At 45.2% G+C, this 144,179-nt stretch overlaps 1 protein-coding gene across 4 annotated transcripts; it reads right to left on the bottom strand.

Moving 5' to 3' along the window:
• Positions 1 to 34,056: 34,056 nt before the first annotated feature.
• RASAL2 (RAS protein activator like 2) lies at positions 34,057 to 140,725 on the bottom strand. Of its 4 annotated transcripts, XM_029962252.1 has the most exons (18): positions 139,974 to 140,725; positions 116,402 to 116,529; positions 109,202 to 109,325; positions 82,596 to 82,702; positions 71,462 to 71,571; positions 62,855 to 63,008; positions 61,192 to 61,290; positions 59,821 to 60,375; positions 58,005 to 58,149; positions 55,292 to 55,436; positions 54,182 to 54,418; positions 53,237 to 53,438; positions 50,718 to 50,917; positions 48,584 to 49,445; positions 45,131 to 45,265; positions 43,578 to 43,780; positions 43,037 to 43,124; positions 34,057 to 39,089 (listed from the first exon to the last, which is right to left on the bottom strand). In XM_029962252.1, exons 1-18 carry the CDS (start codon positions 140,566 to 140,568, stop codon positions 38,937 to 38,939), a joined length of 4,242 nt encoding a protein of 1,413 aa, XP_029818112.1. In that variant the 5' UTR covers positions 140,569 to 140,725; the 3' UTR covers positions 34,057 to 38,936. The 4 variants fall into 4 exon arrangements, with proteins under 4 accessions (XP_029818112.1, XP_029818111.1, XP_017934607.2 ...); XM_029962251.1 differs by lacking the exons at positions 116,402 to 116,529; positions 139,974 to 140,725 and adding an exon at positions 40,985 to 41,015 and having other exon boundaries at positions 50,718 to 50,896; positions 109,202 to 109,316; XM_018079118.2 differs by lacking the exons at positions 109,202 to 109,325; positions 116,402 to 116,529; positions 139,974 to 140,725 and adding exons at positions 40,985 to 41,015; positions 83,898 to 83,939.
• Positions 140,726 to 144,179: the final 3,454 nt, after the last annotated feature.

The raw sequence follows: 144,179 nt of genomic DNA, 5'->3' as shown, positions 1-144,179 counted from the left end.
AGAATAAGACCTGTGTAAAGGCACCTTTTGTCAGTATAAGAATCCCTCAAATAGTGTCAGTATAGGGGACTCTCAAGTAGATAAACTCACCCCTGGAACTTCACCAGGCCTGTACTAAACACAGAGAGACTCCAAAGTTACTCCAAACTATTACCTGTCACCACCACTCATCGTGGTTTCAAACACATCTACAGAATTGCTTTTCCAGCATCTGCTGCCAGGACAGGAATAATGCCAAACACTCCTGGTGTCAAACAAACACCATTTATTTGTCCACCCTCTGTCTAACGCAAGGCAACTCGGGGCTCTGAAATTACCCTGGTTTATATAAAAGCAATGCTATGTAGTGTTGATACCTTGCCTACCCACCCTGCCCGGGCCCTGTCCCCCTTGTCCCCATCCCTGTGTGCTGCTCTGTCCCTCGTGTCCCCATCCCTGTGTGCTGCCCTGAACCTCATGTCCCCATCCCTGTGTGCTGCCCCGTCCCTCGTGTCCCCATCCCTGTGTGCTGCTCTGAACCTCATGTCCCCATCTCTGTGTGCTGCCCTGAACCTCATGTCCCCATCCCTGTGTGCTGCCCCTTTCCTCATGTCCCCATCCCTGTGTGCTGCCCCATCCCTCGTGTCCCCATCCCTGTGTGCTGCCCCGTCCCCCTTGTCCCATCCCTGTTTGTGCTGCCGTCCTCGTGTCCCATCCTGGTGCTGCCCGTCCCTCGTGTCCATCCCTGGGTGCTGCCCCGTCCTCGTGTCCCCATCCCTGGGTGCTGCCGTCCCTCGTCGTCCCAATCCTGGGTGTGCCCGTCCCTCGTGTCCCCATGCCTGGTGCTGCCCGTGCGCTCGGTCCCATCCTGGGTGCTGCGCGTCCTCGTGTCCACCCCTCACTGGGTGCTGCCCCGTCCCTCGTGTCCCCATCCCTGTATGCTGCCCCGTCCCTCGTGTCCCCATCCCTGTATGCTGCCCCTTTCCTCATGTCCTCATCCCTGTGTGCTGCCCTGTCCCCCGTGTCCCCATCCCTGTGCACTGCACTGCCCTGTCCCCCGTGTCATCGTCCCTTTGCCCTGCCCTGCCCCTCGTGTCGCGGTCCCCGGGGCCCATCCCCGGGGCAGGACCGATGGATAGCGGTATCTCACGGCCACAGCCACCTGCTCCGCTGCTCCGCCCTCCGGCCGAGCAACCCCATAACGTCCTCGGGGCTCCTCGCGACAGCGCAGGCGGGTGTCCGGCAAAAAGCCACTCCGGCCGCGGTCGCCGCAAGGTGGCCGGGGGTGAACATCTGGCCCGCATCTCTGCGTCCCACACCCAGTGCGGGGGTCCCGGCACACGTGAGCTACAGCCCCTCACACCCCGGCGGGGTCCGGCTCCTTCCCCGCCGCCCCGAAGCGCGGCGCAAGGCAGTGGGGCGAGCCCGGGGGGCCGGGAACCCTCACCCGGATCTGGGAGGGGAGGAGTCGCCGCTCCAAATCCCCTTGCACGGCAACAGCCCTGCAGGGCCGGCGTGGCGCGCCGGGGTGAAGCCTCCTTTTCCTTCCTCTCCTCTCCTCTCCTCCTCCTCCTCCTCCGAGCAGCCGGACAATGAGGCCCCGCGGAGGCGGGCGCCGCTCCTCCCTCCTCCTCCTCTCCTCCCTCTCTTCTTCCTCTCTGCCTCCTCTTCCCCACCGCGGCAGCGCAGCCTCACCTGCGATCGTGGGGATGGAATGGGGCGGGGCGGGCTCTCCGGCGGTGCTGGCCGGGGCGGCTCGGCGGGCTTCCGTGCCGGGCTCTTGCCGGCGCCGTCTGACGCGGGTGCGGGGCGGCCGCGGCACCCCGCATCTCCCCCTCTCTGTCTCTCAACTCACACACACACACGGGGTGGGGGGCGCCCGCGCCACGCGCGCATGCGCGCGCAGAGCCCTCCCCGCATCCCGCCGCTCCGGGCCGCCCCGCTCCGGTGCCGCGTGCGGGCTTGCGCACGCGCGCCTCAGCACGCCCCCCCCCCCACCACCTACTTCCCTCAGGGACAGTGTTCCCCGATCCCTCCCTCACGGAGGAAACGCGGGATGGGGCGCGTTAGAAAAGACGTGCGGGGTCGCCGAGTGCGACCTGTGACCCAACACCGCTTTGTCAAGGATACCCGTGGCACCGAGTGCCACGCCCAGTCTGTCCTTAAACACCTCCCAGGGACGGTGACTCCGCCGCCCTCCCTGGGCAGCCCGTTCCAATGTCTAGGGCATATATCGAATCCCAGAATTGTTAGGGTGGAAGGGGGGCTCTGGGAGATCACTCCCAGTCCGGAACCCCCCTGCCAAGCAGAGTCACCTAGAACAGGTGACACAGGAACGCGTCCAGGTGGGTTTGGAATGTCTCCAGAGAGGGACACTCCACACCCTCCCTGGGCAGCTGTCCCAGGGCTCTGCCACCCTCAGTGTAAAGAAGTTCATTTACACTTACATTTTCACTCTTTCTGTGAAGAAATTGCTCCTGATGTCCAACCTAAGCCTCCCCTGGTGGAGCTTAAGGCTCTGTCCTCTTGTCCCGTCGCTTGTTCCCTGGGAGCAGAGCCCCCCCGGCTCCCGCTCCTGTGAGGGAGCTGCAGGGAGTGAGAAGGTCCCCCCGAGCCTCCTTTGCTCCAGGCTGAGCCCCCCCAGCTCCCTCAGCCGCTCCTCGTCAGACCTGTGCTCCAGCCCCTTCCCCAGCTCCGCTGCGGGGGGAATCGAGGCGTGGAAAGGCAAACAGCTCTCCGTGAAGCACCGCTCCCTTTAGGAGAGACAACGGGGACAAGGAAAGGGACTGGCCCCAAAATCAAGACTATTACATTACTAAGAGCTCCGTCCTGAAGGGACGCGGCGCAATGAATCTCAAGACTTTTCTCTGCTCCCATGGTCGTTAGGGAAATGATCAGCCTACAAGGGGAAAACAAGGCCATCAAGGTGTTTGCATCATTTCTGGAGGGAAAGCCCTCAGAAAACCACAAGGTTTTGCAAGAATTGCCCTAAAGTCGCCAGAGTTGGCAGTGCTGCTGCCATGGAGATGGGACTTGGCATCGCCACCTTCCCATCCACACCCTCCCGTCAGGCAGGCTCCATCTCCAGCGAGTTATTGCAATAATTAATAGCTACCATTTACAGATATTCAGAATGCTTTGAAAGCAATACCTAATGTCATTAAGCTGTGAACTGACTTATTTTCATCCTATCACGGAGTTACGATAGTCATTCCTTCCTTCACAGCTGTGGGAGATGGACTTAGTAATTTGTATACCCGGTAACCCATTGCTGCCATCCAATCTAAGGCCACCTGCTCTGTGGTTTTGATGAAATATAGAGCCACCTGCTATGCATAGTGCCTGGTTTTTAATAGATTTGCAGACTGGTGAGACTATAGGTACCAGGAGCCAGATTAAACAAGTCCAGCAGGCTGGAAAGATGGTACCAGCTTTTAAATCCATGACAGGAAAATAAGGCAGGAAGGATTTGAGAAACTACAGGCACGAGTGTGACAATAAAGCAGAAAAGCATTACTTTTAGGTACAGTGGCATTTCCTCAATTTTAATAAAGCTTGTGCCTAGAAAGAGAACATTGTTTCCACTTGGTTTTTTACCATGGTAATCTAGTGTCAAACTCATTCTGAACCAGGATAAGCAAAAGGAAAATAAAATGCCAAATGCCATCCTGCTATAAGGTTTTCAACAGGTGAGTCAGTGGATGGAAAGGATGTTTCACCACATTTGGAAACACAACAATTTGTAACAAAAAAATAAGAAAATTAATTATAGAATCATAGAATTGCTAAGGTTGGGAAAGAGCTCTAAGATCATTGAGGAATAAGAGAAAAAAAAAGTAGTAAAAACAGCTCAGAAGGGGGAAGCAATGGGAATTATTTTTGTAAGCTATTTTTCTTCACTACAGCAGGAGACAACCCATCTCATAAAACAAGCTTCTCAGCGTTACTTAAGGGTTGTATATATGGCTTAGGTGACAAATTTTCCAGACATTTTACAATTCTCTCACTAAGTGCTTCCAGAAAAACTGCATAGTGGCTTGTGAGGAAAAAGCAATGTCATGGACCAAAAAGTAACAGAGATTGAACAGGAGAATGTGTAGTCATTCATAATCATGGTGAAAACCCAAAAGAGTAGGGTGTTTTTAGTTTTGCTGTAAATACCCTTAAAATAATCTAGAAAAAAGGTTGTACAGAAGGAGACAACATTTGTAGGGGACACAAAATTACTCACAATTGTGATGTGAATTGGGAAGATACTTGGAGTGACCCAACTGAGTAGGAAGAAAATATAGTGACATTCAATACTGACAAATAGTCATCAGTACAATACACAGGACAGTGGAGGAAAGAATTCCTGGTAGACACTGCAGAGGGGTCTAAAGCAAAGGCAATAGTTTAGGAAACACACAGACATCCTAGGCAGTGCTTCACTAGAAATCTCTCCTCAGTGTATGAACACAGCCACGCATGCAACATGTCAAGAGATGAAATGGAGAAAACTAAGAAACATTGGCTGTCTTGGCATCATTTCATAGGAGAAGGTTTTAAAGAATGAGAGGGGAGGAGAACATACATTAGACTGTGAAACCGAAATGCCCAATCCCACTCCAGTTTTACACTAGAGCCCCATGTTTAGTTGCTTTTCACCTATGATTCCAAAATCTTTTCCCAGAAACCACCTTCCAATACTCAGTTGCCAACTCTACACACATAGCTGATGTTCCTTATTATTTTATAGGCACGGATTTCCCCAATTCTACTAAATATTCCACTTAAAACACATTATTAGTTGTATGTTGCAGCTGTGCTGTTAAATATTCAAATCACAGGAAGCACCAACAAGAGAGGAAATGACTAGATGAAAATATGTGGCAAAACAGTTGGCTATCATGAAGAAAGCTGCTGTCAAAAGTAACAGGAAACTGCTGTCCCTTGTGACTGGCAGCCTGGGAGGGTGCAGAGGGCCAACCCTGAGCCAACACAGTCACGGGAACGGCTCCAAATGAAGGTGGCTGAAAAATCTTCCAGCCCACAGCACATCACATTTGCCATCACCACTTACACCTGAGAGAACAAATTTAGAAATGGTATTAGTCTGGCCAGCCTGCAGGATTCTTCCGAATAATTATTTACTCTGGTATTTTTTGGACATACTTATGCCACATTTTGTCAGCAGTGATTATTTCTAAAATTCACTGCCCAACGAGCTGCATCTCTCTGCAAGAGTGTAACTCGTTCACCACACATAACCCCCTCAAACTACAGAGGATGTGACATTTCCCTTGGAAAGCAACAGCTTGCAGCTTCAACATTCTCTACCAACGGAGAGGAGGGAATTGATCCATATATTTTTAATTTCACAGATGAAAACCATTTTTCCATTAGGCAACACCAAACATGGATGCTGCCATAACAACCTGTGATATGTTTGCAGGGGCAGCTGTAATGAAATGTTGAGATTGCAAGCCAGGGCACTTGCTGTTGTGAATTTGAAGACTATAAAAATGCCAGCAGACTGCACTTTATTGTACTCTTTCATTGACAGAAGGTAGCATAAGCATTTTGGCATGAAACATTTCTCATGTAAGTTACTTTAATGTAATCAACTTTGCCTGCGTGGATTATAATCCAAATTATTCTACCCATTTTAAGAAAAAAAGAGAAATAGTGCTTTGTTATGACTGGACATATCATGCTGCATACAAGTCTCTGAGATTAAAACTATATATTAATATAAAATCAAATTAATTTCTTTGCCTTTCAGCTAAGCTTCCTGAGTATAGTGCTAAAGATAATTTTTAATCTTGTTTTGGTAACAAATGATTTGAAAGACTAGAGCTTACATTTTGGCACCTAGTTAGCACTTCCTTAATTACTAATTGCTTGGCACTAAGTAAAGTTCTTTCACTGTATGAATCTAGAAACAGTTATTATCATAAAAAGTCATTAGTTAAAATCAGTTTGATATGAGATGTCCCAACTGGAAATCTGCTAAAGCATATAGTTCCCTAAAGAATGAGGATATCGTAGAAAATATTTTATTTATATAACCTGTAAGTGCTATTTTCTATTCTTGCTCTTTGACTAAGTTATTCCGTGAGCCTGACTGCACTTAATTCGCACAGTACATCGGGGTGAGAAATGCTAAAGAAATGTAAAATGTTGCTAAATTTACTTGTCAATTTATGAGAAGAAAATTGTATGGTTTTCTGTCGAAACTGTGCATCATTTCTCAAGATTGCAGCACAGCTGTGGTACCTGCCACCCTAATTCTGTTATTTCCTGATTTTGGAGTGCTTACCTACACAGGTCTGACTTTATAAATGCAGTGCAATTAAAATTAATGGTGCAATTAATATCCACGTTCTAGTAAGGTGCGTAGTCTGTGACATTTACACTTATGTATTCCTACTTTTTTGATTCTCTGTAGTGTCCCTGCCTTCGTTACGGGGGAAAATAGGAGTCAGAACTGGAAAAATATAACATTGCTGTAACTATCATCCTAATGATAGTTATGCTTAATACATAATGAACATATATTAGCTTCTTCCCCTTAATCAAGAGGATGAGCTTCCTCCTCCAATCAAAATGGAACTTTCAGTTGGTTCAGTTAAACTTGAAACTAAGCATAACAAGTATTTTAGTGGTTAAAAATGTCTGCACCAGAGAAATCTGGTTCAAACAGGCACTGACACCCTACTTGTTTAGAGTTTACAGGTGGAGGAGGAGAAGGTTACCAAGAGTGCTGTGCTGAAGAGTGGATGGATGTTTCACAGCCCCTCTCACTCACTCTGTTCAACTGATGTGCTAACATTTGCTCCCCGAGGTGTTCTGATTAACACTAGAACACTTCCCAAGGTTTACACCTCTGCTTGTTCCTCAGTTCCAGCAAGAACGAAGGGATGAGTTGGAATTATAACATTACAGCAGTCCCAACTGGCTCGGGGAATTTCTTAATATTCTTAAGATCATGACTTTAAAAAGAGTGTATCCAAGCAGGAGCTTCTGAATTCACCCAAGTATACGTGTAAATATATGTTTTTACATGTAAAATGAGTGCACACACACACACACACACACACACACATATGCTTTAAGAGGACTTCCTCTTTACAGCTGCAAAACAGCGTTTCCCCAAGGTCAACAAAGGCTCTCCCACACGCCTCAGCCCCGAGGAAGCCGCACACAGATAACACGGTATTTCCTCACTGTCTCTCACGCAACCTACGGATTTTTCCACAGGAAGAGAAGGCTGTTCTTTACTGTGCTGCCTTCCCACGCCCCAGATGCAGGGAAGTCAGGAACGTGCTTTATGTTAGAGCCGTTTGCGACAGGGACGCTGCGAGAGCGCCGGGGAGGGAGCCAGAGGCAAAGCAGGGATTGGCAGCACAGGGGCTGAATGCAGATGTCCTTCTCTGCTTCCCCGCTGCATCGCAGGAGACAGCACATCACTAGAGACGTTACTTGTAAACTGCTCAAAAAGAACCAAACACCATTTTTTATGTTGTATAAATATCCATCTACACGTTTTCCATAAAGAGCGGAGATGCTGGGATGCCTACATGATTTATGCACAGTATGGAAGCAGCACAAACACGATGATTTACAACAGGTTTTAATGACCATCTGAAGGGGAAAAATCCCAAATATGGACAACAGCAACTGTTAATTGAAACTAGCAATATTTCATCTATGTAAACAAAGTAATGATCACGTCTGCCACAAGATTTCAAGAGATTTATCTTCCAGGCTCCCTAATATGGTTACATCTGTCCCCTGCTTAAATCCTATGTTCTTGCCATCTGCTCAAAAATACTCTTTTCAACCTCAAGCAGTGATTAAACAGCTATATGGAGAAGAAAAAAAAGTATTTTTCAATTTTTGAGCAAAATGTTTAACAACTGGAAAAAAGCTGAAAAACCAAGTCCCCAACCCCCTTGGCTCTCCATTGTGGTTAGAAATGTTATTGGTGAGATGCTCAACTGGAGGCTCCAGGAATCATTACATCTGACTGTACATCAGGGAACACTGAACCCATAGATTCGTTGTAGTTTTGTTATGGAGTGTAATAAATTGGGAGCAGATTAAACTAGTACCATTCAGTTAATCAGCCAAATTATCACGGAGAGGTAATGTTATATGGGGAAATCAGGAAGCATTTTTGCTATAAAAAGAAAGACACTTCCTAGAATTCTTTATTTGCACTGTGGGAAGCCTTGCCAGTTGTATTCCTTTGAGATGTGCTTTGTACTTACCTCTCCTCGCCCAAACAGGGAGGAGGGGGAAGGACAGAGCCATGGCTCGCTTTCCTTTCTGGGTGAGGAGAAGCAAAGAGGAGCAGATTCACAGATCCGCTGCTCCTGCCTTCTGGCCAAGGCTGCAGCCTGCCCGTTCCTCACGTGGGTCACAGCAATTAGGGAAGCACCTTACTCTGCATCCATCACCTTTTGTAGGCACAGGATGGCCAGTCATGATCCCTGTCACTGTTTATTGGGAGCCTTGAAATCCTTGGAAGGTATTAGAGATGCACTGAGCATCTTGACACTTTGTTACAGGAGAGTTCTGATGCAATGGTAATACTAAAAAATTACCTCATCCCTTCTCTAGGAGTTGTGTCAAACTTTATTTTATTTTTATACGTCTCTTTCTCCTGTATAGAAGAAATCATTGATTTTATCATTCCCCCAAGCTTCGTAGGAGGTAACTGGACTCGGTACCTGTGCTCTTCCATCTTTACTCATCTGTCTGGTTTATTATGCTGCTTCCATCCTCTGCCATTGTAATTGTTACTGCTTGCAAAGATGGGAAGCCAGAACTTTCTGCACTGTTTGTAAAGCATGGTGAAGTGTTTTCAGAAATAGTGAAGAACAAAGCCAACTGGCAGTGGCTTTTTTCATCCACAGCTAATAATCCTTGGTTGAAAATCTAAGAGTATAATGCCTACTGGTATAAAGAGGTGCAACTCCACTGAAGGTCTTGCCATGCTTTGCTGGAGAGCTTTGTTACGAAGGATGTGGAGAGTCAGGCAGTTCAGCTTTAGATTTAATAAATACCATCACTTAAATTACTAAAATAGACAAACTACATTGTTTTATAGGCAGCATTTTCAGAATAATTTATATAATTGTCTTGGGAATACTTTTGGGATAAGCGAATCAGCAAGCCATTACCTGTTGCAGTGTATGCTTTGCTCGGGAAGTCTTTGCTGCTGGTCATCCCTTTGGGAGCTGGACTTAGGTGGGATAACTACTATGCTCTGTACCTCCTTCCATGAAAATTAAGAAGCCAAGTTATAATACAGTTACTCATTTTCAGGTGAACAAAACCAGCAATGCCTCAGGTACTCTGTATATTGCATTTTTTCCTGCGTATCTCAGGCATTATCAGGATGGTCGAGTTCAGTTACAGAGTCAGGAAATGTAGAAGATACTGAATGTTAGGACTTAGCAAGCACTGTTCAAGATCACTTACATTAAAAGAAAAAGACAACACTTAAAAAACCTCCTACATAAGGTTTCAATATTCTCTACTGGAACTGAGAAACCCATGGATAAAAGTAATCCAGGTTCCTAGATCCAAATTCTGGCTTAAGCTGTGAAACAGTTTTCATACCAATATGAATATTAGGGGGGATGTAGAGACTTTTCAAAATTTCATTTTAAACAGTAAAGATAATCATGACATTTTCATATCCTTATAATGCCCATGCTGAAAAATCATTTTAGCTTTCATCAGAATAAGCTTATGATAAATGGAAAAAAAACCCCAACAAACAAAAAATAAATATATTTTTAAAGTAAATAAGAAATCAGTGTGTATGGAAGCAAGGCCTGTTTCTTGAGAAAAATCATCTGACATGGAGCATCTGAAAGGTCCAGTGTTTATAAAAGTGACTTAGCTGGAGACAGTTGCTGAACTTCTGAAATTCTGAAGAGATTTTTCCTGTGTACTCTGGAAAGGCTTCAAAGTTCACTCAGGAAGCACATTCCAAAAATACAATGGGTGTATTTTAGCTTGTGTTCACCTGCAGTTTTACTGCAGTCTGACTGATTCTGCAGCCAAAACTGATGACTTCTATAAGGTAATTTTCATTTGCATATCATCCTTTCCCATTGAGATCCCAGGGCAGAATGAAAGAGTTATTTAAATATTGAAATCTGAGTCTTACAAACCTAAACCAGATGCATGCTGAATATGTGAGAGGATGAAATCTCTGTTTCCAGAGTTTTCTTTTACTTTCCAATAGAGGACCCATCCATCATGAGGACAAGGAACTCGATCTGTGATACTAATTGATAAGAGTTTCTGACTCTTAGTTTGTGGTTACTCCTTTCTGTAAATATGTGGTAAATTCTAAAAAGGTAGAAACATTAAAAGTAAACATACAACACTGCTAAAATCTAAGCTGGTCCCTTACAATTTCCTCTCCAGCTACTGCTGTATGTCACATAACATCAGAAAAAACACCCAAGGCTCAGGAGAGTATTACTGCACCTTGAAAAACTAGACAGCCATTATAAATTATCCTTTGAGAGTTGCAAGAGAAAATACTATACTGGTTATTCCAACATAATGTACTATTGGAGTATTTTATTCTATACCACAGTTTGTGACATCGCTTTTGCCAACACACCATCTGAACACTTTTCAGCACTTTATGAATAGCAGCTAAAATTGGACCAATTTATTGTCTTCTTCTCTCCCTGCAGAAGTGTAAATAAGCTACGTTGTTTTGCTATGCTTTGTGTTTTAGTTGTATCTAGAGATATTCTTAGTTTTCCCCAGAGAAGATAATACTGAAGAGGCACATGTTGCACTTGAGTCAGAAATCAGAGAATTTCCCCAGGGTCCTTCACAAGGACCATTATGACTTCTGCACACTATCCAAACAAACTGAACTTAGGAACCCCTGTCTAAATCAACAGCAGCTCAGGTGGGGTTTGTGAGATAAGAAAAATATGATGAAATGTACGTTTGGTGGTGGGGGCAGATTTTTGGAGATGGACTTAAAATCAAGCAGTTTGCTCAATTACAGGCATATACCAATAAAAACTGAATAGGGTGCCAGCACAATATAACCAAACTGAACATATGGAAAACACGGAAAATATGACAATATTTTCAGCAATAGATCCTTAGCTTAAATACTATTTTGTGTTTGGGCTTCTGGCTTAAAATACATACATAAATATATATACATAAATATAGATATACACATATGTAAATGAAATAGGATTAGGAAGACTCTAAAAGAGCACAAGAGAAGACTGTAAAACAAGAGAAACTGTGTTTAAGTGCTGTGTTCTACAGGTGAGAATGAGAGACAAATTTCTTATCTGTGTCATCATCATCATCATCCAGTGAAACCAGGAGGCCAACACACATCCATTTGTAGACAGTGATAGTTTCTACTCTCTTTACATGCATATTAATGCAATGTACTTTGGCTCTGGGATTTTGTGCTAGAGAACAAATAGTTCAGCAAAGGAAACAAAGAGCTTAGAAGATTTTTTTTAATGATTAGACATGTACATGTATAATAGCAACATGCTGACAGGGAGAACAACTGCCAGCATTAGTGTCAGTGGTGCTTCACAGCATAAACTGATTAGTCACCGGAGAAATTTCTCTCCTTTATCTATTTTGCATAAAGTTCAGGTTCATTATGCCTTGGTTCTCGTATTTGGGTGTTTTTATAATATATTTTTAAAAAGTCAGACTGTACCAATTTTATTTTGAGGCAGATGGAATAAGCATGTGCATATGTGAAATTTATGTCACTGTGCATTTGGAAAAAAGAGCATTAAGAAAGGATCTTAAGAGAAAGTCTTCTGTTTCTCCCTTGTATCCTCTAATCCCATCTGAGCTAAGTGCTTACAGGTTGGATTTGTACAGGTAGGAAACATCTTCCAAGACTTTTCCATTTCAATATAATCCATTTCTTCTGTTGGTTTCTTTCTATTAAGTAACAGGAGATAGGTTTTTAGAGCAATTGCTGCACAATGAGCCACGAGAAAAGGCAGCAGGTCGGATGGATGCTTACAGAAGTGCACTGAGAAGATATTACCCAGTTTCCAGCTCTTATCTTTCTAAAACAGCAGAACAGAATGAGGGCAATTTGACTTACTAGCTGGTCTACTGACCTGCGAGAATAAAGGGAATAAAAATGCCACTGTGAGATAAAACAGGCGACACTTTCAAAACAATGAAAGAATATGCATAATAGCTCAAGAAACATCCACAGGAAAAAAAAATTAATTACCTTTATACTTCTGGTTTTACCAGGAAAAATATAAAGGGAGAGAACTGCCAGCAGCGTGGAACAAAGCAAGCTTTTCAGGAAAATACACAGGGCCAGATCTTCCCTCCTACTTCTTCACATGTTTTCTGCTCTTCAGGCCCATGGAGACGTGCCAGGAAAAATTAATTGGCAGAGGACCATATTATCTCTTCTGCATAGTTCCCATGTAGTGTCTCAGGGAAAGACCATGCAGCCAGGGAGCTGGCTGGAAAAGCTGCCTGCCTGGGGAAAACTGTCCTTGACTCCCACAGCTCCCAGAGGATACGCCAGATTGCAGCAGGACCTCTCTTTCTTGTTGATCTGAGGCAATCTGAAGAATTCTGCCGCTGAGATTTCCTTCTACAGATGAAAAGCTGGGGCTGCTTTGGGTGTCAGGGTGTTTTCCATGTGGAACTGTGGAAGTTCTGGGCAGGAGGATGAATGCTGATTTAAGGACAGCTCTCTTAAAGCGAGCAGTACTGATGGGTCACCGATTGAATGCGAGGTCAGTAAGTCCGCAGCTGCCTCACAAATGTTGTAGAAGAGGATTTGATCTTGGAGAAAGGAAACAGGGAGTGTATAAAGTCCTGGCTTGCTCCCACACAATACACCCCCTCCCCTACTGCTTACCCCTCCCCTGCCTTTCATTTTAGGAGTTTCCAGGCTCTTGGTGCCTAGGGAGGAGAACTCATGTAGTTAAAAGCAGCTGATTCCTCGCTTCAATATACTATGAACATAAAGCTATGATCCAGCCTGCTGATTTACAGAAGAAATATCAACAACCAACCTTCATCTCAGTTTCCTATTAAGTAATGCACATCCTTCTTGGCCAGTGGAAAATCCCATGAAGTAGGAAAAAAACCACTCTGGAGTTCACATTGATAAATTACTTAAAATGCCTCTCCAGTTGGGGTCTGCGAGGCATGTGGAGGGGTCACAGCCTCCATGTCCTCATCTCCTCAGGGGATCTCGGCATCACTTCCATGAAGTGTCACTGGAGTCCCGTCCCCTCCTCCCTCATTTCCTGCTCCCTGTGCTGTCTCCAGCACTCCTGCAGCAGGGCTCAGTAAGAAACTGTTGTGCCAGAGCTCCCTCCCATATGGCCATGCACTAATCCCTGCTCCCACACACAGCCATGCAAAGAGAGGAGAAACCACGGATGTGGAAGCGATGCTTCCCTGAGCAGCAGTGTCTGCTACCCACATTATGTTAGGCAATTAAAAGGTGCAAAAGAATCCTGCTGAACAGTTGCTGTTTTCTTCACCTTTCTTTGCAACATCTGCAGAGCTCTCAAGTATCCTGAATTTGCAAAGAAAGATTTTTTTTTTTTTTAGAGGGAGTATTAGAATTGGGAGCCAGCTTGCAAATGTCTTTCCTCTCCACTTGCAACATCGAGGTACTTTCCAAGGTACTTTTAAAATTATTATTTTTGCTCCCTTGTCTCTTCCGTTTGATCCAAAGAAAAATCAACCCTGGAACTCACTGAAGAGTAAGAGAAGATAGAACTGACATTGAGATTCGGGAGACTTCTTGAAAAAGCTCTGCTCCTGTCTATTTACATTGAAGCTTTTTTTTTTTTGGATCCTGAGAAAGGACGTCAGGAAACATCCCATTTGTCAGGTCGGGCTGTCAGCTCAGTGCCCAGCAACTCCCTCTCCCTGCGCAGGGACATCCTGGCATTACAGGCACTGTCACGTCTCATTGCCTAATGCTCTCCCTGACGCCCTCTCTTGCTAACAGCGTGTTCCATCAGGCTCCTCACCTGGGAAACACGGACTGCCTTTCGGTGCCACCCGCCCCGCTGAGCTCACCTGATGACACCGATTGGATCAGCAGCATCTGTTTTCTCGAGGTTGGCAGATTTACTACCCTACAGACGTCACAGTGTTTTTACACAGAATCTTACGTTGAGCAGAAACTCAGCATTGGTGCAGCATGAACATCACGCTCCTTGAAATGTCAACAAGCATTTTAAAACTTATTTCTCAACACTATTGATTCCTATAAATCCATTCTTTATAAAACACAAGCATATAAATAAACCCCTTTTGCTTCACCCACACCAGCAGCTTGGTAGTGTGGTGTGGTGACTGAATGAAGTAAGTTTGACTCGAGAGCTCCTGGGTAGGAAAATCTGAGGTTCCAGTCTCATCAGTGACAGCAAGTCACACAGGGGATCTGGGGCCTCAACTGACTGTCAGATGCTATTGATTGTCACTGTGCAGGTCGTGGCTTCCCCTCCCAGGGATTCTGTTCTCCAGACCCCCTGCTGTAATACAGTGCAACAGGAGGAACAAAAATGAGGATCAGAACCCTCTATTATTAAAAACCTTTAAGAACACATGAGAAACCTGGAGCTGAACTCTGTAAATAACAGCCAGATCTCAGAGGTCACAAAAATGCCGATTTTGCAGGTGAAGCTCTTGGAAAAACCCACTGTGCTGTTTCCAACACAGCTGTGTTCAGGCCTTTTTAATTGCCAGAACTGAAGCATCTCAATGAGATTGGCAACTGTTACAAACAGCTAATGCTTTTTTACTGAAGTCAAGAGTTTTGAAATACAGCCTTTAATATAATATTGAAGAGATGACTTCAGTAAAAACTGTACTAGGTGAAATAGAGGTCTTTTCTGACTGCCTCTTTCACCAAACACACAATCAAGAAATATACTCTGAGCTTGTGGATTTTATGTACATACACAACTCAGTGCACATTTTTAACTGACTACGCATTTCTGTACAACTGTATGGGAAAGAAAAATACAGAACCTTTCAAACATGCATTGGGAACAGTATCAGGAGTGTTCAGGAAAAGAAGCATCCCTGACCAAGAGACAAAACCTGCATATTAGAGCAGAAGACTGTCTGAAATGAGTTCCTCCTGTTGGGACAGGGAAAGCTAATTTTTAGGAAGCCAGAATCCTAATCAGAAGGAATCTTCCTCCCCATTAATTCTTTCGGAAATTACCCAAATATGTGCATAGACTCGTAATTATTTTCTCAATAAGCTGTGTTTAATACAATTACTCTGAAGACTACCATGTGCACAAATGGATTTCCCATGGGAAAACTGTTATTGATAATTATAAATTTCGTATTGATCATGTTATTTTTTATCACTTTGATTTTTAACTAGGGATTCAGTGGTACAAATAAGGGAGGCAGACACACTTGAAATACTCAACATTTGCCAGAAAATAAATGCAGGCGGTACTTGGACTCCAAACAACAAAACTGTCTCACAGATCATTCATCACTGTGCTAACCCAATTCATTTTCCAATTCCATAAATGCTGATGGTTTTTGAGCTTGTTAAAGAGACCATCAAATTTAGAGTGTCTTGAGTCTGGTGCAACTGTGTTTCAGTGGGCAACCCATCATGCTGTCCCTTCAGTCTCCCTCTCCTGTCCACTCAGAGGAGCAGGCTGGGCATTGAGGAAGAATTTTCCACCTCAGAACCCTTTGGCATCGCAGAGCCTTTGCTGCTGAGCAGAATCAGAGCACACAGAGTCCAGGGGCAGCTCAGAGTGCTTGTCTAGACACCCATCACCCAGCCCTGCCGTGCTGGCCGGTCTATCTCCACACAACAGACAGGCCCCTCCGTGATAACTTGATTCTTCATGTCCCAGACAGCAGATGGGACCCAAGGAGCAAATTAAAGCTGTTTTAGCTGCAGCAGCCCCAAGGGATCTGCAGAACACAGCAGTGCTTCAGCCATGCCCTTTTCCCTCCCTGCCCTTTCCTGTGCTGGAGGAGAAATGAGGGTAATTCCCAGCTGTCCACACAGCTGTGCCCTTTCCAGGGTTCCCCTGACACCTGGGAAATCCTCCTGCAGCCAAACAGCTTTGCAACTGCTCAGCTTTATCCTGTATTACTTGAGAGTCTTGGGGCAGGGTTATTCCTGCTGAACTCTGCTTCCCACACGGCACCTTTGCATGTGGCTGCAGTGGAAGTGGGGAACCCTCCGCGGGCTGACAAGGAATCCAGGCTGGGCCGTGGCAGTGGGGTGACTCTGCTCAGGGCTGGCAGAGGGACAGAGGCCAGGCCTGTGCTAAAGCGCTGTGCTGGTGTGTGAGGGCTCTGCCAAGGCTTTTCTCCCAAGCCTGGGCTGAACACGGAGCTCCGGAGGCGCGGCCGGGCCTCCCCGCAGGCCCAGGCCTGTCCCTGGCACAGTGCGCACCCCGCTGTGCCACCGATGTGCCCATAAACACTGCACAGACACGCCAAAATACCTGCCAACCCTGGCTTCTTGTTCTGCTGTTGCCAGAAATAAAGGGGTGGTACATGTCTTTGATGGCTTCGGCAGCTTTTGTTTGAAATTTTCCAGCGTTTTCACAAAATGATGTCAGGAAAGAGGAATATGAATATTCTCAAGTCATGCAACAGTAAGGACCCATACCCCCTGCAGCTTTACCAAATAAGCTCACAACTGAAGTCTTACTCCCTTGCCTACTCCAATTGCTAACACAGCCAACAGTTCCAATCTGGAAGGAATTTCCTTCTCTTTTACCTTCCAGACTCTGAGCCCTCATATAGGTTACTACGCTTTATCTAGCTCAGGTTTCAGAGATAACTGACTCCTAAAGATTTCCCAGGATCCATTCAGTTCTTGAAGAACCCACACAACTGGGACTACACCATGTTTAACTCAGAAGGAAGGGTAAAGTGTAGATTTTATATTATGTGGGTCACTCCTGTGAGTTTCCCAGTTTGGGTTAACCCAGATTTCAAGGATTGCTTGCTTATTTTAGAGAAAATTGCAATCATCAATAATAGTAATGGGAAGTTCCTTTATCTCATTTCTCCTGTATTTTTCAATTCAAATAAAAGCTTCACAAAGTTCTGATTCACAGAGCTGGAATCCATAAAAACAGAAAACCATCAAAAGCACCTCTAAACCTGATCCAGAAGTGGTCTTCCCTGCAGTTTTGTCCATGACAGCTTGGCCCAAAACCATGATGGATGGTGGTGGGTCTTGTGGCTTCTGACAGTGGGTAATCTCTCTTGGAAGCACAAAGATGTCTTAATTGCATAAATAGATTTTTTTTTTTAAATAAACTATAAATGTTTTAAACAGAAGTTATATGAAACAGAACAATGAAGAAGGCAACACAGAATCACAACACAGCAGGATTAGGCCTTCAGATGATCTTAAGGCTGCACGGTAATACAATGGTTTTAACCCAGCAGTATGGTATTAGCCCCTTCTTATCTCTGCTATGCAACTGCAATTACAAATAGCTTTAGAGGATGTGCTCATGCTCAAGGAACAAACTGGATTTTTGAGTCGCAGAAGAAGGATATTTGCTCGGCTAGTTCTGTATTTGCCGTGCACTCCAATATGCACCCGTTGCTTACAGGAGATAAGAATAATTACTGATAAAAGCTGCATAACCCCAAAAGAGTCAGTGTTTGTACAGAGGAATTATCAGGTCAGTAAGGTGAAGTGAAATTAACAATTTGCCTTAATTATTTGCTGCACTTTTTACACTTTAAAACATGTGAACAGAAGTAGGTTTGCTTATACAACCTGAGGTGTTGCCAGAAGTCACCTCCTCAACACAAGATGTCTGAGCTGCTGGCTGCGTGCCCTTTATGTGACAGAGAGAAGTCTGACACTCCGAAAATATCACAGGACACAGAATTTGATAAAATGGGTTATCCAGGAGTAATGAGACTTTAAAATGGGCAATTTTCTCATCCGATTTTCTCATTTATAGAAGTTATTGTGCAATTTTAAAACCATACATTCATGCTCCTTACACATTCTTATCTTACAACTATTCACTTTTTCACCTATCTTAATAAAACAGGTTAAATTTGCCAGAGATGTTTAAAGTGCCACATAAATAGCCACATTTCCTGTTGGCTCTGATCCTGCCACACACAGAGATCAGGAGAAATTGTTACTGCGACTGCAAGCTGGACAATGAGGAATATCTAACAAGAGCTAAGGGAAAGACAGTGGTTCTGGCTAAAAACACATACCAGTGTATGAAAGCAGAATGTAAGAATGTAGCTAAGCAAAGGGGAAAAGTTTTATTTGCAATGGAAGCAAGAAAAAATTGTAACACGTGGAAAAGGAGCGGCACAAGGGGTTCAGTGTCACGCCTGCCAACAGCCAGCAATGTGCAGTAATGCACTGCATTCACTACAAATTGGAAAGGCATTTAAGACCAAAACAAATTCAGCCAGAAGATGCTCTATTTATGGTAGAAAGCATTTTTTTCTTGGGTATCCTAAAGAGTTTAAAAAAAAAAGCTTTATAACCACATAAATAAAAAAACAGGAATGGACAGAAATACAGCTACTGCAGTGGCAGGGAGAGCAATTATATCAGGAGTATAATAACATTACTGGGGGTCTACTTTAAAACAAAAGAAGCCCTAATGCCCTTTCATATGTGAGCACATGGCAATCCCTGCTCCCAAGAGCAGATGTACCTCCACAGGATTTGTGAGAGCAGAACAAACAGTCCCATATGTGCTCAGGTTAAAAGCACTCCCCAGATAAAGATGATCAAATGGGTACACAAACCTGCCTGCAGAAGGGGATGCAGAAGATAATCCTAAGGAATTTGATTAAGTGCTTAAGAGCCTATAATGCATTCAGGAAGTAATACACCACATTATTGCAGGTACCAGTGTATTTATGTATTATGTAAACACTGCTGGCACTCAAAGTTAACCTAAGGAGTGAGGTTGACCTAACTCTAAAATAAGACTTTATTGACATAATGTTAATATTGACTGGAAGAATTAATGGCTTGGTTCCTGTAATAAAACATACAAATAATGTTAATAGTTCCACTACAATAAACCCAAGCAATACTGGGTGTCCCTTCACGGGGCCAATTAAAAATACTGATATTTTTGGATAAAGAGTTATTCTGGTACATCCTCTGAACAGAGAAGCTGTAAACGTTGCACTCACAACTCACTTCCTAGAAACTTAAAAAAAGGCATCTCAGAATCTTCAATTCTGTACAATAGCACTGAAACAACAGCATGGTTTAAAAAAAAGAAAAGCAAGCCTAAGATCTCTATCATTGTAAACACACGTGTTGGAAACCATCCAGCAGGAATCCTGCCCACCAGCTTCTATGTAAAACTGAGGTTTCAATAACATACAACACTTCCTGCTGCTCAGAGCTGAGGCTGGAAAAGCACATATCAGCTGTGGAAATACAGCAGCTTCTAATAGCTTATCATTCCCCACTGTAAAACCCCAAAGCTGCAGGACAAAAATGGGGTCTTTTAGAAATATGACTCAATACTGTTATATCTTTCTGAAACACAAAGTGATGTGATAAACTCAAATATGAAATACAAAGTGACTCAAGCCTACCAGTGCCTGGGATTGCACTAGTTATGGATTGCACTAGTTTAGGCACTGGAGTAGAGGGAAAACCCCTCTGTGATGTGCTCTTTTACCCCAGGAAAAACATCCCCTGGCCTATAAAGGAAAGATGATAGGACCTGGCCTACCTTCTGAACTTGCTCTGTCTCCACACTCCATTTGCATTTGAGCTCTCTAGTTACAGTTATTTTGCCACCCTCTTTTTATGCAAAGAATAAAAAACTTCCTACATTAGTACCACTCCCAACACCAGCCGTGTTTGGAGCAATATTCACCCTGCATGCACCTAAATACATACAAACTTCATGTTGCTGAGATGTTTTGGGATTGAAGAAAAAAAAAACAATCAACATCAACACCTGACATCCATAAAAACAGGTAAGGTGCTCCCACAACTACTTTTCCAGAGATGGATGTGCTGCTTTTATGGAGGTGAATGCTGAGTGAGAAAGGCACGTGGCTTCTATTTTGGTAATAAGTGGTTTGGTAATACACAGTTTGACCACAACAGCCTCACTGGCCACAAAGCACTAAAGGAACAGTTGCAAAGGTCCTTGAGCTATCCAGGAGAATAAAAATTGCACACAAGGCAGAGCAATTAATTGGCTGCTATATCCATGCTGTACTGCTGTATACTGAAAAGTGATTGAGCAGTGTGATTTAAGCATGTTTAATTTTAAAAGCGGTTTCTCCTTAGCTGGAATTGTGATGACATGTTTTTACAAATTGAAGTTTTGCTTTTGAACTGATCACTGTTGGGAGATGCCAAACATACACACCCTGTGTCACAACTCTTCAACTCGGCTTCACATTTCAAAGAGTATTCATACATATAAACAATATAAATGCTCTGCTGAAAGAAATTTTAAATACCCGTGATCCACACTGTCAGCCTGAAGGGAGATGGGGGAATTAAAAAACTGAAAGGGAGAAGTATTTCTGTAATAAAAGCTACAGCAGAATGGACAGCACAGAGTGCAGCATTTTTAGAGCTGTGTCTGTCACAGCCTATACAACTGTGTATCAGCACAAACTTCCCACATTGGAGAGAATTACAATCCCTCTGAGCCAAAAGGAGAAAATGCAGATGACACTCAAAATCCCCACAGACAGACTGGCAGCACAGGGACACACTGACCAACTCCTGAGAGTGCCTGGGAGAGCATCAGCGACCTGTCAGGCCCAGACCATCATCAGTGAGAAGCTTCATCTCTCACAGGCACCTACTTGTGCTGCAGAGCCAGGCAGAGAAAGCATTTTCTTCTTGCTAAAAATACTTCGTTCCCCTCTCCAAAATGACAAAAGTATAACTGTGCCTGACCTATTTTTCGTCCTTATTCATTCTGTGGAAATCCTACAGAATTGACACCTAATTTCCAGGTGCTGTTGCTTAGTTTCCTAAATTATTAACAAGTGTAATAATTATCCCTTTTCACCATCACCTGGGCCAGGGAATAGATGTAAAGATTACAATCACTTCGCCACCCTCACATCTGAGCATGTTTACAACATCAGAAGATCCCTCTACCCGTTTCAATCAATAAGCTGAATTACACTTGCATTTGATGTCATGGTCTAATGACACGTTTTGTTGGTCTACTCTAATTATATCAGCAGTGACCCAGGGTTGAGCACAAAAAGTACGGGGAAACAGGGACTAAAATGAGACTTGTCTGACTTGTTTACTGTGGAGCCAGGTGGAGCCAGGGGTGGGGGAGCACCCTGTGTGTGCTGATTCTGGCATGGGTTTACAAAGGAGAGAAGAATGAGGAGCAGAGGGGAGGGGGAACTGGTAATGGGGTCTTGTCAGGGAGCTACTGACTAAGAGGAAAACATAAGACATCTTGAAAATATTCAAGACTTCAAAAGTGAAAACAAGGGATATTTCCATGCCACAGTTGTACCTGTACCAGCAGAGCTGTGTCAGCAGGGCTTCCTCTTAGAATGTGGCCAACAGGAAGAGCTTTCCTGCCAGATTAGCTGTCCAGCCTCCGGAGGCCAGTGACTGACATCCTCATCCAGCAGTTCTGGCTGAGCTGAATGAAGATGTTCTGCTTCACAGGTGTCCATCAGCACCTGCCAGCTGGGAGTTACCACCCCCCAACTGGGCCCACAAAAGAAATCCTGTGAGCACTCTCTCACATTTTGGACAAAGCCGGATGAGGAAGCACTAACCACTTTCATCAGTACCTGAAATCACTCCATGGATCTCACCTGGAGCAGGCCAGAGCACAATCTCTGCTGCCTGCACATACAGGGGGCTGGAGCCTCCAAGAGAACAGCAGTAACAAGCCACGAGAGGAGAATAAGGTCTTCATTGGTCACAGCTGTTGGCAATGGGAATATCTTCTATGGTCACAGCTGTGGGCAATGTGAGTGTCCTTTCATGGCCTGAACAAAATCGAGGTAACAAAAGCACAGGTTGTACAGTGGTCCATTTACATCTATAACTTTCCCTGGTATCAGCAAACCCTCGCAGGACTAGAGCTTGGAGCCACAGTCCCTGCTGGATTCAGCTCTACCTGCTGAAGATGGTTTTGCTCTCAGAGCTGGGGGCACTGAGACATTCAGCCACCACAGCTAAATTCAACAGGCACCATTAAATGGAGCTCCTGACCAGCAGGACTCACACCTCGGGAGGTTCAGCTCACTGGTGTTATGAGCTGCTTGTCAAGGTGCTGCACAAAACAGAGACACAGCCCATGGTGCCACCTTGGCTGGGCATCCGACACCCTCCTGGAGAGGGGCAGCAAGGACAGGCAGGGCAGAAAGCTCTTAAATAGCCACCCAGCAGTCAGGAGACTGGGCTCTGGTACGAGCCAGCTGTGGGAAAAGAGGGCAGTTGGCAAAACACTGAGAGGAGGAATCTGTGAGATAAGGGGAGTCTGGTTGCAGGTGGAAAACAGGGAACTGGAGCCCAACTAAGCAGGACGGGACAAAGAGCAAGTAATGAGCACCAAGTGATCTGAACAACTGCCTTTGCCCTCCTGCTGCCCTGTCCATCTGCTTGGAATTTGCTTTCAAAACAAGTCCTATTTTCCTTCTCTCTGTCCTGATCCAAGCTCCCATCTTGTCCTTTACGGATCCGGTGCTGTCACTCAAAATCATTTCGAGCAGAAGAGCCGCATCGAGAAACAAAGAGAACTTATTGTTTAACGTACACATTCCTCACCCCGATAAGTTTCTTTCAGCTGTGTTTTCCCTTCGCCTATTCAGGTCAGAGCCTTTATTACGGGCACTTAAAGACAATGATGATTTCACATGACCAACTGCGCTACAAATTCATCACAAGTCCTGGCGGTGCCCGACGCGTCGGTCCGAACAACTGCGCACTGTTGGAGCACCTCCACCCCCCCAAAATACATCCACTGACCTCCCCTTCCAGAAGAATGAGGTCACCGGGATAACAAGCGCTCCGAATCGATCTGTAAACAGCCCGATTCACAGTTTTTCCTCAACGAAAGCCAAGTTACGAAAGGAGCGGTACGAACAAAAAGGGCTTCAGCTCCACCCTGTGGTCATGAGGAGGTTCCCACACCATTCCTCTGCCCCTGCCCTGGGCACCTGGGACCGGGTAAACCCCAGTGGTTTGTTAAGCTCTGGGTGGACACTGCTGTCTTACAGCTGGAGCTATTCCAGGGCAGAATGGCGTTTCTTTAGTGGCCCGTGCCTTCAAAAGCTGGGGATTAATCTTTACTCCGAGGTTACACACACCAGCCATCACCATCCTCTTTGGGATTTGCAAATTCTGGACATTTCACACTCCATCTTCCAAATAACCAGCTGGCTGGGCTTAGCACCACGACCTCTTCTCTCTCTGCAGTGATTCTGGGAGCCATTAAGATGTAAAACTTCTCTTTTCTAACCCCTGTGCCCTTTAACCAGTTTTTATATTTCTTTGATGAGGCACCCCTTGCTGACGTAAGTTTTGAAAATAACTTTAGGAATTGGGGATGTTTTAAGGCCAAGTTTTGAAGAAGGGAGTGGCTTTGTAAATGAAATTTGCAATTTGAATGACGGGGACCTCGAGGAATTCAAGGCCAGCTCCAGCTCTGTTGGCTGGCCAATAATTAAATAGTTCACGTCTGACCTAATTAATGCTCAAATACACATGAGCAACTCTCAGGCTCTGAGGCACAAATTTGTGACATAGTGAGGAGGGTCAGGCAGACACCATCTCCTCACTCACCCCAAACCCCCCTCAGTGTCCCCATCAGCTACACATGGTACGCTGTGGGGTGGCACTGAAACTCCACTTTTTGTGACTCTCTGGAGAGCAGGTTCTGGATTACACAGACTCAAATCCTGTGTAAAACGTTAAAGCCCTTCATTCCGTTTCTCATCACTGTTCTGGTCCTGCCTACCTGCCCCAGGTGCTCTTTCTTAACTTTTCAGAAGGCATGCCACATTTTTACCTCTTTATTACCCCCATATCAGTATCATTACTCTGGTTCTATTTGCATTTCAAAGTGTGGAGCCTGTAGCATTTGTCTGTGAATTTTGAGATTATAACTAGATGCAGAGCCTCATTTTCAGCTAAATAGTCATAAACATATGCAAAGGCTGAAATATATTTTAAACCAATGTGTGCTGCATGTAAGCAAAACTGTGGGGTTTTTCCAGTCTGAAAAGCTTCCAAACCTATTCACTTCCAGCATTCCCTTGTGTGTTCTCTCTCACCTACATAGAGAGGCCCATATTTATCTTCATTTTAATAACATTTTCACCACAAAACTGGTTTGATATGTTTAGCTATCAAATGATACCACATTCATCAATTAAGGCTTGAAAATGATACACAAACAACACACACACACAAAAAAATTCAGCCATCTTTGCTTCTCCCACACAAAATCTAACTTGTAAAACCAGAATTTCACAACGTTTTATAGCAGCTATTTAATTTTTCAGCTCATCCCAGATAGAGCTAGTTTTATACTCAGCAACAATTTGTAAAAAATGCATTGAATAAAGCCCTCATATGGTTTTACTTACAGGAGAAAGGGAAGTGTCCAATTCAGGGGGGCTCTGGCACACACCTACCACTGCCAGTCCGTGAAGTGGGAGGAACGTGGAGAAAAGGTGAGTTGTGCAGGAGAGATGAAATGAGGCTTCCTGAGGGGACCTAAAAGAGAAAGTCATGCCCTGGCTGCAGCTGTGCCCCCACACACCCAGGTTGCTTCTGCTACCAGAAGCCAAACTGCCTCCATTTGAATTCATCATTTTATCATCAAAAACCCCTCAAAATCTGACCCCTTGGTAGCACAGACCTGCAATGTCAGGGGAGTTTGTGAACCCTGTGCTTCGAAATAACACTCCCTCAATCTGTGTCCATCTCCCCACCTTTTAGCAGTGCTATTGGTGGTTTAGGAGAATCCTGTCAATTGAAAGTATTTTTATAATGCGGGAATTTTATTTTTATGGAAGGCGTTTTCTTTTTCCCCCAGGTTGTACAGGGAAAACAAAACCTGTAAGAGATATGGCAGACAAATTTCCAAGGAAAAGGATTCTTTTCGCAGCCAGAACAGTTATTATTTCAGTCTTCCCTTTGCTATGTCATTTAGCAAAGCCAGAGGATAAATATTTTGGGTTTTGCCATTTAGTCACTAGCACAAGCGCCTTGCTTCTGGCCTTTAATTGAATCTTTGGCTAAACACAACCTGATGACACAGCTCCAAATATTGCTTGGAGAGTTTTCAAGGAGAAAAAGACATTTCAGAGCCCCTCACCTTTCAGTAAATTACCACACCTGCAGTTCATATTTCATTTAAGTTCTATCAGGTAGGTTAAACTCCGGATAGAAACAAACACCCAGCTGCCAAGCAGGCAACTGTTAGACCACAACAAATGAGGGGGGAAAAAAAAAAATCTCCAAAGTGAGCTGAGGGGCAGAAATGCTTTGATATTTTCATGAAACATTAACCTTCAAACATAATTACCACAGGCACAGAGACTGCACCTGAAGGCTGCACTGCTGGGGAGAACTGCTGTAAAAGTGGCCTGCAGGGCAGGAACGTGGCAGGTAAACACACGGAATGTCTGAGCGGAGATAATGGGATACAGGGCAGCAGGAAGAGCGTGGCTTTAGGGGATGGAAGTGCTGCCACTGACACTTTCCACATGCCAGCAGAGGTGATGGTGACTTGTTTGACATTGCATGAACAGTAATCTTTGAAAACAGACACTGAAGCATAAACTGAACAGGGGAGCAGGAAACCAAGAAAATATTGTAATGGCGAAACCACTTTAGTAGCTGGAAAAAAAACTAAGCTAAATTTCCTCTGAACAGTTCTACATCTCTGCCTTGAGATCAGGGGTAAAAGGAGAAGATATTTCAGTCTTTGCAAGATTTCCAGCCCTATTTTGCAGATCCATGAGTTGAGGAACAGAAGTAAGCATCCAAAATCTTGTGTGGTTGTACGATCCCTATCTTCTGCCTGCATTACCAGGTATCTGTAAAATACAGTGGCTGAGACTGTGCTGTTTCTTCCGAAATTACAACATGGGGAAGAGAAGACAGGACTGAAAAGCAGCTGAAAATCAGCTTTTTTCTTTTTTTTTTTTTATTTCTGGACCACTGCAGTATTCACTGTGATGCCCTTCACGATGCTGGTGCACTTAGATGAGGTGAGTTTAAACTCCTTGCACTTCACCACTCAGCCTGACCTTTAAAATGACTCCATCAGCTCAAAAGCATCCAGAAGGTGCATGCAAATATAAAAAGAGGTAATTGTTGAAGCTTGCATTTCAGGGAATGCAAATAAGAGTGGCATGGAAGGGGGCCAGGTCTGTTCAGGGTGTGATCTGCAGAAGCAACTGGAGTGGAAGATCCCAGTGTTAGCAGGCACGGGAGAAATGGGACACAGCGAATTCGGAACTGCAGCAATTTCCACCAGAGTTCTTCTTGGCCTTCCAACCTTTTGCTGCCTGGGGTAAGTTTTGGGGGGTGTGCCAGGGAATAAGGGCCACACAATGGGCTGCCTAAAGCTCCATCTGGGGAACACAGTGCTCTGGAAACGGAAAACTACATGAGCACACAGACCTGCTTTTAGTGTTTTAGAGAAAACATCACCACAACAGCTTTCTCCAGTGCTCCACTGAACCAAACACAAAGGATCTGTGCCCCTGACAGCCCGAGCTGTGTGTCCCAGGCTGCAGGGACACTGTGGTACCACTTTGGATTTGCTTACGTCACCTCACAAATCTGCACGCTCCGATGGCTCCGATAAATTTGTGCTTTAAAACCACTAATGCTCCAGTCAGGGCTGAGCCCGGGGGATTTTACAGCACTATTCCTGTCTGCCTCCAGCTCCGCAGGGGGCTCGTCTGGCTCCACACCCGAGCGGGAGGAGAGAGGCACCAGCAGCAAACACTGTCACTGGGGAGGGGACACGTCTTGCCTGATTTCTTGCCTCCACAATTTGCAGCATCCCATCCTGAGGTTTGCTTCTGTGTTGATGTTCTGTTCCTGGCAAACCGGGAGTGAATACACAAATTCGGTAATGGATGTCCTTGTGCCGTAGCTCAGCATGAAGCAAAGGTAAGCCCCACAAAGCCTCTGCTGGGAACATGCTATGAAAATCCTCAGTTTTTTTCCCTTCATTCAGGGTTTGATCTGTCCTGCTTGCCTATCACACATTTTGGACTGAGCCTCCAAGGCCAATCATCACAGGATCCTGCCCTCTTGGAATAACACACTGAAATGTGCCATTAACAGCCTCCAAAATGTTGCCTGAGGTGGCACAAAAGCCAAGTCTCTTTTTTAGCCCTGTTTCCAGTGAGCAAATCATCCAGCCCACGTGACTGTGTAGTTTATTCTACTCAGGATTTCTGTTGATGGAGCACATGGGAGAACTTAGAATCCCTGATATGGGTAACAAATTCCTGTCCCTGCAAAGGAGATACAAATTGGGTATTGCTCCCATGGCCCATGGTTTGCATGGCTGCATGAGGAGCAGCCTTCCTGTGCCTACTGTGTGTCTGTCTGATGGGCCAAGTGGGATTCCATCCCACATGTCTACGCAGTGAATCATTAATTATAACATCCAAACCCAATCACAGCATTCTTACTATCTGTACTTGTAGTCTAACTACCTGAATTTTCAGGAGTTCCCTTCCTTTTCCTCCATCTGACCCGTTCTTTCTATCCCAGCCCATTCAGTTAATTTTGCAAGATACTTTGATCCTCCTGTGTTTGAACATGGCTCCCAAACTTGAATCCTTCACAGTCTTGCTGTCAATCCTGAGGCCAACATAAATAAATGCTAATCCAGGTTTTTGGAACTGCAGTTCATGACAGTTTACTGCCCTCCTTTCCAGATGGATTCTTACCTCCCAGACTGGTAGTGATCTTGTGACCTCCATTTTAAGCAATGGCTTTCCATGTGTTATCCAGCATCTGTCCCAAGTTCTGGTAGCAAGATGTACTGCATATCCTTCATGGGGAAAGCCCCCAACTTCCAAACAAGAGATATTTCCACCCCTTTTTCACAGAAACATGAGGTTCTTTACTCACAGTCTCAACACTTGATCTTGTTTGTTGGGTTGGAAATCTGTCACAGGAGAGCAGGTTACATGGTGAGGCACCTTCCAAAATGTGTGCAGGCCACAGACACAAATACTGTCCCCTCTTTAGAATTACTGTCCCCCTTCTTTAAGAATTAAGATCTCTCCCGAGTTTCAGAGTGATGGCCTAGCAGGCCCAGTCAGTGGGAGGTTGGTTTGAATACTGGATACCTACTAATTCCTGGAGAGCCTGAGTTCAGAGTGACTGGAAACCACAGCATTCCACAGTGGCTGTTTGACAGCCTGAGAGAAATCCTTCACCACAGCTCCTACCAGACAACTTCCCCACACAAATCCCTGCTGCTGCAATGGGCTGTTGTGAGCAGAAGGACTGAAATGCCCTTTAATTCTCGACATGGTTTTCCAGCTCTTTCCTCCTGACACGAGCCAAGCCTGTGATTATTGCTGTGTGTCCACTCCTCACATCGAGCTCTTTGTTTACATCAGTGCATTACTGCACGTCTATTAATAATTAGCTCATTTCTCCCAATAAATATCACTTCTGTAAGAGAAACATTTCAGCCCAGTCTGTGGGTGGGAGGGAACAGATCAGCTGTTTAGCTGGTCAGCATCTGCTCTGTCCTGCTTTTTATGTTTCTTGTACTTCACTGGGACATAAATTAGAGGGCAGCCTGTGTGGGAAGTCTCTGTGGACTTTGTCACAGTGACAGATCTTGATGTGGTCTCAGAGAGGACTGGAGTTAGCAGGGATGGCCTAAGGCTTTCAGGACAGATGAGCATTTTACTGAAAGCCATTCCAAGCGGATTGAATTGCAAATGTCACCCCTGAACCAGTTTGCTGATAAGGCCTGCAGCTCTCCCAGCACCTGCACAAGTGTATTTGTCCAAGATACTCCACATACTTGTTTTTCAGGCTGATAAGGGAGCAGTGGTTAAAGAAACACTTGTAGCAATGAGTGTGTTGGTGTCATGCATGCGCAGGATCCATTTATCAAACTCATTCCAGACTCACTCTAGTAGAGGCCTCTCCAATAGCTGTGACCCTTAGAAGCCAAAAAATGCAGTGGGAATGTGAGAAATGAGGAAAAACTGGGCACCAGCGTGGCGTGTACTCACCCACCACTCACACAGGTACTGAAGAGACTAAAATGAAATTAAAAACTTGCAAGTTCCCTGCGGGGCCCTGACAATGAAAACACCAATCCCCACATGGAGGAACTACAGGTAGGTTGAAATAATAATGTCAAAACTCCTGACTCATCACATTTTCTCCTTTCCCCAGGGGAAGGCAGACAGGTTGTCACAAACTGGGCTGGGGCCAGTTGTAAGTTAAGCAGATTCCAAGTTGCTGGGCTCCTCCTCGTTCTCTATCAGCTGATACAAGATCTTTGTGACAAGCTCACCAGGATGGACTCTTTATAATGACACACCTTTCATCAGAGTCAACTGCAAATGCTCTACTGGAAGATATAAAAACTTCACTGTCAATATAAAATTTTCAAACTGTTTAATTGCGTCCTGCTTTGTGTCTGTGGGGTCAGCAGCCAAAGCACTGACCTGCTGGTGCCCTGAAGACTGAGGGACCATAAAACCCCTTTTACCTTATGAATGTATCTGGAGCAAAAGCTGCTTTTACTGTTTAGGGTCAGGAAGAGGCCAGGATAGTGTTTATTGACCCAGTCTGGAAGGGTGTGTATTGTTGGGGAGCACGGGCATGGCATATGCACCAGGTCTGTCCCAGTGAGAGAGAATAAATCTGCACCAGCACAGTCCTGCACATGGGCAAAGTGCAGAGAAAGGTGTGAATCCAGGAAAGCTGCACAGAGCCAAATCACCAGGGAAATACCTGCCCCAGTCTTAGTCTCCAGAACCAGCCAAATGCTTGGATCCTAAAGGCACTTAAATCCATCTGAAATCAGATGTCTGGGTATTCTTGACCCAAGGCCAAGCTCCTTCCCAAGGGGAAAAATCTGCCAAAGTAGCTCATTCCTGACCCACAGCATTGCAGCCATTCCTGCCCTGGGCTGAGGGCAGAGCAGCAGCTGTGCTCCCCACCAGAGTGGGTGACACAACACAAACCCCTGTGTCACACAGGTCTGGGGATGCTGCCACCCAACTTCCCTGAGGAATGGCTGCAGCCTGCACCCAGGGGCCAGCAGTGGCTCATGAGAATGAGGTGGGTTTAGTGGTTTTGAATGGCACTTGCAAAGCCACCATCAGCACTATTAACAGTAAATGGTGCTTTTTACCAACGATTTCTGTCTCGGGGATAACTGAGCCTCTGTCCCTGACCAGGAGAGTCCCCTCTGCATCCAGGTGGGAGCAGTAACCAGGAATATGATGCTAACTCTCCAGAGGGCAGTCATCACAGCAAAAAACCCCATCTGGCCCCTCAGGAAAACTCCCCAGGCACTGTGAGCCCACCAGCACAGAGGGAGATGAACAGAGCAGCCCTGAGTGGGGAGCTGTGAGCAGGACCGAGGACACGGCCTTCTTAGGCCTCCCCATCCTTCCCTTTGGGCACAAGCTCCTTCCAGGAGCACAGTTGTCAAGTCAGCAGTTGGGGCAGATGGACTTTCCATTTTAAGCTCCCTGTTTTTTTCCAAAGCCACAATCTGGAATCTGCCCACAGGCAGCGTATTTCTTCTGTGAAAAAAAAACCCCAACAAACCAACAAAAACCAAAATCCATGACAAAAAATATGTGACCGAGGGAGCAGCAATCTCTCTGCCCTTCAGTCAACCCCACAGGAGATGCTAAGTATTTTATCTGCTTTTTTAGCCTTAATGGTTGCTGTAGCAATGACTTGCTAAATGCTCCTCAGCAGAGCAGAGGTCCTGGCACGGCAGGGAGCTCCAGTTTCCCAGTGATAGAGAAAAATCTGAAAGGGGGTGCTCCACTTAATCCCAATTATGAATCTTGAACACAGATCCAAGTTCTTGAGCCATTCCTGATCCTAAAAACCATCCAACAATATAAAACGAAATTCTGTAGTGCCTTCTGGTACTGAGGAAAAGGGAAGTCAGCCCTCCCCTTTCACTGCCTTCCCACTGGGGAAGTCCTGAGTCCTGGAAAGAGTCCTTTGAAAGTGCTGAGGGAACTAATGCACACAGAGATGTTACTGGAGAGAGAGGCTTTGAACAGCGAAACACAGGCTATGGATCCACATCTGAGGTCCAGGGGAAGGGGGACACACAGTCTAGTTATCCAGAGGCCAAAACAAATTCTCTGACTGGTAAGGATTGAAATCCCCCCAGCAGCTTCTCAAGGCCCTCAGAAAGCCATTTTTCACTGGACATTCCTAGTCAGTGTCCCTGGTAAGGACAACTCCTCCCTGCGGAGGTGCTGCTGGCTCTGCAGGAGGATGTTCTGCACAGCTGTGGAACGTGCAGGGTGTCACAGCCCAGGGCCAGGCCAGGGCAGGTCCGCTAAGGAGAGAAGGGGAAAACAGCAGAACAGCCCCTCTGACAGGAATAATCCATAAACTGAGTTTCAGGCGGGGTCACGTTGTCTGACTCACGTGAGGGGAGCGAAGGGAGTGAGGCAGGAGGGAAAGGGGTGAATGACTGCATCCTGCAGCTCAGCTGTAACTCCTTCTCCCTCAATGCACACAGGACTTGCTCCTTGCCAAGCAGAGCAGGAACTGCTCCCACTGTCTGCACCCTGCTGCCAACAGAAGCCTGGACAGCAGAGAAAAGGGGGGCAGAAATGTCACTCATCCCTGTGCAGATCACCTTTCACTCTGTGTTAGATGCTGTCATCACTGTATCACCCTTCACTCCTGGGGTCAGCACTGGGTATTTGTCCCTCATGATCCCTCTCTCCCCAGTTGTAACACAACAGCCCTTTGGGTCACACTGTAGCATGAAAGCTGGAAAAACCTGGAGGGTGCTGGGAACATCCATCCCGAGTGCCCTGCCCCTGGCAGCCACCACGGACGGGGGTTGCAATATTTGGAATAATGTCCTCTCTTTCAGCCAAGGCTGCTCTGCTACTGAAAAGTGGGTTCAGGTCCCCAGAACTCGCCTTTCCAGTCGCATCAGCAGGATGGAGCCGAGTCAGGACAAGGTATTCCTACTGGCTGCAGGAAGGGCCGACAGGTAGCCAGGTTTCATGCCTACACCCAGGATATTTGATCTACCTCTCACAGCAAACAGCAGGAATTTAATACATCTTCTGGAGACATGAGGATATCTAATCCGTGGGACCAGGGAGAGGTGAAGGGCAGCAATGTGAGATGGGTTCTAGCAAGACCAAGGGCTCTCTTCTCATGACGCTCATATCTCAGTGCAAGCAAATTGCTATTCCATCTGCTAATGAATTTAAGCAGCAGCTGTTGCTTAAGTTGAAGCAGTAGCACAAATTCTTGCACCCCGGAAATCATTCAAGGTTTTACACTTGCATCCCTCGGGCAGGAGGACTCTTGGAGGGGAACTTCCCCCAAGGAATTTCCCAAGCAAACTGCAAGAGTGACAAGGACAGGCTCCGGAGCCCTGTGCACACTGTCCAGAATGGCTGGAAATGGGAGAAGAGTTTGCATATTCACACTTTTACACAGTGGAGTAAAGTGGAATTCAACACCCTCTGCAGGACAGAACACCCAAGTTTGGGACAGAAAAGCCCAGACTTCCCCCAGTTTTAACTGTATTATCCCAGTGCCATCCTCACTGGCATTTGTGCAGTGCTCCTGCTCTACCCTCACCTTCCCCCCTCTGCTTCACTCAGCACACCCTTCACCTGTTTTCCCCCTTCCCATCCCTCTCCTGTTGATTCTGTCCCGCTCCCTTTCCCAAATCCAGACTGAGGTTGCTTTCCCTGTTAGGTCTGCATCCCATCCCGTCCCTCTTCTCACCTGCCTCGCTTTGCCTGCTCTCCCAGGCTGGTGGCTCTGCCGGGAAGGGGCAGGATGTGGGAATTTACAGCTCTCCCTCCTGCACAGCCACTGTCTGTGCCACCCTCCTGCCCAGGGCATTGGGCACAGATCTGCACCGCCCTGCAGGGACACAGCTCTGGGCACGGAGAACTTGCAGCCTGAGCAGGAGCAAGGTGGGACACAGCAGGGCTGGAGCAGAGCACACGGTGCAGGGCCAGGGTGGAGGCACCACACGTTTGCCGTGTGCATCCCGCAGGCTCCAAAGCTACGGAAAGAAGAACAATCGCGTGAGATGAAAATAAAGAGACTTTTCACAAAACACGCCCTTGAGTACAGATTTTACACTCAGTTAAGTTCACTGTGAAAGGGTTTCCCACTCATTATATACCGGATTTCATACACGTATCAAGAATAAATGTAAATTGCTTAGAATCCAGTGTTTTATGTGAACCTGTAAATAACATCCCTCTGCATGTCCGTGCCTCTAACTCTGCAGCTTTGGGCTGCTGGGTGAGAACCTGTAATCTGGGAATGGACTGAACAGGAAAACTGGGCTGATCACATTCACTGGGCTGGCATGAGAGGAATAAACATGTCAATTAATACAAGGGAACTCTCTTTTCACCACTTACACAAAAAAAACCCCACGGCTAAAAGAAGCAAAGAGCAATTCTCCGTGTCTCCACAGCTTGTCGCTCTCTCACTCCACAATGCCAGATACTTCCCAGCTTCAGGAAGCACTGAGGTCACAGGCACAGGGAGGCAGAACTCAGGATGCTGCCCTAGGACCTGTGCTGGACAGCCCAGCACATCACACAACCCGCAGCAACAGGAGGCAGGAATTAATCCCGCTGCCCCACTTGGTCCCAGACCCCTTGGATTGCTCAGGCAGCTCCAAGTGGGAGTTGCTCCATCCCAGATGTTACATTACACTGTCAGAGCTCCTTCCCCTCCACCCTCTGCACTTAAACACAAGCACAAACTGAGTGCAGGAAGAGCAGAATTTTCAATCAGCGTAAGTTTACCGAGTCCAAACTGTTTAAAGTTAAAGTTTATTTGTATTCTTTGTAGGAATATCAATAAAAGTCCTCAAATGTATCTATATCTGTACATATTACAAGAACCTTCAAAAATTATTCACAGAACAAAAATAAATCTTCTTTAGAACAAACCCAGGCAATGAAATGCAGAAATGGATCTCAGAGACCAAACAGTCCAGTGCTATGAGCATAAAAATATGCCTTGAAAAACAAGTTTATTCCTTTTTAAGGTGTACTTTGTTGAAATAAAAAATAAATTATTTAGAGCTATCACTGTAAAACAGTTCTGTGTAGTAACACTCTTATTAAGGCCCTTGAGACAGAAAGTCTATTTTTACAGGTAGGATTCCTGGCAGGCATGGTCTGTAAGGACATGCTCACTCTCCTGGGAGTTAACTTACTGTGGAGAAGCAAACACCTAAAAACATTGGCCTAAATTTAACCCTTTTTCCTCTGGCAGACTCAGCTGGATACCTGTGTCTGACCAAGCCAATCACTGATGGAAATACATTTTGTGGTCCAACCCGGACAGGAATTGTTTTCCAGGAAACAACACAGACATTTGTGCAGAACACAAGCAGAATTCACACATACAGGGAAGTATTGCTGACACATCCCACGGGCATGGCTGGACAACTGATGGACTTCAAGTCAAAAGTTGGTGGGCTTAAGCAAGCATTAAAACATGAGATTAATATATCATGAGAAATAAAAACAAGCTAAGCCAACCCAAAGCAAATGCATGTACATAAAATAAACCCCATTTCTCGGAGGATTTATTAGATGGATAAAGAATTTGTTAGTGAATACACCTCATACTCTCTAACTAGAAAGTACACACATCCCTTTCCAGGCTCCTGTAGATCCCCTGCCTGAGTTATGCCACTGGAGAGGAACGTGGCAAAATGTGTAGCTGCATGAATCTGTGCTTTTATGCATAGCTGCCCATTTCTGACACAGCAGGGAAAAAACAGCTTGTAATTCCTGGATGTGAAATCTATTTCCCTTAAAAAAAAAAAGGTCTGAATTCCTAGAGTTGCAAAGCACAGGGATTTACAGGATGCTGCCCCTAGGCTGTGCTCCCTCTGTCCTCTTAGTGCCTATCCCATGTCACTCTGGCCATCTCTCACACACTCTTGCAGACACCACACAGTGTGCCAAGAGGCCACACACAAGAGGCTGCTCGGCTTCCCTGAGCACTCAGAAGCCTGGGTGGCTTTGAGGTTGGGGAAGAATCCTCCTGGAAAGGTACTAACATGGCCAGCACTGACCGAGACGCCAGGATGGGGCAACTTTCCTGTTCAGTCTGAGGAATACACGAGTATTCCTTCCTCCTACAGGCTATTCCATTTTTCCTACCCTCCTTCATCTGTTTCCTTGCACAGGATTAGACACAGCCCAGTGCCTTTGCTCAGAGTACAAACCCAAACCCAGCGTCTGTCACGCTCCCCATCGCACACATCACACTATTCCCTCCCTCGCTGCTGCAGAACCCACTGGCTACGAGACTAAACCCAAACGTGCTCAGGCCCAGGCAGGGCTCCTGCTCCCGAGCAGACACGTGGTTTAGTGCCACTTGAATTTTTATCAGTCTGGACGAAATAGGAACTGGCATTTTCACATATTGTCAGCTTGAGGCGGCTGAAAATTCCTCTGGAAAGCTGCTCGGTAACAAACCAGGAGAGACAGCTGCCAGGAGCAGAGAGTTTTGTGCTGCAGCTGATCAATTCTAGTCTTGCAACACTGAGTCTGCAACCCTCACCCCCTCTGGGGTCAGCAGGCAGCATCTCCTTGATGGCTGGACTTGGAGGAGAACACTTTGCACCTCGGGGGAGAAACTGGAATAGGAGAGAAACAACCAGCCCAGCAACGAGCTGTGAGGACCACACTGATGGGTCAGACTCTTTTAGAGTCGCTACTTTTTCCTACAAGCTTGAGAAACACACAGAAGGTACATTGTTAGAGTGATGCACGACTGAAACAGGTGATCAGACCTCACCAAAACAAATGGATCTTGGGGCAGGGATCATTTCCCCTCTAAAAATCCAGGCTGAAATGCTGCCCCTATTGCATTTCGCTGCAGAAACCAAAGTGGACACCTCAGACAGAGCCTTCAGCATCAAACCACACAACTCAGCCAGCCCCTCTGCCAGTACCAGGGCGCTGGGGAGCACAAGTGAAAGGCATTTCCCCATTTAATGCCAGACTCACACTCCCAGAACAACACATCTGCTTCTGCCTCATTCTATCAGTGCAGATCAGCTGTTTTCACGCCTCGGTCACAGCACACCCCACTATCTGCACTCTGCAACAAGTCAGCAACGCACATGCCCATCCCAAAAGGCTACTTCTGGGAACATGTTTCCCGTGCTGCAGCTGTGCAATTCCAGCACACAGCTGTGGGGAGATGCAGCTCCCACAGAAACACTCCACAAACAGGGGGTTGCAAAGGTTTTGTGTCAAAGAGCCACTCACACGACAGGTTAATACAGACTCGAGAGGCTTCTACGGCCGTGAGACATGAAGGAAGGAAGGAGGAACTTAAAGGCACAGTTTGAGGAAGAAAATATCACAGGTCAGCAAGGACCTAGAGCTGGAAGACAGTTTGGAAAGTATGGAAAAGTAAACACTGCTGAGCAAATGCAGAGCACAACCCCCGGTGTGTCTGTGCTGACCCCAAGCAAGCCAGGGCCGCTCCTCGGCCTTCAGCACCAAGTCACAGCCCAGCAGCCAGAACAGCTTTGATCTCAAAGAACCCAGCACTGAACACCAACCCCAACTGGCTGCAGACTAGTGAGCTCTAGAAGGCCTTGCCAGGATTGATCCACACCCATCCTACAGAGCAGGACACAGGGTCTCTGCATGGATGCACAGTCACGGAACACGCTGGGGTGACAATGGTAACTCAAGTACACAAGCATCAGGCACAGAAGTTACACACTGCACCACCAGCTGCATTAACCACAGAGATTCATTCATTTCCAAAAAAAAAACCCCAGCAAACCTGACAACCAAATCTGGGTCTTAGTATTGTGCCAATAATTCATGTGCAAGAAACTGGCTTAGGAACTCCTGCATTTTTCATGACACATCCCACACCCAGGCACCTCTCGAGCTTTTGTCTCCAACTCGAGTAAACTTTTCCAATTTCCACAACATGTGTGAGTGGTTAATCACACTCCTTATCAGTACATTTCTGTAATTCAAAATTTCAATTGCTGCTCCAATAAGTTTATTTACTGTGAGTTTGGGGGCCAGAAATGCACAGCAAAAACTGGAAGTGAAGATTCACGTGCTATTACGTGACTCCAGAAACTGGGGCTTTAAAAAAAAAAAACCCCTCTCAGATTAACTATTGTGGCATTTGATGAAATCATGAGAATTGACAATACAAAGTCATTTCCTGCTCACCTGCTGCAGGTTGTGAATGTCACTGTTTCCCAGGAGAAGGTCACTTTGGAATGATATCCCATTCACACACAGCCTGTAAGCATGCTTCTATGAAATGCAACTGGAAGGAATTGGAGACAAAAGCTTAGTCAAAACTCCTCAAGGAAAACTGGTGTCTACAGAACTCAAAAAAAAAAAAAAAATCATTCCTTTAAAGTATCCAGAGAAGGAAAATTTCAGTGGAAACAGAAGATCACACCTTTAATTGGAACTAGACTGGCTAAGCAAGTGGCTGAAACACTGAAAATGAGCGAGAGTTAAAATACAGAAATCCTCTAGAAAAAGGGAATTTTGCATATGGAATCTCCTGTGCTGGGCACGGGCACCCTTGGATTAGCCCTTTCCGAGAGCATTAACCTGGTTGTTCCGGATGGAGTGCAGAGAGGGAATTCAGGGTGCTGCTGCACAGTGTGTACAGTGGGGACTGGCTAGAAATTGTTAAAAAAGTATTTACAGGTCTGTAAATTCTCCAAACAGAAAATATAAAACTGCATTAGTAAAAAAAGAAAAAGAAATAATCCTACCAGGAAATCCTGCAGATTCCCTCTGTCTGACGGGAAGCCTGACTGTGCAAATGCAAGGAAACCAGGTTGCTGCTCCCACTTTGTACCTTGTCAAAATCATCAGAAAGACTGTTTTTTTTCTGGAGTCCTATTGAAAGCAGGTACAGGACACAGCAAGAGTCAGTTTTCTTGCTAAAATGTTTGCTATCAAGTTTGCGTTCAGTTAAAGAGCAGCTGGGGAAGAGGGGAATGAACCCAGCCGATGAGTTTTCCTATGGAATCCATTCCATTCCACTCCTGTCCTCCTATCAGCCAGCTGCTGTCTCAGGTACTCCACTGCTCACCTCTCTCACCCACAACACACACACACACACACACACTCCCCTCTTCCTCCTCCCAGGACTGCAGTGCTTTCAACAAGAGAAAAACATAATAATAATAATAATAATAATAAAAAAAATAGCAATAATTAAAAAAATCTACAGTATTCACCTCCTTTTGGTATTTTACATTGGCATTTTCTGTACACGACCCAAGAGCTCCCTCTATTTACACAGTGATCCGGAAGGACTTGTTCTCGGGAGCCTGGTTCTCCTGGCCCTGAGTGGGGAATCAAAGCCCACCCTTCAGACTCGGTTTTCCAATTTTATTAAACTGAAAAAAAAATGTACAATACTTTATTAAATGTACAATACTATCTTAAAACGATTTTAAATACAATTTCTTTAAATACAATCTTAAAACGACTTTAGAATAATTTTAGAACAATTTTTTTTTTCTTTTCTTCCCCAAACAGTACAGTTTTTAAACAATACAATTTCCAATGTACAGAACTATGTACAACAACGACAGCGGGGAGTGGGGGTGGTGGTGTCTTGAGTCTGCTCGGTCTCGGAGCGGGTGGGCAGCACCGGGGGGGGGGGCAGGTCAGAAGCTGCTGTTCTTGAATTCACCATTCTCCGTGATGGAAAGCTTGGGGGGGTTCCCATTCCGGACGTGCATGGTGTAGCGCTCCTTCACCTGCGTCAGGGCGCTCATCAGCCGCGTGTTGGCCGAGTCCAGGAACACGATCCGCTTCTCCTGCAACAGACACCCCACAGCGTCAGAGCTCCCCCACGCACCCGGCGGCCTCGGCGGGGAGCGGCCCCCGGGGGGTTCATGCGAGGGAGGGCAGCTGGGCACCATTCCCCGGTGAAATGGGCTGCCTGCCTCTTTCTGTTTTCCGGGGGTGCCACGGGCTCCGCTCCGGCCCTCCTGGACTTCTGGCGCGACAGCGAGTCCCGGTTACATCGGTGAATTGATCCAGCCACGGGGGCTCCACCCAGCCAGCGGGATTTTGCCACAGGGGAGCCGGAGTGGGTGTGTGTGTGTGTTGGTGTTAATAAAAACGACAGCCAATTTAAATATTGTTTTTAAAACTGGGTCAGAAAAACAGAAACAGGCAGCAGAAAACAAAAAGTGGTGGGGGGTTTCGTCTGGCAGAGAAAACAAGTGGTATCTACCGGCCGTAGCCTCTGTATTTTGGATGGAGTGTGCTCAAGAGTAAACTCATGGGATGCTTGAAACAAATAAATAACAATAAAAAAAAAAAGCGGATAACGGCAGGCCTGCGGTGACGGTGCAACAGCAACACAGAGAAGCAGCAGCCAAAAGCTAACGCTCAGGGGTTATTGGAGGTGAGGGGGACAGGGCAGAGTGGGTGGGGGGAGATGCCATCGACAGAACACAAAGAACAAACACGGAACACGCTGCTCCTAGACCCATTCCAGCTCAGGGGGCTCCCAGGCTCCACGAATCCGTGTGCCCGGTTAGATTCTCCTTGCACAGAAGGTGCCAGCCTCCACCTTCAGCAGACAGCTCCAGGATGGGGGCTAAATTTATATAACCCATCACCAGCCCCAGCCTGTTGACAGTGGGGTATCTGCAGTGGGATACAGCACCGGAGGGACAAGCCAGACAGTCGGTGGCACAATCAGAAATGACAATTTTCATCTTTCCTAAAAAAGTAATAACAGTGCAGCCACAGAAAGCAGCACTAGAGTCAGCAGAGAGGTAACTGTGCTCTCCATGCTACCAACTGATTGGCTTTTGTACTTTGAGAAGGGAGAATGCCTAATTTACTCGACTGAAATAAGCTGTGTGCAGGAACTCTTCCCAGTCCAGCCCATTGAGAAACAAAATGGAGGGGGAAAAAACGATGCAGGGAAGGTACAAACATTAAGGAAGTTCAGACACAGTGCTCAGGAGACCCACGAGCTACCACAGGCCCTTGGGATTCAGATCTCAGCCCATCAGGGTGTGGTACAGCAATGCTTTTCTCAGCGGGCTCCCCCACAAGGTTAAGTGCTCAGGGGCAAAAACAAGGCAGAATTTAAGTCCTGCTTCTGTTAGGGCCCTGAAGAGACCAAGCTTTGTGTAAATAAACAGAAGAGGAAGCACAGGCACAGAGGCCTGCCCTGGCCCTCATCCTGATCCAGCTGATGGGAGCAGGGAGAACACAGAGCAGGGGAGTTACAGGCCTTTCCTCTCCTGTGCTGAAATGAACCCTGCAGAACACAACTGCCTCAGCAGGAACGTGGTCCTCAGCAAGGCAAAGCTCCTGCTCCTAAATTTCACCTGGAATGCATAATTTAGAATGAAAATATCTCTGTCTGAAAATTTTTCCGAAACATTTCTGCAGAATTTTCCCCAAGGGTTCAGAATAAAAGGCTGGTTTGTTTTCTGGCACCGCTGAGCTCTCACTGAGCTGGTCTGCAAAACAGCTGGAAATCTGCACTTGGGAAATCCATCTGAAGAGGATGAGCTTGGTGAGTAGAGGCATCTTCTCACTGAAAGGAAAATTAGATCTACCAGGCACATCTCTAACGTGCTCGGATCGGGCACAGGGAGCGGGAGGAGCTGGAATGGGTAGGAGGTCAGTGTGCTGGGCCAGGACTGGGTACTGCTCAGCTAGAGAACTGAGTGGGTTTACTTGCCTGTTGGAATTATCTCATCCCCATTTATGACCTGTAATTTAACACAGCGGAGATGTCACTCGCAATAGCAGCTGGGCCAGTACTCTTTTGCAGCTCCGCTGCTCCCAGGAGAGAGTTTAGCCAGACCTATCCCCTACTTGGTCAGAGACCCAGAGCCTGGAACCACCCGAGGTGCTGCTCAGGGTCAGGAGAACAGCTCATGTCCTGTGCCAGTGCCACCAAGCACAAAATCCCGGGTCAGTGCTGCCCGTGGCAGCCTTTAACTCTTCAGCCAGGTGTGATGGGCTGGGTTACAACTCCACGAATGTCATGTAAAAATAACCCTTTCCTTTTCTAGCCACTGAAGGAACCACAGACTAAGTAAAATCTTCCAAGCACAACTTCAAGGGATTGCTACAGAACCCAGCAAACGCCTGGGCTCCTCTGGCGAGTTTGTTCCGAATCTTTCACCACTTTCCTCCTCTGCTCAGGTACCCAAGAAAGGGCAATGACAACTACACTTCCCCCGTGGCCTGGCATGCCCATGACAGTGAAGCAGTTAAGGTTTGCTGGTGACCTTGCTTGTCCAAGAAAAAAAGAGTCAAATTAAAAGAGGAATCATTAATGCTGCTGGTTTGCTCCTGGTTTTTTTTTCCACAGTTTCCACCTCAGGTGATAAATGCCGCATCATTTTATGAAGTGCGATGGAGGATCACCCCCAGCCCTGAGGGTCTGAAGGTCTCACAAGTCAGCAGTGGCCCCTCTGACAGCTGGTGACACTGGGATCAGAGTGGTCCACGCTCCACCTTGCTAGTCCATAACCAACACTGAGGCTGGGAGCCTCCTGGCACGGACAGGTAACAACAGGAAGGGCAGGTTTCTTGCTCAGTCACAATCTCTCAAGTCTTCCCCTCCAAAACTCACTTTTTATGTTTGCTCAGTGCCCCTTCTACCTTCTGGAGGCAGTTGAAAAATGTGTCACCCCCTTGGGAATCCAGGCTGCTGTCTGGATCAGTTGCCACTCCATGTGTGGAACAGTGAGATGCCCTGACTGTTCCTACCTCCAAAAAAAACTGCCCAGCACATTCACATCTTTCAAAAAAAAATCTGCTATAAATATGTGTTACCAGGCTTTTAAAAACACAGCTTTTTGCTGCTTTATATTTTCCTCCAGTTCCACTCCATCTGAGTTCAAACATTTCTAATACCCCAGTGCCACCTTTAAACATGTTCAACAGCCTCAATAGAGGCTCCCCCTCCACCACTCTTTGTGTAGAGAAGCAACTTTCTGAAATAACTTGGGTTATTCCTGAAAAAATTATTAAGGAAAGTTTCCAGCTGGAACTCCTGAAAAGCCCAGAAGCAGGAAAGAGACCCTCCAAATGCAAATACCACAAATGTAACACGGCAGGCAGATACAAACCAGTCCCAGGTCCTGTTGTGGGATCAGCACAGACACAGAGGAAAAGCTGGAATGACCCCATAGGATACACCCACATGCACTGCCTGCTGGATCCCCTCCCCACAGCTGCCCTGGGGTGAGCAGGGCAGGCACTGCAGGTCTGTGGAAAATGGGCATTTCCCCAGGACTACCAGGGATGGCCAACTGGGGTGAAATGCCACACATGACATTCCCAGAGCAATGCTCTGTTGCAGCATTCTCTTTCCTTGACCCCACTGTCCAAAGCCATGCTTGGAGCTGGCACAGCTGAGATGCATGCACATGGCAGCTGAACTATGCTGGGGTGAGGCACAGCTTTCCCAGAGGTCCCAGGCCCACACTTGGAACAACATCTCCACAATGCACTGCTGTTCCTTTACTCCCCTGGAATCTCACAAAGCAGCAAAGGTTTTGGAGAAGTGATCAGTCCTGGGATTTGTTGCCAGGCTGCCTCAAAGCCCAGGTCAGGCAGGTCTGTATGAATTAAACACCCCAATTCTCTCCCAGAAGGCAGTAAGTGACACCAGGGGCTGACCCGGCTTGGGAGATAGGGAACAATGCTGGGGCAGGAGAGAGGGAGAATAAAGGGGTTCTACACACGAGTTCTTGGAGATCCCAAGCTCCTTACCTACCTGTGCATCAATGATTTTCTGCTTTGCATCAATGACAGCTTGCATCTCTGCGTGATCCTTTTTCAGCTCCTCTTCAACGGCCATGAGCCTGATGAGCAGAGAGGGACAAATTAGGACAGTTTAATACTATTCCCGAGTGTTTCAGGTACTCTGGCCTGTTGGTTTGACTTCTGTGCTTGTCCTGGCTCTGGCAAGGGAAGCAGGGAAGAATTCTGCTGCTCTCAGGAAAGATTATCTCTCCATCTGACACTCCCAATTGCTTAACCTTGTTATTCTCAGAATGGACACTGCCAAAACTGCAACTGCTCTGACAAACTGATCTCACATACAGATTCCAAACAAAGGAACAAAGATCTGCAATAAGTACAACAGAGACCAGGGTTACACAATTCCTAAACGTTTTCCTTTGCTCTCCTGACAATCTCAGGCAAGCTTCCCCACCTGCATCCCCCTTTCTTCACCTCTAAGACGGGATGGAGAGAACACGTGGCACAGGGGAGCCACTTGTCCTGCCCCACTCCCGAACTTCCCAAAGCCTCACCTGCTGATGATGCTTTTCATCTGGCTGTCCTTCTCCTCCTGCTGCCTGCGCAGTCTCTCCTCGCTGTCCTCCAGCCTAGACTTGTACTCCAGCAGCAGCTTCTGCATCTGCTGCTCCTGCACCAGGAGCCGCCGCTCGTACTCCTCCAGCCGGCGGCTGGACACCCGCAGGCGCTCCTTCAGCTTCGCTATCTCCTGCTCGTACTGCAGGGGGCAAGGAGGGTTACACTGTATTACTTTATAAATCAGATGCAAAGGAAAAGAAGAGATCAGGTCGTTGTAATGCTCTGCTGCTCTTAAGAGGATGCTGGGTTTTTTTGGAATGAGAAATAAGTTGATTGAAGTCAAGGAAGTGACAAGCAAACCTGGGGGCAACACAGAGAGGAACAGGGAGGCTCCCACTGGGCATCAAGCTGCTCCCACGCTGTGGGGTGTCACTCTGCAGCACAATTCGAGCAGTCGGGGGGCTCTGACATGGCTCTGACTCGTAACATCTCCTGTTACTCCAGATCTGAGCAGTTCCCAGACAGATGCTGCTAATGGCCTGTCAACTGGCCTGGGGTGCCCAAACCTACAAACCAGACTCACGCAGGACACAAATAATTCACTCTTCAGGACCTAACCAGGGCATGAAACCTCAGGTGAAGTCAGAGCAAACCAGAGCCTGTCAGGTTACCTGGCTGAGGTTTTGGTCTTCCATTTCTTGTCTCTGTGGACAATCACTTCTGCAATAGTGCCATGAATCTCAACATATTCCTTTGTTTTGGGTTCATTCACCTTTCTTAACAATCTTATGTTCCGGCTTCTTTGTCCACTGAATGTTCTTCTCCTCACTCCCTGTCTTCTCAAAATACCAAAACTCTTATACAACTTCATGCCCACAGCAGCATGTGGATGTAACTGTACTTGGAAAAAAATGGAATCTACTTCTGAAAAAACATATGCTTTAAAAAAACCAGATCATAAAGATTTCCATGCAGCCCAGAAACGTTGCACTACCTGGGTGACAGGCATTTGCCTCAGGGGAAGCCCAAGACAATATTTGACTGCAACTGCTGATGAAGGCTGAGCTGCATTTACCGAGCCCTGTGCAGTCGCTGAGCACATCCTAAGCTCTCCTCTGTCAGGTTAACAACCCTGATTTTTTTTTTTTTTACAGAGTTAATGATCACTAAAATGTTTTGCAAGCAGAGAAGAATGGCAGAATGTTGTAGCTGTAGCGCATAAATAAAAAATAATAAAAACTAATGACTTGAGCAGGATGTAATACACTCGGGCAGCGTGACTCACGATGCACTAGGTGCCAGATGTGATGTACAAGCTCAGCTCTGTCAGTTTGCTCCCATTTGACATGCTGCAGCCTGTAATCTGTGCTATGGGATGCTGTACTGCAGGAATGTGTGGCAGCATGTACAGCAGGAGCTCTGCCAATACAACCCGAGTGCAAACCCGTGACGCTGCGACAGCAGGGCCTGAAAGCCCGTCCGAGCTCGGCTGTGGGTGCACAGGACTCGCTGGTACCCCTGAGCTGGCTGCACACAGAATAAAATCTACCTTCTCAGCGTGCTTGACATCATCCAGGCTCTGTGCTGTGTCCTTCTTGGCCTCCTCATACTGCCCGTTGTTGAACACCCAGGCAGCCGTCCTTTCCACCGGTGACAACGTGGCAGAGTCCACAGGCGACTGCACCTGGGGCAGAGACAGCTGTAAGCATCCCTCGGAGAAACCACACACAAACCAGCTCCAAAATTCCCTTGATTTGGAGGAGAAAGATGCCCATGACTGTCAGTCTCAAAGGATCCCCAGAACCTCTCCTGCAGGGATACACCATCCTCCCTTGACTCTGGACGTGCAGCAACTACCTGAATCCCTCTAAAACCAATGCACTTGAGAAATTTTTCTTTCTCTCTAAGTTCTTGTTTCCCAATCTTGTTCTCGCCTTTGCCACACTGTCAGTAAGGTTTTCTCACCCTGCCATGTCTCCCACAGAGAAAGCAGAGTGACAAAGCTTTGCTCACAGGTAGGAGAGGTTGGTTTCCCTGGAGTGCTGAGGAGCTGAACTTGGGAGCAGCTTCCTCAGCCAGGCTGGGACGGACTAGAGAGGAGCATGGGACTGCACAGCTTGGATCTGGGACAGCACAGCAGGACTTTAACGTGGCAGGGGGGTGCGACAATGTCATAGCGGTGCTGACTGGGACAACTGTCCAACCTCTTTGGAGGCTCTCTCTCTCCTCTTTAAGGGAATCCAAAAAGGGAGCCAAGAAAAAAAACAACAAGAAACTCTCCGCCTGGCTGGGGAAAACACGTCTTGCTACAAATTCCAAGCAATTTTCATGGACAAAGACGAGTTTATAAGCACAGGCATTAGCATAATTACCCCTGAAAGAGCAATACTGTCTCAAGTTCTTGAGAAATGCAAAAGATCAACTCCCCCCCCCCAACTGCAGCTTCTTTTTGTGCCCAGGCAGCTCTTCAGCTCCCTGCCTGGCCCCATGTTGAACCAAAGTGCAACATCTTCCCTGGCTGGGGCTTCTGAAGTCCCAGTTTCAGCCAGGAGCTCTCCATGGGGGAAGGACAGCTTCTTTAGGAGTCAGGGATCACGTCACCCTCCCGTTGTGTTTCTCCTCCCAGGAGGACAGGGCTGGCAGGTGCTGCATCTGCTGCCACAGCCCAGCTGTCCTGAGCATCCATGGAAGAAGCCTCAGTAAAGACGGGTGTAAAGGCAAAGGAGAGATGGAGGATTAGCAAAAATCCCTGTATTTAGCAGAGGCCTTTTACCCTAGAAGGAAGTCTTCACAGCAGAAAGGCTAATAGCCCCTTAGGTATAGTGTGGCAGCCTGGTAAAGCTCCTTAATTCAGATTTATTTTTATGGCATTTGCTGTCAGGCAGCCACAGCAAGGGAGACCATGAACTGTGTGTGTGGCTCTGCCACCAACAGGTTCTTCCCAGAGGTAAATACTTTGGCTCTGTGAGTATTTGGAGAAATCAGGAGCAGCAATGGATAAGCATTCACTGGAGCTATGGAGGACTGAGAAAGCAGAAATGTGACTACAAAGTAGTCCATGCCCAGCCATGTTCCAGACTGCTGAGCAACAGCAAACCTGGCCAAACAACCTTGCAAGTTTAGGACAGATTACTTCCAGCAGCCAAACTCTGAAAGCCAACAAAGAGTAAGTGGATGGCAAGCGCTTCACATGCTAATGGGTTATGAGTTATACTCTACTAAAGGGGAAAAAAGAACCAGCCTGCTAGGATCATGTATTAATTCCCTTCTTTGCCTCTCTTCCAAAGGAACACACTGACATTTCTGTTCCCACCTACCTCCTAAATGGAAATGGAAGGCAAAAAGTGACCTCTCCCAGAAAACAAAGGGCCCAGCTCTATATTCAGAAACAAATGGGACTTGTAGAGAACAGAGTCCAACAATTATAACGCCCACAAAACATGCCTAGAAAGAACATGCCCAGAAAGAACATGCCCAACTTCTCTCTTCTCTTTCTCTTTTTTAAGTAAGAACGGAATTCCACAACAAAATTTGCAATTAAAAGCACGCAATGGAATTTGCCTCAAAAAAAAAATGTTGGCCACTTGATTTGGCAACACTTTGAGATGTTGTTCATGGGTGGGGGGAAGGAAAGAACAAATTGATTTCTCTGAACAAAGCAGGAGCAAGTACTCTAATGAATCCAGTGGAAACAATTAGTATAGAAAACAGAGTGGGAAAATAAGTGGGTGCACATCCCTTTCAAATTTATCCTTGTTACTGGCCTAAAAATGCCCTACCACCACCACCACACAAGGCCTGATTGTATTCCATGAACACCTATCCATGCCTCTATGCCCAAATGTAAAACACAGGAGGGCACAAACATACCCACTTCAAATAATACACAATTGCTTTTTTGGGTGTTACTAACTTGGCCTATTAAAGCTTTGCTTTGTGATTCAGTGTTTCTGGTCTCGTACTTCAGTGAGCTTCAGGTATCAAAGTAGTTTTGAAGCCCTGATTGCTCCTGGGTTCCCAGGCATCATTCAGATTTTCTGCCTTTAATTGCAGCATTCAGGAGTTTGCCAAGAACGCTCCACTGACAGGGACAGCAGGAAAACCTTGGGCAGAGGTTGCTCTGCCAGCTTCACCTCACAGCCCAAAAGCCTTCCTCCTGCAAAACCTCTGACCTGCACATCGAGTTTTTTACCTTCGCTGCAGTGCCGAGCGTTTAAACTTCTCTTTAAATTAACTCAGGAAAAGATTTTCCTACACAGCAAATCACAACAGGATTACCATTATTTCTTTCAAAAATGGTAAAGGAATGTTGGCTTTTTGACAGGAAACCTTTGATTTAGAGTTGCCTATGAACAACTGATAAAGCGCATTAGGAGCTGGTAGATATAAGCACTCATTTCCAGAAAATATCTGCATTATTCATAGTTTGGGATGATTACTGAAAAAACAGCACTTATTTGAGGACCAGCAAGAGATTGTTTCATCATGGTGAAATATGGATTTCTCCACACTTTAGACAGCCGTGCTTATTTGTTACTTTGGCAGCAGTTTATTCCGCGACGTTTTATCTTTGTTCATTTCCCTGTTTTGAGGCAGCTCTGCTTTTAAATTAGCACCACAGGGCAAACTCAGTCTCACGTGGCAATCTGAACTTCCATTCGGAACAAAGCTGCTCCTGTTTTGGTTTTTTTGTTTTGTTTTTTTTTTTCTTCATTTAATTCAGGGAATGTTTCCAGTTCTGTTTCTTTCAGCAGGCTTGCTGCTACCTTAGTAAATGGAAAGCAGTTCTTTTTGAATGTAGTACAAAAGCATCCCAGAGTAAGAGATAAGCTGGCTTGCCAAGCTTATGATGGTGACAAGCATGACTAGTCCTTACACTTACCACTGGCTTAAGTGCTGCTGCTCTCGATTCAGCTCACCTCCAAGGTCAGGAGGCTTTGCAGCTCAAGGAGCAGTGGGTTGAACCCCCAAGCAGAGAGGCCTGGAGACAGGCTTTCCTTACCTGCTGCGTCTGCTGCCGCTGGATCGCCCGCACCTTCGGGACGGGGCTTTCCCTGGAGGAGGAGGACTGGTGCCGGGAGCGGTTCCCGTTCTGGATGGGCTCGGTGCCCATGGCCCCTGACGCCCCGGACATGCTGCCCGTGCTGCGCAGGGAAGGGCTGTGTGTCAGGGTGTGCAGCGTTTTGGCCCTGGTGCCCAGCACGGTCTGGTCCATTTTGCGGATCTGGGCCTGGCTGCTGCTGTTCTGCCGGGGCAGCACCACCGGGACGTGCTTGTCCGTGCCCGTGGGGCGCCGGGCCGAGTCCTCGCTCTGCGAGCTGCGCTTGGCAGAGTCCTCCAGGCTGCTGTTGCTGCGCCCGCTGGGCTTGAAGTCCTCACTGTTGCTGCGGCTCCGGGAGCTGGCAGTGCTCAGGTTCTCCGGGCTGGAGTCCACAGAGGCCTTGGCCATCGGCGGGCTCGGGTTGTTGAGCTGGTAAACCGGGTTCTGGAATGAGAGAGGCCGGAGGCTGCCCTGTTGGTTCCAAGCCGGGTGCAGAGGCCTCCGAACCTGGGGAGCGCTCTGGGGGGTGCTCTGAGTGTCCCACAGCTGTTTGATGTTGGCCACCTGGGTGACGGAGAGCTGGCTGCCGGCCAGGCGCAAAGGCACGTCGTGCATCATGGAACCAGAGTCACCGTGGGTCGTGTGAGGGTCCTGCAGGTCCATGAGGGAGATGCTACGTCCGTTGGGCAAGACACTTACCTTCTCATCCTTATCCGAGCATGTCATGCTCTGGGTGGATGCCTGCTGAACCAGCAGTAAGGTCTTGCCCCTAAAATGTCCATCTACATTTTCCTGTGTTGGAGACTTCAGTCTGTTTATGTCCCTGTGGAGTGGAAAGGAATTTGGTTAATTTTTGAGCAGCCAAGACCCCAAGAGATGTGTCCCAGAGAAGTCCTTCTACCTCATTTAACCTCCCCCCACTGAAAGCTTCAAGGAACTAGACTTCCTTTTATGAGCATTTTGTGTGCAAGTCAGAACACACTCTTCTTTAATTACAGCTTATCTTGGAGAATTGTGTTTGATTCAAGAAGTGCTTCATCTTTATTTTTTTTTCAGAGGTGAAATCCAAACCATTCCCACCAAGTCCTCCCCCCTTAGCCCCTTCTGCCTCCAGCAGACATCAGATCCCATTTAACCCTTTGCCAACATTATGTAACAAGTGGAAATGGCTTCAAGTTGTGCCAGGGAAGGTTTAAATTGGGTATTAGGTAAAATTTCTTCACCCAAAGGGTTGTCAAGCCCTGGCACAGGCTGCCCAGGGCGGTGGTGGAGTCACCACCCCCAGAGGGATTTAAAAGGCGTGTAGATGTGGCACTTGGAGACATTGTTTAGTGGTGGCCTTGGCTGTTCTGGGTTAGCAGTTGAACTTGATAATCTTAGAGGGCTTTTCCAACCCTAATGATTCTATGACTCCATGTATTATGGAGGTCTGAAAATTCAGCAGGAGCTGTGTCAAGGCTCCTGTATATCTGGATGTAAGCTCAGAGGGCAGAGAATTCCACATGACAAAACTGGCCCCTGTACCTGACAGCACAAAAATTACTCTGAGACCGCAGCAGCCGAGCTCTTTGGCAGTTCTGCCGTGTCACAGCTCCAGATTAACAGCTGTTACAGCAGAAGAAATGCTGCACTAAACACAGCAGGGACTAGTTTTGCTGTTCCACAAGAAATAAGTTCCACCTACAGCTCAGTTTTTCCATCAGCAGTAAATAAGCAGCCCGATGGCCAGAAGGAAACACAATGGCTGACTGTGCATCTGGACACCCAGGCTGGCAGTAAATCCTAAAATTGGTTTTAGCAGCTTAAGTCACTGACTCCCAGAGATGTGGTTGAGTCCTGGCTAAGTCCAAAGCTTCAGGTCCCCAGTGCCACCTTGTGCACATCTTACTGGGAGCGTGTATTCCCCCGAGAGAGGCCCAAGCTCCCTGTTCCACAGCGGGGCTGGGCAGCCAGTTCAGGTGATGAAGTGCTCGACTCTTAGAATCATAGAGCCACAGAATGGTTGAAAGGGGACCTTGAAGATCATCTTGTTCCAGCTCTTCACAGGTTTAACAGTGCCCCCCACACCTGCCCTCGAGCCCTGGCTGGGACATACCCATCGGCGGGGTCCTCGGTTATCTTCTGAAGTCCCGAGGAGAGACTTCCCGTGACGTTTGGACTGGAGCTGTGCTCAGTGAAGCGCTTCAGCTGCTGCTGCGTGGGTGTGGGGTTGGTCATTGATTTTGTGATATCCGCAAGAATACGAGGAAGGGGTCCCAGTTTTGCCACGGTTGCCTGTAGGAAGGAATTTTCACCCTAATTGGATACAAGCACCGCGACATCCGCCGGGTTTGTGATTTTTGGTACCGGTGCACAGAGGCGGAGGGATGGAGGTGGAAGGAAGGAGGGTGGGTGGTTGTGTGCGGGTGTGCCAGGATCGGAATGCAGTGTGTTATGGAGCAGCGCAACGACGGCGACCAGATGGATGGAGGAGACGAAACGGGGTGCAGCAGACATTGAGGAAAGAAAAGGAAATAGAAAAGAAATTAGGATTGACCCCCCAAAAATAAAAATCATGCTCAATAAAACAAAACTATTGCCATTCCAGTGCAAAACTATCATGCAAAGCACGCTAAGTCCAGGGTGGGTGAGGTCAAAGTGAAAACTATGGCATCTGCTCATTGAAGGGCATTCAAAGGCTACAGATCCAGCCAGTGTGGGGAACTTTCCAGGCAGAGGGTGTCGTGTGGTAAAGGAAATGCATGCCAACAGACAAGGGGATGCAGCATTCCAGGGGATCATGAGAGGATCACAGGGGTTGAGGGTGATGGGGAAAGGGGAGGTTTTCATCTCATAAGCCTTTCACTTTTGGCATCCTGCACCGACGCCTTCTCCTGGCGCACCGTTATCAACAACGAAGCCATTCTTCCCTACCTACACGTGAAAAATAACTGCATGAGAGCACCAAAGATCCTCATCCCAATATCATCCCACCAGCATGGGATTAAATGTGTGGCTGCAGTTACAGTTTAGCTCAGTGCTGGTCAGGCCTGGGGTGAGAGCAGCTGGCCTTCAGCAAGGAAGGCTGCTCCTCCACGCTCTGGCTTTCTCACCCCTTTGGGCCACTGCTGGGATATCAGCTACAGGGCATCTCCAGGCTCTTGGGACTGCAGGAAGAAGGTGAAGGTGCTGCAGGTTTATACAAGAAGTAAAACTCTGCTACAAAACCAATGTCCTTCTCAAAGATACCCTTATTTTCCTGTAAGCAGGTATTCAGTTGGGCTCCACAGAGAGGTCTCTTTACAGACACTTCTGTGGCTATTAATATTGCTGAGGTGACTTCTCTCATTGTTTCCCAGTCACTCCCTACAGTAAAGCTGTATTGCATGTAACTTTACCCCTCAGTTCTCTTTTTTGCAAACCCCTATACCAGCTCCCAAGGGCCTGCTAGGATAGATCCATATGTCTAACCTATGGAAAGGGCTATGCAGATCCATACATTTGGAATGTACACTCTGTGCATGTACGAGGGAAATGGAAAAACAAGATCACAACTTGTTATCAAACAAGAGATTAATACATAGTCTTTTTGAGTCAAGGACATTTCAATTTACTCTGATACAACAAGCTCAGTTTTTCGTTTTCTCTTTTAAATAATGTACTGTGAGAAAATAGATACCCAACAAATAACTATTTTGGCAACCCTTAATGCAGTAAAAATATTGAGTGCATTGCCATTCACCTCACCTCTCCAGTTTCAAAAGAAAGAATAAGATAAATGGAATACGGACAAAATAATGCATCTCTAAAAGTTGAAATATGTAACAGTTCCAAGCACTTGGAAAAAAAAAAGGACTCACAGCTCAGCTTTTCTGGGCCTTATCAACTAACTTTGCTATCAAGGTTTTAATGATTTTGGATCCTGCAAAGCCACATAGCTAAGGAAAAGCAAAGTCCTGCCTTTCCTCCTTCTGCAGCTAAATGGAAGCAGTGTTTATTGTTGGTGGTGAATGTTGGGATCAGAACAGAACCTGGACACTGCACCTGGACCTCAGCACAACCCACAGCAGAAAGCATCTTGTTTTGTTACAGGATGACACCCAGGAGTGCATCCAGGTTTTCACATGGCATCCTCTTGTATGCCAAAATCAAAGACTACGGAAATGAGACCATCTCAGCAGGCTTTGGATCAGGTCCTTGATGAGAACAGTTCTGCAGGGCCAACACATTCCTCCATCAGAGCTGGGGGAGGGCCTAGAGCCCAGCAGAGCACCTCCCTCGGCACCAAAAGGGCACTGCAGCGTTGCCATTGTCTCTGTCCAAACACCTCCCTTTCTCTTCCAGCTCGCTTATGAGAAAGGACTGGCTGCTCAGGGAATTCCAGGTGTACTTTTAAGCGCTGCCTTCACCACCTGACCTTCCTAAAGGCTCCACAAAGTGTTTGCAGTGCTGCCGAAGCCCAACCACTTCACACGCCCCGCTCCAGGCCATGATCCCAAACCGCGGAAGGAACGGTTGTGAAACACCCCCACCAAACACTCCCCTGCAAAGCTGCTCCCTTGATATTTCCTGGTGTTTACTGTTGCTACGATACCATCCCTAGATCTACCCTCCCAGGCCTCCAAAGGGCTTTACCTTATCAAGCTGGGACACAACCTCCCAGAGGAGGGAATGCAGCACCGAGAGCTCTCTGCCCAGGTCGATGTAGCCGTCGTATCCAGGCATGTTGGAGATGGTATCCGGGTTAGAGAGCTCCCTCAGGAAACGCTGCATTCCTCCCCACTCGTGCTCCAAAAATTCATTCATGAAGGCCATGTACTCTTCTTTGATGCCAAACCTGCAGGGAAGGGAGGCCAGGGAGGAAACCCAGTCAATAACCTCCACACAAAATACGGAGTGCAAGTGCTTGCAGACAGTTTACTTAAACACTTCACTTTAGACCTGCCTTTCTGAAGATTTGGAGTCTTTAAAAAAAAAAAATAAAATAAAAAGAGATTTTAAAATCTGGAGATTTTGACTTCAAAATCTGGAGATGTTGAAAATCTGAAAATTTCAAAACCTTGGAGGAAAAAACCCACATGGACAACTTCTGTTTTCTTGGACTTATTTAAATACTACTGATGCACTGTTCATATTACAATCAAGGGCTCAACACATCTCTTCCCTTTCTCCCACAAGACAGTCTTTCTCTCCTTCCCTTTTCTGCACCTGCTCCCCTGTAAGAGATGTGCCATGTCCTTTGTATCGTTCAGCTGGGAACTGTGGAGGAAAATCATGATCCTGGGTGGGAACAGGCTTTTTTCCTTTTGAAACAGCATAAACACTGACATGCTAATGCATGACTCTTGTTGGTTTTATATCGTGTCCCCTCCATAGAACTCAACACAGCTCCAATCTGCATGTGAAAAGGAGAATTTATCTGAGGTGGCTCAAGGGGAACAGTGTTCACACCTAAGTGAGGAGTTTCCTTCTTTTCTAAAATGGCTTTGGTTTACCAGACAATCAGCTGGCTGTGAGCACGACTAGGAACGAGGGCTCTGCTTGCACCCCACGGATTTCAGGTTCATTGCCAGCACCTACTTGGCAAAATTGGCGAGGTTCTGGATGACTTTAGCGATGAGGGTGAGCGTGCGGGAGGTCTGGTCGTCAGGGTACTCCTGCATGAGGTTGAAGAGGCTGGGGGACATGATGGCAGGGCACAGGAAGCGGAGGAAGAGAGAGGCACTGATCAGGCGTTCACTGATGTCCTGCTTGCCCCTGTTCAGGCACTGCTGCTTCCAGGATGCAAAGACCTCCTTCAGCTCACGAGGGAACACGCTGGAAGACAAGAAACCAGGAAATAAAATCAGGCTGGCAATGAGATGCAAGAAGTTGAACTGGTGATCAGTCACCTGCAATAATTATCTGTGAGAAAACATCATCAGCTCTTTTTTCCACCTCCCCTTTTTCTCTCTCTAGGCTAGGTAATGTCATTAGGCATCTATTCATAGATCCCCATTTAATCTGGTGATACTTAAGTAGTCTTTAAAGCATCCCTTGTTCATATGAGTTAAGTGAAGCCAGACATGCTGATTTGCAAGCTAAGAACTACTCAGCCATTGCTACCCTGGAGCAGACAGAGTGGTGGAGTATTGAAAACAAACTGAACTCATCTCCATAACTGACAGTTTTACCTCGCTTGTTAAGCTCTCAATACTGTGCATGTGCTTCATTCTGAAGCAGAAAGGCCCCTCTTCTTTCACTGCTCCTCAGAAACAGAGACTAAAAGAAATCTCTCTGCTGACGCTTCCTCCCCGTGAGTTCCTGTTCAATTCCACACACCTGAAGCGTCTAAAAGCTTTCTGTACACATCAAAACTTGCAGCTTTTTATGCCAAGTTCAAGCTGGGCTGCTTTCTTCTCATTTTATTCCCTCCTTATCCAGTTACACTCAGTACGTGTTCCCTTGGCAGCGGATTTGGGCAGAAGCTCCTGTGGGTATGGTGTGTGGGCTGGGACCATTCAACCTCGGCACAAATTCCACCTGCAGTGTGGTGGCACACGTAGGAAGGTGGAGGGGAGGAAAAGAAGGGAGGCTGGGAAGATGGATGGGTCTGTGCTCTTTCCCTGAACCACTGCTGTTCTCTCACTGTCAGGGGAGGAACAGGCACCCTCTGAGCAAACAGGGAGAAGGGGAGGGAAGATGCCTTACCAGTAGGAATTGATAATCTTGCAGAAGACCAGCTCACAGCACATCTTCAGGTTGCACTGATGATCTGCTAATTCACTCTGAGAACACCTGCTGGGATCCGCTTCACAGTTTTCATCTGACTCATACACAGCCTTGATAAACTCCCCTGGAAAAAGGGAAGAGGATGAGAAACAGGGGTAGATACAGGAAAAGCCTACTTGACACACCTTTAAATCCTGATTATGTCTTCCCCTGGCAACTGCCTGTCCTGCTGCCAGTGTCTGCAGTACAGCCTCCAGACACCAGATGTTGGGGACATGACTCCTCCCAGCCTTGTCCAAGCAGGGCACAGCCAGTGCTCTGATGCTTCAGCCTCCTGTGCCCTCACTGTCCCCAAGCACAGGTGCAAAAACAGGATGGCTTTGCTTAGCAACCCTGCAGACACTTCACTTATGGCCTAAAGAGGAGGATCTGACTTTGTATTCAAACCGTGTTATCAACCATAAAATCATCCACAGCCTCAGAAATGAAGCTCTGTGTTATTTGTCTTCATAATTTCCCCAGGAAACGCACTTGGCAACGATATTTATTTATATTATTTTTAAATATGCAATTTTTTCTAATTTTAAAAAGTGTCACCTTGCTCTTGAATAAGAGTAATACCTGAGTTCTAGCTAGATGCTGCTAATTTTCACAGCCTCTTATATCAGCACCTTACAGCACTTTTATAGCCTGCATCTTTCAAGCTCCCTGGCATTTGTCACCCTCCCCTTACAGCATCACAGCAGAAGCTGCACACATACAAACCAGATGAAGTTGCCTTTGTCTGACACAGTGGAATGAACTGCTCACTAGTTTCCCTGTTCTATATGCAGGCACACCAAGTGGTTTTCAAACTGTTGGTGTTCACTAGGAAAACTCTTTATTCGTTGATTCAATGATTCAACGTCTTTCATCTCCTCTGATGATCTCGCTGGCTCCAAGCAAACACCAAGGCTTGTTTGTGCAAAAGGGGTTTGCTTTTAGCCTTTGTTTTCCTTAAACACCTCCCACCCCTCCCCAAATCTCAACTCAGCAGTCTTGTTGCAAGCAAAGCAGGCAGCACATTTTCTTTTTTTTTTTTTTTTTTTTTTTTTTTTGTGATGGGATCCAAAAAATTTCAGGCTAAAGGCACCTAGATCACCTCTTTGCAAAACTCCTGGCATCACTTTTGTTGAGCCAATTCTGTTTTAACTGTTGTTTACTGGATAGTATTTTTCTTCCTTAAACACACTTGATACTTACTCATAGTGGCCCACAGGACCCTGCCTTAATCATATATAATATGTCCTTACAGATGTGTTACAACTCTAACACCAAGTGTGGTGCCATTAATCCTTTCACAGAACATGGCAGCTGAGCAAAATGACATTTAGAACTTGGTAAAGAATTAGATGGGGATACTGTCATGAGCAATGTTGCCCCGAGATACAGACAGGCTGGACAACCTTAGGGGGATGTTTCCATCTCCCCTGTCTATGATTTACCATCTTATCACTCAGTGCTAAATGATGTATTAGAAGTCATTAATGTCAAAATATTTTTATGCAATTACTGCACATTAAGGAGCTTGCAGTCAGATATAATGGAGTGGTCCCACAGCTGATGGCTCAGCCTGCTGGGAAGCACAGCACAAAGCACCACGCTGCTCGTTTCCCCGTACCAGGCAAGAGCCTACGACTGCCACTTATGCTCAGTGGTTCCACCCAGGAGAGAGTAAGAGCACCAGAACAGGCTCATTATGCTTCAGAAATGGCCAAACTGGATATAATCACAGACCTGACTATGCTGACCCTTGGAGCACTAATTTAGCCAGCTATCTCCTTGATGCCTTGCCAGCGTCTGGGATTGCTGAGGACAAGCGAGACTGCTGGGAAAGCAAGCTGCTTGGCTTTTTTTCTTTTTTTTTTATCTTGTTTTTTTTTTTGAAAGGATGTGGTGTGGGACTTGGCTTTGGCCTGATCTTGTTTCCCTTGTATCAATTTCCAAAGCTTTCCTCATCCCAGAAACAGCAGGGGGATGGGTGGCTCCTTGTGCAATTGGGGATAATGAAGACTGTGCGGAGTTGGTAAAAGCTGACTGCAGGGTTTGTCTGGGAAAGAGTGTGCTACTGCTATATTTGTGTGGACAGGAATTCCCAAGGCAGTGCCTTATGATTAGAGCAGAACCTTTTGATGGAAGTGGGACAATAATACAATTATCAGAATCCACCCCAGCACATAACTGTGGACATTAGGACTCTGTGGGGGAAACAGAGTAAGAGATTCCAGGTTGGCCAGGCAGTTTTAATGAGGCAGTGAGTAAGGAGCACTTGGGATAAACACAGGCAGGAGGCTCCCCTGACAGGATACATCTTGATCTCCTGCCCTGGGATGCTCAGCAGCCCTGCAGCCTCACTCCCTGACCTTGTTTCTGTGAGGACTGTCTTTCAAAATCCCTTTTTTAAGCCTGTTTGTTTATCAGATGGAACAATCACCATTGCCCACAAAGAAACTGCAGTGTTATACCTTTTCATCACACTAGAGGAAAGCTACCCAGAAAGATATAAAGTGGTAACACAAGCTTTAAGAGGGACTCAGCTACATCAAATCAAGCCTGCCTTGCCTTGGGTGCTACTCCTGCAGGAACCAAAGAGGAAGAGCATTGAGAGCAAGACAAGAGTGTATTTTGCTGTCTGGATACCAGACTTTCTTACCCAGTGCATCCTGAAGGTACTTCTGTCCTACCAACTTGAGGTACTCCTCAATAGCTTTGGTAGCAAGTGTGTTCTCCCTGAAGATCAAGACATCGTGTTCCCCACAACGATCCACCTCAGCCATCACCAAATCCGTCAAGAAGTCCTGAACAAAAAGGTCAGATGGCAAAGGTTACTTTAACCAGACTCAGTCGTGCCAGGCTGACTGCAGAAGCCCAGAAGGAAGGATAAACAGAGGAGCCAGAGGATTACTGAAAATAATTGCTCAGCTTGGGACAAAGGGTGCAGCTGACACATAAAAGAGGGCCAAGGAAATAGTACAGCTCCTCCTGGGTTTATTATACTGTGGTTTTGTCTGCTGAAAGAAACTGTGCTATTATATTTATATTTTTTATACAGATTATTCCATACAAAGTTGGACTTAAAAGTCCAGGTTGAAAGTGAGGCACAAGTTCTTACAGCTTGGTGAAATTTAAATAAGGAGAATGGCGTAATAAATTAAATTCACAAAACCACAAAAGTGGTTCAGGATCTGGGGAAAAAGAAATTATCATACTTGCTGTGGATCTATATGACTTAACTTGAACTGTATTCAATTGCCCAGGCAGGATCTATCAGCAAGCCTTGATACAGACAATAACCTCTTGATATAAGGTCTAATTCTACAGTAATACTTATTTCCTGAAGTGATAACTTTGTGTGAGTCAAGGACATTTAGTACTCTTGGTTTTCAATCCATTATTGCTGTTTCTTTTCAACAAAATCCAAGAGAATTCTTTTCACCTGGTGCCAATTGGGAACATCCAGCTGCATCCCCATCAGCAACTGGAAATGTACCTTCTTGGGAGCTTTAGATTATGGCAGCCTGAGCCACTCAGTGCTTCCCATAAACAGAGGTTCAAATCTTCACACACCAAGAATGCTAAATTGTAACAGTTGGCACTGCAGGAATCCAGAGCCTGTTTCCCAGCAGGATTTCAATACAATCCCAGCTACCAGCTTCTCTCAGACAACTTGTTAAGGAACGAGCTCCCATCACACGCTGTCACAGAGCACCAGCCTTCCTGAGACGTACCTCAAGGGGCAGGTGATTATGCAAACAGAAAAGGACCTTTTTGGAACAGTTAAATGAGGCTGTCCCTTGGATGTTGCTTATGGCCATCCTTCCACATCTCTGTCCCTCTGACTTGTGCTTGGTTGGGCTTAACTTGCTCTAACTGGCTTCACTGCAAGGAGCTGACTTTAGCATGGTACTGCTCACACACCCAGCCGGAGGCGGCACCCAGATAAATCAATGTCCCTTAATGCTGCTCGGAATTCCCCAGGACCTGCAGGATAACTCTCCCACAGTTCATTTGAAGGAATCAGTGTGCACCCCGAAGTCCTAGCAACATCCTTGGGGCAGGTGGGATCACCACTAACTCAGTATAGATTCTCCAAGTGGCTGTTCAAACGCCGGCCAAATCGATGTCGGCATCGATTCGCTGACTCAGCGCTGACTCAGCGCTGGCACCCGCTGCTCGCTGTATCACACACTTATTGTATCACAGATTCTATTTGGAGAATTCTCCAGTTTACCAATCCCTTGCTTATTTATCTCTTAACCTATATCCTGACTTTAGAAATGCAGGAAAGGTTCCTGAACATTCAGCTGCAGGCCCTAATTTTTAGAATAACGTGAAGTTCTGAACTCCTCACGCTTACCTTTTGTACAGAGCATCTTCTGCTGTTGCCTGTGGCCATGGGCTTCCCAGTTTCCACCTGAGATCACCCATCAGTAGCCAGAGTCGCTCCAACAGGAGTCACCTGTACTTACCTTTGCTCTCCCAGTGCTCTGAAGAATGTGCACCAAGGCACAAGCCATCTCCTCCTTGTTCTTGACGCTGATCACAGGCTCCAGCACGGAGCACAGCAGGGAGTAGTTGCTGGTAACATACTCCCCAAACTCTTTGTATTGCTCCATGGGCAAGATGGTGATGGTCTGGTAACGGGACTTGATCCGAATGGAAGGCCCCCCTGACTTCCCCTTGTTGGCTGTAGGTGTGCTCACGGGGTACCATTTCTCCACAAACTGCCGACCGGTCACGCTGGCCGTGGGAATGTTGACCAGCCCTATGTAATTGTTCTTGTCCTTTTTCTTTTTCTTCTCCACGTCCTTGTAGATGTGAACTGTGATGCTCTGAACGTGTGGGAGGGTGTAGAACTCAAAGTGCTCCCCCCAGAAGATGTTGTCTGCTTTTGCTTTGCTGGTGGTGCGGGCAAAGAGAGTGTCATCAAGGCACAGCTCACAGAAGTATTTCTTCTTGGGGGTCAGGTCCTTGGCCTCAATGATCCAGAGGCGCAGCACGTTCTCAGCTCGACGGCAATTGTCCTGTGCAGAAGAAAGAGCTCAGTTCTGATCCCAAATCCCCAAAAGTTTTGTCTTCTAAAGCAGCAGCAAAGGACTGCCTTTCGTGTCCAAGGTAAGGACAGTGTCAGAATTCAGAATCAGACTGTCTGATCCAGAGAGAATAAGAATCTCTAGAAAAACTGGACACTTTCCAAAACAGAGGCAAAGGGATGTCTTTTGTATGTCAAGGGCGGGGACTAGAACATTTTTCTTCTTAAAAAGCTATATTTGAAATACCTTAGAAAACAAACATGCAGCACAAGAGCCCCTCATAAGCTGCTGGACTGCTGTGGCACACTGCCTTGTTTACTCTTGTGAGTAACTCCCAGAGCACTGTTTGCCTGTCCCTGGAAGGCGGGATGCCAGCTATGCAGTGACTTATCCGATTCCCCTTCTCACTTCAGCTCCAATTACTTTTATTTTTGTGGGGTTTTTTTTTTTTTTTTTTTTGCTTGTTTTTTTGTTTTGTTTTTCCTCCCCAAACTGGGCCCCTGCAGTAAAACACGACCCTTAGGAAGCTATTGCCCCACGCTCGGGGGCACAGGCACCAGAAATCCAGCGCGCAGGATCCCAGGCGGGCCCTGGGGCAGGGATGGGGCGTGTGTTTACTCGTTAAAGGTCTGACCTACTGCACTCCCTGGAACGGCACACGGCGGCTTCGGGCACACGGATGAGCGGACGGCTCCCCAGACTAAATTAATTGAGGATGCATCTGTGGGAAGCCCTGGTACACCGGACTAAAATCCAATCATACCACCTCCATTCCCCCACTAATCTTATTTCCGCAGTTTCTGTTACCTTCATCGGCTGCGATATTCGGCGTATGTTTTCCATCCACCAGTCCCTCTCTGCTGCAGAGCAACAACTGAAGCATTTACTGCCCTTGGAGTAGGTTACCTGCAACGAGTAAATGACAGGCTGAGTCCGGGCAAGCCTGGGAGACATGCGAGAGGCTGCAAAAAGCAAGGGAGGAGATAAGCAGTGCTCGAGTAACAAAGTAAATAAGAAAAAGGCAGGGAAACAGCACAGCAGCCTGAAAGGGAGAGAGGTTAAAAGGCCCACAAAATGCAGAGAGCAAAGAAACCCTCTGAATTTATATAAAACTAAACAAACATATGAGTAGCAGCAGAGGCTCCTCTTAAAGACTTTTAAACAAAGCTTTAATCAACCAGTTAATTTATGTTTTTTTAAACACTTGTTAATTGATCCATAGCTATTAAAGCTTGCTGTTTTTTCTGTTAAGGCCCAAAGGCAGATGACTCGGTTACCAAGAGGGTAAAGACAGGCAGAATGAACAATGCATTAATATAAGGCAAAACACACTGGCAACGATGATTTCAGTAAATAAAAAAAATATTTCCAAGGGCCCACACAGGCAGCAAAAGTCTAAAACAAACTGAGGGAGTTGTGCTCTGCTGCAGCAGTGACACTCACTGCCGTACACAGCTCTGCTTTCCCACAGGAGGGAACCACCTCAGTTTCTTGCACTGTTACGTGGCCTGACAAGCCTCATTTACTCTTTCCATTCATTTGTGCACACAATTACAAAGCAGTTTGAGGCTGCAGCGTCAGAGCTAAGCTGTTGCCAGTATTTTCCACCCAGCTCCCCAAACCTAAGCAAGCTGCAAAGTGCTTCCAACCAGAAGAATGAGGCCGAAGCAAACAGGAACAGTTCCTGGATACATCCCGAGGGAGCAGAGCTTGATATGCTGGTTTACTGCCAGAATTTTCCAGGCTGTAAACAGATCTTTGTTCCAGAAGTTTAGACCCATCTGACTAATCCTGCAGAAGACAGAGAGCCACCCGGCCCTGCCACCGCAGGTGACGATGGCTCAGCTGCATCCAAACACACACATGACTCGGTGTGACAATCCCTGCTGGAGCTGTGAGGGGAGGACTGTGCTCACACACACGGCCTGTTCCCGAAGCAGAGCTCGGAGCCACGGCCTGCAGCCTGTGCTGAAACAGCAAAAGGATCTTTGGATCCTGCTCCACAGTGCAAGGGACACGTCCGTGCTTACTGAGGCTTCTCCTCTGGCAGCTGGAGAACGGGCTGAGCTAATGGAAGGGGGCTCTGACTGGAAAGTCCATTTCTCAGTTACAGTAAATTTTCTGAATTTAATTTTAGGTGAATTTGGACGTGAACACACAGTTTATGCCCATACTATTGCAGGTTCATTGCATTGCATGTATCAACTGGACATCTGCATGCAAACCACACACGCTCAGGTATTTATCGAATTAAAGAGATTTTTCAATTAGGAGACCTGGTAATTGAAAAAGATTCCTCTCTGTTGAGTGATTGATGCCATTAGCCTCAAGGACTTTAAAATCACGTGCTGGTTCAACAGCCCCCACCCAAAACTCAGCACGGCAGCCAATCTATTTTCCAGTTCCCAAGGCCCAGAGCAGTGATCTCTGAGGGCTCAGGGAGACCGAGAGCTGCGTGTTTGGAGCTCACCTCAAAGCAGAAGTCTCGTCCAAGGATGCTGCTGTGGAGTGGTTTGACATAAACTGCTTCTTCTGCTGCAAAATCCAGAGTCTCTATGGTGTTGGCGTGGTTCAGTAAAGACTCATGGGAACGGGACTCCTTCAGCTTGGGCAGCTCACGTGGTCTGCAGGACAAGAAGGAAAGGAAACATCACTTTTCTCACAATTACCAAAAGAGCTGGCAAGATCCCAGACAAAGCTGCAGCTTGTTGGTGCTTATTCAGAACAACTTCTGCAATTAGTCTGCAAACCTTATGAAAATAACATTAGGCCAGTAACCCCAGACTCCCAAAGGAATATCCAGCTACGCATGCCTTGGAAGTCCATTCCCACTGACCTAGAAATTGTAGCTGCCGAGCTGTCAGTGAAAGAAAAACAGCAAAACAAAAAGTTCAGAATTTAACTGCTGAAATTTAAAGAAAACCCATAGACAGCTTTGGACATATTACTGAAAATATTTGTTACTAGCTAGTGTAGTGGAAAAATATTGTGTATTAGCAGCAGAAAGCACATGGACCTCTAAATCTGTAACCAGTGCAGAATGAGAGCAGATGACCCCCCACAATACACTTGATTTTTAACAAACAAAGCCTTTACACTAAAGTAAAAAAATGCAAATTCCTTCCCACTTCATAATTTTAAAGTCAGTCACCTACATTCCTCAGGCTTCTTCCAGTTTGAACAATTTCCCATTTTCTGGATACATCCATTCTCTTTTAACTTTTCCTCACTAATGCACTTGGCTTCTCCTTTTCAGTCCACTGTCCTGTAAACCCCTGAGCTCCACCAGAGCTGGCATCTCCCAAATTCACAGCACCTTTTTATCAAGGCAGCCTTCTCTTTGTCCCCACCAGTTCTTGAATATTTCTCAAAGACATATCCCTCCTTCCACCATGCCACAGCTTTTGGCAATCAACAGCAGCATTAGAAAACGTGTTCTAACACTTTCTGTTCTCTTCCAGTTTGATTTAATGCAACATTTGTGCATAGTAGGGAGTTCTGCTGTCACACAGTACTACAACACATGCCCATTTATAGGTGACATGGTTCCATCTCTGCTCCTTCTGACTCCAAACTGACACCTGGACTAGAAGCTCCTGCAAGTAAAGTTATATAATGCTTGAGGCACAACTTGCATCTCAAGGTAAATGCCATGTATGGACACATTTTTCCTGAGAAAAATTCCTGGCTGGAATCCAGTCAAAGCCTTCACAGTTGACCAACAAGCAGGAAGAGCACAGAGTCCCAGGTTAGCAGAAAAGGAGCTGTTTGCCTGGCAGGTCTAGATTTTGTAAAGGTATTGAAGTCCCTATGTTCAGTGATCCCTGAGAGTGTGTCCATAACATAGCTGCCCATCCAGCAAGTGTGACTGAGCACAAGGAACAGATGTGAAAGGAAAGAGGCATCAGCTCTCTACACATCATGCAGAGAAAGGTGGTGCTCCTGTGTCCATCCTCAGAGTATTTCCTCTTTTTTTTCCCTAATTTTGAAAAGTATTTTTTGTATCCTGCCTTTAAAAATCTTATACAAAAAAACCCAAACTCATATTCTGCTTCCTTCGCAAAATCCAAATTCTCCTACCTGTGAGCAACTCTATAGGGAAACAAAGAGGAAAAAAATTCCAAGCACTTGAAAAAGGCTTCTTAACAAAACCTTGGGTACCACAAAGGGTACATGCAGTGCAGCAAGCAGAGCTCACCTGACTGCTCTTTTGTCCAGAGTGAAACGCTGAAGGTATTCGAGCAGATTCACACGCGATAAGATTTATTACACAGTAAGGGAGAACTCTGTTCCCTTTTAATATATTGAATGACCGAAGTGCAGCCAGCAAAACCCTTTGATGGGAGGAATATTCCAAAGACACTGATTTCAGATGCAAAGCAGCAGCCCTGCTACGAGGCTGTGCTTTGTTCTAACAGGTTCCAGCAGCAGCTGAACCAACGCAAACCGAAAACCTCAGCCATGTATAATTGAGCACTCGCTGCAGCTAAGGTAGGGCAAGTCTAAAATAAACACACCACAATACACCACTTTAATGCCATCTCTGCAAAATCCTCTCTAATTTCTCCTCTCAGGAAAGCACTGCTGAGGTCACTTGGCTTCTGTCCCTGCCCCAAACTCTCAGCGATTCCAGTCCTTACGAAGCGCTTGGGTGCTGAGAGCCTGCAGCCAGCTCCTGGTTGAGGAAGGAAAGCAAGGAGTGGTTGCACAGAGGGGGAAGAGGAGGGAGAGATAAACAATTACCAAAGAAAGGAGAAAGAAAAAGAGATTTTGCAAATCTCAGTTCAGTGGAGGCTGCACTTGGAGCAAAGCAAGGCAAGCAGACCTACACGAAACAATTGCACAGCCACTTAGCAGTGCATCCCCAAACCATTGCAGTGCCACATGCCACGGCCCTTCCCTGCAAACTTCCTTCTCTGGGCTACATCTCAGACAAGAAATCCTGCCGGGGGGAGGAAGAAAGGCACAAGACAAATCCAAGAGGAGCTCTTTCCTCAAGCCTCAGGTTACAGATTTCAGAGGAACATCCTGCCAGGCAGATAGGCTGGGGCCGGGAGAGCAGCCAGTGAAGAAAGCTCTCTCCTCCGCGGCTGCGCTCCCACCGGCCCTGCACGGAGAGGCTCCCAGGAGAGGCTCCCAGGTCCATGTTGCCATGACACAGCCTCCCTTAAGGAGATTAGGGGGGGCTGGCAGCCTGGAGAGGCAGCAGGCGAGGGGAGGCCGCTCCGCAGACGTGGCAAAGGTGACCTTTCCAGAGAGGGAAGTTCCCTCCTCCTCGTCCTTTCCTATGAATTTGATGAGATCCGGTCATTAAAGCCAGAGGGAGAGAGCGAGTCATCTGCCAAGAAAGCCTCCAAACAGCCTCTGGGGACAGGGCAGGGGCAAGGGCAGGTACACACAGTGACTGCACTCTGTGTCTCCACGTCCCATCCTGCAAGTTACACCTTGTAGTAGCATCTCTTCCGCTCCATCGCTCCTCTGACTAGTCAGCTGTGAGCAGCTGGGTTTGCTGCAGAGCAGCTGGAGCACTGGTCGTTTTGTTGACTCAGGGCCCCTGTTCGAACGATCCCTTGAAGTTACTGTATTTAAAACAGCTCAATAAACTGATTAAGTGGCTTGGAATTGGCACTGTATCTTCCACAAACATCAGAGGCAACAGTCGTAAAGCTGTTGGTTAGATGCAACCACATGCATTTACAAACACAAGTACATGCATTTGTAAGCACCACGGTATAGATTTCATCTATTGATAGATCTGCAAAGCAGATCATTGACTTGTGCCTAAATCAGCAGCATCCCAATCGATTTAGGCAATAATTATACAGAAGTAATAGTTCTCTGCAGCTTTAAAGCCTCATCTGATATGCTGAAGCAGTAACAAGGAAAGAAAATTGCTTGCTGGCTTCCCTTTGGCATAGATGCCATGAATTTATTTCCCAATGTCCAGCAAAGGGGCTGGATTAACAGGGTCCTTCCTGTATTAGGTAGGAAGCTACTGGTAAAATGAGTATTGCTCAGTCTCTGTCAGGAGAGAGGTAATCCCAGGGAAGCAGATTACTGTAAACAGGAAGATCACACATGCAAAAGGTGGGGGAAGGGTTGTTTGTACAAATCTGTTTCTGTTAAACAGCTCCATTAACAACACAAATCCTGTTTTAAATTACATTTAACCTCCCGTGGTCAACTTTTTATCCTGCTGCTTTTTTTATCTACACCAGAGGTCATAAAGGAACTATATGGGCGTTCAGAGCAAACAGTTACCAAAGCACCAAATAATTCTTACACAGGTATTCTCCATAATTTCTTTCCAATAGGAAAAACAGGCGGACGAGGAGCACGTCAGGGAACATTTCAAACTTTTCACCTCTTTTCACATGTTTTGGGGTACTGGTCTTCAGAGCTGCATAATTTCCTTCTAAATCAGAGCCCAGACAATGCCCCAAACCACTGACCTGTGACTGATACTGGAAAAAGAGTTCTCCAACCATCCCATCTTGCTGGCCCAGCCCCTAGCTGACCCTCTCTCCTTGCACACCGTAATTCAGTAATTTTCCATGACAGGAAGATCTCAGTTGTAAGCTAGGAACTAGGAACCTCTGGCTTTCAGTGGTCACCCATGGCACACAGCAGCCTATCAGCCAACTTCTATTATATTCCACTGTCTATAAGGCACGTAGGATAAAGGGTTAAAATACTAATTGCTCCGGTTATGAAGCTCTCCTGCTGGTTTTGACCTATTTAAAAGCCAACCTACAAGGCACAAAAGACTTCCAATTACTGAGCTTACCAGGGAGAGCACCACATTGCTTGGAAAACAAGCCTGTGGACAACAAATAACCCAAAAGATAAAAAAAATAACCGCTTAAAAATGAACTTTCTTTTACCAAACTGGTGCAAAAGGAAAGAACTCAGCCCAAGCACCCAACTAGAGCCAAGCCTCCACCCGGCCTTGCGGGACGCTGTACGTCCGCACGCTCCAAGTAATTCCAGCACAGTCCCCGTGTGTTCAGAGAGACTTTCCCCGAGATCAGAAAGGCAAATTCAATACTTAGCCACTCTGCCAAGTCACAGGAGAGAGAGCCTGGGCTGTGATGCAGTGGGCTTTCTGCTGCCTTTCCAGCTCCCAGCCCTGCTGAGCGAGACTGCACCTTCCTCAGCATCACCTGCGAGACACCTTTGCTCTGCCAGGGCTGCAGCATCAGGTTTCTCTGTCCAAGCGTTCATTTTGTAGGCACCACACCCTGCTTCGTTTTCCAACTGCCAATTAGCTGAACATCCTATTACCTGGTCAACAATTCTACAAGTCTAACCAGTTTCATTATTAATTTTTTTTTTTTTCAAAAATCAGAAACTTAGGGTAACTTATTTAGCTGCAAGTTCTACTCAGGTGAGATTAGGCTTTTTCTGAGCCTATTGTTTCAGTCTTCCACTGGGATTCTGTTTTCTGCCAAGGTCCTACCCAAAGCCTCACTGTTTGAATCCTGGATTTGCAAAGCCCTTCCCTGCCTGTCCACTGTCCCTGTGGATCACAGCTTGTCTAACAGAAATTCAGCAGGAGAGTTCTCCCCACTCCTCTGTCAGCTGGGCTCTGCTATTAACATTTCCAGTTGGTTTGTTGTGATGGACCAGAGATGCTCAATTGATTCACTTTCATTTCACTGCTAAACTATAGGTGAATGCTACGTGGAGGAGCTCAGGCTTTGCACAAAAGCATCAGCCATAAAGAAACATGTTTTTAATAAAGGGTCAAGGCATGCCAGCACCAAGGGGAAGGTTTGTGACAGGCACTGGGATCTTGTTCAGTTTTCACTGAAAACCAAACAACTGTGTGAGGACTGAAAAACGCTTGGCTGAAAGAACTATGTCCACCAAATCAGGAGAGAGGCGTCTCTCCGGAAACAAACCACTCCTCCCCTTTCCCCATCCTCCAGCGTGCTGATAGCAACAGATATAGTGAATGAATGCAAGCTCAGAGTGACTCAAGCCCTAATAACGCATTGTGTAACACAGATTTCTATCCTGACATCTAAATCAGGGTGAAAATCCCCCACCCTTTTTCAAAAACCAGCATTAAATTAGCACGAACCCGAAAAACCCAGCAAGTTTTGCCTCTGCTACTGACACTGCCTGTGCTATTTTCTCACTGCAAAGACACAGGGAGGGAGGAGCGAGAACTCACCGAAAGTAGAAGAAGCTGCTGCTTGAGGAGTGGTACCGTTTCACCATGAACCCCAGAGCCATGGTTACCTGCTGCCCTGCAACCCGCCGGGGCCCATTCCGAGCCGGCACACGGCGGATCCTGCGCTCCACACGGACCCCGCGCCACCGCTATCCCGTAATGCCATGAAATGACTTTCAGCAAAGCAGGAGGATTCCCACGTGGCACTAAATCCCAACAGGGCAAAACCCTCCCAGCTGTCTGCAGGGCTTTACTGCAGTCACCGAGACCATATGCAGCCAGTCCCCAACCATCTTTGCTCCCTCACAGTAAACAAAACTGTTGGTCCTCTTGGAAATACTCTCAAACTCCTGCCCGCAAACTGAAAATATTAATTTGGTCTCTCCTTTCAAATGTAAGCCTTTTCTCGTGCTTTTTTTACATGTTTTATATATTAATGACACTCATTAATACGTAACAAACTCATTAATATGTCACAACTTAATAATGACAAACATTACAGACGAACAGGTGAGTTGCAAAGCTCAGAGGATGCAGTAGGAAACAGGCTGGAAAAGCTGTGGAAGATGCTGCGGTGACACGGTGCCAGGTCACCTCATGGAGAGAGCTCTTGGCAACCTGGTGAGTTGCTGTGCTGGCCACACACCTGAAGAGCCTCATCCACACCTGCTGTGGGTCACAACCCAGCAGAGCCTGAGTTTTTCCATATTAGTGCCTTGTAAACTAAATGTGCAGATCCACGTTTCTGGAGGGGCACCACAGCTCTCTCCACTCCCCCAGCCACTAACCCAGACACACTGAAATAAGAGTTAAAAGCCAGAAAACAGAGGTTGGCCAGTTGCTTTCTGCTGGAACAGAAAATCTGATTATGAAAAATCAGCAACTCATCTCCATCAATGCTCCCTACAGCATTCCTGGCTCCTTCCTATTTTGAATCAACTCTGAACAGACAGCATCCATCCTCTGTTCCCATTCAGCATGGCATGCAGTGTTACAGTATTCCAAATCTTGAGGTACACCAGGATAAATAATTTTCCCTACTCCAGAATTTTAGAGATATTTATCTACAAACATCTCCACTTTCTTAGCAGGACCCAAAGATCTCAAAAGCATGAGAAAGCAATATGACAGTAGCCTCTATTTCCTTCTAATCCTTGCAGGGTTTTAATTTATAAAGCTCTATAATACTTTCTTTGAAGGCAGGGTTCTTGTATTTGTCAGAACAGGAAAAGAGAAATACTATCAGTCAACCTGGCCCTAAAAACCTGTGTAACACCATGACATCACCTAGAACCACCTGCTTAAAATGGGAAAGGGCTGACTCACCAGGGTAGGACAGGAAAGTTTTTGCTGCAACAGATCAGGACTCATACAGAACACAGGGAGAACAGAAGGTGAGAGAGTGGCAACTCCTCCTCACGAATTTAGAGTCAGCTGCTATGTTCAATAATGCCACCATGTGACAAAGCACCTGGATTTTATGCTTTGCAGGCCATCAGAGAAAATCCACGTTTCATTCAAGTCTATTTGATAATTTGTGCCAACACCTGCAGGGAGTAGAAGGGGACAGGGAGTAGATCTATTTTTAAAGAGACTTTGCTGCGTGTAACATCATGCCTTAAACCAAAGTTGTAGGAATTAATTACAGCTACATTTGTTGGCTTTCCCAGAATGACAGCACTTCCTTGACAGTGCAGAAGCAAGTATCCAGTATAAGTACCAACTTCAGGAAGGACAACCAGATTATTTATGGCATATTTATTACAAAAATTCAAGCAAAGCTGGTTACAAACAACGGTAAAAATAACAGGTACACGTTGCAACACCCTGAAAATAAAGATTTATAAGAAAACTTGACTCAAAGCAGACTGGGTGGACATTACCATGACTACAGGAGCAAAGCCATCCACATGGACAGTCACAGCTGGGAAGCAGTAGGGTTTGCTGTAACTCCTGACGTTAACAGACCTCCAACAACCCCAGCCTTGCTATCTCCCTGATGTTATGGTGCTGCCTTTCAGATGGAGAAGACAGCACCATTGATTGAAGCAGCACAGCATGACAGATACAACTAATGAATTCAACTCTGCTAAAGGAGAAGGGGAAAGGCACTGAACAATGTAAAAATCACAGAAGCCTGGAGTGGCCTCAAGTACGGGGCAACCTGTTTTTCACTCAGTCTAGTTCTCCTGCTGGGCTACTGTGGAATGTAACACAGAGTAATGGTTAATAAAAACGATCAAGAAACTTTACAAATAGTTAGGAAACACCATGTGTAAGAGCTTTTGCTTGCCTCATATACAATCCATTCCCAGTCTGAATCGCCAGCCAAAAACTAAACAAGGATATACCAAATGAAGCACTAAAAGGGTCAGAAATTACTGAGTCTTCCAGTTTTCTGCAAAACAGACCGTCTGTTCATTGTAGTAACACTGCAATAATTAAAATACCAGCACTGCAATCATTAGCAAGGATCCTTGGTGTGCCTGAACTGCACTGTGCATCTCGGGGCTCTGCCAGCGCTGGTGGAACCGACCTGCTCACACCAACACAATTCCTCATCTCAGCCACAGCACTATCTGCAGGCAAGCACTGCCTGCAGCAAGGCAAATTTCTGTAAAGCTGATCAATCCCATGGCTTTGTATCCTGGAATTGGAAGTCTGCAGCTTATTTGAGATGGATGCAGCAAAAGGTATTGGAGTCCATCTGCTTAACCCGAACTTACTGACAGCTGTTCAGAGCAGTAAAGTTTGCAGTCCTGTATCAGCAGTACATTGCACACTAAACTCGTAACTTGTATCAGTCCACAAACCACCCATCTGCCAGCTGCACAATAAATCCCTTCCTTGCTCTCCTCCTGGGAGTGCTCACACGTGCTGTGAGGCACTGAACCTTACCTGTCCTCGGAATTGTTGGGAGATGGGAGACGGAAACTTATGTTCCTGTCCAACTTGGACTGGCTCTTTGTCCTCTTGATGGATCCTTTCAGGCGTTTACTGAAGAAGCCCTAAAATGAGAAGTTGCAGAAGTGAGGCAGGGAAACTGATGCCGGTAATAAATCAATCCCTGCACTGCCTCCGAGTCCAAAGGCAGCAGCGATTCCCGGTGATGCCCATTACAGAACAGCCTGCCCTGGGATTCCTCTGAGCAGCAAGAAAGGCAGAGCAGGATTGTCAGTGACAGTTCCAGGATGTGAGAGCTTCCAATTGCAATAATTAGCACTGCTCACATTACGAGGGCACTTCAATGAATTCCGGCTATTATACAAGAGAAACCCCACGATTATAACTCAATAAGGAGTATTCTTCATTATATTTGTTCCTACTTCCCCTTTACATGCCATGTTTTTAATTCCTGGTGAGCTTAAGAGTACAGATGTCTTTTACTATGAGCTTCTACTGTGCCCGCAATTGCACTTAGGTTTTCCTTTTTAATTTAGACATAGCACGTTAAATCTTACAGGAATTTGAAGTTTCAATAGTCTCACTTGCCAGAATTGAAAATTTCAAGATTTCACACACCAGTGACTTCAGATATCAATTATGATATTGGTATCAAGGAAAGCTCAATTCAGAAATCTACTTAGGATCTAAAAATAAACTAAATCTTCAAGAAATCTGTCTTCAAAATACAGCTGTTCACGGAACAATTGCAGCCCAAAGCCATGTCAGTTGGAGGGAGCCTCTGGGGATCATCTCCTGCTCATTGGGGGTGTACTGCCAACCCTAGGTCAGACTAACTCTGACTTGGTCTAGCTAAGTCTGGAAAACCTCTGGAGATGAAGGGAACAAAGGAAGGGCAGTCTGCTTTCTGCATCTGAAGGCAGGGCTGCATTTAAGGCTGCCCTTCAACCTCTGGGGCTTGCCAGCCAGCAGGCTCCTCAGGGGTGAAAGCTGCTATCTTCTCCTGATACAGTGGAAAAGAAAAGGCCTCATATCTAAATATGGGAAAAAAATCCAAGAACCCACCCCCCAAATGTACACAGCATGCTGGGGGAAAAGGTACTGTCAAAAGGGATGAAGCATTTTCAGCTGTGTGTGCCACTCAAACTCTGCCCATGATCTTGCACTTTCCTTAGTCCTGGTATTGAAAAAGTGCCTTTGAAAAACCCCTGTAATCAATAGATGCTTTTGGGCTTCTCTTGGGGCCACTGCTGGAATTCAAGTAGAGGATGCACAGCGCTTTCAAAGGCACTTTCATATATTCTGACCTCTCAGCATAAAAGGTAACAAACCCAGCCACAGGGATTCAGACCTGGTGGACCCTGGCTTCAGTCCAGCACCTCTCAAATTGCAAACATGAAATAATATGTTTTTCTCCCCTTAAGGGCAAATAAGACAAAGCTGACACAATTCAGCAGGGGTCCAAAAGTATTTCTATCAAATCATTCCAAATCCCGCTCAGAGAAGGATGGTGAATATTCATTTTCGTGTGCATGTACAATTTTAAATTGGCACTGCTTTAGCATTACTGAAACATGTTCCAGGTTTAATTGAACATAGTCTACTCCCCAATGGAACAAACATGCTGTCTGGCGTTGAACAGGGCTATCTAGAGCTGACAGTACAAAAAAAAAAATAGGGTATACAAACATATTTAAAGATAAAAGTTATTCAAACAAAGGGTGTTCTTACTGGTCATCCTTCAAAGGCTTGAAAACATTTGCAATATTTGCTCTTTGCACCTCGCTGGCAGCTCATGCAGGGCCAGTGCTTACAGATGGACAACCTGGGAGCAGCATGAAAAATTCACATGTGCCAGAACTGAGCAGAGTTTTTCCGACTTCCATTTGCCAAAGGAAATGCTTTTAAACACTGAATGCAGACATAAAAAAGGATGCAGTGATGAAAAATAAGCTCCTATCTGCAACAATACCACCTAACTGGAAGTTTTATTTCCTCATGCTACTGTAGAGAAGAAATCCCTGCCAAGGGTTATAATGCAGCTTGTATCATTAAAAAGACAAAACCACCATTATTGCTTTTCTTATTGTCTAGGTATTTCGTTTAAATACTTATTTCAACACAAAACAGACTCCTGTGTGGTTCTTATACCTAAATGGAATGAAGTCTCTCAGCTTTAAGAATCGTCATGAAATTTCTTTAAAAACAGTGGGAATTTTACTGCTTAAGCCAACACTCTCAGACAAAAAAATATGTAATTTTATTACTCAAACTGCCAGAGATGATGAGACGATGTTCTCAGTAAAAAAAGCACAAAATATTTGGTTGGATGAATCAACTAGGATGCAATTTGAAGCGATCAGTACCATGTAAACACAGTGTTTCAAGAAGAGACCAGTGAGAGAATAACTGTACAAGAACTGTGCCTTAATCCCCTGAGAGACAGATTTGAGGGTCACACGTAGCGGGACGAAGTTCCATACAAATTCCCCTCAGAACCACAGGAGGTTTAGGGGAACAGGGATGGAAAAGAGAGACGGGGAGAGCAAGCAGTGGAACACGAGCACACACAATCTGTGGAACAGGCTCAGGGCAGGTTCGTCATCTCGCCCAAAAGCATCAGGCACTGGGGTGAGAAATCCCAATGATACAACATCTAAAAATAATTCAATCCCACTGAGAATTCTATTTGGAAGTTAAGTAACTTGACTGTCACTCTGCCAAGAATCTCCACAGGAGATGGGATAATCCACCAGGCTGTTGGAACTTCCCTCCATAGCTGCACGGGGAAAGCACAGAAACTCTGACCCCCAAGTATTTGCAACCCAGGGGAGGTGGCTGCTGAGGGCAGCTTTGGCTTTAGGAAATACTCACTCCAAAGATGCCTGACAAACAATTGTCTGTTTGTCCTTAACCTCAGAGCAGCACATGAACTGTCCAACAAATTCAGACACAGCCCCAGCAGGAGCTACTCAACTCCTTGGCTGCTGCTCCCCACACACAGGACGATTCCTCACTCTGGGGAGAACAGCCCATGCATAATAAATAATGATTGTCTTGGTTGTTTTGAAAGGGAAAGGTTAATTCAGCCATGAACAAATAAAACTGCATGTAACCATAACACAAATTATCCATCGATACAGCGCAGTGGCATTAGTGGAAGTTTCAAAGCACTAAAACCAGGGTAAAAATGGGTGATAAAAAGGTTTATCTCAGACTCAGTGCTGTTACCTACATTGGCTTTTTCTGAGGACAAACACATTGCCTTTGGGAGCCCTGCAACGCATCCTGAACATCTTTAATTCTCGATGAGGAGCACCAATGCATTATTAATGACACCAGGTGGGTAACTTCATTTACAGAGCGATGAGACTTATTCTCTCTGAGGGGAAGGGCTGGATGGGTACAAAGACAACCCTCAAGTGACTATAGATGACAGCAGAGCTGCCTCCCCGCTGCTGTGTGTGGTGAGGACATGAAGCATTTTATTCCTCAAGTTGCTCACGAGCAGATATCAAGAAAAAAAAATTAATGTCATAGCCAAGTGAAAATGCTCTCCTGTGCCAGCAACATTGTAAAGCTATGGGAGGCAAAGAAGCAGGGGAAGATAGCCAGGTTGTAAAATGGAAAGATAAAACTGGTAGGATATTCTAGGAATGAGCAGCAAACATGCAGAAGTTAACAATTCCCTACAAAACAACATCACAAGGCCAATCTAACCAGCAAGGAGGTGGAAAAGTTTGCTTACGAGCCAGATAACCCTCAGTATTAAAATATTAGCAGCAAGTGCCTTCAAAAAGTCTCTCAGCCACTCATACAGTAGAAAAGCAGAGGAAAACAACTCTAGGTACACCTTGGAGGCAATATACAGAACAGGACAGTGACTTACAAAGTCACATTCCACCATCAACCCACCCAAAAAAACTGGCACTATGACACTGAAGAGGTGGTTTGTGCACAGGCAGAAAACAATAAAAACCATGTCTGAATGTACAAACAAAGGATAAAGCCTGATAAAAGTAAAGTGCTGTTATGTAAATCTGCCATAGCTCTCACACTAATGCATCACTCTCCTGATTTTCTCATCTCAGCAAGAAAACTAGAACAAAACAGAACTCCAGAAGTATAAACTGATTAAAGGCAGACAAGAGGGGGATTTACAAATGATATGTTTTAAAGACCAACTATTTATTTTAGGAACAAAAGCAAGAAGGGATTAGGGATGTATAAAACAAATAGAATGGAAATTACCAAAGCTCCTCATGCACCCTGTTACATCAGAAAACCAAGGGGCAATTTCACATGAGAGGCAGCCACGTTTCACTGATTGTCAGGAAACCTTTCCTAATGCTGCCTATAAATGAGCCCATCCAATTCTCCACCACAAGATATTATACAGACAAATTTTTTCATCAAGATTAAAAAAGGATTATGTGTTTATATAAGGAAGAATAACATATGTAGCTGCATTAGTCAGGTTTAAAAATAACAAGAGTGAGCAATAATCATGCTTCAGGACACAAGCTGATCAACAGCAAGGATCAGGAAAGATATTTTTCCCCTGATGGGACAGCACTGCAGATTTGGCCGGATAACAATTTCAACTTTCCAATGAAAAACGGTCTACAGCCACAGGAGGGATGCAGGACAGGATGAACAAGTTTAGGAACAGTAATAAGAAACCCAAGGAAATGCAGAGGATACTGTAACAGGGATACGTTGATAATACACCTGTTAATAAAAGGCATTATATAAAATTGCTTGCATTCTGAGTGATATGCAGTCAAAAGTACTACAGGAATCACATTTCCAAGTCACTGGCAATTCAATTGGAAAATTCATGAAGAAGCAAGAACTATCTGATAGGCAGGGAGGGCCACATCAGCTTTTCAGATCCCAGTTCAGCAAGGTGTTCAGCATGGACACAACTGGGAGTAGAGCCTGGCTGCCCTTGTGGGACCTGCCCACAACAGGGCACAGCAGAAGGAAAGAGCATCCTTAAAAGCCCCTATCCAGGGATTAAGGAGTATGGGTCAGAAGTCTGGCTGAAGAACAACAAAGGAATGGTGATAGACAACATATATGATAAGAAGCAGGTCACCTGAGCCTGACATGAAGGGCAGGCAATGATTTCCTGACCCTGGCTCCCTAGTCCCCTGGCATGCAGCCAGTAAGCAGCCCAACACTTCAGAACACTTTCTGATAACACAGCACACATGCCAATTACAAAAATTAATGGAAATGAGCTTTGTGAAAGCTCGTAACACAAACCTGGCTGCAGGAATATCTAAAAAGAGTAATTACAACAAGTGATAAGGTATCAAGGTAGAAGAAAAGGGTCCAATGGGATGTGGTGGGGATAGTGGCACTACTTGCTTCTGCTTAACATCCTTGTTAATCATCCAGAAGAAAAGTTAAACAGCACATTAATTACACTGAGCTGTATTAAATTAGGAGGTGAAGTGAGGGCTGGGGAGGACAGAGGAATGACACAAAGGGTTGGGAGCAATTAGAAACTGGTAACATGCATTCCTGTGAACTTCAGCTCCAGAACTTGGAGAATCAATCGAAGGGAATTAAAAGCACAAGAGCAAGAAAAGTGATAAAAAGACCAGAAGGACTAATTTGCAGAGGATGCATTAATTAAACTTTGCATAACTTGACTGTTACGGAGATGAAGAATAGACTGAGTCGGTACATATTTAAATACTGCTAACCCAAGGACAGCTGGAATGTGAGCAGTGTTTAAAGCTATGTACATTCACAGTTCCCTACATAAACTAAGGAACAAAAGGAATTGGATAAAGTCAGATTTACACCAAACATGAGAATAATGTTCCTGCTGTTGAGGTCCACCAGACAGTGTCACAGCCTGGATATCTCCATCATCTGACTCAACACTAAAGTTTGATGTAATGAACAAATCTGCTTTGGCAGCAAGACAGTGTGAGGGTTATAAATCCTGTGAACAGCACTGTTCCAGAGTGAAGATATGGATGAGAGCTTAGTGAGCACCCTGGAGAAAGTCAGTCACCCATTTGTGCCTTCTGACACAAAATTCACAGAACAGCCACCACAGCTAAGCCATCACATCACAGGCAAGTGATAAAAAATTAGACCAGATTCAAACAAAAGTGTCACAGCAAGAAAAGCTGGAAAATGGAAGGAAAAATGTTCATCTCTCTTAAGGGGACACATTTGAGCACAGCCGGCTTTTCAAGGAGGATGCCATGCTGCCTCACAAAATCCAAATCAACAATTCCAGCTCTGCACTGGTGCTGATGCAGAATTAAAACCATGTACTTGTATGCCATGGGGTCACACAGCCAGCACAGCTCAGACTTGTCCTGTCCTGGCAGCGCGGCGGGAGCAGAGCAGAGCTCTGGAGGAGCAACAATCTTGCTGACTGCATAAAAGATGAGGCTGGGCAGCCACGAGATCTCATCAAGCTTTGACCTTCACTTGGGCTGGCTGCATTGTCTTCTGTTCCATTTAGCTGTACTCTTAAAGAGCAGAGAGGCAGACAGCATTTCTATAGATCCAATTATACCCTCGACCAGAAACAGACCAAGGAAGGCGATCTGCAAATATCCTCCACCAGGGTTCCTATAAAAATCATTTTATTTACTTCAAAGATTGCGTTTGGCTTTCCTGTCCCATTTGCACTTGTTTCTTTGCCTCTCTCTCATCTTTTTTTTTTTTCTCCTATTAGCCAGCAGACATGGATGAATCATATATTATTTGCGATAACAACCCTACCCCAAAGGAGCCAAAACCGGGGAGCACAATGTGAGTCTGAAGAGCGGTTCAGCAATTCCTCTCCATCCTGCCACTGCAGGAGGTCTGAAGATGTGGATAACCTCATATTTACCCCTGATCCTAGATTCCAATGGCAGAGAATGTGTCAGGTTGCCACAGTGCTCCACAGTGCCACAGTAGGGAACGGGATGCACGGAGACCGAGACGCTGCCAGGACATGGTGTGTGTGGGAAGGGAAAAGCTGGTTCCTTGCCCACTTATGTGTCACGGTGCCTACTTGTAGCCAGTTCCCTCTGCCTCCCTATTTGTTCAGTCAAATAGTACTCATTGTTAAAAATACGGCTTTTTCTATATATATAAACAGAATGCATCTGTCTATATGTGAGGAGGCACATTTCTGAAACAGCTGAGAATTGTCAAATGGCAATTTACACAGCTCCTAGATGGAGGCTGATGTTTTAACTGAGGATAAGAGTATTTGGGGAAACTGGGAAGAAAAAGGACAAGCACTAAGAGCTCTTCTCTCTGCGTGCACACCTTGTGCTGTGCAGTGTCAGCACTAGCAGAATCCCCTTTAATCCCCTCAGTGAGATAACCAGAACGAATCATAGAAGGGTTTGGGTTGGAAAGGACCTCAAAGATCATCTCATTCCACCCCCTGCCATGGGCAGGGACACCTTCCATTATCCCAGGTTGCTCCAAGCCCCGTCCAACCTGGCCTAGAACACTTCCAAGGATGGGACAGCCACAGCTTCTCTGGGCAACCTGTGCCAGGGCCTCCCCACCCTCACAAACACATGGCACATGCTGGTGGTTTGTCCTAGAGAAGAGTATAACTCCTGAAATTCTGCTTTTCACACACTAGTAAGTTTAAACGTACATCTTTTCCTCCAGTGCACATGCAGGAGGTAGAAAGGCAAATTTCCTGAAGTTTACACATCAGCCCTTTAAAATAAATCCTTCACTGACCACAGCCACTGAAGAGACTACTTAAAAAATGTCTCGTTGAGGAAATGTTTGCTTAAAGGCAATTATGCTGTTATAAATCAAAATTCCAGATGCTAAAGCAATGCCAATTAGCAGTATTAAAAAAACAGATGCCTTGTTCTGAGAGAGCACCACTGCCTGGTGTTTGAAAGGAAAAAACCTGCACAGAACGTGCTGGAAGCCACTGTCCTATTGAGAAGACAGCTTTTAAATAGCTGTTCCGAGATGCAAACTTAAAAAGCTGTAAAAGCAACTTATTATGAAAGTCTCAGCATAATTTTCTGTCAGGATGGAAGAAGGTTAAGCTGTCCCCTGCCTTAAGCTGCTTTCTGTTAGAAATCCAAGCAGTGAGTGGAAGAGGTATGGCACAGAGTCAGGGCCATGGAAAGAACAACTGAGACAGCATTACTCTGCAGCTGCCCCTGGCCCTCCAACCTGCACTGGAGGTGACAATGTCTGGAGAAACAAAACAGCGAGCTCTCTTACTGTTAATCTCCTTTATATGTAGAATAAATCCCTGTCAAATAAAGACAACCTCACAGACACACATTCAAAGCTGTTACAGGCACCTCTTACATCCTTGACTTGCAGCTCTTCCCAGACCACTGATCTGCAACTTCCATGAGGCACCCAAGTCACCTTTCCTACTTCTGAGAGCTGGGAAATTCTTATTATCAACCCAAGGCAGAAACATGATTCCTCCCCACCTTCTCACCCACCTATTAGGTGTGTGCCAATCCACCAAGTTAACAGCGTGTTTGGTTTCAGGAGTTTTGGCCTGAGCTCATCTGTATTCTTAAGCAATCTGACTTCTAATTGCAGCTTGCTCTTTTAAGCAGATCACAAGCTGGCATGTTTTAAAACAGGGTGATCTCAGCCCCCACCTGCACCACAACCTGCTAAGGACTAACAGAGTGTAAATGGGTTACTCAGAGCAAAACCTCCAAAGCCAGAAGCCTTGTCCCCTTGAGAAGGACAGGAGGGTGCATTCTGCTCCTGGGCATACAGGTGGTCAGGCAGACAAGGCAGCAGAATCCAGCTCCACCTGGCACAAATAGCTTCTAGCTCTGTGCTGGTTTATGCCCAAAAAAAGCATCCATGTGCTGCCTCCAGAGCCTGTTTGCTGGAGTCCTAAAAGCCCAGCACGCCACCAGGGAAAATAAGAAACATTCTGCGAGGTCCTTGATTTGAAAGGGAGCAGGAGCTAAGAAGTATCAGAGAACTATTAGACAAGAATTAGAGAACCATTAAACCTTTACTTAAGAGATAAGATCAGCATAAAAAAGTTGTCCCAAAAAAAGGAGGCATATAAAATAAACAATATAGATAGTCATCAAACAGTTCTGATAGGCTGCTTGCAGTTGTCAGACAAAAACTACTACAATGCATGTACACATCTAAAGGCAAGGGCTATTACTTATACATGAAGGCAGAGAGAGCAGAGAATTTCTTATAGATGAAGAAAAAGATCAGACTTTTGAAGGCTCTCAGAGTTCAGAAATCTTCCTGGAACTCTGTGGACCATGGGCTCAGGATAAAATTCTCAGAACTTGACATAACAGAATATTCGTGTAACAGCTTCACATACAACTAGACCAAGGCCCTTTTCTCCCCAAGTACCACCCAGAAAACAGGTCTCTGAAGTGACAGAGGGCTGTTCATAGAACACAGAATAGCTGAGATGGCAAGACATTCTCTGGAGATTGTCTAGTCCAACCCCCTGCTCAAAGCAGGGTAAACTAGAGCAAGATGCTTAGGAGGATCTGAGCCCAGTGTACTTTGGAATATATCTCCAAGGATGGAGACTCCACAACCTCTCCAGACAACTTGTTTCAGTACTCTGTCACAGTGAAAAAAAAAAAAAAAAAGGGTTTTGTTGTGTTTAACTGGGATTTCTTACAGTTCAATTTGTGTTCAGGGGCTCTTGTCCAAAGAGCCTGGCTCCATCGCCTTTACTCCCTTCCGTCAGGTATTTACACACACTGCTAACACTTCCCTCAGAGCTTTCCCTTCCCAAGGCTAAGCAATACATTCTGCTTTAACTGCTACTTCAGGTGTCCTTTGAACTAAAGGGAAACGGGATTCATGGTCTTTCAACAAACATCAGTTAGAAGTCCAGGTTTTGTTCTGACAAGGAAGCCTTTATAAAAGGAATATTCTTCCCAAGGAGGACAGTCAAGCACCAGAGAGGAGGTCATTGAGCAAGACTCTGCATCCTTGGAGGTGTTCTACCCCTCACTGGGGAATGCCCTGAGCACCCTGATGTAAGTTGTTCCAGCTTTTAAGAGGGGATAGATCAGAGACTTCCCTTCCAATCTGTATTACTCTATGACTCTGAAAAGGGACCAAGTAAGGATACCCAGTATATTCACTGCATCCCCTGTCCTTTTCTCCATTCCAATAAATCATGAGTTAACAGGCTGCTTTAAATACCATGTATTCTAGAAACTCTGACCAACATTAATCCTTTAATAATTTAAACAGCTTTCATTAAATCCTTGGCTGTTTCTTCATTTTATTTTTTAAATGACACGACGTAGGATTTATCCAAAACCAAAGTTTCACACACATTTGGATCTAAAGGGAGCTAGGAAGTGTGCTTAGAAGGGATGAGTGTTATCTAAAGCAAAGCAAGGATATATACACAAAGCTGCAGAAATGGTACTTGTGTCCAGAAATGGTACTCATGTCCCTAGCAAACATCCAAAAAACTCCAGTGTTCACTAGCTAATTCTTCTCCTGGTTTTCCTCAGGTTTTAAAGTAGGCAGATTACTAGCATTTGTCCTCAAGTCTAATAATAGAAATACCTTTGTGCTTTTGGATACACTGACCAAAGACTGAGACAAGCAAGAAAATCCAGGCTGTAGCTGAAAAACTCTCATGCAGACTCAGAGCCAACCAAACTCAGGACAAAAAAACCTGAAGAGCTAAGGAGGAATTAACACACCTGCAGAAATTCCATCAGCTTCTGAATAAGCTATAAAGCCATTTCAATTTTCTATGTACTTCACTGGCACGAGGGGAAAATAACACGGCATCGCCAACCTAAAGGAACTTCTTTCCTAGTCAACACTGAATATGGAATGCAATCCCTGGAGGCGACTTCAAAAGTATTTATATAGGTCGCTGCCCACATTAACTCTGATGTTTCACTATCTGCAACTTTAGATCGAGGCAATGAAAAGCAGCAAGCTTGGGATCTACCAGATATTATCATTGATAATACATGACACTTGACAGCAAAGCCCCCTTGGTCAACTAGAAATATTAACTAAATATTCCTTCTTCCCCCCCAGCTTGGTTTACACTGTGATATTTTAATCTCCTCCTCCCATCCCACAAGACAGATCCCCCTTTGCAGGGCAGGCACAGCACACTTACTGGTACTCGGAAGGGAGAGGTGTTGGGAACGTCCATGGAGTTGGTTTTCTCAGAGGTGCTGGTCCCCGAGATGCTCCGTCTGCGAGGAGATCTCTCTGCTGGGACCTCTGAGGAAGAGAAGAAGAAGAAGAAGGTGGTGAATGGGTGCCTGGGGGTGGGGAATAGTCAGGTTTTGTGCTCTGCAGGACAGACTCCTCAGCAAAGTTTCAAGTGCGTTACTAAACTGCTGAACTAACCCACCTATTTCTCTAGATCATATTTACTTACTAAATTACAGTGGCACTTTCACTGGCAGGTCCCAGGTTGTGAATCTGACTTGACTATAGGCAATTAAAATTAAAAATGCTGGCAAAGATCAATACCTAGACATATTTAATATTCTGTTACTGTCTGAGAGACAGTATTCAGAGAACTTTAATATATTTATTAAATTTAATTTTTTTTGCGTAAGCAATGCAGTAATTAACAGATAATTACAATCAAGACCCAGGGAAGCTCAATTTTAGTCCCAGCTGAATGCAATTTGACAAAGGTCAAAGTTTGGTCGTGTGTGATCCCACTACTTGCTCAAACCATGCAACCAGCAGAAGACTTAGAAGTGCCTGGGTAATATGACATATATATCTCTGCAGATAAAAAAAAATAAATAGGTCAACTTCTCCTCATTCTGGCAGTATGACCTTACTAAGACACGACTTTGGCATCTTAAATCCATGCAGGCTGATCTGACGAGCACAAATATTCATAAAAGCTGCACTGATATGTTTTTCTAGTATAAATACTAGAATAATAGCATAATAAAGTATACACAGCATTACGACCCTCTCCACAAACACACATATACTGCACATAAATGCATTTTTATATATAGCTAGATATGCATATGTATGCATACAGATACCTTTATCACAAGTGCTGCCCATCTCCAGCTCAATTGCCAGACTTTAAGGAATCCAGCTTCCCAAAACGCCCCCCAGCAAGCACGGGGAGGGAAAACCCCACTTCCTAGCAGAAAGTCCATTGTTATCTTCCGAATCTCAAAGGGAAGGAGCGAGCCGTGACTCCAGCCAGTGACATTTTGAACTCCTGCCGTTTTCCTTCCAGGAGCCAGCAGCCGCAGCTCAAACTTCCATTCCCGGCCCGCCTGGCCCTGGGGATCGCTGCTCCTTCCACTCCCGGGAGCGCCGGGGCTCTGCTCCCCCTCCCTCCCCGGGGCTGGCGGGGAGCAGGCGAGCGAGGCAGCAGCACACAGGACTGCAGCTCTTCAATCAATCGCTCCGGCTGCACATCCTCATTACTTACTTTCAGGCTATTAACAGACGCCCAACTGCCGGCTTCCCTCCGCTCTCCCGAAAATTTCGCTGTACATCCTGATTCACAGCGGCAAAAAAAAAAAAAAAAAAAAAAAAAAAAAAGCAAGCAGGGTTTATGGAGAGAGACAGCCAGCTGGTGCCACGAGGAGCAGCGTTTGCCTCCAAAGAGCCGAAGGGGAAAAAAGGAGAGGAGCCTTCTTCGGGGATAACATTACTTGTGATGTCTCTGCACACCGGATTTTGATTTCACCGGAGTTATAATACGTCTCTCCCATGGATGCTTGAGGACCGACAAAATGGAGCATTTACCAGAGGGGAGGCTGAGGAGTCTGGACCCTGCAGTATTAGTGTCTCACACGGTAGATATTTATCTTTAAAAAAAAAAAAAACAAAAACACAAAAAACCCCAAACGGCTGACATTGAGCCTCTCGGTCTGCTGAGGGAAAGGACCAAGAGGGAGAACAGCCTCCTAAACTGGGCAAAGAAAGTGTAACACACTGGGAAATGGGCAGGGCACTGCCGGCCGTGGGGACGATGCACGAGCCCTTCTCACACGGACCAAGCACATCTTGGGCTGTCAGAGCTCGTGGTATCCATGTCAGAACGAGACCCTCTGGGAGAGACTCCTGCAGCTGAACAGCAGGCACTTTTTCCTACAGCTGAGGAAGCATCACCTGTTCCAGAGCTGGAGGGTAAGTCCCCACCAAGGCACCTTTAGAGAACAAAGCCCTTGGAGCAGGGCCAGTGCCAGCCCAAGGTTTTCAAGTCAGTCCCACCATCTCAGGAGCCTCTGCAGTGCTGCCAGTTTTATCTGAAGATGTGCTTTAGTGTCACCAGCCGCCTCCCTTGTCTATACAAAAAGGAAACTTTATTTTCTGCAGCACCTGTAAGTCCTGCCCTGCCCAGAGAGAGCTGGGATACACAGGATTCAAAACACTGCCTCTGCCGTTCCAGCTGTCCACGTAAGGAAGGCAGACGGGAGCGATATATTCCCTTGGAACTGGGGGGTAGAGCGAGCACCTTTTATGTTGCACTGCATAGTAAAACATGTAACGTAATAGCTTTGGCTTTATCCACTTCTCACGCGCAGGAAATCACATCAAAGCTGCCCCGGTAATTTAAAACAGTCTGTTAACTTTGCTGAGTCATAAGTGAAAACAGGAGCCCGAATTCCCCACCGTTTCCAACCACACGTTCTGCAGGAGGGGCAGTTTGGGAAAGAGTTTTAAGTTTGAACTGAATGGAGTTGAAAAGCTACCACAAGGAATGTGCCCTGGCTCCCCTCGCCTTCCCTCTCCCCCCACACGCACCCAGCAGCAATCCAAGTCCTCTGCAAATAAAACACTGAGATTTCATCAGTAAAATGAGTTTTTTTTCTTTTCTCAGGCCATCACAGAAACGTAGCATTTGGAGAAGGGAAAATAAAATATTCACTAGGTGCCTGCAACAAAGTAAAAACTACCTTTCCCTCTCTTCTCCTTCTAAAAAACAAGAGTAAATAAACATGCTTAGTCCCTAGAAAAGGAAGACCCAGATATAGCAAAATTGTCGGGAAATGTTAACTGGAAATCAAAAGCTAAAGCAACTTGCTGTGACACCCGTAGAACAGGATTTTTGCTGAGTCGTGTAAAAGAAATCTATACTGTCACCACCAGGCAAAAAATTAGACAGTTCCCTCCCCTGCTCCACTGGTAATGCTTGGGGCTGCTCTTGCATAATCTTCACCTGCTGTAAAAATCAATGCACCTCTCACCACCTTAGTATTAAATTACAACTGCTTTCTGCATTGCTCACTCTCAGGGACCAAGGCTACAGATAAATCACATTGTTTATCCATCAAAATAATCTGAAACCCTTTTCAGCCACTCCTGGTTTCTGGGAAGAAAGGTGAAAAAAAAAAGGTAAAAAGGAAAAAAAAAGAAGGCAGATAGATCTTCCCCTTTTCAACCTTCAACAAATAATGGTAGAATCCTACAATGGTTTGGGTTGGAAGGCACCACAAAGATCATCCAGGCAGGGACACCTTTCGCTACACCATCAAACAAATGAGTCATAAACATCCCTATGGGACACTTTTATCACCTCCTATATTGGTGATACACAGTAATATTTATGTAAATAAATGTTTATGCAAGCAAGTATTTACTTGCTATTACTACATAGTAATAGTCAGCTCCAAAGTAGCTGAGCCAATTACTCTGCAGTGGCAGATGCCTCTGAAGAGGGAACTGCCCAAGGATACAATGCAGGAAGGTCTCTTTTCCCATCCTATTGCACCAGTCTACCCTCAGCAATACCAAAGCTTGTTTTGTTGGCCAGAAGGCAGGTTTGTGTAAGCCAGGTGCCATTTACTACTCAGAGTAGTGGTGAGGATTGCCCTCCTTTGAAGGCAACCCTCTCTGCCACAGTGGTGCAGCCTCAGAGGCCTCTGGTCAGAACATGGCTCTGGGGCTTAACCTAAATTTCCTTTTGCTGGGTGCCCTGGCCACTTGAAATCCAAGCCTTGCTGTGGTGGGAGTTTGTATTCTCACTATGGAGAGCTCTTTCTCTGTGTGGGAGAAGCAGAGACTAAACAAAGTTCTCAGATCTGCAGGACTAAGCCACACCAGGTAGGAAGGGTTGGGAGACAGAATAGGAACAAGAAGAGGAAGAAATATCTGAACAGCATCTCTCAGATGGGTATTACCCAATGAAATAGGAGGCCTCACATATAAAAATGTTAATGTTTTATCTTGCAGTAAGCATTCCCTCTCATTTTGCTCACCTGGGGAGAATTCAGACTTGGGCCCAATTCACAGACTGTCATAAAAATGTCATTAAATGCCTGTGTAAGAAGCTTAGGGTAAAAGCAAACTCAAACCCCTTGATCTGGTTTAAGTCCTGAAGTCCAAGTTTGTGTTCTGACTAGAACACATTATGCAAATCCTGCAAGGTATAACTTAAAGGAAAAAAATGGAAATTCGCAGAAATAGCTTTTCCACATTTATCAAGGCAACTAGACAGGGGAAGAAAGCCACAAGAAGATACATCAGAGTGAATGCAACCAAGTCACAGCACACTGTGCACAAAAAGTGCACAAAAGCTGCCAAGCCTGGAAAGGGAAACACAAAGGGAACCCTGCAAAGCTCACTCGCTATAGAACTCCAGCATCAAACAACTGCTAGATACCAACTATGATCAAAAACTCTCCCACTCCATTAGCAGGGGTTTGAAAAGGAGATACTGTGCTTTCCAAGACAAGTCTTGGAAGATGATCCAGGTAACTATAAAAGACTTTTAATTTACAGACAGGTAATTCTGTTGGTGTTAGGCACTTGCATTGTGCTGGTACATTAAAAAAGTGTAATTGAACTAGTGCCCAGTTCAGAAGGTGCAAAGCAAGCAACCTAAATGACACGTAAGTCATTTAAAAGACATTTAAGTCACTGATTCCTAAAGGACTTCACAGTCTGAAAGACAAGATCTACCAGGTAAAGCAGATGAATACTAGAGGAGGCTGGAAGAAAGGGCATGAATATCATAGGAGAGAAAAATTTTTGAGTTTCAAGTACAAACTCTCACAATTTCTTTTTGCTGAATGTTCAGAGGAAACTGTATATGGCATTTAGTGAGTACAACATCAGCTGTTCTTAGACTGATGCATTCACTTTGAAGGGAGGAATGAATCCTCCAGCTCTGCAAACCCAGTCAGAAATTAAACAGATGCATGTCCCTAAACTGCTCAACAAATCCTCTTGTGGTATGTACAAAGTTTGGGATAGTTGTTCCTTTTTAACCTCCTCATGCAGCAGCATCTAAAGCCTCCTTTAATGTTGACTCCACACACAGCCAAACAAATTGCCTGGACAACTGTGCCAACACAAAAGCACACACAAGGAGCTACTGCCCAGGACCTGGAGATGCTGATGTCCTCGTTAGTTCCTAATGATCTTGGACTGCCCCTGCTAATTCAAATTACCTTGTGTTTGCTGCAGAGAAACTGTACACACACAATTAACGCCGATCAGCTGACTCATGGTAACTTGTTCCTGCAGCCTAATTTGTTTAGAGGCTTATGACTTAGACACACATTAGTATGATATCAATATTTATTGTCCTTGTTATTAAACAACAGCCTTGAGCCACAGCTTTCCAAACCAATCTTTTTACTCTCTGTAAGAGGGCTGTGAATTGAGGCATTCTCTAAAAAGCAATCCTTTGGGATTGTCTCACAAGGGACTACTGGCTCTTGGATGCAGCAAAGCTCAACAGCTCTTCCCTGTTCCTCTCCGTGGCCCAGGAGGCTGCTCTGAGCCTTAGCACCCCCTTGCTCACAGTGGCAGGATTTTGCCCCTGAGCAGTAAGAATTATTGTTATGGACACAGGAAAAGTCCCAATGTACTGTAGGCATCCTAGGGACATCACTGAACCTTAAATACGGTCCCACAGTTCAGACACCACTTGAGAATTTTTCTTCTAAATGCATCTGCATATTTCTCCTCTTGAGGAGGAAAACTTTGAGCAGTCTCCCCTGATTTATCTCACTGCCATCACTCAGTCCAGGAGTCAGGCAAGCTGACAGAAATGAGTGGAAGTGGGCTGAACCCAGTGATCAGCTCCTCAAAAGGCACAGAGAAGAAAAACAGAGCAGTAAGTAACAGTTTAGTCCAGTTCAGCTCATTTGCTGCCCTGCACGTGCCCATTTACAACCTAACCTTTGCCCAGCGTGTTTGTAACTACTTCAAACAGGCTGTAACCAAGTTTAATTAACAACTGCACACCACTTAAAAGCTTTTAAAAAGAAATAAGGTCAGGTAACTGAAGGACTGAGGAAATTAAGCACCAAAGTAGTAAAGGCTTCCCAGTAAAGTGCTAAAAACCAAAAAAACCCCACAAAACACAGTCAGTACCCTACCGTACCAAGAAATGAGAGAAGGCTTTTCTCATCTTCCGTGCTGCTATCCAGCCATTCGGCCACATGCCCAGGAGAAAGAAGACTTATTCTCCAGCCAGAAAACTTTTCCATACAGAACACAATAAGTGAACGAAGCAGGGCAGGAAGGGTGGGGAGGAGCTGATGGTCTTGGGATTCCAGTACTCCAGTTATTGTCTACACTGACAACATGGGAGTGTGATCCTGCTCTGTTCCCTCAACCCTATATCTGACACGGCAGGCATGGGTGGGAGCAGTAAGTGGGATCTGTACTAGTTGTCCCTTTGTGTCAGGTTTCAGTCCAAGCAGGAACAGAAGGAAGGCAAAAAAACAAAAACAAAAACAAGAGGAGCAGGGGAAACTGAGGTTTTAAAATCCAAAAGAGGTAGCAGGTTATGATAGAATCAGTTCAAATAAGAAGTAGAAATAGGTCTCAGTGCTGAAGAAGCTCAAAATAAGTGAGCACAATAGCTCACCAGCTACGTGCAATGCATTCCTACCATCCCTCACAGTGTTGGCTTTGTTTGAAGGCTCAGGTATTATGCTTTATGCTGGAAGAAAAAACAGCAAGCTCAGAGGCAATTTAAATCCCCTCCCCATTACTGACGAGCCTGCATTCCCCTGTTTACAAGCCCCTTCCTGCTCCAGCTATTATCCCAGCATCCCAGCCTTCCTTACAATGAATTTGTTCATGCAATGGCAGGTTGATCAATCTGTGGATAGGAAGCTCCCACCCCTCCCTCTCCCCTCCTCCTGCATGGCGGCGGCATTGATCGGCAATAATGGAATCTGCTGCGGGCTGCCAAGGGCAGGAGAGAGGAGGGAACTGCTCCTCTTCTTCAGCGCCGAGCAGCGGGAGAGAGGGAATTGCTCCTCTTGGGAGAGAGGGAATTGCTCCTCTTGGGAGAGAGGGAATTGCTCCTCTTCCCCCGCGGCCGCAGCCCCGCTGGCTTCAGCCAGGGCTGCACCGGGGCAAAGGAGAGAGGTGAGCAGAGAGCAGCATCCTGGGGGCTCGGAGAAGTCATCAACACGAACGGGTGGTTATTTATTGGAAAAAAATAATAATAATAAAAAAAAAGAAGATAAATGGGAAATAATCCTGCCCTGTCTAGACAGCTCTGCACAGCTCTGCAATGAGGACTCGTCGCTGTGACTTTATGAAGGGTCACATTTAATTGTGGCAGCGTTTAAATGTTACAGCATGTGATTTATTCTACACAAAAGAGCGTTTTACAGGTTTACACAGGCACGAGCAGAGACGACTCCCGACTCCTGGTAAGTGAGGGACTCCCGGGCCCCACAAATCAAAATTGCCTTTGTCCTCAGGGGATGGAGCTGATGCGCTGATCAAACTGCACTCTTTAAAGAGACAGCCGCCTTTTGTTCACCAGTTTCTGAACCTGTCTTTATTTTAAATAATTTATACAGTTGCCAATCCCTATTACAAACAAGGACATTCCCTGACCACTGAGTAAAAACCCAAGCTAAAACTACGACACCAAAAGTCCATTAGATCAGCAAAGCAAAAAATTAGATACTAAACAAATGAAGAAGAAGAAGAAGAAGAAAAAAAAGAGCTATCAAGTCCCAGCAGGGAAGAAAATTCCAATTACTAAGACAACCTGTAGCAAGTATTGTTTGTGCAGGGCAGATATTTTCATAAAACACCTGCCAAGCAGGGCAGATGCTCTCCAGAATTCCCAATTAATGAGGGAACATGGGACAGGCTGTTCAGGAGTGAGGTACCACAGCAGCGTGGAAGACTGAGCTGAGCAGTCCCCCCTGAACAAGCGCATCCCCCCACCCCAACATGAACTGAGGGATGAAAACCCAGAAACATTCCCTACATCACAGAAAATCCAGCAGTAGAGAGATCTATTTCCCATCTATGCAAAAACAGCTGATTTTTTTTTTTCCCCAAAAATGAGCTGTTCCAACAAATTTCCCTCTATGTGTGGGAGGATCACGTTTGGTCCAACTTTTACAAGTAGAACCCTTTCTTTCTGTTGAGACTGAGCAAACTGATGATGTAAATCTACTTGCAATAAGAATGGAATAAAAGCACTTTTAGAGAAAGGATTAGAATGTTATTTTTGTCTATCTGGTTGTTCAATATGAAATGAAAACTTTCAGCTTCTTACTTTTAGTTCCCTTAACAAATACTGTGCCCACAACCACCTGACTGACTTCCCATTAAAAACTGGTTTAAATTGCAATATTAACTATCAACTCCATAAATAAAAGGTTCTAGGGAAAACACAGCTAAGAGTATTGATTTCCCATAAATGTTTACCAATTTTGCATCCTTTCTAGGAGTATAAATCATGTGCAAATCCTGTTTTGCCTCCTTAGCTGCCTCATCTTGTATCATAATTTAATTTATTAATTTCTTTCAATGTTCTATAATGTTCACGATAACAGGGGAAGTATATTAAATAGGAAATATGACACTGGCTTATTGGAGTATTTTAAAATATGGGAGCATTAAAAACTTTGTAAAAATATGGAGGTAGAACTGGCAAAGACTTCAGTCAGGAGGATGTGACTAGGAACTGAAAGGACACTGAAGTTTTTGATAAGCAGAACACTCCTGTGCATTAACCTTCCTGGGGCAACCCACAGAGGGGGAAACCCTGCATAAATACTCTCCTCTTATTAATCTTCATTTTGTGTGGTTTAACAGCTCACAATACCACGCAGGAAGCCTGTCTGCAATGGACTGTCAGAAGGTGGAGATACACATCAGAACAAAAGCAGGAATTACAAAATCCTTGTAAGAAATAAAGTCATGAACGCACTCCCACTAAAAATCCCGGAGTTTTAAAGTGATAGACAGATGTAGAAGAGCCACTGACATTTAGAAACACCAAATCCATCTAACCTGGCTTGAAACACCTTCAGTGACTTCATCCACTCATTGCATTATTCCTAGTTGAACAAAGACCTGTCTTCCAGAGAAAGGGACATCCAATTGTAACCAGACACTGAAAGACATGAAGAGCCTGTCTGATCCCTTGGTAGGCTGTTCCAATGGTTAACTTCACTCCTGCTTGGCAAATTGCTCCTTAGTTCCAAGACTGAGTTTATCAAGCCTCATCTCCCAACCACTGGGCTCTGGCTGATGCTTGTGTGCTTTGATAGTCCACTATCAAACTCTGGTATCAGAAATCTCCTCTCTGTTTACATCCTTTGAACATTTAGTTTCAAACAGTGCTTTCAAATATATCTTCAAACTCCTCTGGAGCATAGATTTTGATTTTTAAACCTCTTGCTTTGCAAGAAAACCAGAGACTGAAGTTGCTCCACAGCTGCAGGAGGGATGTGGTGCTGCTCACAGCCAAAGAAACACTGTGAATAGCTTCTTAAATTTGTCATAAAGGAGGTCTTGTGCTCTAGAGCTTACCAAAACCTATCCAAAAGTCTTGTCCAAATTTTCCAGGACAGCCAGATTGTGAGATAACATGCAAATTAGCATGAGAGGAATATTCAAAACATGACTAACTTATTTTCATGCTGTGAGGCCTACCTACACTTGAGTTGCAGGAGTTTGCTTGAACCAATGCAAATCCAGACACAAATTGCTCTACCAAGTGGAATTATGGAAAATATAGAGGGGTGGGAGAGATCAGCAAAGCAGTAATTAAAAAAAAAACCAACCAAAAAAGCAGGAGCAAGAAGCAGCTAATGTCTGCCTTGAGAGACTGCTTTCCAGAATAAGCACCAGTAGCTAATTTTGCTGTACAGAACAGCAGGTGAGAACGCCAGAAAACTTCTTCAAAGTGTTTGGGTTCATCTCCCTCACCCCTGAGCTCCAAAAGCAGATGAGTCCACAAGGCTGGAAATTAAACCAAGCCCTTCTGCTTTGGAACCTCTTATATAAAACGAATCATTTAAAACTTGTGTGCATCCCTTCCCAGTAATTCCCTGCATTACCCTCAGTGACTGAGCTCCTGCAGTTGTCACAAATGTCCCTCTCCTGCAGTTATGTGTCTGAAACCTGTGAAGTTAAGCAGCTTTGCCATCCTGAGAATTTAAAAATTAGCATTCTTGATCAGTGAAACTACCCAGAAGCATATGAATGCTCGGATTTTTCTACGGGAATTTTAGTAAGTGACAATTCACAATATATGCAAATAATAGAGCACAGATGCCTTGTGATGCAGATGCTTTGTAAGCAAAAAGTCATGGTGGTATAAATCATAATGTATTAATGTTCTCTACATGAGGCACTTACAAGAGGAGGAAAAATGGGTCTTCCTTGCACTAGGGACAGGCTCTGACAGACTGATTGATGGATATTGCTCTAGTCAGTAGATGATGTCTTCACAGCAATGTAGATTAGATGTTGTACACCCAAGTCATTCTTATCAAAATGTTTTACAGATAATTTAGGAGTGAACAAGAAACAATAAACATTTGTTTCTCCAGCTCCTGGATCAATGTCATGTGTCAGACAAAACTACTCACCTTTATACCTGCCCCTTAGGAAATAAGAATAGTTATTTGAGGCATTTTGCCACAGAAAAAATGCAAAGCAGTACTAACTTCCAAATCCTATTTTGGAAGCCACAGCACAGAACAAGCAGCTGGCTCAAAAATAAGTTTCCCAGATACCTAAAAATGTCAAATCTATATCCAAAGGGCTCTGTTTCCTGCATTAAATCATTTTAAATGCCTATCCATAATGAAAGTAATTTTGCTCTGAGAAGCAGCACTGCCATGTAACAGCCTTCCAGCCACGCCGTGATCTAGTTCAGGAGCATCCCGATGGACAAGGCTGAGTAACTCATTCTGTGTCAGGAATCATAGTGGAAGGATTCACAATTATTTTGGGACGTGGATAACTTTTTTGGCCTAAGCCACCTGAGCAAAGCCAGCGTGCAGAGCTGTGACACAGCGCTGCGAACGCGCTGAGAATTTCCTAAATAACAATTTCTGGAGCAGAGAGGAATCCAGGGGCAGCAAAAGCTACGCCTGCTGACAGCCTGGAAAGATAAATAGGGACAGAAAGGCTCAAAATGAAGGTGAGAAAAACAACAAACCTTGAAGTTCTCTAGTGTACAATAATACAGGTATTTCTGCTGGGCAGAACTGACAGATTTACAGAACTTCACTGATGAATCAACCTTTTTTTTTTTCCATTTCCACACCAATTTAATTACATTTTTGTACTCAATCCAACTTCAGGCATTCTCAGAATAGCCAAAGGACTCGGCTAAGTTACACTGCTAGCAGGATGGTAGGTTTGTAAGTACCTATTAATGACCACTCCAAAAACATTAAGCTAATTTAATTCCAAATTAGGGCCAAGACGTTATTTACAGAGCCATCCACTCTGGAGTGCCTTTCCAGACTGTGAACCATATGCTTCATGTCAACAGACATCTTGTACTGAAGTATGAATACACCCAGCTATATATTTAATGAGCAGTGTGTAAAGGGTACTTAATTCCCGATGCTGGTATTCACACGATGACTTTTTTCCCCAAAAATTTTTCTTGCTCACCTTGCAGGCCACATAGTTTGCACAACTCCTGTCTTCAAAAGTGCTGTATTTTGTGAAAATAATTGATGAAGGCAGTTTTGTTGGCGTGCTTCCATCGTTCCTGTTGCTCTCTAGTATTACATCCTGACTTGCTGTTTTTCCTTGGGCATAGAGGCTCAACCAGAGCAGGGAAACAGCCAGGAGTGATTTTTCTTATTTAGGGTCATTTGGATGACACCTCCAACAAGCAAACAAATGAAAGAACAACTCTGTGAGGGCTGGGGTTTGGGAGGTGGTTGGTTCGGGGTGTTTTTGCCTTCTCTGATTAGACATGATCACAGATATAACAGAGAGCTATGATTTTGAGGAAAACATGAGAGAGAACTAAATGTCTTATCGTTCAGTCTGCAATATTCTGGTGCCATCAAAACGCCTAAGACCCACACAGGTGGCTTCCAAGTGTTCTGGGATGTGATTCAACATGATCAATATACAATAGTCTACTGACCATGACTCTCCTTAAGCTTCTGTTGAGATCACACAGCAACTGCCACAACATCCCCTCAACTTAAGCACTGTTTACCCTCTTCCTGCAAGGTTTAGCACAAGGTAACAGCCTGACGTAGCACTCCCACAACGAGTTCGACTTGCTTGTTTTCAGCACAACCTAAATACCAGCGATTCCTGCAGAGCAGGGCTGAGGGTGCTGTGCCAACAGGGAGCTTTACTCCACCCTGAGGTCACTGCGCGCTCCCTCTTTACGCCAAGAAACCGCAGCTTTGCCAACACCACCAGGTGGGAGTTGAACTCTGCTTGACTGGCACAGACCAAAAAGACAGTTGCCTGCACTTGTAATACCAGATAATGAGACAGAAAAAACCACCAGCAAAAGGCTCTTGGTGTCCAGCAGCCCAAAAGCACGTGGTTTGCACTTACCAGGTACGCAGCAGAAGCATTCAGAGAACATGTGGTTGTGACCAGCAGTGATTCCCTACCCCTGCCCCTGAATCATGTGGTCTCCCTCCCTCTTACTACTCAGTTCCACCTCTGTTTATAGGAAGACTGTGTTAATCTCTACATAAGCACCAAAATAAGGCAACTGCCAAAGCCCAAGGCCTTGCCAAACAACAGAGAAAGTGCAGCACATGGAGGGTTTTTTTAATCTGTTCCCAAATTAGGGACCAAATTTAGTGATGTAACAAGGAAACACAGCAAGGGAAGAGACTCCATAGTTTAGGGAATTTTTACAAGGACATACCAAGTCCTCCATCTTGTGGACATGGGCTTAATTTCTGACTGATGCAATATCTTAAAGCTTCTTCCTGGGCACTGGTGAGAATGCCCCTGGAGAACATAGCCAACATTTTGGAGTGACCTTAGGACATCCCAGGCCAGGGCTTTAAGAGTGTGAATGACGTAAAAAGTGGCATTAAAATTATGCTGTATTTTGTACAGTTGGCATTTTTTCTGTAGCCATTATTCCTGGAATCAAACAAATGTGGAGACAATTACAGCCTCTATTCTAGAAAAGGGAACTGGCTATCACAGTTTGAGTGCAACTGAGGTTGGAAATGTGACTGAAGACTACTCCAGAAAGGGCCAAAACAAGCAGGAAAATGAATAAATAGATAGAAAAAATATTTCCAATCTCCTCTTTTCTAAGCCAGATTTGCATTTTCCATGCTTGTGGCTGGTGACACTTTTGAAGGTTACCCAGAGACTTCATTCTGAGCAAATGTGTTGGTGGAGCTGTTTCACTTCTCTGGCAGGAGTCCATGTCCCAGCACTGCCCTCCTAAAGTCCCTGTTGAGCACGCTGCAGGTGCAGAGAAAGAAAAATGCCATGTTGTGTGTCACCACAGCAGACCCACTGCCTAAGGGGCAGCACTGTTCAGCTGTGGGAGAATGGATATCAGTAAAAATCTCTTCACTGAGAGGGTGTCAGGCACTGGGACGGGCTGCCCAGGGAAGTGGCAGAGTCACCATCCCTGAAGTGTTCAAAAAACATGTGGACGTGGTGTTTGGGGCCATGGCTCAGTGGTGGCCTCAGAGGGGCTGGGTTAATGGTTGAACTTGATGATCTTCAAGGTCTTTTCCAACCTTAATGATTCTGTGGTTCTACACAGACTCACCCCAGCCATTTGTAGCTGCCACCATCTGCTCAGAGAACCAGCCATTTACTCTGCAACCCAATTTTTGCAGTTACCATGATAATTTCAGCACCATTTCCCATTAAAGCCATAACAGATATACTCCAAGTCTGTAGGCAATTTCATATGTGGAGATGATACTGCTGAAACCATTAGCACTGTTTGTAGCTGCATCATTTGCTTCTTGACTTCCTGTGCAGATTTCCCTCTCCCTTACCAGAAGCAGTCACCCATTTATGTAGAAAATTAAATGGAAGGGGATCATTAGGTCTCCCTTCTGCCATTGGCCCAGTTTCAAATCCCACCATTATTAGCTCCCCTTAAAAAACATTTGTGCTGTCTGATGCCAATTAGCCAAGAAACCTCGATAAAAGGAAGTATTCCTTTTGTGGAGAATTAAAGCTTGGACAAGCACATACCTCTACAGGCTGGAAAATGAATCGTTCTCTTGGTGCCAACAAGCCATTTACAAATGCCACCCATACCCTGTAACTTGCTGCATCCCAGAATTCTCTGGCTTCCAATATTACACTTATTCCCAGATATCAGAAAATGGCAAAGGGGCAGGTCAAGGCTCAATATACCAGAATGCCTCTGCCTCCTGCTTTCACACAACTTAGGCTGATTTGTTCCCATGAGCTTTAAAGAGCCATGACAGATCTTTCTGACACAAGTCACCTCAAGCATTCATTGCAATTACACCATTTTCCCCTCCCAAGGGATTTCAGAAAGAGGGAGAGCACCCAGAGAGTATCAGATAAAGCTGGGCACAACATGAAGAATTTGCAGGAATGTAAGTTGCTGCTCACGTCTGCCTTCCACAACTGCCCAGTATTGTACTCTTAATTCACTACCCTATTAACATGTTAATCGTATGAAAGAGCCCCAAAAAGAAACAGGAAGTTCTGAAGGGAACCTCCTGGTAACCACCCCAAAATCACCAAAATGAAACTTGGAAGTGATGGGCCTTGTGGTGCCTTGAGCTTTTCTGAGCAGTTTGCCAAAAGTCTGCTTGTTTTTCAAAGAAACACGTGTTTGCCCCCCCCCCAAAAAAAAAAAAAGCTAAGGCAGAAGGTTTTCATTTTCTGATCATGTAATTCAAAGGCAGCTGCAGAACAAGCCCACTGGTTCAGGCAAACAAAAAAGTCTCTCCAAGTTAGTAAATTAGCATTCAGCCTGTCTACAGATGAAGAAGAAAATGAGTGAGGAGGACGTTGTAATCAGCACCTATTAAAGGAGGTTTCCAAGGTAGAAAACATTTGACTCAGGAGATTCCACTCCCGGTTTCCTTAGACAACATTTATTGCTTTGGTACCTACTGAAAAATGTTCAACTCTATCAAAAGGCAGGAAATTGAAATGTTTTTCAGCTTGCTATCACTTAACGCATTTTTGGGAAAAAAAAAAAGCTGCCAGAAAACCAAGTAGCATTGCTAATATAGGAAAACAAATCCTCCTGTTTTTATGAGGAACCTGTAGGATTCCCTGAACTGCTTTGATTTACTATCCCTTGCTGCAGGACAGGAAGCCAGGTTGGCAATATCCTCTGCTGGAAACATCACGCAATGCCAGCCACAAGTAAACACCAACAAATATCCCCACAGTGTGCCCTGGAAGGGTGCTGTCTGGCCTTATCCAGAAATCCAATGCCATTTAAAAATGTACTGACTCGTGTGGGGTAAGTAAAGGCTTATAATGAGAGGGGGGAAAAAGCAGCCTCATGATTTAAGTGGCAATAAAACAGAGTTATAACTCTGAAAGCTGTTACAAAAACTTGTTTCTCATCTTAGCATCTACGTGATGTTTGAATAGTAACATTTCTGCACCTCTGAGCAAAAAAGTACCAATAATCCACTTTTCCAGTCATCCCCCTGAAGCCATGCAAACAACTGTAAGAACTTGCATATAAAGCTGAAATAACAAAGCAGAGAGTTGCTATATAAATGGAACACGGATAAAACCCCCTCCAGTTTCTAGTTTCTTTGAGTTCAGTCACTTTAAATCCCCAGCAAAACACCTCCGTGCCTCCCACCCAAACCTGCCTCGCTGGAAATGCCGCCCGGCCGGTGTCGGGAGGGATCTGTCTCACCTGTGCGCTGCATCCTGTGGGAATCCTGCTACCTCCACCATGGTCCTGCCAGGATGCCGAGCAGAAAAAGCCAGCGGAGCCTCTGCACGCTCCTGCCCCGCGCTGTTTCCCTGCCTCAGCCGGGCTGGAATGCGGCAAAGCCAGAGCCGGAGCCGTCCAGCGCCAGCCTCTCTATTCAGCTCCTTGGCTCGCCTTGGACGAGAGCCGCCCTCCGCTCGCTCGCCTTCCCCCCCAGCGCAGGGGATGAACGCTGCTCTCCCCCAAACCAGCGGCGAGCTCTGCCCGGGATGGGCAGCCGCTCCATTTTCCCTGTCCCAAGGGAGCGTGGGGAGCAGGGAGGCAGCGCCAGCGCTCAGGTGGGGCGGGAGGAGACGCTCCTTGTTCGGTGAAAACCCGCCCGATGCTGAGAAAACTCCGGGATTTCAAGCAGCTGAGTCCCGAGTCTGAAATCAGCTCCAGGGAAACTTAAGAGGGTGATATCACTGCATACACTGCCCGGGCTGCGAGAAGCCAGTCAAGATGAAAACATCTCGTCAGCTGGACGAGGAACTACATCTGAATGTGTTTGAAAAGCTGCACTTCGTTTGAAGATGTTTCCCCACTTCAAATGCTTCCACAGCTTAGGAAATACACAGCACCAAAAAAGCCCCAAGAGTCACTTAAACAAACAAGGAACTTTCCCCCCCCCTTTGTTTTTTCGCACTGCCTTTTTTTTTTTTTGGCTTTAAATTCAAAGATCTGTGGCTTTGAAAGTGAAATGGTGAAGCCTGATACCAGATGCCTTTTCCTGAGCTCTGTTTTTTTTTTATTATTTTTTTTTATGTTTTATTTAGAAGTGCTGAGAGCTGAACTTCCAGGCATAGCATTTTTATTTATTTATAGCTCTTTAAGGCACAGAAGCCAAACCCTACAAAGAGTTTGGTTACTGCTGCCATCATACTGTCCTTTACATTATAATACCCCTGACAGAAGAATGTGTCAAGTTGGATCAGTTTAAAAGTTCATGGTTTGATTCCCAGCAGATCCCACCTGCCAGTTGGGCCGGGGGGAACCAAAGCAGACAAACACACACACAGGAGGAATGCAAAGTTGTTCAGCCTGTTGCTAAACTGGCTAAAATTGCTCACCAAGAGCTAAGGGGCTGCACACACTCTCCTACTTTCTGCTGTTCTTGAGAGCGAGTGATTTGTTTTTCTAATTTCCTGTATTTTTTTCCTAACTTTCCCTAATTTTTATTTTCTAATTTTCTCGGATTTTGCCAGCTGACTGCACTGCAACCTTCTCCTCTGATTCAGTCCTTCTTTGCACTACCTCGTTTGTCACAGGGTTACTTAAGATGAGGTTCTGCACATTCTCTCAGGCCAGCAATTTCCCACACCCTGCAAGAAACAGTAGCTTTGGCCTCCCTACCTCTTGCCAAGGCTCACGTGAAAGATCTGCAAGAAAAGCACAGCCTAGCCCTCGGGAAAGAAACTTGTTGAATGTGTGCTTCAACAATACTAAGGGCAAAACAAATAACAGAGAATTGCAATTGCTCCCTTGCCCTTTAAAGCCAATTATTAAACTACACCCCGGGATCCTGCACCAAGAGCAGCACTGGAAAAGAATGGAAAAAAAAAAAAACATACCAGTGTAACTAAATAAACAGACTAAAGGACAAATTGGTTTGACCTGCTGCTTGGAAATGCCCTGGAAACAGCAGGAAAAAGGGTCTTGGGATCACAGTGGAGCCAGATTCTGTAGGAGAGCAGCAACAGCTGATAAGCTACTGCATCTCCTCTCTCTCACCGCCCCTGCACCACAAAACCCCATGAATGCCATGGTAATTACAGAGCACACTTCAGCCCAGAGCTCTGTACCAGCTACATCCACAGCAGCACCACAGAAAAGCATCTCTCTGGAGGGTGGAGCAACATCAGACAATTCCTGTGTACCACAGGGCATGAGGGAAAAGATGGAAAAACTAAGGAATGGGACATTAAAGTTAACCTGTACATCTCTTCAAGGGTTCTAATGCTTTTATGGGAAAATCCTGTTGTGTTTTCTTTTTTTTTAAACTTTTTTTTTTTCATTTGTCAGGTTTTGTTTCCACTTTTTCCTTTTTCCTTTCACGTCACTTAGGAATCCTCTGTTTTAAAATCAGGTTCAAACAGAAGGGTTCAAACTTTGGATCCAGCTCTGAAATAAGGTCATCATCTGCCTATTTCTCACAAAGAAGGCATTTTTGGTGACGTGGGAAGGTTCAGTCCTAGTATCTATTTTTGTCAATCTTACAACTTGCTGTATGTACCTCAAAAAAAAAAAAAAAGAAAAAAGATTTCTGAAATGCTGAAGGATCTGTCAGTCTCAAACAAATACACCTGCTGAAGACTTAAGAAGAGACAGTGAATTTGGGAATTAAATCAGGGAGGAAAAAAAAGGTAGATTATACAAGTATTTGGAAGTATTCTTAATCTAATCTACCCAGTATCCTAATCTACCCAGATTAGGAAATTTGAAATGTAATTTGCAAAGTCTAGGAATAAAAATTGTTTCCAAAAGACTATTACATTGAATAAAAATTATTAAAAACCCTTGATAATATTATTTGACTTTGGTTCAAATATCAAGGCTTTCCTGCTACCATTTTAGCCTGTTCCTGCCACAGAACAGAGAAAAACCATCAGTGAGGAGGATCAAGTGAGATAACTAGAGTTTTTAGTGGTCAGACCCTCACCTAAACTGCATCCAGCTCACTGAAAGGTCCAGGAAATGTCTGTAGTTCCATCCAGGAAGAATAAATAAAGCAGGAAAACCCTTCAGTTCTTCCCTGGGTGACATACAAGATAAAGTGGTCTCAAACACGCCTCAAGAATTATTAGCCTGTAGCCAGAAGTGCTTTACTGGACACCAGTTGTATCTCAATGGACACTAATCACTGCTAGAACACACGGTCCTCTCCGTCTCCAAGGCTGCTTTTGGGAATCAGGGATTTGCCTGCGACACAGAGGTGCCTGGTAGGAGAGTTCCTGCTGAACTGCAGCAGAGTTCAACAGCCCAGTTTTCCTCTGTGGCTTCAGTATTTTTCCTTTAAGTAAATTATCTCTCTGCTGTGCTGCTGAAACGTTTTTGTCCGTTCTGCAGATAAAAATCACGGGTCTAACTCTCTCCTCCCCTCCTGCTACAAAATAGGCATCTGTGACAAAAGGGTGGCAGGTCAGGAAAACACCCAGTACGTGCCTGTGGGGTGGCTCCTCTCCTCCTGTGAGTGCATTAGATCAAAGCTAACACAGAGAGCAGCTTCACAGCACACCCTCTAACTCGGGGCTGCTACCAGGGGTAATTTGGAACATCCACCAGGTCAGATTCAAAGCCAACCCACCAAGGCCAAATGTCTGTGAACACGATCCCGCTGCGTGGAGTCAAATCGATCCACCTGGCAAGGAACAGAACCAGCACCAAGGGGGCTGGGAGAGCTGGGAGACAGGAGTGTGCACATCCCTGTGCACAGCAGAGAAAACTTTCTGTATTTCATTTCATACTAACTTCAAACTAGAGGCACCTAATCCAATCTCATAAATATTTGCATTGTCGAGTATCAATTTATACTAAAGCAATAAATTGATCAGCAACTCATACCGAAGCCTGAACCAGATTTAATTAGATCAGGACTTTTAAATTTAGTTCAACAGTTCAAATTAACTCTAGACAAGATAAGGAAATTCAGGCTGCAGGAAGGAAGGCTAATTTTCCATTAAGTGGTAAGCCAGTTGTTACTGAAGGAAAAAAGGCAAGTATACATGGTTGGCTGAAGTGTAATTACTTTTTGCCACAAGATCAAACAACTATAAAAGAGAAGCTACAAAACTGAACAATCCACAGTGAGTTCATGCATGATTTAAGGTAGATCTCTCTAAAGAATTAATTGAATAACTTTTTACTGCTGTTCTTGAGAAAAAGAAGGAAAATTATAGCTTCCTTCAAAATAAACTGAGGTTTGGTTAGAACACAGGCAACAAATCTGCCCCAAATGGCCCAAGAGCCACCAGGTCTTAGCAATTACTACATTGCACAACATGCTCTCCTTACAAAGTGTTCTTGATGCTCACATCACAAAATTTTAACATCTCTAAAGTGATTTTTTTTTGTGTGCTCTGGAAGTAGTGGGCAGGGATGTAACATACATTTCCAAGGGGGAAAAAAAAAAAGGCCCTAATGGATTATGTGTCGATATTAGAAAGTTAAGATTATGTGTTCATACCCATGTTAAATCTCTGCCCTAAAAAGGTTTAAGATTCTAAACAGATAAAATTTGCTCCGTGATGAAAGTTGGCTTTCAGCACAGATGATCTGTGTGCAAGGGAATAAAATTTCAGCAGCCCTCAGAACAAACCAACATTCTTTGGCTTCGCTTGTGTTATAGAAGAAGAAAGATAGCAGCTTGGCAATTTTCTGTATACAAATAACTCCCATTGCCCAGGGGAATGTCACTGAGATCCAGGCATCCTGTTTGTTACATCCAGCCTCCCTGGAGTCAGTTTTAATTTCAAGCCGAGTTGTCTAAACTCTTCATCCTTCCAAGGCAGGCGAATTGCACTGTACATTGTCCAAATTTCACATTACTTCAGGGCTTTTCCCAAAGTTTCCTAACCTCTTTTGTGGATGCAGAAGATAGCAGGACACTTTTCACACAGTAGCCCAAGAGCAGCTGGATTTCACAGGAGGTTTTTTAAAAGGCAGCTCGTGGCTTGCATGTATTTGCATTTTGGGATGGAACATGATGGGTAAACAATGTCATCTGAAGACTTAAAGTTTTGGAGTTTCAACTGATCGTGGCATAGCCACACTCCCTATTAATTATTCCCAAGTGACAGCACTAGGAGATTGTGACCCAAGGCACTAGAGAGTGAAGCAGGCAAAGGATGGAGTGTTTAGCAAACTCTGTTTGGGTAATTACATGAGCCAAAGGCTTCAGATCCTGGCTCACTGAAGGCTCCCACGCATATGGGTTTGGCAACACTGGCAGGTCCAGGTTGAAGGGAAGCAGAGAACAGAGCCGTGGGGCTCCACATGCCCAGGACCACCTGGAGCCCATGGAAACACCACAGACATCATACCCTGGAGGTGCAGGACGGTTCTTTCTGTACCAACCTCATTAAAGTATCACCTTTCAGCTGCTGGGGACATTTAATTGAGATTTTTGGTACAAAGCACAGGTCAAAAAGAAAAAAAAAAAAAGTCCCCAGTCACTCACTGGGGGTTGCTAAATTACACAATCAAGGGAACTGGCAGTAAATGCAGCTGGTCCTTCAGATCCTGGGCTTGCACAGGGGAGGATGTGCAGCTCCCTCACGAGCACACACAAACACGCTCGTGCAAGCCCAGATCGGGCAAACCCAGCGAGCTGCAAACAAGTCAAGTCAGCACATCTGAATCCATCTTCCTGCCAGAGATACTGCTAAACACACCCCTCAATTTGAGGGCTAAACCCAAAGCCCTGTTTTGTATCCCTGCCATGCATAACAGTTGACAGGAGATGGATATTTTGCATATGGCAGCACGGTGAAGAAGCAGGCAGTGCTGTTGGGAAAATTACTTCATCAAGACAACTCATAAATCTCTACAGCTGAGATACAGGGAGCTGTAAAGTACATTTTTTCATCCCTACTTTCTAACAGGTATTCTTTGTAGGCAAAGTTGAGTGGTGGAAGGTGAAGGACAGATCTCTTTGTCAGCATAGTTTTGTTAGAAGTTACAGGATTTCCATTATTTCAAATTCCTGCATATTGCCTAAGTAAATCTTTACTGAATCTGTAAAAATCTGTGCATTGCAGATTCTTCCACTGACCAGGTCACAAACAATCTCTCTTTTTTCTAAAACAGACTGTCTTCCTCTCCCCTCCTCTAAAAGCAGTAACCCTTTCCAGGTATTAATCCTAAAACGTAGTGCACAAGGATCATAATTATGTGGTAAGCACAGAGTAAATCTATTTATTCTTTCATCACCAATAGTCATTCCAGCTGGAATATAAAGAAAGCAAAGCTCAGCTTTGATTGTTTCAGTTGTAAACAACTTTGTCTCAAAACCAGCAGTTACTGAAATCACCCTAGAAATCTTTGTAGCTCCTGTCTGTTCTCTCCTGCCAAGTTTTCACCTGAAGGAAGAGAACTGGCTGGGTGTTTTCTTGGAGCAATCCTCCCCAGGAGGAGGGCTCAGCAGAGGCTTGCAGGAGCTGTTCTAAGGGATACACACCAGGCAGCAATGAAACCAGATGCTGCTGAACTGATCTGCTCACTCCATTTCCAAGCCTCTGGACTTTCAGAACTACAGAGAGGCAGGATTTCTGCCCAGCTAACTGCTCACCTGGTAACAATGCAGTTTGGGCCTGGCATCAGAACAGATCAGTGCTTCATTCTCAATGCCAGTGACTCAAGGTGAGGGCAAAACTAAAGGTTGCAAGGAGCATCTTCACCCCCGACCTGCTTTCAGCAATCTCAAAGAGCTTCACGTTCAGACTGAGGAAAAACAGGGTTAACTTGTTTCAACAAGTGAAACAGTCTTCATTTTCTTCTTGGATGACTTCGTATCCAAAATACAAAATGAAAATTTATTTGCATCGACGCCAGCCTTTCTAAAAATCAGAGAATCTCAAAAACCCTCTCCTTGAGAGAGGGTTTTCTAATAGTTTAACATTTTAAAAAAAACAACAAAGACCAAACACAAAGCTCTTTTCTAATAGTTTAACATTTAAAAAAAACCAACAAAGACCAAACACAAAGCCTTTCCTCGCTTTCAATCCCTCCTGATATTTTCACACATGCAGGCAAAAAAAAAAAAAAAATCTCTTATTAATGCCACAGAGCTGCCAGAATCCAAACTTTTTCTCTGTATTCTCTTTAACAGCTCTCATTTACTGTGAGCAGGTGGTGAGAAGGAAGCAGAGTAAGAGAGAAGAGGATTATTTCGGGAAAGGAAGTGATAACTGTTACTAGCCTGTCTAACAGTATGAATGGTGGAAATCTGAATCATGCTTTTACCGTATGAATGGTTAATTCCAATATGTTATTACAAACAATGATCCTTTTAAAGGATGTAATCTCCCTAACAGGAAAAAATACACCTGTTAGAAATAAGAGCAGGATCTGAAGCAGAAATGGAGGCAAACAGAGATGGACCAGCTTGAGTTCCTCTTCCTGTGACATTTCTTTGCTGGTCTCCAGGGCCTGCAACACACTTCATAAGAGAATTGGCCCATTGAAAATAACACTTGAAAGAAGGATAGAGACTGTCAAGCTGGAGTTAGGGAGAAATTACAGCTACATTTTTAGCTTGGAAGCTCCTCTCAGTAAGTGCTGCCAAGATGAAATCCTAGCAAGTAAATGACATATTTAGAGTGTGCCTGTTCACTCACAGAGGTATTACTACAATGATAGGGATTAGGCACCAAGGAAATTTCATGGCATATATTTAACGGATGGCTTGCTGACACAACTCTGTGTACAGTGCACCTTCCAGACAGGAATTAAGAATTCCAGCATTAGCAACAGCCTCTCCAATGCCTGCAAGCAGAGGGAAAGCTCCTAAGCCAGCAGTAGATGCTGAGTGCCTCTGGAGTTAGTTTTTAAATGATCTTATTAGCTTTCAGTGTTTAAACAAGTCCCTCTCTATGCCGTGTTTCATCTCTGTGTCCGCCCCTCTGGCTCTCATCCGAGGGTGACCACAGCGGCTTCTGCCTGCACAGAAGGGATGGCTCAGCTGCTCTTCTGGCAGCTGCTGAACCATCACAAATTACAGCTTACTGTACTGAAGTATGTGGAAATTGGTGCCTATCTTAGCACAGGGGACTGTGAACCGTGGTGGCTCAGCAGCTGCCTCCCCAGCAGCTGAGCCAACCCTGCAGCCAGGGTGGAAAAGGAGAGAGGCGGCAGGGACGGGCTCAGCAGCCCTGGGGTGAAGCACACTTGACTTAATGCTGACCTTTGGAGGGTTACACATCTTCTCCTTCTGCTTCTCAGCTGTAACGTGGGCAGTTCCTCTCCCACACACTTCCTAGGAATGGTGCTGCAAGGATGTGTGCATAATGCTATAAAGAATGCCACAGAAATTTGCAGAATGGGTTCTGCTGCTGATTATGCAGAGCCCTTGAAGAACATGTGCTGTTCCAGTTTTTCCATTAACAAAAAGATTCTCACACAAGTTTATTGCTACAGATGAAAAAGAGCCCCACTGCCTGGTTCCCCCCCTCCTTCTATTTATTTTTAATAAATGTATCCATTAATCACAAGAGAGACATGGCAACCTTACATAGGGAAAAAAGCAAATGCCATTGCTATGCCTTCACCTCTGCACTACAGCCATTCCTCAGGAGCTCTTCTGCAAGGAGTAATTTCAGATATCATCCTAAGATGCAACACCTGCAGTTGCCATGTTATCCACACACTTCCCTAGGACGAGCTCAATATTCTTATCAGCCCTGCATAGCAATTTCTCTGCTAGATATTGTAGCTGCCTCTGCTGTGCCTTTCAGCTTTGGGTGTCCATTCCAAAGCTATTTTAGTGCAGTTGTTATCTGTACTGCTTGTGATATGTTCTGGCTGCCACCATCTGTTTCTTTCCCTGTATAAAGATGTTCAATGGTTCCCTCCATTAGTGTGTCCTCTGGCTCAGTATCTTGACACAAAGCTATTCCCACTGCTTGCTATCAACCCACTTCTCTCCATTAGCAGGAATTCTGTAATCGTGACAAGAGACATTTTTAACCAAGAGGTGAAAACAAGGGAACTACCCAGGGTGCTGCAATCAGGGATTATATATAACCTTCCCTCCCACTCTCCCTCATCCATCCTCACAGTGTGGGCATTGCTCAAGTTCCCCCTCCCACTGCAGGCCCACTTGCTTTAGCTACACACTTTGTGACATCTGTATTCACTGCAGTTGCAGCTCTCACATGGAGAAGACCACGTACTCTTGTACTTTTAATATATTTTTGTCAGGCAAACATCAAATAACACACTACAAGATGCCACATGCATTTAAAACTGTAGCAAAATACATAGTAAGGCAGACACCAAATAGCAGAGTCATCCATTCTCTGTGGCCATTCGAGAACAAGAATGTTACAAGGTTCCATTTAAAAACAGAACACTGGGATTTCCAGCTACTGAGATGCTCAGTGAAGTCTAGAAATTCTTCTACATGTTTTCTGCACGTGGTAAAGAAGAAGAAGGCATTGAAATCTTAGATTTTAAAGGCATTTCTAGCCTATGGAGCTGCAAATAATATTCATTGCCTAGAGTAGGCTGGTTGCAATACAATTCCTCATTCATCTCAGTAGCCACACACCTGGAATAAGTCCTTTGCTTATAACACTGAGTGAACATACTTAAAACTGATTTTAGTTCCAAACAAGAATGAATATTTGTTCATATGGCATTTAGAGGTGCATTTGAAATGTCACAAACAAATCCAGTCAGGGTTCTATTTATGTCACTAATCCCAAAGTATTCTGCAGTTTTGCCTCCTAAATCCTCAACTTGCCCTGTTTCCTTTCAGACTACCAACCCAGGAATCGAAGAAATCAAAAGGAAAAACAAAAAGAACCCTATCTGCCTTTCTCCAATAAGTAAGAGTTACATAGTGCTACTGGCAAGTACAAATAAATAAGTACTACGGTTGCAATGTGTTAATTAACTATCTACAAGAGTGAGATTTTACTTACTCATGTGCAATATACTCACAGAATAAAATTCTTGGGAAAAAACCCAGCTGAGGCTGTGAAATGCAAGATACCTTACCTGCTCTTCACCTTTAATAGCAATTATCAAGGCTGATTTATGTTTAGAGATTCATGTTTTTTCCTCATGGCTTACTCTCTCCCAGGAATGACATTTTTCACAGCTGAACTAAGGGAAAACTGCTCCCAGTTCTCACCAGCCAATGCCAAGGAAAGCCTCTTGCACAGGTTGGGAAGAGAAAGAAGAGCTCACTTGTATGTGGTTGCTGCCTCTTCCTTTTTTCTGGAAAGAGCTGGAATGATGCTCTTTATGCAACCACAGGTGTGGTGGAATAAAGTGGGGGAACTGGGCCAAACCTGGACTTGGGAAACCACTGCAACGAAGCCTTTTTCTCTGATTTTTAATACCTGCCCTTTCTTTTGCTTTCCTTAAATTTCAACATGGATAATTATAGCCAACAGCAGGCAGATGGTTGGTTCTTTTAGGAACTGCACCCTGAACAGGCATGAGGTAAGTTAGAGAAAAACCTGTTATTCGGTGCTTGTTGTGAAAATACGTAGCAAAGGAAATTCCAGAGGTGAGGTAAAACACAATCACCTAACAGTTCTAAACCAGCAGGAACCACTTACAGCCCTCTGCAAAAACTGCAGTGCACTGACCTGCATCCAGCAAACCCTAGGGCTGCCCAGTAAGTTTAAAAACACAGCCACAAAGCTTCCTGAGTGCAATGACAGCCATGGTTCTCTGGCATCCCATAACAGTCTCCCTGGTGTTTGGATACATCCTGGTGTTTGTTTGGAGGTGATTTTGCCGGAGGTATTTACACCCAAAGCCTGGGTTGCAGGACCTCCCCCCTCCGGCGGTGGTACCCATCTCTCCAGGCTGACGTGCCCTCTGACACAACTCGCAGCTCTCAATTAATTCCGTGTCTGGTTTCTCCTTACCTAGTTGGGCGGCCCCCTCTGCCGGGTACTCGGGGAACTGGCCCTCGGAGGGGACGCTGACCGTCCGGCGCAGGCAGCGCCCGCGGGAAGGATCCTGCGGCTCCGGCATCCCTTCCGTGGGCACCTGCGGAAAAACGATGCCAACAGCTGTCAGTGTGCCACCGGGCCACGCTGTTAACACGCCACCCTGATGAGGAACTTCATTTTCTGCTCACGTGGCAGTAATTCTCAGGCACGGTTTGGCGTTTCTGGACTTATGACAGAATTCCAGAGGCTCCCCAGGAAAGTGTGGCAGTGATGAGGAGCACATGGTGTACAGCACCCTGTACTCCACAGGTATCCAGTCACAACACAGCCCACCCATCCAAATAACAAGGCAGTCCTGCCTTTCGAGGCTGCTTTCCCAATGCCAAGCCCAGCCTTGCCTGCTTCCACACTGGGCAAGTCAGGCAGAGGCAGAAGGCTACATCCAAAACTTTGGGAAAACAAAACTTCCAAGAGCTGCCTGCTGGCCAGCGGTGCAGCACAGACAGGCCCCGGCTGCAGAAAGCCTCCTCCAAAGACACAGTCACAGAATAACCTGAGTTGGAAGGGACTCACAAGAATCATCAAGTCCAACTCTTAGCCCTGGCACAGGCCCATCCCCAAGAGTCACCTCATGCGCCTGAGAGGATCATCCAAATGTTCCTTGAGCTCTGTCAGCCTTGATGCTGTGACCACCGCCCTGGGGAGCCTGTTCAGTTCCCCACCACTCTCTGGGGGAAGAACCTTTTCCTACCAAGGTCCTTGTGGTTATGACCGTGGTTTTGCAGGTCTTTGCAAGGTCAGATAATAACAGATAATAACTGAGCTCAGTATTGGTGATTTACTGGATTTGCAATTGTTTTAACCTGGACAATTGTGCCACTGAGTTACTGCTGTAACCAGCCAGGTAATTGTGCTCCTCACCTGTATTTGTCACCACAACGTTGTTTGGAGATAAACTGTTTATCCCTAAAGCTCAACAGTCTGGTGTCTGTTACCATGTCTGGAACCTGTAGGCTGGCAGGGCCACCTTAAGCTCATATGTTCAACAGCTGGGAGAAACCTCAGGGATGAGGGAGATGTAGAATCCAGGGGCTGGATGGAGGCCCAAAACACCTCAGTACAACTGCAATACATGCACTACAGCGATTCCTTTTCACATAGACACATCACAGACCGCTTGCAGCTAAAGGAATAGAAACCCCCATCCCATTTCCTGTGCTGCTTATCCTTTCACATCGTCCACCATCTCTGAAAAAAACCAGTATTAATAGCAAACAAAAAGATATCATTCATTTGCATTGAAGGTTGTGAAAGATGCACGAGATACTGCACTATTTTAGGAACAGGCTGCACTACAATGGCCCTCACAAACCAGTTCTGGCATTTCCTGACTTCTAAGCACTTAGCATTCTCTTAAGGTCATTTTTTAACGCTATTTATTACCACGCTGGTCTATTTGTCATTTTTCAAAACAAGTTTCCCAAAGCCCTTGTGCTTATTCTGTTCAGACTATTGTCTTTGCTGGTAGATTTTTACAGCAGCTCCTTTGCTGCACGATCTCTGGGCAAAAACACATTAGGAAGTTAAACAGAGACTAATTTTGTTAGTTTATGCCACATTCCTTCAATCAAGTTCACATATTAGATTTTCAGTTCTCATCTGGAGGCTCCATTTAGCCTCATTCCCTTCTAAACTCTCTTCTGGTCCACTGCCTCTCCCAGTTTCCTTCAGAGCATTTTTGGGATGCTGCGAGCTCTGTTTCCACATCAGTTATTACCAGTACCTGCTGGATGCTTTTAAGGTGTGCTGTGATCCTCCTCTCTCAGTGAACTTGCTGCACCCTTCCCTAACTGCTTGCTCCAGACCAATACAGCTCCTGTGTGATGGATTTTTCCGCTATTGGATTTTTTTTCCACCAAGAAATGAACAGTCCCTTTTTTTTTTCCAAGCACACCTCTTCAGTACCTGTGTGTGCTTTCAGATATGGGTTGACAGGAACATTCTTTTAATCCACTGACACAAAAAAACCCACTACTACCACCCTGATGCCAGCAATGATATCCATGGGGACACGGTGGATGTGCTGACTTACTGCCACAGGGTAGCACAAAGACAGAGATTGAGCCTCTTAAGTCTGACTTAAAAATGCTTTGTTATTTTAGGTAAAGCTCCTCCAAAACCATAGTCTCAATCTATACTGACAAAAAACTAACTCCACGATTACAGGACCAGTATTTGTCACTTAGAGTGAGACCATCCTGCTTGTAAAGATACAGCTTTGTGAACATGCAAAATGAGCTGGATCAACAGCTCTGCATCTCTGGGGGCTGGACGTGTTTTAAACAGGTGTATAAACTGCTGGCTTGCCTGTGGTCAGGCAAACAGATTCATGGACTGGGAGGCACCAAAACACAAGAAGTGCACAAATGAATAGCACATAAAGACTAAGCCAGCCATCTGCAACCTTCCCAACACTCCTCTAGCCCCTGACAGTGCAGCAAATTCGGCAAAGGATCAAAGGGAAGGACACAGTCCTGCAGAGTCAGGACTCTAATGGTGATTCAGCCTTTTAGCAGGGTTTTTTTTTAACCCATCCAGCTTTGTTATCCTGTTCTTTGCTCACCAACCTGGGAATTGTCTGACCCTGAACTGACATGCTCAAGTTGCTGGTTCAGGGCTGGACTCTGAGCAGGGTAACTCTGGGACAAAAAGGTACATAAGGACAGTCCAAATACTGATTATTTTGCTAATCTTAACAATTTTCATCACAGGTTATGTTTCCCTCACAAATTCCACAATTTATCAACGATGGGTTCAGAGCTTGGACTGTAAGCCCTTGGACAGCATCCCAGCTCACCTGACACTGAACATGCTTTTTTAAGTATAAAAAGCCTGTATTGGGGATTTCTAGTAATTTGATGACAAGGAGATTTCAGAAGAAATAGGAGTAAGAGCTTTACAAGCACTTAATGCCTCTTAAAGGCAAGCTGAGATAGTCTCTTTAAAAAAAAAGTAGGGAAACGAGTTTCTTCATTGCAGATAACAATTTGCAAGATTTGAAAGAGTGGTTCAAGACAAAAACTTGAGAACTTGCAGACTTTTCTGAACTAATAGTCAGGAAGTTAGGAATCACATCAGCAAAACAGTTAAATAATTCATTTAAATTTTTACCTTCCTCCAGAAAGTCAGAAGCTGGCTAAAATTTTCACGTAGAAATCCACCTTAAAAACGTTGATAGCAAACATGTCTCTGGGCTTTTGGAAAATAAATGATTAAATTTGTTTGGGAATTGAAGCAAATCTTTTCTTATGACTGGGTTCGGGTTTGACAAACTCCTGTTTACAGGTAAAAGGTATTTGCTGCGAGGTCCCAACTTGACAAGTCCTTAGAGAATGGCAGTGGGCATTTCTGAAGAGCATCCCCTGGGGGCCCCACACATCAGTGTTTGCTCTTGCTGTTTTCCCTTGGGATCACTGCTGGCATACCACTACTGGTTGTCAGCCACAGGAGATGGAAGAGTAGGAAAATCCATCCCAGTCGTCCTGCTGCTGGCCCCTGTCACCACCAGTAAGCAGCAGATCATGTCACAGCCAATGTAGGTCTTTGTTGTCCTTTGCCCTTGATTAAAATCACCCCTAAATCCAAGAAGAAACACAAGGTTTGGGTGCAGGGAGGAAAAAGGAAGAGTCTAAAGCAGTGGAAAGTGTTGTTCATCTTCATTTCCAACCGAGCACACGACGACAACACCCTGCAGGACCCACAGCCAAGTTACTGACAAAGACTACCTAAAAAGCAGCCATTTGTCACATCCCTCATAGAAGTGCTGTGCACAGTGTTGTCTATCTGAAACAACTCTTCATGAACACTAACTCATCCCCAATCCCTGTTTAAATGGCACTGATTTTGCAGACACTTCTACTTGCCCTCACAGCTCCCTCCCCAAGTGGAACAGGTTTCAGACAGTATGAAAACATCTACACCTTCCTGACAGGGGGAAATCTTCCTTGTGTTAGAAATACCTGACTTGTACATGCATCAACCTTAGACCTGTTCTCCTTGTCTTGGAAGATGATGTTAAATATTAACCCACCAGGATGTGTTGTAGTAATTGCAGATCTCTTGTCATTCAGGACTCCTTATTTGCTAAATAGTGTCTCATGTTCCTACTGGGATTCATTTTCTTTGTTCTTACATTTTGGGCATTGATCTCTTCCTTTCATTAATAATTTTCATTCTTCAGTCTCACCTACAGTCATTTTATAAAGTTGACAAGGTGTCAAGTAATTAATATTTTCCTACGCTGCACAAGGTGATACCGCCAGACTATTTCTGTCTAAGTAATTACAGATATTTTTGGATCAAGCTGTACTTCAAAATGTCTCTGATTTCCAGCCTACTCTTGTTCTTGAACAGCATAAAATCTCTCTTGCACATACTCCATTCAAACTGCCTTGAAAAAAAATCCATAGCAGTGGGATACTATGAGAGAAGAGTTTTCTTTACTACATTGTTTCTTTCTGTACTGTTCTTTACTATTTCCTCTTAAAATACAGCATTATGAATTGCACAGATTTTTAGCAGCATTAACTGCAAGAAACCAAACTTAGCATTATACCTGAAACCATTAAGACCTCCTTCATTCACCTGTTTGCATTCTGCATCTGTTTTCCTACTTTCTGACTTGGACACACAGATTTGCAGAGTGATTTTACAAAGTACTATAAACTTTAAACATTTCTGTTCCCTTCCAGTTTCACTCTGGCCAAACTTCTTAGATTTTTATTCCATGAAGTAACAAAGCAGATGCACAGAGAATACAATGAGATGCTTCAGACTTTCACCTCTATGTCAGCCTTGCAGTGATGCACGTGCTCCCTCTGGGCTGCAAGGGCACCCTGCTCGTCACATCAACTCCTTCTTCCCAGTCGACTGATGGGCAGCATTCTGTCCCTCACATTGACTCCAAGATCCTCTTCAGCAGTCCAAAGATATCCTGACCAACTCAGTCTATCAGCAATTATCATGTTCAGAGCAGGAACCTCTCCAGCTCCTCTTGCCTATCACCTTGTTTTAACAAAACACCTCCTCCAGCATCACCTTTACAATAATTTTTCTCTAAAAACAATCTTCAATTCTCTTCTTTAAGTAACCTCCCTCTTCCTCATTCAGCTGGTCTGTTCCTTAGGCTCCCTGTACCTGTGGTCCCACCCAGGGGCTTTTTATGATTCCCCTCCTACATACTTTTCCATCATTATGCTCTTAACAAGCATCTCTCCCCACTGCTGCCTTAGGCCTTTGTGCACTCTCACTTCTAGATCACATTTCATGGAGCCTCTTTCAACTCTGAATGACTTGCCAAGAAAAATTTAACTGTGCTGCCTCCCCTTCCCTTCCTCATGAAAGCTGCAAAGGGATATTTCTACTGCAGAAAAACTAGAAGAAGGTGTAAATCCAGAGTATCAGGTCTGTGTCCCTCTCTTAACTAGCACTTGTATACACTGTGTGTTTCTGTAAGGGGCTGTCTGTACACTGCCCTGTGTACAGACTCACAAGCCAGACTGAACCAACCCTTCATTTTCCTACAGAGCACACCTGACTGCAAGGAGTTCCCTTTTTCCTTTCACTTCACAGTAGTTACAAATTACTTGAAAATCAGACTGGCAAATCTGACTCCAGCTACAAGCTCCTGAAACAAATCACATTATCAGCATGTGGAGCCACACCTGCACCAAAGGCATGTCTGCTTGGACCATCTGCATGCAGCATTTCCCAAAACAAGCTATTTCTCACTGTCACAGGGCAGGAAGCCTCCTTTGAGAGCACACTGCAAAGATTTTCACTACTGCCTGACTTCTTGGGGTTACTGCTGCACTTAGACCTCAGGCTCTCTGTAGCCTGATACTGAATTTCCTCAGCTTCTGACAAAAAGCAGAGTGGTATTTAAACATAGTATATAATGCCTTAACATACCAGTGCTATATCAAACTTCCCACATTTATTCCTCAGGATCTAAGCAAAAGACTCATCTTACTCCCAGCAAAATGCTTTTCACTGTCTGTGGCAGGAGAAATTAAGAACCCCTAAGTGCATGATTACCACCTCCAGTTAATTATTTGTGATAGGAGCCAGTGTTTTTCTCAATTACATTTCTTTAATGAGATGCATCCTTTTGGCCCAGCTGTGCCTGTACAGCACAGTTTTAGGAATGATTCTCACATCTCCTTAAGTTCCCTCAGTATATACTTTAATTCCTTAGGTGACAGTCCTGTCAGACTAGAAGAAGAATTACACAGTAAGCAAATATCATTAAATGGGCCTTCCATTTTCACTGCATTTGATCACCTCTCCCACACATTAGCATTGATGTTGTTCCCTTCCAATAAATCAAGTCCTCCTCTAAACCATTTCCTCCTACTCTCCCCATGAAAGGCAATATTTCATTGTAAAATAAATTGTAAATAACCCTGAGAACAGCTGAGTAATATTTAGTGCTACACCAAAAACAGGTCTCAGGCTTCAACAGAATCAAGAAGAAACACAAAAATTCAGGTCATCTCCAAATACAAGAAACTATGGTATTAGGCTAAAATTTACAGATATATAAAAAGCTTTCACTTTTTCCCTACCTTTGTGCCTGCAGTGATGTAAGGAGGCAGGTTTACATAGCTGTGGTGGCTTTAACCACCACTAAAAGCAGCAATAACATAGGAAGACGTAATGGCAGACAAAGACAGGCTGTAAAACTCCAGGAGGGCCTTTGCACACAGCTTGCTGACACCTCTTCCATGCACCCGGCATCTGGTAACTGAGCCCCACACCATCCACACAAAGGACAGCTCAGCTCCCCTTTTCATGGAATCATAGGACATTAAGGAGTTGGAGTGGGCCTTAAAGATGATCTAGTTCCAATCCCCCTGCCATGTTCAGGGACACCTCCCATCAGACCAGGTTGCTCAAGGCCTTATCCAACCTGGCTTTGAACACTGGCAGGGATGGGGTATCACCAACCTCCCCGGGCAACCTGTGCCAGGGCTCACCACCCACACAGTTAAAAATTTCTTCTTCAATTCCCTTTTTCTCCCTTGCACATATTTCAGTAGATTCATGAACGAACTAAGGGGGAGATGAAAAAAAAAGCTGTCTTTGAAAAAAGCCAGCGTGAGCTCCTCTCACCTCCTTCTCCCTGTTGAGCAGCACCAGCTGGCTGTCCGTCAGGATGCAGTACTTCCTCTCCCATGTTGTCATGTCAGTGTAGGGGGACTGGCCACAGGACAGTCTGTGTGTAGGTGGTCCTTTCACATCTGCAAACAGAAAACCACAGCGCCGGAGTCGTTAGCACGTGTCGTTAATCAGCTCCTCTGCTCTCGCTGTTCTGCAGCCAGAGGAGAACCAAAACTGCACTCTGCACTTGTTTCAGCATTTTAATGAGACAAAATGGGAATCCTGGGAGGCACCCATGTGGAACACTACCTAAGGTGCACTATGAATACTTATTTATCTAGAGCATGGCTTACAAAAATGGCAATACCCGAGATGAATATAAATGTCTTTGTCAAAGGCTGAAATATAATGAAAACAAAAGACCAAGAGCGTTTATGAAAACTTAATCTTCTCTCCATTCTCTTCTCAGAACTGTCGCTCAAAGGGGTACAGCCTTGCATGTACTCTAAATCTTAATAAAGTGGATTATTTGTGTCTAAGGATAGGGAGATATAGGAAGGAAGATGGGGATCAAGGAAGGCAGGCTTGAAGAATGGAAGGCAAAATTCAAGGGGATGGGCATTTAATTGAGAAGGGCTTACCAGCATCTTTTGGTGGGGAATCCACTCAATTAAGTTGTGTATTTTTATTTAGCCACTGCCACTACAGCAACAAAAACTATAACAAACAACCCGAAACGAACAAACAAACACAAACCCAAAAACCGCCAAGACACCAAACCAAAACATAATCCAACTTGTTTGGCTCCCAGTGATGATCTTTCACAGTTTATTTTAAAATCAATTTCCTGTAAGACTCAGGCTCGAGCTGCCTATGACACGGTGCCTCTCGCTGCTGACAAGTTTCCTCCAAGGCTGGGAAAGCAAAGCAGGGGAACAAGTGCAGCAGACAGACTTCACTGCCAAGCAGCTCTGCCCAAAAGCAGCAGAAGCCATGGAACAGGAAGGTACAACTGGGAGCAGAGAAAGCTGCCCTAGGAATTCAGGTGTGCAGCCAACTTACAGAATCTCTTCACAGGAGCCAAAATGCTGTATGAATGATAAGGTATGTGACATATCAACTTAGAGAACACTTTCAAGACATTTTGTACAATTGGTTTCAAGTCAGAGGGTGGGGAGGCCCTGGCATGGGTTGCCCAGAGAAGCTGTGGCTGCCCCATCCCTGGAAGTGTCCAAGACCAAGTTGGAGCACCCTGGTCTAGTGGAAGGTGTCCCTGTCCATGGCAGGAGGTTTTGAATGAGATGAGCTTTAAGGTCCCTTCCAACCAAAGCCTTTCTATAATTCTATGATTCATCTCTTTCTAAAGCTCTGAGTTTAACTCTTGGTTGCTTTGTGATATTAAGTTTCATTTTTATCTTGCCCTCTAGTTCTACACAATTCTGCTTGCACTGATCTAAAAATCAGCCATTCTCACTGTGGGGATTCCTGAAGTCCCTCCTGGAACACCTTTAAGGGGTCTAAAACAGACACTGCAAAAATCAAGGGGCTTCCTGCACAGGAGCCCAGGACCTCCTTTAGCTATTTCAGGAGCAAACTGAGCGTTCAAAACCGAAACATTTTGCAACATTACCTTCCTTTTCGCACACCTGCCAACGTGCACAGAGCTAAACGTGCTGCTTCTCGTATCGTCTCTCCAGCGTCACCACTAGAGGCCAGCGAATCCTCAAACACCCAGCACCTTCCAGGGAGCGCCAGCCCCAGTGCCAGCGCTAAACCCGGAGTAAGGAACCCCTCCAACTCACTTCACTCCTTGCAGACCCCGCGTGTGCCAAATCCCACCTCATCACTAATAAGAGATGCAACATCCCTTCGTGCTCTTCTCCCACAGTTTTGCCCCCAGATTGAAAGGAATGTGTCAGCTTCCAGAGCCAGGGAATTAACTTGGAATATGGCTTTCAGTGCCTTGTTCAACCTACTGTTGCACTAGGATTTTTGTGATCATTCAGAAAAATGCTTGAAACAGCCAACTTGATACCTTTAAGCAAGAAAAAGAAGAGGGCTCCTACTGCTCTGAATGATAAAAAACTGCACCTTTGCTCCCTTTATTTCAGGTGCAATAATTCAGGGAAGAAGCTGAGATGCAGAATCAGGCTCCACACTGTTACCTGCCCAACACAACTCGGTTTGCAGTTGTGATGAGCAATGCTGTGTCTCTCAAAATTGCCCAAACCTCTGTTTAGGTGTAAACACAATTAAGGGAAACCACCACAACCTCTGTGAAGCAAAAGTGCTTTTGTGTAAACTCCTGGAGCAACAGAGAGTCTCTCTCTCCCACAAGTTATATATTTGTCCATCTTACTGATGTGAACCCTCCAGAGAGATTTTTGGCACAACTACAATCTCACCTTTACGTGGTGTCGAACCAAAAACCAAACCAGATGCAGAATAAAACCACCTCTGCTCCTGCTTAGACCTTGGTTTCCCGAAGAGCCCTGCCTGGGCACAACAAATGTACGAGCAATGGGCTGGGAGAGGCAAGATCAGGGAGAAGGACAAAGCCATGGGCACAAGTGTGCAACAGAAATGGGAACATGAGAGCTCTGGGGATCTCGTCTCCTGGGTACTGAAAGCACATGATAAATCACCACGGGGAAAAAAAGGCTGAAGGCGTGCGTGCCCTGTCCTGCTCGTGTGGGTGGGCTGGCAGCGAGAGTGCCTCCAGCTGCTATGCTGAGCAATAACCAAGTAAACTCTATTTTGAGCTGCTGGTAGACTTTTTTACGGCAAAAAAAAAACACCCCTCCCTTCTGGACCATCAGCTCCAACGCAGAATCTACAGTCACGACTTGCCCAGCCCCAAAAGATTTTTGTGTTCTAATTTCTACTAACTAGAGGCCTTGGCAGGATACCATCCAACTGATCCATGGGCTGCACAAAGGAATTAAAGAACAGAACGACTTCTTCCACTGCAATAACAACTCCAGGACTGAACTGAGTCATCAGGCACCGCGGGCCAGCCACGGCTCTGTTGCCAAGTGGGTTGGCTACGTCAGAACAGCTTTCCACAGGCTGCTGGCAGACTGACATGCCATCCCAGTGTCTGGAGCTGTCAATCACCACTAGAGAACTCCACAGCATTAACATTTTGTGTTGGTATCGGTATCCTTTTGAACACATGTCGGGACACAGCCTCACCACCTCTGCAAGCCTGACCAAGTGCTCTCTTCAGCAAAGAGCAGTCGCGAGCTGGTTTTCTGATGTCTCAGGTCCTATAATTTCAGCCCTCTGCCCAAAGCTGGTGCTGCAAGCACACATTGCAAACCACACGGATGCTGGATGCGTGTTCCAAGAAAGCTCACTGCAACAAGGACGGCAGCGGAGCTTTGGTGCCTCAGTCCCACCTATTTGAATTATTTCTCAGCTCACCCTCCGGCATGGCTGATATCTTTGGAGCCTCTTGCAACAGCTGTGACTTCAAAATGTATTCTGAAGCACGTTACCAGTTTAGACAGCAGACTCTTTGGGACTTTGCACAGTATCACATTTACACTTGGTCGCCTCACAAACCCTGCTCTGCTTTCCGGGACTCTTCATCTTCAGTTTTCACTTTACATTCTTGGCCCCAGCTTTTCACGTGAATGTAATAAAACCCACCGACCTCTTCCACTAAGGCCCCACAAAACTAATTCAACACCACTATGGAAGTGAGTGGCAAAAAGTTCCACATGTAACTAGGAGCACTTCAACTTTTGAGAGAGACCACGAGTCAGGGCTGTCCTTTCTCACTGAGGGGCTACTACCTATCAGCTCATACAGCAAGGCTTGAGCTTTGGAGATGAGTGATCACTCACTGATGAATGCAGTTTTGGACAGGAGCTGGAGGAGAAATCAGGGAGGTGCATCTGAAAGCTCTGAGTTTGCAGATGTTACTGGGATGGGCTCAGGCAGCCACACACCTCAATAGGCAAGTTCTGGTGGCAGAAGATTTCTCTGGGGTCTGATGCAATCCTCTCCATTCTGCAGCATTACAATGAGGCATTCAAGTAAGCAGATCAGCCAGTCTACACACAGGATTAAAGGTCAGGCCTTATGTGCCTTCAGATGCTAATATCAGTTAAGTAACAGCTTGGAAAAAAATCCCCTTCTTGGTACCTCCCTACAGAACTGAGAGGAACGTCTGACACCGCTGAAGACTGGAAACCACGTTGTTGTTTTTCCTCGGGGCTCTGAAATGCCATTAGCCATGTTATAAATATCCACAAAGCTCCCTTTCTTTCATCTAGATGACAATATATACCTCATTATTTTTTAAGCACAGAACTTTTTTTTAAAAACGGGGGGGGGGAAGGGGTTGTGGAATAGAGGGACAGCGATGCCACAATCACACAACAACAGAAGTGTTGAGTGGTGCAGGGCGAGGGAACACGGAAAGCAGGAGCCAGTGCCAAGCCAATCCCCACAGACAGGGTAGGACATTTCATGACAACTGAGGGCACTTTAGGAGTATTTAGGGAGCAGTACAGTGCTATCAGATGGGAACACTTCTGAAACTTCCATTGCAAGCACGCAACAATTATTTTTCCTTAAAATTCCAAATGCAGAATCAGAAAATTATTTCCAAGAGATGACGGCCGTTCCAGTGTCATTTAGTCCCCAGCTGCTCTTTTACAACCTGAAGAGCTGCATATTCTCTCCTCAGAGCTAGTGAAAAGGACAGAATTACCAGAAATCAGGCCAACAAAACTACATTAAAGGTAAATTCATTCTTTCAGCCTCTTTGCCAAAAAGCACTCTACTTGCCATCAATAAAAACACAGAAATAACCCTTCATCCCAGTGATGACAACAGCACCCCTGGCACGTCTCAGAGCTTTTTTTTTTTGAACCACACTCTTCCTATGGTGAAATCAAGGGCTCACTGAAGTACTTGAATTTGAAGCCAAATTTTCCTCAACTTTATTAGGGTCCATATTCTGTTCCTAGTATTTCCAAGAAGGAGCTGCCAAGCAGCTGAGTAACTAACGGAGTGGCCAAGTTAGTATGACGGGAGGAATTTTTTTCCCCCGAGAGAGATTAGTAGGAGCCCTAACACCTTCTGACAACAGGTCTACTTACCCAATGTCAATGTTTCCATGGTGTTTTATGTACTCACCATAGAGACAGGACTCAGAGGGAAGTGTTTTAGGTGAGTGCTGTCATCTGAGAGCTTGTCAGAACCCCAACCTACCCAGCTGTGCATGACCATGCAGTCCAGTTCGAATAATCATCACTTTGAACCTTTATCAAGCAAGTTGAACAGAAGCTGAAACAAGCCTTACTATTGACACAAAGCTTCAAAGATAAATAGCAATTATGAGTCCTTTCACTAAACTTACACCACCTCTAAAAGCTCATAAAGGGATTCAAGGGAAAGATATGGTAGAAAGGGAAATAAACCACGTCTTGACATGTTTCCTTCCCCCAAACCTGCATCTGGTACCAAGGCAGGATTTCCACGAAAGAAGTCACTAATGAGAGAGAAAATAAACAGCAACAGCAGTTCTGTGACACACAGCTGTGTGTGCATGTGCAGCTATTTCAGACAGCTGCTGATGTTCAGATGAAGATCTGCGGGGTCTGGATGTAGAAGAGAAGAGAATTCAGGCGTTGGAGGAATCCTGGCCCAGCTGAAAGAGGGACAATCTCAACACTGACACAGAGCAGATGACAACAGAGGTCACCCACCGAGGGTCTGCTAGGAAAAGCACAATCAAGACAACTTCCACTTTTTCTCATGCCAGTATATATAGATTTTGTTTACATTTCTTATTTCTGAGACCAACCCCCAGCCATATGCAGTGGTCTCTGATCCGAGCAGGATCAGAGCAGTGCAGGCAGACACTACAGAAAACAGCTGTTCAAAGAAAAACCTATCGTGGTGCACAAATTCACTTGGAAGAGGAAAGGACATTCCTCCTCCAAGTTTGTCCAAACAAACACCACAATGCCCCAAACAGAACACACAAGGCTCATGACTAATGGTATAACACAAGGAAAATTCAGCACATACTGTGTGTGGCAACACAGAGACTCCCATGCTACAGAGAAAACACGATGCTCTCAAGGTTGATTAATTCTTCTTTGAATCACAGTGCACTCAGAGATATAACGAGCACACATTTGAAACAAAATGGCAAGATTAATGGTTCTGTTTCTAACCACAAAGTGGGCAGTGAGTGCAGGTTTCCTAGGAAGCTTCTCATAGCTACTGTGGGATATGGCAGTGCTCACTTGCCCCTCTAAATCACTCTGTGGCACAGCACCATTTCAGTGAAGAGTTACCTACATTTTCGTGGTCAGCAACAGATCTCTGTGGTGAAGCAGGTGGTATTTTGAGCGTAGAAAGCACGAGCAGATCCTCTGGGATGAGAGGCACGCTATTCATATAGGATGTTATTACAGAGGTAAGTATCTGGTGTGAATTCTTCCCGCTACATTTAATATCCACACTCAACAAAGTCCAGCACACAGGCAGTGACCAGCCCTCAGTTCAGCTGAATCCAGTTGCTCTCCCCCAGCAGCTGCATGCAATGATAACCAAATTCTCACATGGACATCTAATATCGTGGGTAGGAGGCACAGAAAGCTTAAGTCAAACCATCAGGTTTCAGAGATTCCCCAAAGCTCTCACGCCAACTGGTTACAGCCCAAACGCTACCTGGAAAATCCGTTCTGCACAGAATAAAGCCAGAGAAGATTTAAGAAGCTGGTAGAAGCCATGACCAGTGCCATGACTTTCTCAGATTCCAACGTATTTGGCATTGCAACACACATTCCTCACGAGATCTTTAATTTTTCTGGTACAGGCCAATCTTGCCAATCTAAGCTATTAACTTTCCACTGCTCTTTTATTGAGTGGCAGTGATCAGACACAGCCTCGAGACTGGTTTTCCACTCTTCCACTGAAGACTCTCATGAGCCACAGACAGATTAAGACAATAAAGTTCAGTCAGGTGCATTTTCGTGCCCTGTACCCTCAAAGAAATCTCACTGTGGCAATTTCTGTGCTTGCTGTGTGTGCTTCCATTTCCCTACAGTCTGCCAGCTCTGGGAGAAGGAATCTCTTAAAATTTAGAGCAGGGGAGTCTGAAGGTATCTGCTGTTCACTGCTTACGGGTAAGGCTTTGAGGATTTTCCCCTCCTCTGAATGAGGACTGTGCATCTCTTCTGCCAGCAGCTCAGGGCACAGCTTTTCCCCACCAGCTGCTGGAAAGCTTTGCCAAGATCTGTGATAGGATGGGAGAAGAGAGCCTCACTGCTCTGAATTTCTCACGTGCAGCAGTCTCACCTCAACACCAAGAAAGAAAAATGAACCTTTAAAGCTCAGTGAGCATCAACATTTTGTCCACTATCAGAGCTACCAGCCAGATTCTTAAATTTCCCACAGATTTTCTGCATTAAGGAAATATGTCAGGAGCAATTTTTACGTGGGAAGGAATAAGCCATCAGATGAGTGAATACCTAATAGCAGCCAAGGGCTGTCTCCTTTGCAACCAGCAGGAGACAAAACACAGAGTGCTACTGTTCAACAAACCTGGCATCTCCCAGCAGGATGAGCTCTTGCTGCCTCTCCTCTCCTTGCTGACATCATTCCCACCCCTTCACATCCTTCCCTAGGAGAGATGTGACTTGTTTGTACAGGAGCCGCCGGCAGCGAGCGAGGTACAGCCGGCTCACTCCCCCAGCTGAGCTCCCAGGCAGCTCTGCCAACTTCCCTTGGTCCCCAGTCAATACATCTGCCCTGTTCTTGCAACGTCACCACTGAGCCTATCTACAGCTCAGGAGTTTTCACACCAAGGTTGACACCACGGCAGAGATCAGCCAAGATGTCCCTGTAACACACACAGTTCCAAACCCAAACCTTCCCCAAGGCCTGCGCCAACACGTTTGCCACCCTCGGCCCCTGACATTCGCTGAAAGGGCTCAGTGTTCCCCGGTACCCAAATGCTCTGCAGAAGCTCGAGAGCACAAATTCATTTAGGTCACAGCCATGTGAGCAGTTTCGCCGGGATCCTGTTTTCAAAAGGAAAAACCGTGGAGTCATTCCAAAAGAGAAACCGCAAGTCTTAAAATCTTACGACTAGTTTAGCGAGCAGATGCTGAGCGTGCCAACACTCCCGAGCTTTCTTGCAAAGTCTGAAAAAAACGAGAGCTAAGGACCTAACAGGTGAAGCAAAAATTAGGCATAAAGCTCCAACTGGCCTGGTAGTTCTGACTGGAAAGCAGAAAGTTGCACCCGCTCGCTGTCGCGGTGCAGCTTCTTTGAGCAAAAGGTGTGGGAGCCCTTAATAGCAGTTTAAAGCTACCAATTAGCTTGAACACTGCTGAGCTCCTCTAAGCTTCTTAAGCGCTGCAGAGCCGATTGCTAAACTTCCAAAGGGTAACTGATCCTCACTTCCCTCAGAGACACGTCCCTGTCTCCATGGCCTGCACCCTGCCAGGTTCAGAGAGGCAGCGTGAGGGATGTGCCTGTCAGGAGACATCAGCACCTTCTCAAATGGATGGGTGCCAGCAGCTCCCAGTCGTGCAATCACCTGTGGCTCAACAAGTGGGACCAGCAATCACAGCCCAATCAAGGTGGGGACCTTACAGAGCAGGTAGGTGTGCTCTGTGCTCGGCCCAGCCCCCTGAGCGCCTGCAAACAAGTGGCTCATTGTGCAGCCTCATAAATCTCATGACATCACCACAGCAGAAGCTGCCATCCCTGCAAGAAAACAATTTGGTTCCCAGGATACCTAAGATTTCAAATAACCTGCAGTTGCTCGAAGCCATTGCTGTGACCCTTCCTACAATGCTAAGGAGGTTTGCCTTCCTTCTCATTCAGGTCTCGTTCCCTGCCCAGGACCACTCATCTTTGCTCCTGAATATTAAGTACATTTTCCTCTCACAGTTAAATTCCCACTTGGCCTACAAAACACTTTGGAATCTCAAAACAGAAATGGTTATTACAAACCTGTAGAGAGGATTATAAAAGATTACATGCCCCTATTACATAGCTGCCAAGTTCTGAGAAGACTCTCAAGTGACACTTCTCCCCAAAGCATGGAGAGGCTTTCATGAGAGGTTTAGAAAGCAGAAAGTGGAGAACAGCAGAAAACTTAATTATTTGTGGGAGAAAAAAAAAATCTGCAGTTTTTCTTCTTAATTTATGCATGGTCCTTTTCTTACCCCTCTGTACCCCTCCCCTGTTCTCTTCTCTGCTGTGCTTGCTCTCACCAACCCCTAATCTCCATCTCACAGCCTCTTCAACACCAGGCATCCAGACTGGGCTGTTCCCTCTTCATTCTTTATTTTTTGCAACAGTGAAGGAATAAGAAGAAAGGGAAAGCATCCTGAACTTAAAAAGGACCTTGGCCCAAGGCAGCTGTGCAAAAAAATAAATAGCAAAACAATTTAAAAGCAAACGCTGCTGGGTTTCCTGCACACATTTTGGGTGCACAAAAAAATGTACCGGTGTGCTTGGGGTCAAAGCTAAAGATGTGTGTGGCACAAGCAGTGCACAGATCTTTGGCAAAAGCACCAGCACCAAAGGTTCACAGACAGCTGTACCCCCACCCTTGCCAAGAAGGCATCAGCCAGCTGACATTTATTTGTTTCAGAAGAGCAAGACTCTTTTGCTTTCTCCTGCCAAGGAGGGAGGTAGGGGAAGGGAAAAGGTAGAGAAGCGTTTCTGTGGAGGCAACGAGCCACAAAAACAGACCAGGTGATGAGATGACTCTCTTTGTGTGTGGTGCAGTTTATGATGAGAAGGAATAAAGGAAAAACAAAGAATAATAAGCCCCACAAAGCTCTCACGTGGTGTTTCAAATGCTCGCTCATCACTGCCCGGCCTGTCACTACTGCACAATTTTAGTTATTTTCAGCCTGAAGCTTTCTGCACACCTGGGTATAGACATGGGCAACTGGGAGCTTCTTTTGGGTTTGGGGTTTTTTTGCCTCAAGAGACTTCTGGGAAAAGAGAACGTAGGAGTTGTGAGCACTGCTGATGTCTCATAGAGGGCAGCTGATTTCCCTTGTCAAAGGGAGAGTTCACAGGACACTAAAATCTACTACAACAATGTGCATTTTTTTGCATATTAACCAGGTCTTTCAGGCATATAGGCTAAAGTTAGTTTTCTTATTTTAACCATTTAAAACAAATGACTTAGTAAAGGACCACCTCAAGGGATTCAAATAAAATGTAAAAGAAGCCCTGCAGTACTCCCCATGACGTTTATTTAGACAGACCCACTCTGCTTCCTTCTGGCATCTTCAAAATGTTTTCTGGAGAACCTGGAACCAGCTATTACACACCAATTCATTGATTTGACCTACTTAAAGACAAAACCTCACACAAAAGCAGCAGAACGCTCCTCATTCCATTTTCCTCGCTCACATCTGAAAAGTCTTCCTGCATCTCAGTGATTCAACACTAATATAAAAAAGGATTGGACTTTTTTCATCCTTTACAGATGGTTCAGACAGAAAACTTTAGAGGAAGGAGACTGGACCTTACATAAATGCAGTGGGGATCCTGAGCCATATTTTTATTTATGCAAAGAGATGTCTCATGGCAAATAATCTGCATCCCACATTTAATGCTGTACAGCAATGACCTGTAATACCTCTTATCAGTTAAAGGTTATGTGAGGTTATTTTCCCTGTGTAATTTAACCCAGGTATTGTATCTGGTGTAGGGAGGGAAAGCTGGACTGGGGAGAAAAATCCCCTTTGGTTAACCATAAGGAGGTTACCACTAATGTGGTCAAAGCAGGACACTGAGTGGCAGGCTGGAATCATGGCTCAGGAGCCTCCTGACCTGAAGCACTTTGCTCTCTCTCCACATTGCAACACATCAATATCAGCAAATCAAGCACAATTTTGTTCCAGAATTTCAGAATAGTGAGTGATTTCTCTCTTCTTGCCTACTCTGCATGATGTTGCCCAGAGAAGCTGTGTGGAAGTGGTCAAGGCCAGGCTGGAGAGAGCCCTGAGCAACCTTGTCTAGTAGAAGGTGTCTAGGTGGAACTAGATTATCTTTATGGTCCCTTCCAACCCCTCTGATTCTATGTTGGGGGAAACTAACTGTGAAAAAAAGAGGTAATATGGGAAGAAATGACAGTGCCAAGGCAGAGAATTGCAAGTGCTGAGCTGACCCCGTGCTGGGGAAGGACGTCCTTGCAGGCCAGCTTGGTCTGGACATCTTTGCCATGCTCAGATCAAGGCTCCTGAGGTACCACCAAAACAGGTGGAGCAGGTTCCCTGTGCTTTTGGCAAACCCAAAGCAGCGTGATTAATGTGTCCTTTGAGGATGGGCTAGCTAATTAAAAGGATCTGGAGCTAGGGTGCAGTATTTCAGGTATTCTTCAGCTAGGTTTTCCCTTTACTTAGTGTTTCCTTCTCTTTGCAGTAAAGTTAGGCTGTGAAGAACAAAGGCAACCCCACATGCTCACCCCAAACACTCTCCATCCTTGAGCCCTAGCCTACTTAGGGTTTTCCTCCTTACTCCTGCTATATTCCCCAAAACCTGTAAAATGTAACGCTCGTGAGCACCAAACCTCTTGTTATTCACTATGCTCCTTTTCAGCTGATTTGTATTTTTAAGCCAAACTTCTGTATTGTAAATTTGTATTTAAAATTTTATTTTAATGCATATTTACATTTAATGCCTAAGAACAAACATGCACTTATTCCCAAACGTTCTGCAAACTGACAGCACGAAGCTCCCAGAGCGAATCCAAACCCCCTCCTACCCAAAGGGTAAAGCCACAGGTGCTCCTCTCCCAAATCCTAGAAGGAGAACAAATGAACCCAGTAAGGATAAATAACAACCAGTGGAGAGAAAATGTCTTTCCTACAGCAATGCTGAACAGAAATTTATAGGTCACAACCTTGCAGAAACAGGCCTGATAACATCTAATTAGCAGTCCTGCTGCGCAACCATGTCTCATAACAGTAAATCCAACCAGACCAGGGGGAAAGGGAGAGGGGAGGCTTTATACAAACACAATAATTATAATATTTTGTAGGGATTTGCTTTATGCTGCTGGTTTGTGGTGTTGCCCTCCGCAGTAGGAATAATCAACCCACACAAGTGATTTTATGAATTATTACTGAAATACATTTCACTCCTATTGGGAAACAATTTAGAAGGTCAGCACAGATCTTTATTAATTATTTTTAAACTGAAATGCTAAGAATTCTGTTTGCTGCCAGAAGACGGGTGGAGAAGGCAAGGAAAGTTCACATACCCAAGAGACTATTAACTAGAACCAACTTGGACAATGCATTTGAGAAGCACTTCCTTCCAGCTACTGTAGAGCGCTGTCCTTAACATGCCTTTACTTAAGCAGCCAATTTTCCACCACTGAGTACAATGAGATTTCAAAACACACACGAAATCAGAGTATAAACAGACACAAACATCCCACTTAGTGACATAACAAAAGAAAATACAGGGCAGAAAACTCGAGCTCCTCTATTTTCTGCTCTTCATAAAATACCTTCGGGTTTTACACACGCTCTGCTCCTCTATTCCTTTTTTTCCCCCCCCTTTAAGTGACAGTACTATCACAAAATACTCTGCTCAGCTGTCTTAGCAATGGTGCTCCTGAACAAAAAAAAATTATTTCTGGGAGGTTGAGGGATGAATTCCACCATATTATGGCACAGGGAATGGAGTTTCAGAGGAAGCAAGTGACCAACAAGGCAGCAGCAGAGACAGCAGGAAGGGGTGGTGAACCAGGCAGAGCTGGTCCCTGCCAGCAGCACAAAGCAGGAATGTTTAAAAATACGTATGAAGATCATGCCACAGACAGCAGGAATGACAAACAGATGAGAGGCAGCACCCAAGAGTGAAAGACTAAGGAACAACTCTCTTTTTCCAAGAGTTTTAGTTCGCTGGAGACAGATGGTGCTGCTTCCACATGGTTAGAGCTGGATGGTACCCTACCCCCAGCCCCTGATGGATGTCAGACTTATTTTTGTAAATCTCTGGTGATAAAAACCATCCATGGTATCTTGTTCATTTCCTCCTTACTACTGAGTTTGCCAAAAACTTTAAACTCTGCTTTCCTTGCCACATCTACAGCCCAGTACCATTTGTCCTGCTCTCTGTGACTAATGATGATTGTGCACATCCCTTGTCTTTGCAGAAGCCTCTTTAAGTAACAGCACAAGAGCTGAAAATGATATCTCAGTACCTGGGACCATTTTTGTTAGCCCTGAAGCAATCAGACACAATGATGAAAAGGAGAAAAAAAAAATCAATTTTTTTTTTCTTTCCCAAACTCTCATGTGATTAAAATCCATTAAAATGCAAACAGGCTTGAATTTTATTTTATCCATCAGTGACCACACTTTGCTGTCCCTGGGCTATGGTTGTCTCTTTGTGAATTCTCTGCACGTAAGAGGAGCCAAGCTCTAGGTTTAGGAGCAATCAATCTACCAAACCTCGCTAAATATATATGTGTGTGTGTATTCTGTAATGATTTCCATTTTTCACGTTGATTTACATTGATCATTGAAAAAGTACATTCAGCTCCATGTTTGCTCAGCTCTGAATAAACAAAGTGAAGGTTGTTGGGTATCCAAAGACAAATGAGACATTACAGATGTAGACAAAACCTATCATCACCCTGAAAGCATTTCTCTTTGAAATTATATAGCCATGCAGAAGTTATTTAGAGTGGAGATGGCTGTATGTGTTTCTAATTCAGCCTGGGCCCTGCTGGGGGCAGGGAGGGTGTCTGAGGAGCCTCTACGCTGCCACTTTTTTCTCTGCGTGTACCTGACAAAACAGGAATGTCTGACTCAGGATGTTTTCCTTCCCCTTGCATTCTCTAGTTTCCATTTCTCAGGACAGGTCTCCTTAGGTGCATATGTCTAAGAGCATATATAACACACCCACCTGGAATTTCACCATTAAAATAAATACACTGGCATCCATGTGAACACACGATTCCACATCAAGCACAACCATGAAAATCCAACAACAGTCTGTGCCCCAGCTGGGTTCATACTGCACAGGAGTATTTCTTTCTCATATGCAGACTTTGTCTCCTTTTGCAGACAAAAAACCCCCCTGTTTCAAGGCCATGTTGGAAATTATAGTTTCCACAGTAACAGCGGGAAGGTGTCAGAAGTCTGGGCACATACACTGCACAGCACAGCCAGGCTCCTGCATTTGGTGGCTCCTGGCTCTACAAGATGCTGCACATGCACCCAGTAAATTGTTTTGGTTCCTGTGCAGACACAAATTTCTCAATTAATATGTTTAAACCATTCATGTCTTTTGTCGAAGTAACTCAAAACTCCTGCTCTACACATATAATCCCCCCTCCCCCCAACAAACCAAATAGTATTTTACAATTATATTTAAGGGCCTTCACTTCTGCTTACAGGCATAAAGCATTCACAGAAAGCCCAGAAGAAACTCCACAATAAAGAAGGAAAAACGTACTTCCTGGAAAGAAGTCATTCCCTTTTACAGTTAATAGAGTATATCCAAGCAGGAGCTAATGAACTGTCATTACAATGAGCTCCTCGGGCAGGTTCTGTGGCAACCTGCTCCCTGCTGCTGCAGATGCACCAGCTAAAAACTACCTTGTTAGCACAGCTAAAACAAGGGCTGCAGCAGCCAGGGATCTGGATTAGGAGGGGGGAAAAAAGTCATTAGCAGAGTGCTGTGTTGGATCTGGGTAGATCCAACAGCAGTCTCAGCTCCCCAACCCTGTCCCATGCTCACCAGCACCCAAAGAGTGTGTAGGAGGGCACCAGATTGATTTTGAACATGTACAGGATTTGTCTCTGCTGGAGCAAGCCATGGAAAATTTTGCTCCATCTTCTACTGGCACATGTTGGTTTGCTCTTCTCTGATAATTAATCATGTACACTGACTTTGCTGAAGTACCAGGGCGACTATCTCAGCCATTTCCTTGAGATCACGTATTAAAAGATATAAAAACGACATATGAAAGGTATACAAACCTCTTGAAGCCTAACCCCACAAAGGCACAGGGGCCTCACCTCCTGCCCTGCCAGAGTCTTTGACCCCCTCCCAGGTGCCCCATGCTTTTGACAAGTCCTCTGGATTAAAATGCTTTTACTGACACAGGTCACACCTAACACTGAGACACCATGAAAAAGAAAAAAAAAGAGTCAAATCTTCACATGACAGTTGCACATGTAAGCATGTAAGTGGGGGTGGAAGTCACAGTTGGAATTAATGAAAACTAATGTTAAGAAAACTATTTGTCTCTGACACAGCAGATTGAACACTTATCCCTTTCTCTCCCATTCCTTTCCAAAACTTCCTTGTATTTGTAAGAGTAAGTCTCAGTATCATTTAGTGGTACCTCAATAAAGGAAGGGACTGTCATTTCAAGACATCAGTGGCTTGAACCACACTCATTTTATCAGGCTACAGGAGGGCAGACAGGAAACATACCACTAACCACAGTGGTGCAGCCAGAGCCCTCCCCTTGCTGAGCACCACACACTCACCACCCCAGCCTGCAAAGGCAGCACTGTGGTACAGCAGGCATGCAAGGCTTCACTGCCTCAGAAAGCTGGCAGAGGAACTGGTTACTGAGCCAGGCTATTTATACAGGGCACAGCCAATATCCTCCACGGGTAATAAAGGAGCTGTTCGGATCCGTGTGTTCACCTTCCTCCCTTCCAGGCACTGCCTGGAGCCCTGTCACCAACACAGCCTCTTCTCCTGTCCAAGTGCAGCCAGAGCTAGCAGGAGAGAGAAGGTAGATGGAGACACACTGCAAGAGTTTAAAGTCTGGCAGATTTTTTTTGCAGTAATTTGTCAAAACCGCTTGCCAAAGCATCTGTGTCGCTAAATGACTGCTGGAGGAAAATTGCTTTTAAGAGTGCCTATGTTAAAAGGGCTGCTATTTTTTCTGTGAAAATGGATTGTAAATTCACAGATGTAAGTAGAAGGAAATCTATAGCAACTCACGTTAGGATGAGGGAGATGCAGCTAAAACTCTGACAACATCACAGAAGTATGCAATAATCTCAGACTTTACTTGGGAGTAGTCAGAGTATGGGATGCAGGAAAACACTTCAGTACCCATAAAACATGCAAAAGCAGCTGAAGTCAGACATAAAAATGAATAAGCAGGTCTGCTTACAATTTGCCATTGGACTTGACAGTGAACTTGCTTGCATTTCACTTTTTACAAAGAGGGATTTGTCTGTGACAAAGGAAAGGCAAAAAGAATCAGAGATCTTTCCACAATAAACAAATCTCAAGAACTAGAGTTCAAACTTCATACAAAGACTAGAAAGTATTAAAAAAGCACACAACTCTGATCCCCTATGTCTCAAACCTACAGAAAACATCAACAGCAACATGTGGTGGCAGCTGACACAAACAGATGCATTTTGAGCTGCAAAATTGGGTTTGTTCATTGCCTGTTCTCACACGTCACTGCCAATCGTCCGGCTCCTCTCTGCATCAGTTTTCAGACAAGTGGTTTTTCATAGAACCACTGAATCCCAGAATGGTTTGGGTTGGAAGGGACCTTAAACCCCATCTCATTCCAACCCCTCTACCATGGGCAGGGACACCTTCCACTGTCCCAGGTTGCTCCAAGCCCTGTTCAACCTGGCCTTGGACACTTCCAGGGATCCAGTGGCAGCCACAGCTTCTCTGGGCAACCTGTGCCAGGGCCTCACCACCTTCACAGGGAAGAATGTCTCCTGAATATGGAAACTTCCTTCAGTTTAAAGCCATGTTCTCCTACCCTATCACTACATTCCTTGACAAATATCCATGTTTTGAGAAGGACGCTCCTATACCAAATGCACACATTAAAATGACCAGCTTATTCCCCATAAGGAATGAACACAGAGAATGCCTGCTCTCCAAAACACGAGCTGCTCTGAGGAGCTATTTCAGTAATTTTTTTTTTGTCACCTTCTCTGTAGGAAATATTTTTTGACTGCACTTGAACAAGCGGTCCCATAACTTGAAATAAGTTCTCTCGCCCACAGAAGACCAGATGTCGAGCTTCAGCTTTCCTCAGAGTAAGAACAAAACCACTCAGGGGACAGTTGGTTTCAATGCTAACATGTCAAGAGTTTCATGCATTAGCCTATTGTTTACATAAACAGCTTCCTTTAAACAAGCGATGTTTTACAGGATTATGAAGTATTTATTTCAGAAGAGTCTAAAGAGTCTCTTGAGTAACCACCACAGAGAAAAATATCACCACAGAAAGCACGAGGCTAAACGATGATACAAGTTAATTAGTTAAGGCAAGTGATCAAGTAACTCTATAGCAAAGCAATGGGATAAATAAGGGCACAGAGAGAATCTTGCACGTGCTTGTTTACTTCTAAAATGCCATTGCTTGGAGTCCCAAATCACACACTGTTAGCATGACAAACCTACCCCATTCGTTATTTGGAAAAAAACCAAAGGCCTAAAACCCAAATACTTTCCTTGGGGTTTGTTATTTTAAGGCAAAAAGGGTCAATGTGCCTAGGAAGGGCTCGTTTTGTAAGCACGCAGGCAATTTGCATCTCGCGCCAAGTTCCATTATGGACAGGATTTGTGGAGATGCAAACCAGGGAGCTTTGCCTGAAGAAAATTTCACCATGGCAGAACTCACCCTCCCGCCACGGGCCCCAAATGTACGTGTCTACAGGAGTTAAGGTTCCCATTTCCAGTGTCAAATAAGCTTAGCAAGGACTGAACCCCCGGGTACAGTTCCCCTTTCTGCACCCTCTGGCAGCTGCGGTTTAGGCCTGTCTTTGGAACACAGAATTTTGAGAGAAGTCTCACACAATTTCTTTCATACTTCTTAAGCCTGGGCTCGCCAACTCCTCAAGGGAAGCACCAAGGACCAGTCTGGGCCCCTCCTGGGCTGTGGGGCAGGTGCCAACATGCCACAGACACCCCCAGTCCAGGAGCATCTCCCGCTGCCCTCCAGGAGATCCTGCCCCGTTGGGTCTCACAGCTGAAGCTTCTCCTTCTGGAGAGTCAACAGCTGAAACACAGAGCTTTGCCAAAGACTCCAAATCCATCTGCTCCAGACACAGCTTCTCCTCTGGAAAGCCAAGACTGTTTTTCCTCCTCCAGCCACTTCCTTTCGACCCAGTCTGGCCTGTTATCAAAGGAAAAGCTTCTCCCACCAAAACCCCAAAGCTTGACTTCACCGGGAGCCCTTTTTCCTAATCTCTACATTTCCACTCTTTGGCTGCCTCTGAGAGAGCTGCAACTCTTCAAATCCCCTCTCTCCCTGCAAAGAAAATACAGGAGGATAAGATGTCTCTAGAACATAATTACCTTCTCCTCAGATAATTCCTGTGCAGTAATTTCTCATGATCAAGGTAATCACAGACAATATTCCTGCATGCTCCAGCTGTCAGACTCCTCTGCACCAGCAACATAAGGTACAACATCCCGACAGGCCCAGGGATACAGACCACAGAAACAACAAACAGCAACCTGGAACACAACACCCTGTCAGTCACTTGTGATTTCATCGAGTCAGAAAATAGCTCTTAAAAAATATAAACGTCCTCGTTCATCCCACTGAATGTGAATTTCTGGATTCTGAGGAAGCAGTCTGGGGATTAAATACATGAAAATCACCAGGCAACACTGAAATAACTGAAACTACCTTCTTAGAGGCACCATTTGTTAAGTGTAATTAAAATCAGATAAGCGTAATTTTATTGGCTTCGGATATTATGGCTAATTATCTTGTGTTCATAAACATTCAGCTGAAGACTATTAGCCTATTGCCCACTTTAAACATTACAATGCCTGGGATGAACCAGGCAAGAGGAAATGAGGGGGGGGGTGTTAAAGTGATACTCAAAGCACTTAAATGCCAGAAATGTTCCCTGCACATCCCCACCCTCCTGTAATTTCCAATATACCATTTACACAACATTAACTACCACAAAGCCACGCTACAGAGTTTAAAAAAGAGCAACACTGGACTGCAACATGTTATTTTCATACTTTTAACTACAAAAAACTACAGTGGTTTTAATGCAATGAGGGATTAGGTAGAAGCAGATATCTTGGATCTGCTCTGATAATTAAAGATGGAGTTTGAACACCTTGTGACACAACACCGGGGATTGCAGCACAAGGCATTTGCACAGCACTTAAATGAACACATGAATAAGCTCAATTGTGTAAAAGTTCACTTATAAAAACCCCACCAAAAATAAACTACTTAAGAGCACAAGTGATTTGGGAGTGGAGGGAGGAACATGAGTCAGTAGAAGGGCTTCTAAAAGGAGAAAGTGGTTTTAAAAACATGAACATAAAAAACCTGCTCCAACGAGTAACAAATACTAAATTCCTACTTGGACAGGAAGAAACAGCTTTGTATTTTGGGAATTGTTGAAAAAATCTGAACACGGAGTTGCCTTGGCTTTGGGAAAATACAAATCTCTAAATAAGTTTATATGGAAATACATAAGAAATAAAATTTATAAATCCAGAGTGTAAAGATATTATAAAGAGCATAGGGTTCGAATAACTTCAGTGCATTATAAAAAACCCAAAATCAATTCTGGAAAAGCAAGGATATAAAATATTCTCTCTCACTCACGGCACAAAAACCCTCTATAAAATGAATGAAAGCTTGAAATAAAAATTAAAAGACTGCAGAAACATATTCCAGGTGAAGAAAGAGAAGGAAGTAATACTGAAGAATTGTCTTTATAAAAATATTAACAAGAGAGCAATTGTGAAAGCAAACACACACTAAACAAACAAAATCAGTGTTTATCCTCACCCCCCCAGACCAAATCAGAGACACCCAGGGAAGATACAGGTAATTGATTCTACTGAGGGATTATTTTGTCATCAATCTACAATTAAACTCACACCACCCTGAGATCCAGATAAGAAGCACCAGTGAAATAAATGTTATCTGAGAACAAACCCATTCTCAAGAGTGTTAAAGGTCACGTAATACTCAGAAATAAGAACAGGTGCAGCTGCTCACCTACAACCCTGGGATCCAAGGCTTTGTCTCCATAGCTCCTTCCTTATCTTGTTTCTACCCAAACTGTGGCATGTTCACAATCAACAAGTTTATCAGAATGACAATTCTCCCTCCTTAAAGCTGATACTAGAAATCAAAATGTTTTTAGATTTCTTAACTTGCAAATAATAATACCAGGTATAAAACCTTTTACCTTCAGGCTTTGCCCATTCTGGTGGAAATGCTTGTCCAAATGCTTGGCTCTAGGAGTGGCACCAAAAACACTTCATTCCCACCCAAACCCGGCCCAGGCTGCTCCTGGGAAGACCCACGCAGCGCACTGGGAAAGAGCTCAGCTCTTCCTGCTGCCTGTCCACTCCATCTGTCCTCTTCCTCCCAAAGCCACACTGCAGGGGGGTGCAGGAAGTCTGCCACGCGCTCCAGGGAGCCTCTGCAGCTCGCCAAAGCTCTGGGCAGAGCTGAGGGAGGCAGCTCTCCCGGGGCTCAGCATCCTTTCATCGCCTCAGAGGACGAGTGAGTCCATCCAGGAGGGATTTCCACAGCCAAGAACCGATGAAACAGTGTCTGAACATGCTTCTTAGACTGTGAGACCAACTGGAAAATATTTATCCAGATCTTATTTTTTTTCTTTTCTTTTTTAAATCCCACTTCCCTCTTCAAGCTGCCATAAAAACAACAGACCCTGTCTTGTGAGGTAAGCATTTCCTGAAGAAGAGAACTCCTCTGCCATTCTGGTGCAGAGATGAAGCAAAAAAAAAGGCCAGCCAAGCACTGGAAGGAAGACAAACTTTTAAAAAGCTGATAATCTCCAAGTGTTTCAGAGGAAAGTGGAAATACTTTTAATTAAGTGAGGTTGTGGAAGTAAAGTACTTGGCTCCTTGGATAGAAGGGAGGCAGAAATTCATCTCCAGGTTCTCCTGGTTGAACTCCAAAGCTCATCTCTCCCACTGTGTATTTCACAACACACAGAAGGTCCTCTTGGGTTCGAGTCACAGTGACAAGAATTTCTGTCCCAACTGATGTTTCCTGGTAGGCTTTTGGTCAAGCTTTCCCAAGTAAAACTGCTGGCATACTTCAGAGAAACCCCAATGTCTTACACCATCTTGTGACTGGTAAAGTGCCTCAGCACTTTTATCACAGTCCTCATCTGGCCTGAGGATTTCCAAATTCTGCTTCTCGTAGAGAGGAAAAGATCCATTTTCTTGGATTTTAACCTGAACAGTAAACAGGATGGTAGGCATGGGAAGACACCTTCTGTCCACACAAGCACCAAAACAGTCACTGGGCAATTTGGTGACACCCCCCCCTTCCCCCCAGAACTAAACTAGTGTGGTATTTGAAAGGAGAACACAAGATTTGATCCCTTCTGAGCATTTAGGCTGTGGCTGAAGAACATGACAGACGAGGCACATTTCTCTCAGCCCTTTTATCCTCAAATCACCTCCCTCAGACCTCAGATCTAAACCCCTGGAGCTCACAGCTTTTACCACTGTTTCAGCAGGTCTCAGCCTACAGCACCATGTGGGGCAGGAGCCTCTGCCCAGCAGCACAGGAGCCTCTGCCCAGCAGCACAGGCAGCTCTTTAAGGAAAAATAAAACCAGTGGTTAGCAATTAGCTGTCCTATGGCTGCATATCCCACACAGCTGCACAGGCTGGACTAGTTCTCTTAAACACAAGCTGTTCTCTGCTGGAAGGAGCAGAGGCTGAACCTTTGAGATGGCAAAGGCTGAAGTGAAACTCCACGGAGGAGTCTGTCCATCCCACCAAAAGCTCTGTTCTCCTGTGACAGTGGCTCAGGACCTCAAGCAGGACCTCAAGCAGGACCTGGCCATTGCAGGTGATTTTATGGGTGACTTCATTTCCCCAAACACCTTCCCGGCTACGATTTCCTCCCTTGAGAGAGTTTGACTTTTAATCTAGAGACCCACTGTTTTTCTCTCAGTTCCTGAATTGTGACTCTCTTTGCAAAACCAGTTTTGGCAGGCTCAGAGGGAGGCTTGGCCGACCCCAAAGAGCCAAAAGGCTCAGTCATTGTCCCATACGTATTTACCTAGTGGTAACTTCTCACAGATAATCCCTTTTCCTCTGTTTACTTTTCAGACTACTAAAAGCAAAGCATCCCAATAACCTAGAGACTGGCAATACTTGCAGTGTAAGAGAGAACCATCAAAGTGCACAAGAACAGAGGGAAAAAAAGGAACTACAGGATGTTCTGCCCTTCATATACTGCGAGATTTTGATCCACAGTGCTTTTAACACATAGAATATCTTCCCAGGAAGTCTCAACAGCAGTGGGAGCCTGCAGGAGAAACCTTTGTTCCTAATCTGAATAAATACAGAGGAGGGGGAAAAACCAACCAAACACTTCAACAGAAAAGGAAAAAAAGTTGTTCTGTTACTTTTTTTTTTTCATGTGTTCCACACAATTTAACAAGCATCATCAAGCCAAATTCCTGTTGGGAAAGGTCCTGGAGAAACAAATCAGTGACTGTACATAACTGGGCTCAAACAGATATAGTTCCTCCTTATTTATTTCTCCTTTTTGGCCATTTGTTTTTGTTTTAAAGCAAGGTGACAGCTTCCAGTAGCAAACACAAGCCTGTCAGAGACATTCCACAGGGACTGAAAGACTGAACACCCTTGCAGACAGAGTATATTCTTCTTTCACTACTATTACTACTGAATTTTTTGGAATACTGATGACTTGTCCAGCAGTCTCAACTGGATCCAGATGTTATCAGGCTTTTAATACGATAATCTGAAAAGTGCTGAGGTTTTGGGGAGAAGTAAGGTTTATTTTTGGTTTTATTACAAATTTAAACTTTGTGGATGTTTTCCCAGGCACCATCAGTTACCAGGTTCAGCCCGGGTAGCCCACCACGGAGTTACAGAAAGCCCAGGAGCAGAAAAAGCAAATTTCTCCCCTTTCCTTCCCTTTTCCCCCCCTGCTTTATGAGTGTTATTATAAGCAGAGTAGATTTAAATGAAATCTCAGACTGGCATCTTGCTGACCTCAATCCCAGCTGGCTAAACCCTTGCAACACTGCTGTCCTTGGCATCTACCAGAGAGCAGACACCAGTTCAGCCGCTTGATTATGAAATGGAGAATCTGGTATGAGGAACTAGAGCCATTCCACTGCCTGGAACACTGCTTGAAAGACAGCTTAACTTCTCTCTCTCTCCTTAGTACTTCACTGACAGTAGCAGGCTTGATATCTCAATCAGGGAACCACAACACCACAGAGAATACCGTGCCTGCAGGACTGAGAGCACCACACACAGGGAGCACTTGAGAGGGAAATGCTACTGCTACCACCACGTGATGCTTGTTTTCAAGGGTCCTCCAAGTTTTTAAGCACCCACCAAAACATCTCATACCGCTTCCTTATCAGGAAAGGCCCTTTTTCAGTTGCTTTTTAAAAATTAAGATAGAACATCAGAGAGTGACCAGTGTCATGTTAATAAAGCCAAGTTAGGAAACAGTTTAAACAACTACTGTATGTCCCAAAAAATGTCCCCCTACACTCGCCTGCTACACAAACAGAAGCAGAACAAAACAAAAATGAGGTCGTTACCTGTACTGAAATCAACTTCATCATCCTCTGCCTTCCCTTCGTTTATGGGCTCACCGCCAGGCTCCCCTTTTCGACTCATTATCTTGGAAAAGCCGCTTGAGAGAGAGGAGAAGATGCCCCGGATGAGATATCCCTGCTGCTCGGCGTCCACCGAGCGCGCGGCTGGCAGGAACGGCTTCGCGCTCCTGCTCCCGGTGTGCGGCACGGGCTCGGACAGGGAGCGGCTGAAGGGGACCCGAAACGGTCTGGTCCGTGCCTGGAAAAGCGTCTCAGCCGGGTTCTCATGGAGATCATCGGCACCGGCAGCATCCACGCTTGCAGAACTTTTGGCAAGCCTTGGATCGCCGCGCTCCCCTCTCAGGCTGGAGGAGCCCTCTCTCTTGCTTATCCTCCAGGGCAGCCAAGGATGAGTCTGCCACCTGTGCACTCCAAGAGCTCTCTCTGAGTCAAAACTCATTTGTTTATTCAACTTCTTGCTTTTTATTTGGTGGTACCAGTGATAGTCCTTCAAGGCAGCCGCGCCAGCATCTTGTTCTGACAGAGATCTTCTGAAGGTCCCGGGAGAGAGACCGTAGTGCTTTTTGAAAGCACTCATTTCCCACCCCTTGGAGTTCAGCACTTCACTTACGTTCCTCGTTGCTCAGTAGTCACGCAGCCGTAGTTCCTCACTCACCATCTTACGTCCCCAGTCACTTTGTTCACCGCTGTGAACTGCAGGACAGCAGAAGTTCTTCCTGAGGACCTTCAGCATCAATCCCCAAACCAGGTATTCCTACATCTCCACAAGAAGGATGTGCCCTTGCCTACAGCACACCGACTTCTAAGGGCACACGAAGCCCCGCCGAGCTCGCTGCCGCTTCCTGCGCTGTCACATCTCTGCACCAAGCACTCAGGAAATGACTAAAAAGAAGAGCCCAGCCATGAAAACCCACAGTGCTCTTCGGCTTTTTTCGGGTCTACATTAAAGATTTGCTTAAAAAAGAAAAAGGAATGCGAAAGTACTCAGCTCCAGAGACGCAGCAAAGCCTCAGAAAAGGGTTAAAAAATTGCAATACTCGACTATGAGTCATGCACATGTTCTTCAGCTAAGCAGTAGAGCATATTACTATATACAGTTAAGTATAAAGTAAAGTTTCTATTTACCACAGGTATGTTGTATCACTTAAGAATACCTAAGAGTTGCCTTTTGGAGAGAGATAAAATAGGCAGATTCATCAGAATTGAGTGCTGGAAGCACCAGAGAGGAAAGCAAATGGAGTAAGGAGAACAAACGCTGCAACTTAATGCAGTGAGAGTGTAAATACACTGAAGGGAAATAAGTAAAGGGGAGGAGAAAAGGGACTGAGAGGGTGGGTGGGACTTCACCAAACACAGACCAGAGGGAAGGTTTTGAGGCATGGCAAACAGAACAGGGCAGCAGGCAGTTATTCCTTTTTCTCCTCCCTCTCCCTCCTCTTTTAAGCAGCAGAAGGGGGGGTTATTTTTTATAAATCTAGCTGGAATAAATGAGATGGAAAAAAATAGCCCTATCTGTCTAACCAAGAGGAAAAATCCCTCTTGCCTTTGCTACAATTTAAGAAACAGCTGACTGTTTTAAAATCTCATAAAGAAAATATCCGCTGGTGAACAAAGATCACGCTTGCCAAGTTTTAGACCAGAATACTTAAATCTCAATCTACTCAAATCTCTGAAAATAGGGGGTTTATAATGGAAACGCTGACAGACCCTTGGCAATAAAGTAACAATGAAAACTACTTCTCTGGTTAAATAAAATGATAATCTTGTCTGGCAGACCAATAAAGCTTAGCCGACCCACTATGGGATCCTGCCTTTAAGCCAGGCTGAGTTCATCAGCCAAAGTGCATTCCTGACAGTTGCAGATGCAAACACTTCCTTACTTAAGTGTATATCCCTGCCTAGAACAGGGATGGAGTTACCCAAAGACCTCCATCACACCAAAAAATAATCTCTCTCTTCAGTAGCAAGTCAGACTTTTCAATCAGAAGCAAAAGAAGCAACAATTTAAAATCACCATATTGTAGAATCACAGAATATGTTTAAGCAGTCACAACAAATAACCTCAGACACAAGAACAGCTCAAGACACTGCAATGCAAATTCTACAACAAATAATGATGCTGCCTCTTGTGCTTTGTGGAAGTCCTGCTGCTCACAGCACGAGTCTGGAGTGACAAAATGCACCTAAACCAGAACACTGCTACAAGTTCCACCCAGAGCAATGAAGTCTCAAGGAAGCACAAGAAGCAGTGAATACAGAGAGACACTAGTACTCTCAAGGTGAAAATGAGATGGAGACTCCACCTGGAAAAAAGTTGGTTGGTTCTTGTCTTCTGCTTCTTGATCCCGGGGGTTGCTGATCACCCTCAGATGCAGCACATCTGGCCCCATGGACTCACGTGGGTTGAGTTCTTTAAAGTGACTCCTGGCTTGACCCTTACCCACTGCTGGGAGCTGTTCTCCTTGATGCTTTCCACCAAGCACAGAGGCCTGTGAGTCCACGTTTCCGAAGACTGAGGCAAACACTGCAGCACTGAGGGCCCCGATTTTAACCAGGTCTGTTACTGGATCAGCCACCCCTTCCAGCAACTGGTTCTCCTTTTCCTCGTTGAGCCCATTCCTGCTACTGTGCCAGTGGTGCTTTGGACAAATGCTTTGAATTAGGCAGCCTGGTAAAGGAGGCTTTATGGATAAATCCGACAGATGCCGATGTGGTTCACTCTAATGGCACAGCCCATAATCAGCAGGGAAAGCTGAGAACGTGAGGAGGGTTTCTGGTCAGCTCTGCAAGCCTTGCTTGCACGAATTTCCACTAACACATCAACATCTACTTTTGGTTTGGGAGCACAGAAGGGCAGGAGAGGGCAGAAAACGCAGACAGACAGCGCAGTAGCTGAAGTCCCCCTGGGGTTTGCTTGTTTTCTAACTCCTGCTAACATCTCAGAGCCAGGCTGAGCACCCACTCAGACCATGGTTTGAAACAGCATTTGAGAGCCCTTATCTGCCCTATCAGAGGACCTGGTATGAGCGAGGAATGACTCAACTCATAATATGACACCAGCTGCATCAAGACAATTCTGAAGCAGGGATTTATTACAACAGCACTTTGGACAGGACAGAACTTTAGGTGAGACACTGGTCAGTGCATGAGGACAGAGATGATCACCAGGCTGCTCTCATCCTTTTCCATCACCATCCTGTGGATGCCTGACTGTATGGAAAGATCCCTTCCCCTCCTTCCCAGTACAGCTGGCGTTACACCGATCACCCAGACTACCCATTTCAGCCAGGGAATACACAGAAAGATTAACCACAGATCAAGTTACAGCACAAAGCAACGTGCAAAACCAGTTATGGGTTAACTTCTACTTAAAACTATTTTTATTGGTGTGGCCAGGGGTTGGACCACAGCTCTGTATAGACTTAACAATACAGAGAAAGGCTTCAATAAGCACTCTAAGTGAAGCCCAGGAACATCAAAGTTGCAGTTTGGCTGAAGTTTGAATAATATTGAGATGGGTCTTTACTTTTTCTGATTTCATGTTACCCCTGCTCAGACAAATGCATTTTGTGATCAAAGAAAAGTTACCCAGCTGCCTTGGCCTCGCTGAGATTTCCCTGTGTACTCTTCTGAGGGTAAAAGGATCTTTCTCAAAGTGCTTCTATAGAAAGGCATACAAGGCTTACATGTTTATCAACATAAAACCACTGATACACAAGTTTGCTTAGTCTACCAATAAGACAATTCTTTTAATTTGCCAACTCAAAAATGTTAGCCTGGGCTTCAAGTCAAACTGGCCTCTCCCTTCTTTATACACATCATCAGTAGCAATGATGATGCCCAAACAAACCCTTTGCCTACACTAATCCAAGGCCACCGAGTCAAAACCGATCTCAAGTGGCTCCAGCATTTCTTGTGTACACAGAACACACAAGCCAGTAATTCACGTGGCAGAACTTTCTCCTTGATCCCCAGTCCAGTTACTCAGGCAAAAACCCAAGTCCTTCCAGAGCAGCAGTTTATCCTGGGAAGCATTTACATAGTCTCACTATCACAAAGAAATCAGCTTACAGCAGTGACTGCCAGTGGATTAGTGATGTGAGATCCCCAGCCACCCACACAGCTGTCAGCAGGTAGAATAATGTCAGTGGGAGAAAGGAGTTTGTCAATTAACTCGAGAAAATCTTG

The sequence above is a fragment of the Manacus vitellinus genome, unplaced genomic scaffold, assembly GCF_001715985.3.
Source record: "Manacus vitellinus isolate BGI_N305 unplaced genomic scaffold, ASM171598v3 scaffold_44_pilon, whole genome shotgun sequence".
Lineage (NCBI taxonomy): Eukaryota > Metazoa > Chordata > Aves > Passeriformes > Pipridae > Manacus > Manacus vitellinus.
This window is presented reverse-complemented; position numbering and strand designations above follow the sequence as displayed.

Bases quoted from the DNA above. Each gene is read 5' to 3' on its own strand.
- RASAL2 (XM_029962252.1), bottom strand. From the start codon at position 140,568: ATGAGTGCTTTCAAAAAGCACTACGGTCTCTCTCCCGGGACCTTCAGA. The intron at 63,009-71,461 runs GTAAGGTTCAGT...CTTGTCCTGCAG, and splicing joins CCCAACAATTCCGAGGACAG to ACCACGTGAGCTGCCCAAGC. The intron at 53,439-54,181 runs GTAGGTGCTGGC...CCTTCCCTGCAG, and splicing joins AACCTCGCCAATTTTGCCAA to GTTTGGCATCAAAGAAGAGT.